A 144179-nucleotide genomic window follows, 5' to 3' on the forward strand; every position below is an offset into this window, starting at 1 on the left:
GATTAAAAGCATGTTGAGAAGAGTGGTGTCCAGAGATGGGAAAAACTGAGACATGCTTCTGCCCCACTTAATGTTTGCCCTGCCCCAGGCGTCCACTGGGTTCTCCCCATTCAAATTGCTCTATGGCAGGCCATCTTGAAGGATCCTCGACTTACCCAAGGAGACCTGGGAGGCCCAACCATGCCCTTTCCTGTCGAGGATAGAACATGTTACCCTGATGAGGGACTGCCTGTTGGCAGTCTGGCCCATAGTAAGGGAACACCCCCCTGAAATTGACAAAAATTAATGGGACCTTATTGGCACCATACGAAACATATACACGATGTACAATACCACTCAATTGGACACTGTTTCATTCAAAACATATTGCAAATGCCATTTTGTAAATGCCAAGTGTAACACAGCAAAAATCCAATAGATGCTCCACTGTACATTTTCTTATTGCAAATGTAACACAAGTCAAGACCCAAGAGTGAAATTCTGAAAATGTGAATTTTCTTTCAAAAACTTATCACCCCCTTAAAAAATCTGGACCGTTTTTTGAAATTCTTTAGATTTTTGGGGGCAATTACACATGTATAAGTACTTGAACATACTTTTGTCATATTTTATTGTCATAATTTTTTAATTGTCCATAAGGCATATGTTTTGTCTATTTGCTATATGATTTCATAGGAAGTCAAAAGTCAAAGTCAAAAGTCAGTGAACCATTGCCAAATGCCATAAGAAATGTACAAATGCAATATGAAAGTATTGAATGTGCCAAATCAGGATGTTTTGTCCATTTGCCAAGTACGATCATAGGAAGTTGGTTTCCAAACCCAAAAGTCAGTGAACCATGTCCAAATGGCATTTATATTGCCCAAATGATATATAGCCCTATGTTAAGCCATCATGAATCAACCTAGATGGTCTATTTGTCATGTATGATGAGGGAGAAGTGGGACTGTTGTTTTTATTTTATTTTATTGAAAACATCCAAAATGATATCCCATTCCAATCACCAGGTGCACGGCTGTCCATTTGCAATACGTTTTAATGGGCATTTACCATCACGAATTAGACATGCTCAAAAATACTGCAGAAATGAAAAATTGACTGGCCCGATAAACTCGGGATGTCCGGGCAGTGCTAGTGGTTCCTCTCCATTGCTCGATGGTGACATGAGGGAAGTGGGACTCTGTCGTTCTTTAATGATTTTTTTAAAAAAAAATCCAAAATTACTAGGGGCGCCCCCTATTGGATGGGCACGGATGGGGGGTGCTCCCTAGTGGACACCTTGCAACCTCCTAAAGGCATTTAAAACCATTATAAAAATGTTATCCTGGAAACCCTTCCCAATCACCAGGTGCACGGCTGTCCATTTGCAATATGTTTCAATGGGCATTTACCATCACGAAATTGACATACTCAAAAAAAACTGCAGGAATGTGAAATTGACTGGCCCGATGAACTCAGAATGGCCGGGGAGTGATTCTGGTTCCTCTCCTTCCTCTCTGCTCGTTGGTGTTGATTTCAGAAAGTCATTTTGGTAATGGTTTATCACTGTTTAAACATATTGCAAATGGACAAAAGTCACGTAGAGCTCCGAAACCCGCCTTAACGGATTAGTCTGAACACGTCGCAAAAGGATCTGTCACTTTTTTGAAAAAAAAACACATTTCTTTAACCATAATCAATTGTACGTTGTGTGATGTCTCGTAAATTACGATAGATAAATGGCTTGTTGTCTTTTTCCTAACACCATAGGGTCATGTACTCTGACGTGAAGCGGTCAAATTAGCTCTGTTTTTTACCTTTAATCCCAGAAAATGGGCCATAACTCAAAAAGCGATGAGGCCTCGGCTCAAAGCCCAATTGGCCAAACCCATGGTCACCGAGATTAATCTTCAAAGTCTTTATCATTTAGGAGAAATGGCCATGTCAAATTGGTGATGTTTTGTACATTTGCAATAAGCAGCCAGTCTCCATCTGGTGGAATTTTCCAGAACAGCGGAACTCGTGGACGTCCAGTAAGGGACAGTACATTTGCAACATGGTCATCCTCATTGATCATATGGCTAATGCCGAAAAGTGCCCTTCATGTTGGAAAGGAAGCATTGCATCAACAAGGTGGCTCTGATAATATTGAAACATTGTTTAAACTAACAAGGCGGCCCGGAGAAACTGAAACACTTTGTATCAACAAGACAACTCACATTGCAACATAGAAGTCAACACAGAGGCAGCACACATTTTTTTCCCCCCCGGGCCAGCTGGTCTGTCTGATATTATTGTGTTGAATAAGCAGCATCTGGGTGCTCATTATACTCTAAACATAGCCCTACATCCACACTATAGCTAAATAATTTAGCAATATTTAATGACGTTATGCCAGCATTATTGATCTGGTCATCTGTTAATTCAGGAAGGTGGACAAGCAACACTGATGGAGTGAGAGGTAGAAATGCATTATACCAGAGGTAGGTAGACTACAGGTAGGGATTAGGATGACAGAGGATGATGATGTAGGCCCATAGAAATAAGTTAATTTTTGGCTCCCTACAGAAGGCTATATCAAACCCCTGATACAGTACTGGACTACTGGGGGGGAAATGGTTTTCCAGAAAATAAAAGTTTCAATTTAAATGTTTGTATTTTTTGGGGGTCACTGCAGCACCCTCATCACGCCTACTTCCCTTGGCCTGTCCCCTCCCCTCTCTCTCCACTAATCTCTCCTCTGTCCCCTCCCCTCCTCTCTCTCTCCACTAATCTCTCCTCTGTCCCCTCCCCTCCTCTCTCTCTCCACTACTCTCTCCTCTGCCCTTCCCTCTCTCTTCCTGACATATAGCATCAGGCCTGTTGAGTTTGACTCAGGTCACATCTATGACGTGACAAACTTTTAGGCAGATAAGATCAGTTAAACCCACATAACAACAGGAAACACTGACATTAGAAAAACTCCACAGGAAACTGCTGGCAGAGCAGCAAAGTTACACATATAGTGTGTGCTATAATATCACCTCTAACTTTCTACTGCCTGAGTTCACCTCTTATAAGCGTTTACTGGACAACTTGAATAAGGTCTGGATGTCTTATATTGAAAACACTACAACAAAAGGAGTCTGTATTGAAAAGATGCCCACTTCCTGTTTTCAATAGCTGCTGGGTTGTTCAGTCCTGCCCTGGGGGTCTGCTGTCCTGTGGGTTGTCACTCTGGCCTTGACCTAATACACCTGAAACCAATAATGAATGTTTCACTCAGACCCTAAAGCTGAGTGGGATGTGTTGGGTTGGGGCTCTGCAGGGCAGTGGACATATAGGGACAGAACAGGGAGACCCAGCTATATTGTGTGGATGTTAAAGAGCTCTACAGTTCTACTAGGTCATATGAGATTAATTATATGGAGGATGTAATGTAGTGTATATTGTGTGGATGTTAAACAGCTCTACAGTTCTACTAGGTCATATGAGATGAATTATATGGAGGATGTAATGTAGTGTATATTGTGTGGATGTTAAAGAGCTCTACAGTTCTACTAGGTCATATGAGATGAATTGTGCTTTTTCTGTGTTAATGTATGTTTAGGTGTTTCCAAACCTTTCCCTTGGGATGAAAACAAACAAAAGGTAGGAATGAAATTGTGTTGGAGAGAGTTGAGTTATGTACTAGACTGGTGGGGGTCAGGGAGAGAGTTGAGTTATGTACTAGACTGGTGGGGGTCGGGGAGAGAGTTGAGTTATGTACTAGACTGATGGGGGTCAGGGAGAGAGTTGAGTTATGTACTAGACTGATGGGGGTCAGGGAGAGAGTTGAGTTATATACTAGACTGGTGGTGGTCAGTGAGAGAGTTGAGTTATGTACTAGACTGGTGGGGGTCAGGCAGAGAGTTGAGTTATGTACTAGACTGGTGGGGGTCAGGGAGAGAGTTGAGTTATGTACCAGACTGGTGGGGGTCAGGGAGAGAGTTGAGTTATGTACTAGACTGGTGGGGGTCAGGGAGAGAGTTGAGTTATGTACTAGACTGGTGGGGGTCAGGGAGAGAGTTGAGTTATGTACTAGACTGGTGGGGGTCAGGGAGAGAGTTGAGTTATATACTAGACTGGTGGTGGTCAGTGAGAGAGTTGAGTTATGTACTAGACTGGTGGGGGTCAGGCAGAGAGTTGAGTTATGTACTAGACTGGTGGGGGTCAGGGAGAGAGTTGAGTTATGTACCAGACTGGTGGGGGTCAGGGAGAGAGTTGAGTTATGTACTAGACTGGTGGGGGTCAGGGAGAGAGTTGAGTTATGTACTAGACTGGTGGGGGTCAGGGAGAGAGTTGAGTTATGTACTAGACTGGTGGGGGTCAGGGAGAGAGTTGAGTTATGTACTAGACTGGTGGGGGTCAGGGAGAGAGTTGAGTTATGTACTAGACTGGTGGGGGTCAGGGAGAGAGAGGAGTTATGTACTAGACTGGTGGGTGTCAGGGAGAGAGTTGAGTTATGTACTAGACTGGTGGTGGTCAGGGAGAGAGTTTAGTTATGTACTAGACTGGTGGGGGTCAGGGAGAGAGTTGAGTTATGTACTAGACTGGTGGGGGTCAGGGAGAGAGTTGAGTTATGTACTAGACTGGTGGGGGTCAGGGAGAGAGTTGAGTTATGTACTAGACTGGTGGGGGTCAGGGAGAGAGTTGAGTTATGTACTAGACTGGTGGGGGTCAGGGAGAGAGTTGAGTTATGTACTAGACTGGTGGGGGTCAGGGAGAGAGTTGAGTTATGTACTAGACTGGTGGGGGTCAGGGAGAGAGATGAGTTATGTACTAGACTGGTGGGGGTCAGGGAGAGAGTTGAGTTATGTACTAGACTGGTGGGGACTGTAGAGAGAGTTGAGTTATGTACTAGACTGGTGGGGGTCAGGGAGAGAGTTGAGTTATGTACTAGACTGGTGGGGGTCAGGGAGAGAGTTGAGTTATGTACTAGACTGGTGGGGGTCAGGGAGAGAGTTGAGTTATGTACTAGACTGGTGGAGGTCAGGGAGAGAGTTGAGTTATGTACTAGACTGGTGGGGGTCGGGGAGAGAGTTGAGTTATGTACTAGACTGGTGGGGGTCAGGGAGAGAAAGGAGTTATGTACTAGACTGGTGGGGGTCAGGGAGAGAGTTGAGTTATGTACTAGACTGGTGGGGGTCAGGGAGAGAGTTGAGTTATGTACTAGACTGGTGGGGGTCAGGGAGAGAGTTGAGTTATGAACTAGACTGGTGGGGGTCAGGGAGAGAGTTGAGTTATGAACTAGACTGGTGGGGGTCAGGGAGAGAGTTGAGTTATGTACTAGACTGGTGGGGGTCAGGGAGAGAGTTGAGTTATGTATCAGACTGGTGGGGGTCAGGGAGAGAGTTGAGTTATGTACTAGACTGGTGGGGGTCAGGGAGAGAGTTGAGTTATGTACTAGACTGGTGGGGGTCAGGGAGAGAGTTGAGTTATGTACTAGACTGGTGGGGACTGTAGAGAGAGTTGAGTTATGTACTAGACTGGTGGGGGTCAGGGAGAGAGTTGAGTTATGTACTAGACTGGTGGGAGTCAGGGAGAGAGTTGAGTTATGTACTAGACTGGTGGGGGTCAGGGAGAGAGTTGAGTTATGTACTAGACTGGTGGTTTATCTGCATAAACATTCTTAGAGTACAAAGCCCAAATAATGTAGGACAGAATTAGACCAATATCCATCACTAATTAATATCCATCACTAATTAACATCCATCACTAATTAACATCCATCACTAATTAATATCCATCACTAATTAATATCCATCACTAATTAATATCCATCACGAATTAACATCCATCACTAATTAATATCCATCACTAATTAATATCCATCACTAATTAACATCCATCACTAATTAATATCCATCACTAATTAACATCCATCACTAATTAATATCCATCACGAATTAACATCCATCACTAATTAATATCCGTCACTAATTAATACCATCACTAATTAATACCCGTCACTAATTTATATCCGTCACTAATTAATATCCATCACTAATTAACATCCATCACTAATTAATATCCGTCACTAATTAATATCATCACTAATTAATACCCATCACTAATTAACATCCATCACTAATTAATATCCGTCACTAATTAATACCCATTACTATATTATTGACAAGCTAAATATTGACAAGCTCCTGTATCTGTTAGGTAAAATACCACAGTGTGCAATCATGTCAGCAGAATGTGTGACCTGTTGTGATGAGAACAGGGTAACCAGTGGAGAACAAACACCACAGTAAATAAAACCTAGGACTAGATTTATCACTTTAGTTCATTTCCCTTGACATTTGTACTTCTACTTTTTGTACACACAGATCACACTCTCCTACACACACCAGCTGACTGAGAGGACCCTAGTGGAGCTCTCCTACACACACCAGCTGACTGAGAGGACCCTAGTGGAGCTCTCCTATAGACACCAGCTGACTGAGAGGACCTTAGTGGAGCCGGCTGACTAAGAGGGCCCTAGTGGAGCAGGCTGGTTGAGAGGGCCCTAGTGGAGCAGGCTGGTTGAGAGTGCCCTAGTGGAGCAGGCTGGTTGAGAGGGCCCTAGTGGAGCAGGCTGGTTGAGAGGGCCCTAGTGGAGCCGGCTGGTTGAGAGGGCCCTAGTGGAGCAGGCTGGTTGAGAGGGCCTTAGTGGAGCCGGCTGACTGAGAGGGCCTTAGTGGAGCCGGCTGACTGAGAGGGCCTTAGTGGAGCCAGCTGGCTGAGAGGGCCCTGGTGAAGCCAGCTGGTTGAGAGGGCCTTAGTGGAGCCGGCTGACTGAGAGGGCCTTAATGGAGCCGGCTGACTGAGAGGGCCCTAGTGGAGCAGGCTGGTTGAGAGGGCCCTAGTGGTGCCAGCTGGCTGAGAGGGCCTTAATGGAGCCGGCTGACTGAGAGGGCCCTAGTGGAGCAGGCTGGTTGAGAGGGCCCTAGTGGTGCCAGCTGGCTGAGAGGGCCCTAGTGGAGCCGGCTGGTTGAGAGGGCCCTAGTGGAGCCAGCTGGTTGAGAGGGCCCTAGTGGAGCCAGATGACTGAGAGGGCCTTAGTGGAGCCGGCTGGTTGAGAGGGCCTTAATGGAGCAGGCTGACTGAGAGGGCCTTAATGGAGCAGGCTGACTGAGAGGGCCTTAGTGGAGCCGGCTGACTGAGAGGGCCTTAATGGAGCCGGCTGACTGAGAGGGAGTGGAGCCAGCTGGCTGAGAGGGCCCTGGTGAAGCCAGCTGGTTGAGAGGGCCCTAGTGGAGCCAGCTGGTTGAGAGGGCCCTATTGGAGCCGGCTTTTTGAGAAGGCCTTAGTGGAGCCGGCTGACTGTGAGGGCCTTAGTGGAGCCGGCTGGTTGAGAGGGCCTTAGTGGAGCCAGCTGGATGAGGGGGCCTTAGTGGAGCCGGCTGACTGTGAGGGCCTTAGTGGAGCCAGCTGACTGAGAGGGCCTTAGTGGAGCCAGCTGACTGAGAGGGCCTTAGCGGAGTCAGCTGACTGAGAGGGCCCTAGTGGAGCCAGCTGACTGAGAGGGCCTTAGTGGAGCCAGCTGACTGAGAGGGCCCTAGTGGAGTCAGCTGACTGAGAGGGCCCTAGTGGAGTCAGCTGACTGAGAGGGCCCTAGAGGAGTCAGCTGGCTGAGAGGGCCCTAGTGGAGCCAGGTGGCTGAGAGGGCCCTAGTGGAGTCGGCTGACTGAGAGGGCCCTAGTGGAGTCAGCTGGCTGAGAGAGCACTAGTGGAGTCAGCTGGCTGAGAGGGCCCTAGTAGAGTCAGCTGACTGAGAGGGCCCTAGTGGAGTCAGCTGACTGAGAGGGCCCTAGTGGAGTCAGCTGACTGAGAGGGCCCTAGCGGAATCAGCTGGCTGAGAGGGCCCAAGTGGAGTCAGCTGGCTGAGAGGGCCCTAGTAGAGTCAGCTGGCTGAGAGGGCCCTAGTGGAGCCGGCTGGCTGAGAGGGCCCTAGTGGAGCCGGCTGGCTGAGAGGGCCCTAGTGGAGTCAGCTGACTGAGAGGGCCCTAGTGGAGCCCTTCCTTGACACTTCCTCTCTCCTCCCCTACCCTCATCTGTCCCCTCCCCTCCTCTGTCCCCTTCACTACTCTCTCATATGCTCTCCCCATTACTCCTCTCTCCTCCCTGTCATTCTGCTCATCTCTCTCTCTCTCTCTCCCTCTTTCTCTCTCTCTCGTTCTCTTTCGTGACGTATAGTGTTGGACCTGTTGATCTTGACTCAGCTCATAGACCTCTATCATCTACACCCCTCCCTTCTCCTACTCTAACATAACACCAATATAATATATAATACATGATATATATACTCTCATTCATTTACATAGAGACAGATACAATCAATCATTGACACACTGAATATACAACAGTCAGATGCATGACACCATCACAACTTAACTGACATTAGTGCCTGTCCCCAGATGGACAGTTAGACTACAGTAAAGTACATTTACAGGTGATCACATCATTGTCCTGCTTTGAGACACATTTTTACTGTCTGCTTCCAGTTGCATGTTATTTTACTAACCCTGCAAATTATAATATATCTTACAATATCAAAACATATCTCAGTAACTGTCACAAGTGTATATCAGTATAACAGCATCCTACCTGTGCTCCACAACAGGGTCATCAGTACCACTGCAGGTATCATATCTGTCTCTAACTGGGGCTCCACTGACGAAACAAGTCTACTGTCATGAAGAGAGGACTGAAGAGTGAGAAATACTGCTAGGCTATATGACTTCTATCTCATTACTTCCTTACTTCTATGATGTGACAAACCTTTAAGCAGATAAGATCAGTTAAACACACCAACCAACAGGAAACACTGACATTAGAAAAACTCCACAGGAAACTGCTGACAGAGCAGCAAAGTTACACATAGTGTGTCCTATAATATCACCTCTAACTTTCTACTGCTTGAGTTCACCTCTTATAGAATATTGGCTTAATGTTCCAGCACCTAAATATAAACAGTACCAGCACCCAAAATGAGTACTGATGAGGTCTCATGTCAGAGCAGGAGAAGGGGGGATGTGGTGTAGAAGCTAGAGGTCTGTTACGCAAGTCAACTCAACAGGCATGATGCTATATGTCAGGTTCAGGCTGGGCTGGGCCAAGAGAGGAACAGGTTACTGGTTATGATGACATCACTGGTGAAAAGTCACTAATGAAAATATATTCATTTGATTTAAATGTTTGTCTCTCTCCCTCCTCCCCTGTCTACTTTTACCAACCCAGTCTGTTAGTAAGAATTATCTCTCTCTCCCTTCTCCCATGTCTCCTCCTCAGTCTGTCAGTGAGTAAGAACTATCTCTCTCCTATCTCTCTCTCTCCCTTCTCCCCTGTCTCCTCCTCAGTCTGTCAGTGAGTAAGAACTATCTCTCTCCTATCTCTCTCTCTCTCCCTCCTCCCCTGTCTCCTCCTCAGTCTGTCAGTGAGTAAGAACTATCTCTCTCTCTCTCCCTCCTCCCCTGTCTCCTCCTAAGTCTGTCAGTGAGTAAGAACTATCTCTCTCTCTCCCTCCTCCCCTGTCTCCTCCTCAGTCTGTCAGTGAGTAGGAACTATCTCTCTCTCCTATCTCTCTCTCTCTCCCTTCTCCCCTGTCTCCTCCTCAGTCTGTCAGTGAGTAAGAACTATCTCTCTCCTATCTCTCTCTCTCTCCCTCCTCCCCTGTCTCCTCCTCAGTCTGTCAGTGAGTAAGAACTATCTCTCTCCTATCTCTCTCTCTCTCCCTTCTCCCCTGTCTCCTCCTCAGTCTGTCAGTGAGTAAGAACTATCTCTCTCCTATCTCTCTCTCTCTCCCTCCTCACCTGTCTCCTCCTCAGTCTGTCAGTGAGTAAGAACTATCTCTCTCTCCTATCTCTCTCTCTCCCTTCTCCCCTGTCTCCTCCTCAGTCTGTCAGTGAGTAAGAACTATCTCTCTCCTATCTCTCTCTCTCTCCCTCCTCCCCTCTCCTCCTCAGCCTCAGTCTGTCAGTGAGTAAGAACTATCTCTCTCCTATCTCTCTCTCTCTCCCTTCTCCCCTGTCTCCTCCTCAGTCTGTCAGTGAGTAAGAACTATCTCTCTCCTATCTCTCTCTCTCTCCCTCCTCACCTGTCTCCTCCTCAGTCTGTCAGTGAGTAAGAACTATCTCTCTCTCCTATCTCTCTCTCTCCCTTCTCCCCTGTCTCCTCCTCAGTCTGTCAGTGAGTAAGAACTATCTCTCTCCTATCTCTCTCTCTCTCCCTCCTCCCCTCTCCTCCTCAGCCTCAGTCTGTCAGTGAGTAAGAACTATCTCTCTCTCCCAGCATTGTGGTTGATTAAAGACCCCCCCCCCCCTTCACGTTTCACCATCTGGCAGTCCGTACCACAAACCTGGGTTTGGCAGATGCCAGGGGAACGCTACCTACCCCAAAGCATAGTGCCAACTGTAAAGTTTGGTGGAGGAGGAATAATGGTCTGGGGTTGTTTTTAATGGACCGGGTTAGGCCCCTTAGTTTCATTGAAGGGAAATCTAATCGCTACAGCATACAATGACATTCTAGACTATTCTGTGTTTCCAACTTTGTGGCAACAGTTTGGGGAAGGCCCTTTTCTGTTTCAGCATGACAATGCCCCTGTACACAAAGCGAGGTCCATACAGAAATAGTTTGTTGAGATCGATGTGGAAGAACTTTACTGGCCTTCACAGAGCCCTGACCTAATCCCCATTGAATACCTTTAGGGATGAATTGAAACGTCGACTGAGCCAGGCCTAATCGCCCAACCTCACTAATGCTGTTGTGGCTGAATGGAAGCAAGTCCAAGCATCAATGTTCCATCTTCTAGTGGAAAGCCTTCCCAGAAGACTGGAGGCTGTTATAGCAGCAATGTTCCAACATCTAGTGGAAAGCCTTCCTAGAGGACTGGAGGCTGTTATAGCAGCAAAGGGGGACCAAATCCATATTAATGCCCATGATTTTGGAATGAGATGTTAGATGAGCAGGTGTCCACATACTTTTGGTCATGTAGCGTACATTCCCCTCCCATGCAAATGTGTAACTCTCTTTTTAAATCATTTTTTAAATCATTAATTTCAGAGGTCAGGGGTCAAGATGAGCCGGACCAAGAGTGGAAAAGGTTGCTGGTTATGATGACATCACTGGTGAGAAGTCAGTAAAGACAAGATATTCAGTTGGCTGCATGTTAGTTTGTCAGCCCTATCTCTGTTGACATCTCACTTTCTCTCCACGCCTTCTCTCTCTCTCTCTCTGTTCCTCTCTCTCTCTCTTCCTGACAGATAGCATAAGACCTGTTGCCTTGGTAACAGACCTCTATCATCTACACCCCCCTTCTCCTACTCTAACATCAGACCTGTTGACTTGGGTAACAGACCTCTATCATCTACACCCCCCTTCTCCTACTCTAACATCAGACCAATATAATATATATGTCAAGTATTAGTAGTTCCATAAAACACTACTTTTTATTGGGGTTTAGAATGGTTTGCATGGACACATGACTTTCTTCATGTGGTATAATAAAGTTTACTAATATTGAACTGCTATAATCACTGCAGATTTATACTCTACCTACCTGGTGGACTGACGCTTTGAGCCTGGAGGTCTGAGGAGAAAGAGAGAGACAGAGGAGAAAGGGAGAGAGACAGAGAGATAGATAGAGAGAAAGGAGAAAGGGAGGAGTCAGAGGAAGAGAGAGGCAGAGGTTAAATCAACATAACATGACCTTTCATGATATGATGGGGAAGACAGTGGTATGGTGCAACAACACCCATGTGTAAACACATTCCCCATCTCTCCTCCACCCTCCTCTCTCCCCTACCCTCTTCTCTCCTCCACCCTCCTCTCTCCCCTACCCTCCTCTCTCCCCTACCCTCCCCTCTCCCCTACCCTCTTCTCTCCTCCACCCTCCTCTCTCCCCTACCCTCCTCTCTCCCCTACCCTCTTCTCTCCTCTGCAAATCTCTCTATCCCCTCCCTCCCATCATCTCTACTATACCCTCTCTCTCCTATCCTCCACTCTCCCCTTCCCTCATTTCTCCCCTCCCCTTCTCTATACCCTACCCTCTATCCCCTACCTTCCTCTCTCCTCTACCCTTCTCTCGTATCTACCCTCCTCTCTCCTTCCCTCTTTCCTCCTTCTCAAATCTCTCTCCCCTACCCTCCTCTCCCCACCCCTCTTTTCTCCTTCTCAATTCTCTTCCTCTACCCTCCTCTCTCCCCTACCCTCCTCTCTCACCTATCTTGCTCTATGCCCTCCTTTCTCTCTCCCCTCCCTTTCTCTCTCCCCAACCCTCCTCTCTCCCTACCCTCTCTCTCTCCTCCCTTTCTCTCTCCTCCTCCTCAAATCTCTCTCCCCAACCCTCCTCTCTCCCCAACCCTCCTCTCTCCTCCTCCTCAAATCTCTCTCCCCACCCCTCCTCTCTTCTCATCTCTCTCTCTCTCTCTCTCTCATTCTCTCTCTCTCTCTCTCTCTCATTGTGTTGGACCTGTTGATCTTGACTCAGCTCATAGACCTCTAGCATCTACACCCCTCCCTTCTTCTACTCTAACATAACACCAATATAATATATAATACATAATATATACTCTCATTTACATAGAGACAGATACAATCAATCATTGAAACACTGAATATACAACAGTCAGATGCAGGACACCATCACAACTTAACTGACATTAGTGCCTGTCCCCAGATGGACAGTTAGGCTACAGTAAAGTACATTTACAGGTGATCACATCATTGTCCTGCTTTGAGACACATTTTTACTGTCTGCTTCCAGTTGTATGTTATTTTACTAACCTTGCAAATTATAATATATCTTATAATATCAAAACATATCTCAGTAACTGTCACAAGTGTATATCAGTATAACAGCATCATACCTGTGCTCCACGACAGGGTCATCAGTACCACTGCAGGTATCATATCTGTCTCTACCTGGGGCTCCACAGTCTGCTATCATAAAGAGTGGACTGAAGAGTGGAAAATACTGCTAGGCTATATGACTTCTATCTCATTACATCCTAACGTCAATGATGTGAGATTAACTTCTTAGCAACTTATCTTGGATCAGTGGTTGAACACACGACAGCAAACTGATATGTTAAAAAAACTCCACAGGAAACTGCTGACAGAGCAGCAACGTTACACATAGTGTCCTATAATATCACCTCTAACTTTCTACTGCTTGAGTTCACCTCTTATAGAATATTGGCTTAATGTTTCAGCACCTAAATATAAACAGTACCAGCACCCAAAATGAGTACTGATGAGGTCTAATGTCAGAGCAGGAGAAGGGGGGGATGTGGTGTAGGAGCTATAGGTCTGTTACCCAAGTCAACTCAACAGGCCTGATGCGATATGTCAGGGTCAGGCTGGTCTGGGCCAAGAGAGGAAAAGGTTACTGGTTATGATGACATCACTGGTGAGAAGTCAGTGATACAAATATATTTTCAGTTGATTTAAATGTGAGTCTCTCTCTCTCCTCCCCTTTCTCCTTCTACCAACCCAGTCTGTTAGTAAGAACTATCTCTCTCTCCTATCTCTCTCTCTCTCCCTCCCTCCTCCCCTCTCCTCCTCAGTCTGTCAGTGAGTAAGAACTATCTCTCTCTTCTATCTCTCTCTCTCTCTCTCCCTCTCCCTCCCCCCTGTCTCCTCCTCAGTCTGTCATTGAGTAAGAACTATCTCTCTCTCCTATCTCTCTCTCTCTCCCTCCTCCCCTGTCTCTGCCTCAGGCTGTCAGTGAGTAAGATCTCTCTCTCCTATCTCTCTCTCTCTCCCTCCTCCCCTGTCTCCTCCTCAGTCTGTCAGTGAGTAAGAACTATCTCTCTCTCCTATCTCTCTCTCTCTCCCTCCTCCCCTGTCTCCTCCTCAGGCTGCCATTGAGTAAGAACTATATCTCTCCTATCTCTCTCTCTCTCCCTCCTCCCCTGTCTCCTCCTCAGTCTGTCATTGAGTAAGAACTATCTCTCTCTCCTATCTATCTCTCTCCCTCCTCCCCTGTCTCCTCCTCAGTCTGTCAGTGAGTAAGAACTATCTCTCTCTCCTATCTCTCTCTCTCTCCCTCCTCCCCTGTCTCCTCCTCAGTCTGTAATTGAGTAAGAACTATCTCTCTCTCCTATCTCTCTCTCTCTCCCTCCTCCCCTGTCTCCTCCTCAGTCTGTCAGTGAGTAAGAACTATCTCTCTCTCCTATCTCTCTCTCTCTCCCTCCTCCCCTGTCTCCTCCTCAGGCTGCCATTGAGTAAGAACTATCTCTCTCCTATCTCTCTCTCTCTCCCTCCTCCCCTGTCTCCTCCTCAGTCTGTCATTAAGTAAGAACTATCTCTCTCTCCTATCTATCTCTCTCCCTCCTCCCCTGTCTCCTCCTCAGTCTGTCAGTGAGTAAGAACTATCTCTCTCTCCTATCTCTCTCTCTCTCTCCCTCCTCCCCTGTCTCCTCCTCAGTCTGTAATTGAGTAAGAACTATCTCTCTCTCCTATCTCTCTCTCTCTCCCTCCTCCCCTGTCTCCTCCTCAGTCTGTCAGTGAGTAAGAACTATCTCTCTCTCCTATCTCTCTCTCTCTCCCTCCTCCCCTGTCTCCTTTTACCAACCCAGTCTGTTAGTAAGAACTATCTCTCCCTCCCTTCTCCCCTGTCTCCTCCTCAGTCTGTCAGTGAGTAAGAACTATCTCTCTCTCCTATCTCTCTCTCTCTCCCTCCTCCCCTGTCTCCTCCTCAGTCTGTCAGTGAGTAAGAACTATCTCTCTCTCCTATCAATTCAATTAAATTAAATTCAATTCAAGGGCATGGGAAATATTTATTTATTGGCATGGGAAACATGTGTTAACATTGCCAAAGCAAGTGAGGTAGACAACATACAAAGTTAATATATAAAGTGAAAAACAACCAAAATGAACAGTAAACATTACACATACAGAGGTTTGAAAACAGTGAAGACATTACAAATGTCATATTATATATAAATACAGTGTTTTAGCAATGTACAAATGGTTAAAGTACACAAGATAAAATAAATAAGCATAAATATGGGTTGTATTTACAATGGTGTTTGTTCTTCACTGGTTGCCCTTTTCTCGTGGCAACAGGTCACAAATCTTGCTGCTGTGATGGCACACTGTGGAATTTCACCCAGTAGATATGGGAGTTTTTCAAAATTGGATTTGTTTTCGAATTCTTTGTGGATCTGTGTAATCTGGGGGAAATATGTCTCTCTAATATGGTCATACATTGGGCAGGAGGTTAGGAAGTGCAGCTCAGTTTCCACCTCATTTTGTGGGCAGTGAGCACATAGCCTGTCTTCTCTTGAGAGCCATGTCTGCCTACGGCGGCCTTTCTCAATTGCAAGGCTATGTTCACTGAGTCTGTACATAGTCAAAGCTTTCCTTAATTTCCTATCTCTCTCTCCCTCCTCCCCTGTCTCCTCCTCAGTCTGTCAGTGAGTAAGAACTATCTCTCTCTTCTATCTCTCTCTCTCCCTCCTCCCCTGTCTCCTCCTCAGTCTGTCAGTAAGTAAGAACTATCTCTCTCTCCCAGCCTTGTGGTTGATTAAAGACCCCCCCCCCCCCCCCCCCCCCCCCGTTTCCCCATCTGGCAGTCCATACCACAAACCTGGGTTTGGCAGATGCCAGGAGAACGCTACCTACCCCAAAGCATAGTGCCAACTGTAAAGTTTGGTGGAGGAGAAATAATGGTCTGGGGTTGTTTTTAATGGATCGTGTTAGGCCCCTTAGTTTCAATGAAGGGAAATCTAATCGCTACAGCATACAATGACATTCTAGACAAATCTGTGTTTCCAACTTTGTGGCAACAGTTTGGGGAAAGCCCTTTCCTGTTTCAGCATGACAATGCCCCTGTACACAAAGCGAGGTCCATACAGAAATAGTTTGTTGAGATCGATGTGGAAGAACTTTACTGGCCTTCACAGAGCCCTGACCTAAACCCCATTGAATACCTTTAGGGATGAATTGAAACGCCGACTGAGAGCCAGGCCTAATCGCCCAACCTCACTAATGCTGTTGAGGCTGAATGGAAGCAAGTCCCTGCAGCAATGTTCCATCATCTGGTGGAAAACCTTCCCAGAAGAGTGGAGGCTGTTATAGCAGCAATGTTCCAACATCTAGTGGAAAGCATTCCCAGAACAGTGGAGGCTGTTATAGCAGCAATGTTCCAACATCTAGTGGAAAACCTTCCCAGAAGACTGGAGGCTGTTATAGCAGCAATGTTCCAACATCTAGTGGAAAGCCTTCCCAGAAGAGTGGAGGCTGTTATAGCAGCAATGTTCCAACATCTAGTGGAAAGCCTTCCCAGAACAGTGGAGGCTGTTATAGCAGCAATGTTCCATCTTCTAGTGGAAAGCCTTCCCAGAAGAGTGGAGGCTGTTATTGCAGCAAAGGGGGACCAACTCCATATTAATACCCATGATTTTGGAATGAGATGTTAGATGAGCAGGCGGCTCATCTCCTCTACTCTTCTCTCTCCTCCACCCTTCTCTCTCCTCTACCCTCCAACCTCCCCTCCCCTCCTCTCTACTCCATCCTTCTCTCTCCTCTACTATTCTCTCTCCTCCACTCTTCTCTCTCCTCCACCCTTCTCTCTCCTCTACCCTCCACCCCCCACCCTCCTCTCTCCTACACCCTTCTCTCTCCTCTACCCTCTACCCTCCACTCTCCCCTACCATCCTCTCTCTCCTCCCCTCCTCTCTCCGCTAACCTCCTCTCTCCCCTACCCTCCTCTCTCCCCTCGCCTCCTCTCTCCCCTCCCCCCTTCTCACTCCCCTACCCTCCTTTCTCCCCTCCCCTCCTCTCTCCTCAAACATTTTCTCTCTGTCCTATCTTGCTCTATGCCCTCCCCTCCCATTCTCTCTCCCCTACCCTCCTCTCTCTCTCTCCTCCTCCTCAAATCTCTCTCCCCACCCCTCTCTATTCCATCTCTCTCTCGTTCACTCTCACTTCCTGACATATAGTGTTGGACCTTTTGATCTTGACTCAGCTCATAGACCTCTATCATCTACACCCCTCCCTTCTCCTACTCTAACATAACACCAATATAATATATAAGACATAATATATACTCTCATTCATTTACATAGAGACAGATACAGTCAATCATTGACACACTGAATATACAACAGTCAGATGCATGACACCATCACAACTTAACTGACATTAGTGCCTGTCCCCAGATGGACAGTTAGACTACAGTAAAGTACATTTACAGGTGATCACATCATTGTCCTGCTTTGAGACACATTTTTACTGTCTGCTTCCAGTTGCATGTTATTTTACTAACCCTGCAAATTATAATATATCTTACAATATCAAATCATATCTCAGTAACTGTCACAAGTGTATAGCAGTATAAGAGCATCCTACCTGTGCTCCACAACAGGGTCATCAGTACCACTGCAGGTATCATGTCTGTCTCTAACTGGGGCTCCACTGATATACACAAGTCACTGTCATGTAGAGAGGACTGAAGACTGGAACGTACTGCTCGGCTATATGACTTCTATGTCATTCGTTCGTTGGGTCTTTGATGTGAGATAAACTTCTTAGCAACTTATCTTGGATCAGTGGTTGAACTCACTACAGCAAACTGAAAAACTCCACAGGAAACTGCTGACAGAGCAGCAACATTTCACATAGTGTGTCCTATAATATCACCTCTAACTTTCTACTGATTGAGTTCAACTCTTATAGAATATTGGCTTAATGTTTCAGCACCTAAATAGAAACAGTACCAGCACCCAAAATGAGTACTGATGAGGTCTCATGTTAGAGCAGGAGAAGGGGGAATGTGGTGTAGAAGCTAGAGGTCTGTTACCCAAGTCAACTCAACAGGCCTGATGCTATATGTCAGGGTCAGGCTGGGCCAAGAGAGGAACAGGTTACTGGTTATGATGACATCACTGGTGAGAAGACAGTGATAAAAATATATTCTCTCTCTCTCCCCCTCCTCCCTCTCTACCCTACTTCCCTTCCCCTCCCCTTCTCTGTCTCCCTCCCATCCTTTAATTTATATTAAATAAAGTAAGGGGAGGTAGAAGAAGGGGAAAGGGGGAGAAGAGGAGAGGAGAGGGAGGAGAAGAGGAGAGGGGGAGAAGAGGAGAGGGAGGAGAAGAGGAGAGGAGAGGAGAGGGGGGAGAAGAGGAGAGGGGGGAAATGAGGAGAGGAGAGGGGGGAGATGAGGAGAGGAGAGTGGGGAGAATAGGAGAGGAGAGAAGGGAGAAGCGGGGGGAGAAGAGGAGAGGAGAGAAGGGAGAAGAGGAGAGGAGAGTAGGGAGAAGAGGAGAGGAGAGGGGGAGAAGAGGAGAAGAGAGGGGGAGAAGAGGAGAGGAGAGAAGGGAGAAGAGGAGAGGGGAGAGAATAGGAGAGGAGAGAAGGGAGAGGAGAGGAGGGAGGAGAGAAGGGAGAAGAGGAGAGGAGAGAAGGGAGAAGAGGAGAGGAGAGGGGGGGAGAAGAGGAGAGGAGAGAAGGGAGAAGAGGAGAGGAGGGGGGAGAAGAGGAGAAGAGAGGGGGGAGAAGAGGAGATGAGAGGGGGAGAAGAGGAGATGAGAGGGGGTAGAAGAGGAGATGAGAGGGGGAGAAGAGGAGAGGAGAGAAGGGAGAAGAGGAGAGGAGGGGGGAGAAGAGGAGAAGAGAGGGGGGAGAAGAGGAGATGAGGGGGGGAAGAGAAGAGTGGGAGAAGAGGAGAGGAGAGGGGGTAGAAGAGGAGAGGAGAGGGGGGGAGAAGAGGAGAAGAGAGGGGGTAGAAGAGGAGATGAGAGGGGGAGAAGAGGAGAGGAGAGAAGGGAGAAGAGGAGATGAGGGGGGGAAGAGAAGAGTGGGAGAAGAGGAGAGGAGGGCCTGCCTGCCTGCCTGCAGTATATACACGAAATCAACAAAAGTATGTGGGCTCACAGTCACCGTTCCAATTCATCCCAAAGGTGTTTGACGTTTTTAATGGCAGGGCTTTGTGAAGTTCTTCCACACCAATCTCAACTAACCATTCATGTATTGAACTCACTTTGTGTACAGGGGCGTTGTCATGCTGAAACAGGAAAGGGCCTTCCCCAATCTGTTGCCACAAAGTTGGAAGCACAGATTCCTCTAGAATGTCATTCTATGCTGTAGCATTAAGATTTCCCTTAACTGAAACTAAGGGGCCCAAACCATGAAAAACAGCCCCAGACCATTATTCCTCCTCCACCAAACTTTACAGTTGTCACCATGCATTAGGGCAGGTAGCGTTCTCCTGGCATCCTCCAAACCCAGATGAGTGTGTTGGATTGCTAGAAGGTGAAGATGATTCATTACTCCAGAGAATACGTATCCACTGCTCCAGAGTCCAGTGGCTGTGAGTTTTACACCACTCAAGCCGACGCTTGACATTGCCCATATTGATCTTAGGTTTGTATGCAGCTGCTCGGCCGTGGAAACCCATTTCAGGAAGCTCCTGACAAACAGTTTATTGTGCTGATGTTGCTTCCAGAGGCCATTTGGATCTCGTTAGTGAGTGTTGCAACCAAGTACAGACGATTTTTACACGTTACACTCTTCAGCACTCGGCGGTCCTGTTCTGTGAGCTTGTGTGGCCCACTACTTCTTGGCTGAGCCGTTGTTGGTCCTAGATGTTTCCACATCACAATAACAGCACTTACAGTCGACCAGGCTGCTTAAATTTAAACACCTGTCAGCAACTGGTGTGGCTGAAATGGCCCAATCTACTAATTTGAAGGGGTGTCCACATACTATTGTATATATAGTGTATTCACCCAGCTGTCTGGTCCAGGAGAATATCCCCTGTGATGCTGTCTGGTCCAGGAGAATATCACCTGTGATGCTGTCTGGTCCAGGAGAATATCACCTGTGATGCTGTCTGGTCCAGGAGAATATCACCTGTGATGCTGTCTAGTCCAGGAGAATATCACCTGTGATGCTGTCTGGTCCAGGAGAATATCACCTGTGATGCTGTCTGGTCCAGGAGAATATCACCTGTGATGCTGTCTGGTCCAGGAGAATATCACCTGTGATGCTGTTTGGTCCAGGAGAATATCACCTGTGATGCTGTCTAGTCCAGGAGAATATCACCTGTGATGCTGTCTGGTCCAGGAGAATATCACCTGTGATGCTGTCTGGTCCAGGAGAATATCACCTGTGATGCTGTCTAGTCCAGGAGAATATCACCTGTGATGCTGTCTGGTCCAGGAGAATATCACCTGTGATGCTGTCTGGTCCAGGAGAATATCACCTGTGATGCTGTCTGGTCCAGGAGAATATCACCTGTGATGCTGTTTGGTCCAGGAGAATATCACCTGTGATGCTGTCTAGTCCAGGAGAATATCACCTGTGATGCTGTCTGGTCCAGGAGAATATCACCTGTGATGCTGTCTGGTCCAGGAGAATATCACCTGTGATGCTGTCTGGTCCAGGAGAATATCACCTGTGATGCTGTCTGGTCCAGGAGAATATCACCTGTGATGCTGTTTGGTCCAGGAGAATATCACCTGTGATGCTGTCTAGTCCAGGAGAATATCACCTGTGATGCTGTCTGGTCCAGGAGAATATCACCTGTGATGCTGTCTGGTCCAGGAGAATATCACCTGTGATGCTGTCTGGTCCAGGAGAATATCACCTGTGATGCTGTCTGGTCCAGGAGAATATCACCTGTGATGCTGTCTGGTCCAGGAGAATATCACCTGTGATGCTGTCTGGTCCAGGAGAATATCACCTGTGATGCTGTCTGGTCCAGGAGAATATCACCTGTGATGCTGTCTGGTGCAGGAGAATACCACCTGTGATGCTGTCTGGTCCAGGAGAATATCACATCTCACAATATTGGGGCAGCAGGGTAGCCTAGTGGTTAGAATGTTATGTAAGGATCAGACTGTATAGGCTATATTACATGTATTTAGTGTATTATTGGGGCAGCAGGGTAGTGGTTAGAATGTTATGTAAGGATCAGACTGTATAGGCTATATTACATGTATTTAGTGTATTATTGGGGCAGCAGGGTAGCCTAGTGGTTAGAATGTTATGTAAGGATCAGACTGTAGAGGCTATATTACATGTATTTAGTGTATTATTGGGGCAGCAGGGTAGCCTAGTGGTTAGAATGTTATGTAAGGATCAGACTGTATAGGCTATATTACATGTATTTAGTGTATTATTGGGGCAGCAGGGTAGCCTAGTGGTTAGAATGTTATGTAAGGATCAGACTGTATAGGCTATATTACATGTGTTTAGTGTATTATTGGGGCAGCAGGGTAGCCTAGTGGTTAGAATGTTATGTAAGGATCAGACTGTATAGGCTATATTACATGTATTTAGTGTAGTATTGGGGCAGCAGGGTAGCCTAGTGGTTAGAATGTTATGTAAGGATCAGACTGTATAGGCTATATTACATGTGTTTAGTGTATTATTGGGGCAGCAGGGTAGCCTAGTGGTTAGAATGTTATGTAAGGATCAGACTGTATAGGCTATATTACATGTATTTAGTGTAGTATTGGGGCAGCAGGGTAGCCTAGTGGTTAGAATGTTATGTAAGGATCAGACTGTATAGGCTATATTACATGTGTTTAGTGTATTATTGGGGCAGCAGGGTAGCCTAGTGGTTAGAATGTTATATAAGGATCAGACTGTATAGGCTATATTACATGTATTTAGTGCATTATTGGGGCAGCAGGGTAGTGGTTAGAATGTTATGTAAGGATCAGACTGTATAGGCTATATTACATGTATTTAGTGTATTATTGGGGCAGCAGGGTAGTGGTTAGAATGTTATGTAAGGATCAGACTGTATAGGCTATATTACATGTATTTAGTGTATTATTGGGGCAGCAGGGTAGCCTAGTGGTTAGAATGTTATGTAAGGATCAGACTGTATAGGCTATATTACATGGATTTAGTGTATTATTGGGGCAGCAGGGTAGTGGTTAGAATGTTATGTAAGGATCAGACTGTATAGGCTATATTACATGTGTTTAGTGTATTATTGGGGCAGAAGGGTAGCCTAGTGGTTAGAATGTTATGTAAGGATCAGACTGTATAGGCTATATTACATGTATTTAGTGTATTATTGGGGCAGCAGGGTAGCCTAGTGGTTAGAATGTTATGTAAGGATCAGACTGTATAGGCTATATTACATGTGTTTAGTGTATTATTGGGGCAGCAGGGTAGTGGTTAGAATGTTATGTAAGGATCAGACTGTATAGGCTATATTACATGTATTTAGTGTATTATTGGGGCAGCAGGGTAGTGGTTAGAATGTTATGTAAGGATCAGACTGTATAGGCTATATTACATGTATTTAGTGTATTATTGGGGCAGCAGGGTAGCCTAGTGGTTAGAATGTTATATAAGGATCAGACTGTATAGGCTATATTACATGTATTTAGTGTATTATTGGGGCAGCAGGGTAGTGGTTAGAATGTTATGTAAGGATCAGACTGTATAGGCTATATTACATGTATTTAGTGTATTATTGGGGCAGCAGGGTAGTGGTTAGAATGTTATGTAAGGATCAGACTGTATAGGCTATATTACATGTATTTAGTGTATTATTGGGGCAGCAGGGTAGCCTAGTGGTTAGAATGTTATATAAGGATCAGACTGTATAGGCTATATTACATGTATTTAGTGTATTATTGGGGCAGCAGGGTAGCCTAGTGGTTAGAATGTTATGTAAGGATCAGACTGTATAGGCTATATTACATGTATTTAGTGTATTATTGGGGCAGCAGGGTAGCCTAGTGGTTAGAATGTTATGTAAGGATCAGACTGTATAGGCTATATTACATGTATTTAGTGTAGTATTGGGGCAGCAGGGTAGCCTAGTGGTTAGAATGTTATGTAAGGATCAGACTGTATAGGCTATATTACATGTATTTAGTGTATTATTGGGGCAGCAGGGTAGCCTAGTGGTTAGAATGTTATGTAAGGATCAGACTGTATAGGCTATATTACATGTATTTAGTGTATTATTGGGGCAGCAGGGTAGCCTAGTGGTTAGAATGTTATGTAAGGATCAGACTGTATAGGCTATATTACATGTATTTAGTGTATTATTGGGGCAGCAGGGTAGTCTAGTGGTTAGAATGTTATATCAGGGTCAGACTGTATAAAAGCCAAGTACTAAGAATGAAGAGTCAGTTCTTCCATGGAATTGTTCAGCTTTGTTACTGTTTGTAATAAAGTCTAGTTGAATTCACAGGTTCTGGTTTGGTGAAATAGTTGATTCAATATTTTACACAACAGTCAATGTGTCTAAACTGTAAGAACTTTGAAATTAAGTTGTTTTCAAGTCGTTATTAACAACAACCTGAAAATTAATATTTACAACCTTAAACTAAAACCAAACGTAAATTGGACGTTGGGTATCGTCTTCTTTTCAACGTCTTTTCAATGACATTTAGCTTGGTGGTACAGCCCAATGTCAAAACACAGCTTTAATGTGTCCAAATTAATAACCAATATGCAGAAACCATTTGTGATACTGAAAACCTAAACATAAAATGTACCATCTGCACAAACATCTGCAACAATAATCATATTACTGAAACAAGCACCTTTTAAAATGCACCAGCACCAGAAACACTGTTGTTCTGACAAGTAGCAAGAAATCACTGATATCAATTAGGGGGGAAATCAGGTTGTAGGTGCTGTTGAAACTAACACAACTAAAAACACATGGAAATGGGAGATATATTTTACCTCCCTGGTTAGAGGACAAATCAGGTTGTTGGTGCTGTTGAAACTAACACAACTAAAAACACATGGAAATGGGAGATATATTTTACCTCCCTGGTTAGAGGACAAATCAGGTTGTAGGTGCTGTTGAAACTAACACAACTAAAAACACATGGAAATGGGAGATATATTTTACCTCCCTGGTTAGAGGACAACCTGCAGAAGACAGTCAGCTACATTTTGGAGAGATGCATTTACATTTAGAGGTCGTTAAACAAAGGAACGCAACACTTATTTTTCATCCCTCATCGATATCATGTTGAAATCATTTGTGTGAGAGTGGGGAGATGAGGTTGTCCTGTTAAAACTAACAGCTCAAAAAACACATGGAGTCTGGGAATAATGTGTACATCATTGGTTAGAGGACAACTTGTAGAAAACATCTAGCTACATTTTGATTCAAGTGGGTCACCAATGCTGTAAGTGTAACACAGCTCTTTTTGTGTTAGTCACTTTCTGTTATATCATATAAATATCACTCTTTCAATTCAGAGCCTGGATTTTCCCCCTGAGGCTAATATCCATATCATGCAGAAATCAATTGAACAGGGGGCAAACGTTTAGTGTTCTACATTGTGACATCATTAAAATACTCCTTCTACAATGTTAAAACATTCTACATTGTGACATCATTAAAATACTCCTACTATAATGTTTAAACATTCTACATTGTGACATCATTAAAATACTCCTACTACAATGTGAAAACATTCTACATTGTGACATTATTAAAATATTCCTACTACAATGTTAAAACATTATACATTGTGACATCATTAAAATACTCCTTCTACAATGTTTAAACATTATACATTGTGACATCATTAAAATACTCCTTCTACAATGTTAAAACATTCTACATTGTGACATCATTAAAATACTCCCACTACAATGTTAAAACATTCTACATTGTGACATCATTAAAATACTCCTACTACAATGTTAAAACATTATACATTGTGACATCATTAAAATACTCCTTCTACAATGTTTAAACATTCTACATTGTGACATCATTAAAATACTCCTTCTACAATGTTAAAACATTCTACATTGTGACATTAATTCATTGATATCATGAAACAACTCCATCATTAATGTATTTTCTGATGTTTGATCAGAGATCTTTTATCAGAGTATCTCTTGTCACATTGACCACAGCTATGAGGTTTCTCTCCTGTGTGTGTTCTCTGGTGTATAATCAGATGGCTGGATGTAGTAAAATTCTTCCCACATTGTTCACAGCTATAAGGTTTATCTCCTGTGTGTGTTCTCTGGTGTATAGTCAGATGGCTGGATGTAGTAAAATTCTTCCCACATTGTTCACAGCTATAAGGTTTATCTCCTGTGTGTGTTCTCTGGTGTATAATCAGATGGCTGGATGTAGTAAAATTCTTCCCATATTGTTCACAACTATAAGGTTTCTCTCCTGTGTGTGTTCTCTGGTGTGATACCAGGTTGCTTGACTGAGTAAAATTCTTCCCACATTGATAACAGCTGTAAGGTTTCTCTCCTGTGTGTGTTCTCTGGTGAGATAACAGGCTGCTTGACTGAGTAAAACTCTTCCCACATTGATCACAGCTATAAGATTTGTCTCCTGTGTGTGTTCTCTGGTGTACAATCTGATGGCTAGATGTAGTAAAACTCTTTCCACATTGATCACAGCTATAAGGTTTCTCTCCAGTGTGAATTCTCATGTGTACTTTTAGTGAATTTGATCTTAAGTAACTCTTCCCACAGTCAGAGCAGCAGTGAGATTTCTTCCCTGTTGGTCTCCACTGGTGTTTCTTGAGGAGTTCTGATCGGGAGGGACTCATCCCTGCCTCGTCAGCTTCATGATGTTGTTGAGGCTCCCCAGAGGATCCACGAAAGTCACATCTCTCTCCTGTGTGAACAACAAGTCAGACAGATGGTTAAAGGCCCACAACAGCAGGAATCCACTGTAAAAGGTGATGCCAAAAGCGTAGCCATGATGTTGTACAACAATTGACATCTGTAATGAATGTTAAAATTATTTGACAATTGTCTTGAGACAGTCAAGTGAGCAACAACAGTCATATTTTGTCTTGTTTTCACATTAGTAGTAACATCGATGATTGTCGGCTATAAATAAGTTATTACAGTTGCTGAACCCCTAAGCAGTGTGCCAGACAACCTTTGGTCACCAATATAGGCCCCTTTCTGTGTTTGCTAAAATAGGCGCTCGAGGGCAATGAATTGAATGTGAGAGTGGTTACATTTATCCAGCCCCCATCCCTCAGCTGTTTACCAAACCAAGTCACAGGGCAGCCATTTTGTTCCTGTTTAAATCCTAGGTTGTCCCTTTAAAAAAGCCAAATCAATCGATCAACCAATCTGCAGTTCAAACAATAACAAAGATGTCATTCCACCACTGTTTTGGTAATAAGATGATGGATGGGTCTGGAGAAATGTAACTACTCTCAAATTCATAGACAGACCTACGGATGCAAGGACTGACCATCCATGAAATCAGCATGATAGTTTTAACCATGTTGAGGCTCTACAGTGTTGATTTACATTGTTTCTAAACATTGGTGTAAAAAATCTTATTTGGGGTTCTGATGGGGTACAACAGTTGAACTAAGCTCATGAGGTATGTGTTATATTCTTCAAGAATCAATACTATAAATAATATAAATGTAGTAATTACATATTTCCCCTTTAACACCACACATCAGTTCAACAACTGCAGAGTTTGTGCCTCTGTTTTTAAGACAGTACTTACTAGTGTTAATCACGGCCCGGTTTCTCAAAACCATCTTACGGCTGAGTTCACCGTTAGAACCATAGGATGCCTTAAGATGCGTTGGGGAAACCGGGCCCAGATATCCAGTTTCCTCCTCTTAGTCTTCCTCCTCCTTTTTCGATGTGACAGTCATCTCCTCCTCTTTCACTCCATAAACTGCATCCTCCTCTCTCCGCTTCCTCTTCTTTTACTGTAACATCCTCCTCCTCTTTCACTCTGAACGAGACTTCCTTTTCTTTCACTGAAACGTCATTCTCTTCTTCTTTCACGGTAACAGCCTCACCCTCTACTTGTTTTTGTATTTTAACATCCTTCTCCTCTTTCAGGAGAACTTCTTTCTCCGTCCAGAAGACCTCCTCTTCTTTAGCAGGAGGAGAGTAACTTAGTGAACTCAAACCAGCTAGCTGACAAACAACGTAATTATATAATTAAATGGGCCAACACGTACATACGACAGAAGTGTGTTTAATACACAGCGACTAATATACACCAAAACAGTGTAAAGAGAGTGAATGTTGTAGCTATGTTTGCTATAAAGCTACCGAGGTGACTAACTGTTGTTGTTGAAGGAGCGTCCCGTCCACTAGATTATACGTCACACTGGCAGCGTCGCCTGAACCTAAAAGACGCACATCGCCATCTGCTGACTGGAGTGGCAACGCAGTTGAGGAACCAAAAGTTTATTTTAATTTATTTCATAAAAGTGTAATATTATATTAAGTCGTTCAAAGAAAAGCATGTGTTGATTGATTCGTGTTTAATGAGTGAGAATTTAAAACAAACTCTAGACCCACTATATATTTACATTGAACCATAGTTCTGACATGGATAATTTAGACCCACTACATATTTACATTGAACCATAGTTCTGACATGGATAATTTAGACCCACTACATATTTACATTGAACCATAGTTCTGACATGGATCATTTAGATCCACTACATATTTACATTGAACCATAGTTCTGACAGGGATCATTTAGACCCACTACATATTTACATTGAACCATAGTTCTGACATGGATCATTTAGACCCACTACATATTTACATTGAACCATAGTTCTGACATGGATAATTTAGACCCACTACATATTTACATTGAACCATAGTTCTGACAGGGATCATTTAGACCCACTACATATTTACATTGAACCATAGTTCTGACAGGGATCATTTAGACCCACTATATATTTACATTGAACCATAGTTCTGACATGGATCATTTAGACACACTACATATTTACATTGATCCATAGTTCTGACAGGGATCATTTTGACCCCAGAGGCATATCTTTTATCACAGCCATAATGTGGTTCATTCAATTCATCCAATTTTTCATGACTTTGTCAATCAACTTGTTCTTGATACATCTAAATCCTGGTTTAGTGTTTCTGTATCAATAAGGACTTTTAACAAATTAAAATCCTTTGGAGTCATTTTGACTCCATCCAAAATCAGCTTTGATAAATAGGACGTTTATTTCAAATCAAAATCACATTTTATTGGTCACATACACGTGTTTAGCAAATGTTATTGCAGGTGTAGCAAAATGCTTGTGTTTCTAGCTCCGGCAGTGCAGTAATACCTAACAAGTAATATCTAATAATTTCACAAATCTAAGTATTTGAATGTAGGTTTCTCTGTAGACATGATCCATCCCACCAGAGGGTGGAGGGGCACCTGTATCAGTGGTTTTGACCAGATAGACACCTGCAGACACACAGTATAGTGCCTCCCATGTTCTCTCCTAAGATTGGACTTTCTATACCACGTATCACCTGACTGTGTACAAAACTGCCAATGATAGAAACCTCTTCCAGTGGTATACAGTGTATTCATTAAGTATTCATACCCCATAATGACAAACCAAAAACAGGCTTGAAATTTTTTGCAAATGTCTTTACTTAAGTATTCAGACCCTTTGCTATGAGACTCAAAATTGAGCTCAGATGCATCCTGATTCCATTGATCATACTTGAGATGTTTCTACAACTTGATTGGAGTCCACCTGTGGTAAATTCAATAAATTAGACATGGTTTGGAAAGGCACACACCTGTCTATATAAGGTCCCACAGTTGACAGTGCATGTCAGAGCAAAAACCAAGCCATGAGGTCAAAGGAATTGTCTGTAGACCTCTGAGACAGGATTATGTCGAGGCACAGATTTGGGGAAAGGTACCAAAAAAATTCTGCAGCATTGACGGTCCCCATGAACACAATGGCCGCCATCATTCTTAAATGGAAGAAGTTTGGAACCACCAATACTCTTTCTAGAGCTGGCCGCCCGGCCAAACTGAGACATCGGGGGAGAAGGGCCTTGGTCAAGGAGGTGAACAAGAACCCGATGTTCACTCTGACAGAGCTCCAGATTTCCTCTGTGGAGACGGGAGAACCTTCCAGAAGGACAACCATCTCTGCAGCACTCCACCAATCAGGCCTTAATGTAGCAATGATTAAATTGTCAACATTTATTTCAATGGACAATTCTGTGAACTGTTCTGTGAAATGTGTTGGCTAGAGATGACTTGCAGGAGCTTGCAGGGATTTGTAGGCAGGCATGTTGTCTACTTTGATGCTAATTAGCATTTTCGAATCTGAGAGTAGAGAGAGACATCCCATTAGTTCCTGCCAAGGCAGCAGCTACTCTTCCTGGGGTTTATTATGGATCCCCATTAGTTCCTGCCAAGGCAGCAGCTACTCTTCCTGGGGGTTTATTATGGATCCCCATTAGTTCCTGCCAAGGCAGCATCTACTCTCCCTGGGGTTTATTATGGATCCCCATTAGTTCCTGCCAAGGCAGCATCTACTCTTCCTGGGGTTTATTATAGATCCCCATTAGTTCCTGCCAAGGCAGCAGCTACTCTTCCTGGGGTTTATTATGGACCCCCATTAGTTCCTGCCAAGGCAGCAGCTACTCTTCCTGGGGTTTATTATGGATCCCCATTAGTTCCTGCCAAGGCAGCATCTACTCTCCCTGGGGTTTATTATGGATCCCCATTAGTTCCTGCCAAGGCAGCATCTACTCTTCCTGGGGTTTATTATAGATCCCCATTAGTTCCTGCCAAGGCAGCAGCTACTCTTCCTGAGGTCCAGCAAAAATAAAGGCAGTTATACCATTTTAAAAACATGACAATAAATTCACAACACACTGTGTCCTCAGTCACCTTGTCCCAGAGAGGTTTACATGGTTATCAAAACATCACACCAGGGTGAGTCTAAACAAAACACCTGTGGGGAAAATGAATGGAACCATCTCCCTGTTTGACCTCTAGTTGTTATGGATATTATGACTCTACAGAGACACACAGTGGACCTGTCAAAATATGTTCCATTGATAAATCACACTTTATTTAACCTCAATGTCATCTTGTGTTTACATGGCATTGTAGATTTTAGCGGTATATAGTATGTATTCTGGATGTTTTCAGTGTGTTTTTAACCCTTTCAGACAATGGATTAATCACAATTAAAAATAGTGCATTAACATTACACAAAGTGGACTCAAGTCTGACAGCCCAAACAAACACACACATTCTCAGTCAAAAACACAAGTCAGAACACAGCCTCTCGATTCTCTCATGTGTTTTCAGGTTCTCTGACTGGGAAAATGTCTTTCCACAGTGAGAGCAGTGGTATGTCTTCTCCTCCTGTGTATTTGTATGTATTATTTCATGCTCTTTCAGGTACCTTAACCGGGTAAATCTCTCTCCACACTGGGAGCAGCGGTACATCTTCTTACCTGTGTGTGTCCTCTCATGCTTGTTCAGGTTTCCTACCTGGCCAAAACTCTTTCCACAATGGGAACATTGGAAAAGCTTTTCCCCTGTGTGTCCCCTCTCATGCGTTTGCAGGCTCCCTAACTGGGTAAACGTCATTCCACATTGGGAACAGTGGTAAGGCTTCTCTCCAGTGTGTATTCTCTTATGTGTTCTCAGGCTCCCTGACTGAGTAAAACTCTTTCCACACTGGGAGCAGTGATGTCGTCCTTCTGGTTTGGACGTCTCGGGGTCTGGTTTCCCTGAAGGACTCTTCCTGCTGTCAGAAGGAGAGTCTGGTCTCTCTCCTGTCAAAGACAAACAGATGATTTAATTAAACAGAGACCTGAATGAAACCTCCACATGATAAAACTTCCTATGACGTTTAATCTAGACTAGATCCCTCAATCACCTGAAGTCAGTTTTCACAAGTGTTATTACAGCCACTACAAAATGCAGGACTCTGTGTGGTTCTTAGTCAGAGAGGCCTATAGAATGGTCTAGAATGTCATTGTATGCTGTAGCGTTTACACCACTCCAGCCTACGCTTGACACTCTAGCAATGATAAAGTACTTTATGATAACAAGAAAATTAAATAAACGATTTGGTATCATTTCTATTATGGAAGATTGAATAAGTGTGCTTCAAACGGTTTGCTTGTAATGATTTGTAGCCATCGTCTCGACTACCTGTGCATGAGAGTCCATTCAACTCAGTTTCCCTACCTGAAAAAACGCCATTCCGTAAAGTGTATTCGCGCACGCAAATTCAGGAAGAAACTGAAGAGTAGATGGCCTGACCGCGTTTTGCGACTGTCGGCTCACTTGACCGCAGTCAACGGTGGGCTGGAAATCGCCTCCAGTTTAGTACAGTGGAATTGCAGTATTGAATGAAGGCAAGTCCATTCCGTGAGACATTTAAGTTGTGATTTTGGGTGCAAATCCATTGTTAAAGTTTTGTTGTTGGCCAGCTTCTTGATGGTATTCACATCTTACAGTGTAGCTTTATCAATTCCTACATTAAAAAACGGCATTTAAGCTCAGAACTAGAGTAGAATGCCGTTTTAAAACCACGTATCAGTTCAACAACTATTTTCAAGACAGGACTTACTGGTGTTACTCAGATCTTCTGTCTCCTCCTCTTCTTCCCTCTCCTCGTCCTTCAATATGACAGTTATCTCTCCTTCATTCACTCCAAAAAAAGTATAATCGTTTTCTTCCTCTTCTTTCTGTGTAACAGCCTCACCCTCTACTTCTTCGTTTACTGTGACATCCTCCTCTTCATTCTCCTCTTTCACGACAACGTTCAGCCAAATACCTTCTTTCTCCTTCCAGCAGACCTCTTTTTTAGCAGGAGGGCAGCAGCTTGCTGAGCTCATGGTCGGGGATGTTAGCCAGCTAACCTAGTGATAGGCTCATTTATCAAGCCAGCTACCGTTACCTGACTAAACGGAAATATGACATGAAATGGGGAAACTAGTTAAAAGACAGAATTATGTTCCAAATACAGAAGTAAATATAGACCGAAGCAGTCTGAACAGCTTGAACGTTTCCGCTAGGAAGCTACCGAGGTGGCTGACTAGATGTTGTTGAAGAAGCGTCCCGTCCACTACATTATACGTCACTCTGATAGCATCGCCTGAAAAACGCATATCGCCATCTGTTGACTGGAGTGGTTAACGCAGATAAATGTTTATTTTATTTCCAGACAAAAAGTGCATTTTTACATTTCTTTCATTAAATAATAATATAATAGTCAGACAACTGCAGATTTGTAATAAGTATGAATTTAAAACCTACTTCCACATTCTACCAACCCAACAGATGTTTCTACTACAGGGAATATTAACCAATGAGGTGGGTCTTTCCACATTCTACCAACCCAACAGATGTTTCTACTTCAGGGAATATTAACCAATGAGGTGGGTCTTTCCACATTCTACCAACCTAACAGATGTTTCTACAGGGAATATTAACCAATGAGGTGGGTCTTTCCACATTCTACCAAACCAACAGATGTTTCTACAATGAACACTTTCAGGTTAATTGAAGTTAAATTCCCAAAAAGCCTAAACAGGTTTGGTCATTATCAGGTATTGGAGCGTTGAAAGATGATGCACAACAACGGTTTCTTCCACGAAACCACGACTTCAATAACCACCGCGGTCAAAATAGCTGTCAAGTTATTCTCCACCGAAACGACTACTGCTACAATCGACCTGTTCGCAACACATGGGTATTGGATCTAACCTCATTGATCTATCAGTAAGCTATGTTTACATGGGTATTGGATCTTACCTCATTGATCTGTCAGTAAGCTATGTTTACATGGGTATTGGATCTGACCTCATTGATCTGTCAGTAAGCTATGTTTACATGGGTATTGGATCTGACCTCATTGATCTATCAGTAAGCTATGTTTACATGGGTATTGGATCTGACCTCATTGATTTGTCAGTAAGCTATGTTTACATGCGTATTGGATCTGACCTCATTGATCTGTCAGTAAGCTATGTTTACATGGGTATTGAATCTGACCTCATTGATCTGTCAGTAAGCTATGTTTACATGGGTATTGGATCTGACCTCATTGATCTATCAGTAACCTATGTTTACATGGGTATTGGATCTGACCTCATTGATCTGTCAGTAAGCTATGTTTACATGGGTATTGGATCTTACCTCATTGATCTGTCAGTAAGCTATGTTTACATGGGTATTGGATCTGACCTCATTGATCTGTCAGTAAGCTATGTTTACATGGGTATTGGATCTGACCTCATTGATCTATCAGTAAGCTATGTTTACATGGGTATTGGATCTGACCTCATTGATCTGTCAGTAAGCTATGTTTACATGGGTATTGGATCTGACCTCATTGATCTGTCAGTAAGCTATGTTTACATGCGTATTGAATCTGACCTCATTGATCTGTCAGTAAGCTATGTTTACATGGGTATTGGATCTGACCTCATTGATCTATCAGTAACCTATGTTTACATGGGTATTGGATCTGACCTCATTGATCTGTCAGTAAGCTATGTTTACATGGGTATTGGATCTGACCTCATTGGTCTGTCAGTAAGCTATGTTTACATGGGTATTTGATCTGACCTCATTGATCTGTCAGTAAGCTATGTTTACATGGGTATTGGATCTGACCTCATTGATCTGTCAGTAAGCTATGTTTACATGGGTATTGGGATCTCTGCTATTGTCTAATCCATCAAAGGAGTCCTACCAGCTAGCAGTGTAACGAACCTTGTAGGAAAGTACTACGTGGCTCTGGTGGAAGATCAGACCTCACCACCATTTGACTGATGTTGGGGGCGTGTCTGAAGACTCCCCGTGGGATTCTTTAAAACCTCTTAAAGAGGCTGCAAATTTTTGCAGCTTTTTGTTAAAAATCACGCAAAATTTCAACGTCCTGCTACTCATGCCAGGAATATAGTATATGCATATGATTAGGATGTGTGGATAGAAAACACTCCGAAGTCTCTAAAACTGGTTAAATCATGTCTGTGACTATAACAGAACGTGTGTAGGAGGCAAAATCCCAAGGAAAACTGTTCACAAAAAAACACATAAAATATCCCTCCGCCAGTCTCTGTATTGTCTATGGCAAGGGAAAATAGATAGCGTCCAGTTTACAATGCCTACAGCTTCCACACGATGTCGCCAGTACTGGCGATTGAGTTGAAGTTTATCCTTGGTGAGATGAGGAATAGGCACTTCCTGTCTTCGGGTACAATTGTGGCTGGTATTGGAGTGGCCATCACAAAGCCCTGACCACAATCGTATAGAACATTAGTGGGCAGAACTGAGAAGGGAATTTTTACTAGGATTAAATGCCAGGAATTGTGATGAGATTAAATGTATTTGGCTGAGGTGTATGTAAACTTTGGACTTCAACTGTAGGTACCGTTACTGTGTTAAAAACAGAGGCAGTTGTGGGACTGATGTGTGTGGTGTTAAAGGGGAAATCTGACATTTGTTTCTAAACATTGGAGTAAAAAAATAATGACAGCTTTGTTATTGTTTCAACTGCAGATTGGTTGTTTGTTGTGTGGCTTTTTTAAAGGGGCAACCTGGGTTTTAAACAGAAACAAAATGGCAGCCCAGAGACCTGAGCTGTGTTGGAATACTCATACTAACTGTACTATTTGTGACGTACATTGAGTTTGTAGTATGCTTATTGGTCGTAGTATGATATAGTTGGTTTAGCCAAAAGTTCCCTGGTATGCAAGCATTTCTAAACTTTTATTCACTTTTATGGGGTATTGTGATGTCATTATGGGGTACTGTGATGTCACTATGGGGTATTGTGATGTCATTATGGGGTATTGTCTGAAGATAGATAATTTAAAAAATGTCATCCATTTTAGAATAGTAGCCAAAGAACATTTTACTGGTTGAAGTTGTTTTTAAATATAAAGTAGTACATTTTCGACAAAACCAAACATTATATTAATCAGGACATTCAAATGAACCTTACAATTATAATCCAAAGTAGTGTGAAATGCACTCATAAGCAACCTGGAAATGGAGGCTATATCTGCTGTCAGCCTATGAGAAGTCCCCTGAGTTTTCCCCCACGGGGGTGAATTAGTGAATAGACACAGAAATTAATGTGAGGTTCCTTGAGTAGCATCCTGATCTTACACTGATAGTGTGTTGTCATATTCAGAATACATCGTGGAAAAACTACAATCTCTGCTCACCTTTTTGCTCCAGGCAGATATACAACATCCATAACTAGTGGTTTCTGCATTAGAAGGGAGGGGCATCTGCATTAGAAGGGAGGGGCTTCTGCATTAGAAGGGAGGGGTTTCTGCATTAGAATGGAGGGGTTTCTGCATTAGAAGGGAGGGGTTTCTGCATTAGAAGGGAGGGGTTTCTGTATTAGAAGGGAGTGGTTTCTGCATTAGAAGGGAGGTGTTTCTGCATTAGAAGGGAGGGGTTTCTGCATTAGAAGGGAGTGGTTTCTGCATTAGAAGGGAGGGGTTTCTGCATTAGAAGGGAGGGGTTTCTGCATTAGAAGGGAGTGGTTTCTGCATTAGAAGGGAGGGGTTTCTGCATCCAAATTGCATGTGCATCGCCCTTGTTACAATTTTAGCAAACACAGAAAGGGGCCTATATAGAAGACCAAAAGTCATCTGGCACACTGCTTAGGATGTCAACAACTTTTACTTTTTTCTAGCCTAAAATCATTGATGTTACTACTAATGTGAAAACAAGACTAAATATGACTATTGTTGCTCACTTGACTGTCTCAAGACAATTGTCAAATAATTGTAACATTCATTACAGACGTCAATTGTGCCAACATGGCTACGCTGTTGGCATCACCTTTTACAGTGGATTTCTGCTGTTGTGGGCCTTTAACCATCTGTCTGACTTGTTGTTTACACAGGACAGAGACGTGACTATCGTGGAGCCTCAACATCATGATGCTAACGAGGCAGAGAAGAGTCTCTCCAGTTTATATCACCTCAAGAATCACCAGCAGAGACCCACAGGGAATAAATCTCATTGCTTCTCAGACCGTGGGAAAGGTTGCAAATCTTCATCAGAACTTAAAATACACCAGCGAGTACACACAGGAGAGAAATCTCACCACTGTTTTGATTGTGGGAAGAGTTACTTAAGATCAGAATCACTAAAATTACACATGAGAATTCATACTGGAGAGAAACCTTATACCTGTGATCAATGTGGGAAGAGTTTTACTCAGTCAAGCTGCCTGAAAACTCACCAGAGAATACACACTGGAGAGAAACCTTATAGCTGTGATCAATGTGGGAAACATTTTACTCACTCAAGCTGCCTGATGGTACATCTTGAGAGCACACAAGGGAGAGAAACCTTACCACTGCTCTGACTGTGGAAAGAGTTTTGTTAGTTCAACAGATCTAAAATCACACCAGAAAATACACACAGTAGAGAAACCTTATAACTGTACTCAATGTGGGAAGAGGTTTAATCACTCAAGCTGGCTGATAGTACACCTGAGAGCACACACAGGAGTGAAACCTTATAGCTGTGATCAATGTGGGAAGAGTTTTGTTACATCTAGGCATCTGACTATACAGCAGAGAACACACACAGGAGAGAAATCTTACAGCTGTAGTCAATGTGGGAAGAGTTTTATTCAGTCAAGTAGCCTGATATCACACCAGAGAACACACACAGGAGAGAAACCTTACAGCTGTAGTCAATGTGGGACGAGTTTTATTCAGTCAAGTAGCCTGATATCACACCAGAGAACACACACAGGAGAGAAATCTCATAGCTGGGATCAATGTCACAAGAGATACTCTGATAAAAGATCTCGGATCAAACATCAGAAAATACATTAATGATGGAGTTGTTTCATGATATCAATGAATTAATGTCACAGTGTAGAATGTTTAAACATTGTAGAAGGAGTATTTTAATGATGTCACAATGTAGAATGTTTAAACATTGTAGTAGGAGTATTTTAATGATGTCACAATGTAGAATGTTTTAACATTGTAGAAGGAGTATTTTAATGATGTCACAATGTAGAATGTTTTCACATTGTAGAAGGAGTATTTTAATGATGTCACAATGTAGAATGTTTTCACATTGTAGTAGGAGTATTTTAATGATGTCACAATGTAGAATGTTTTAACATTGTAGTAGGAGTATTTTAATGATGTCACAATGTAGAATGTTTTAACATTGTAGAAGGAGTATTTTAATGATGTCACAATGTAGAATGTTTTCACATTGTAGAAGGAGTATTTTAATGATGTCACAATGTAGAATGTTTTAACATCGTAGTAGGAGTATTTTAATGATGTCACAATGTAGAATGTTTTAACATTGTAGTTGGAGTACAAAGGATGTGAATGTGTTAAAAGTCCATATTGATACAGAAACACTAAACCAGGATTTAGATGTATTAATAGAAGTTGATTGACAAAGTCATGAAAAATGGAATAAACCACATTTTGGCTTTGATAAAATATATGCCTCTGGGGTCAAAATGATCCATGTCAGAACTATGGTTCAATGTAAATATGTAGTGGGTCAAAATGATCCATGTCAGAACTATGGTTCAATGTAAATATGTAGTGGGTCAAAATGATCCATGTCAGAACTATGGTTCAATGTAAATATGTAGTGGGTCTAAATGATCCATGTCAGAACTATGGTTCAATGTAAATATGTAGTGGGTCAAAATGATCCATGTCAGAACTATGGTTCAATGTAAATATGTAGTGGGTCTAAATGATCCATGTCAGAACTATGGTTCAATGTAAATATGTAGTGGGTCAAAATGATCCATGTCAGAACTATGGTTCAATGTAAATATGTAGTGGGTCTAAATGATCCATGTCAGAACTATGGTTCAATGTAAATATGTAGTGGGTCAAAATGATCCATGTCAGAACTATGGTTCAATGTAAATATGTAGTGGGTCTAAAATTTGTTTTAAATTCTCACTCATTAAACACGAATAAATCAACACATGCTTCTCTTTGAATGACTTAATACAATATTACACTTTTATGAAATAAATGAAAATAAACTTTTGGTTCCTCAACTGTGTTGCCCCTCCAGTCAGCAGATGACGATGTGTCTTTTTATTTTAATTACATTTTATATATTTATTTTTTTATTCAAAATACAGACCAACAATGTACATTGTTACATCATACAAAACAGAACTAGTATCAACTAGAAAATACTGAAACACACAAAATATCAATGAAGTAATAAAACATTAACTATTTTAGTGTAGTTGTTATCACTCTGAAAAAATCTATAATGATTCAGGAAAATGTTTTTCTTGTTGTTATTCACTGGGGTTAATGTTTTAATAAAATATTTCAATTCAGTCAGAAAAATGTGTCATTTTGATATAGAATTTTGGAATGTTTGTTTGTGTATAAAGTATTTGGCAACAAGAATAAAAAAAATCACAATAATTTCAGTGGTTTCATTGCAATAGTAACATATTATATCCTCCATGTTAAACATGGGCAGTGTTCATAATGGTAACATATTATATCCTCCATGTTAAACATGGACAGTGTTCATAATGGTAACATATGATATCCTCCATGTAGAACATGGGCAGTGTTCATAATAGTAACATATTATATCCTCCATGTAGAACATGGGCAGTGTTCATAATGGTAACATATTATATCCTCCATGTAAAACATGGGCAGTGTTCATAATAGTAACATATTATATCCTCCATGTAGAACATGGGCAGTGTTCATAATGGTAACATATTATATCCTCCATGTAGAACATGGGCAGTGTTCATAATGGTAACATATTATATCCTCCATGTTAAACATGGGCAGTGTTCATAATGGTAACATATTATATCCTCCATGTTAAACATGGGCAGTGTTCATAATGGTAACATATTATATCCTCCATGTAAAACATGGGCAGTGTTCATAATGGTAACATATTATATCCTCCATGTAGAACATGGGCAGTGTTCATAATGGTAACATATTATATCCTCCATGTAAAACATGGGCAGTGTTCATAATGGTAACATATTATATCCTTCATGTTAAACATGGGCAGTGTTCATAATGGTAAATAAGTATCTTGCAAGGTTTTCACAAAATTATGACACAGATTTACATCAAAGAACAAGTGGGACAGATTCTCACCTTTTTCTCAGAAAACACAGATATCATCAACAGCCACACATGTGGACATCATAGAATTACATGGATATATCTGATGTAACATGTTAAAGTGCCCTTCCTTAACGTTGTTTGTTATACAGTATTTGTAAGGCCTTAACCAGCCACACATGTGGACATCATGTGGGGGGGAATTGTGCAGGAAACATATTTTCCAGGCCATTAAAGCTTGTTGGTGAAACCTAACTGACTTTGACAGTTTACTTAGTGTAGAATTGCTTCAGTTATCTGGTGTTGAAAAGTCCCACACCACACCTTACCATCCCATGGGCAACGGCCAAGCAGAACGTCTGAATCGCACACTGGGTGGGCGAGACTACTGGGTTTCCACCCTTCTTCTTGATGTTCGGACGCACCTCTAGGCTGCCGGTAGATGTTATGTTTGAAAGTGTGCTGTTGGATGGGGACACAGTAGATGTGGATAAGTAGGTCCAGTCTCTGGGTGAATGAAATACCATATTGAATCAGTATTGATCAAACATCTTTTCAACCAGTTGATCTTGAAAGTGTTATTTATGTCACAAAGTCCAACACTTCCAGACCTCCTTCAGCTCTTTTATTAGAGGACTCTTTTAGTTGGTGAGATTTATTTTTCCAGATGAAGTCAAGAAAGGTCTTGTTGATCTCTTTACAAGTAGCAGGATTTACACATAAAGATAATGAGGGGTACACAAAACCAGACAGTCCCTCTGCCTTGGACAGAAGTTCTCTCCCAAGTATAGAAACATCTCTTTGTAGACAATTATTACATATATTTTGGGTTTTCTTAATTTTAGAAGAGAAATTCATGTGTTGTCTGACTAAGTGTTTTTTTACAGATGTATTCCTAAATATTTAACACAGTCCTTTACAGGAATATTTTCTATTTCTTTATCATCAGAGTCAAATAAACACAAGATTCCTGTACTATATAAACACTGCTAATCCAACAATAGTGCTAGGTGTCTGTACTATATAAACACTGCTAATCCAACAATAGTGCTAGGTGTCTGTACTATATAAACACTGCTAATCCAACAATAGTGCTAGGTGTCTGTACTATATTAACACTGCTAATCCAACAATAGTGCTAGGTGTCTGTACTATATAAACACTGCTAATCCAACAATAGTGCTAGGTGTCTGTACTATATGAACACTGCTAATACAACAATAGTGCTAGGTGTCTGTACTATATAAACACTGCTAATACAACAATAGTGCTAGGTGTCTGTACTATAGAAACACTGCTAATCCAACAATAGTGTCTGTACTATATAAACACTGTTAATACAACAATACTGCTAGGTGTCTGTACTATATAAACACTGCTAATCCAACAATAGTGCTAGGTGTCTGTACTATATGAACACTGCTAATCCAACAATAGTGCTAGGTGTCTGTACTATATAAACACTGCTAATCCAACAATAGTGCTAGGTGTCTGTACTATATAAACACTGCTAATCCAACAATAGTGCTAGGTGTCTGTACTATATGAACACTGCTAATCCAACAATACTGCTAGGTGTCTGTACTATATAAACACTGCTAATCCAACAATAGTGCTAGGTGTCTGTACTATATAAACACTGCTAATCCAACAATAGTGCTAGGTGTCTGTACTATATAAACACTGCTAATCCAACAATAGTGCTAGGTGTCTGTACTATATGAACACTGCTAATCCAACAATAGTGCTAGGTGTCTGTACTATATAAACACTGCTAATCCAACAATAGTGCTAGGTGTCTGTACTATATAAACACTGCTAATCCAACAATAGTGCTAGGTGTCTGTACTATATGAACACTGCTAATCCAACAATACTGCTAGGTGTCTGTACTATATAAACACTGCTAATCCAACAATAGTGCTAGGTGTCTGTACTATATAAACACTGCTAATCCAACAATAGTGCTAGGTGTCTGTACTATAGAAACACTGTTAATACAACAATAGTGTCTGTACTATAGAAACACTGTTAATACAACAATAGTGTCTGTACTATATAAACACTGCTAATCCAACAATAGTGCTAGATGTCTGTACTATATAAACACTGCTAATCCAACAATAGTGTAGGTGCCTGTACTATATAAACACTGCTGATACAACAATAGTGCTAGGTACCTGTACTATATAAACACTGCTAATCCAACACACTTGAATTAAAGGGGAACTACTCTCAAAATTGTACATTTCTTAGATTTTCCCCAAACCTCAAAAGTGGTCTCCTTTTGTAAGTTATGGACTTAGAACAATTGATTGTTTTTATGTTTAAAAAAAGTCTGACTTTGAGAACAAAAACCTGAAATTCTGAATTTGTGAATTTCTGACTCAGTTTCTCTGTTTCAATAAAAGGTCTACTATTATCCTACTGAACAGTACAGCTTGGGTTGGTCTACTATTATCCTACTGAACAGTACCACTTGGGTTGGTCTACTATTATCCTACTGAACAGTACCACTTGGGTTGGTCTACTATTATCCTACTGACCAGTACTCCTTGGGTTGGTCTACTATTATCCTACTGAACAGTACCACTTGGGTTGGTCTACTATTATCCTACTGAACAGTACAACTTGGGTTGGTCTACTATTATCCTACTGACCAGTACCACTTGGGTTGGTCTACTATTATCCTACTGAACAGTACAGCTTGGGTTTGTCTACAATTATCCTACTGAACAGAACAGCTTGGGTTGGTCTACTATTATCCTACTGAACAGAACAGCTTGGGTTGGTCTACTATTATCCTACTGAACAAGTACCACTTGGGTTTGTCTACTATTATCCTACTGAACAGTACAGCTTGGGTTGTTCTACTATTATCCTACTGAACAGTACAGCTTGGGTTGGTCTACTATTATCCTACTGAACAGTACAGCTTGGGTTGTTCTACTATTATCCTACTGAACAGTACAGCTTGGGTTGGTCTACTATTATCCTACTGAACAGTACAGCTTGGGTTGTTCTACTATTATCCTACTGAACAGTACAGCTTGGGTTGGTCTACTATTATCCTACTGACCAGTACAGCTTGGGTTGGTCTACTATTATCCTACTGAACAGTACAGCTTGGATTGGTCTACTATTATCCTACTGAACAGTACAGCTTAGGTTGGTCTACTATTATCCTACTGAACAGTACAGCTTGGGTTGGTCTACTATTATCCTACTGAACAGTACAGCTTGGGTTGGTCTACTATTATCCTACTGAACAGAACCACTTGGGTTGGTCTACTATTATCCTACTGAACAGTACAGCTTGGGTTGGTCTACTATTATCATACTGAACAGTACAGCTTGTGTTGGTCTACTATTATCCTACTGAACAGTACCACTTGGGTTGGTCTACTATTATCCTACTGAACAGTACCACTTGGGTTGGTCTACTATTATCCTACTGAACAGTACCACTTGGGTTGGCCTGTAACAAGTAATTAAAGTGTAGAAAGTAATTAAAGAGCAGCAGTAAAATAACAACAGCAGGACTATATACAGGTCAGTACCTGGCTCTCCAGAGAAGACAGGCTATGTGCACACAGCCCACAAAATGAGGTGGAAACTGAGCTGCACTTCCTATCCTCCTGCCAAATGTATGACCAGTTAATTCATACTGTATGTTGTAGTCTGTCCAAGAGGGGAATCACACAGACTGATCTCAGTTAATTCATACTGTATGTTGTAGTCTGTCCAAGAGGGGAATCACACAGACTGATCTCAGTTAATTCATACTGTATGTTGTAGTCTGTCCAAGAGGGGAATCACACAGACTGATCTCAGTTAATTCATACTGTATGTTGTAGTCTGTCCAAGAGGGGAATCACACAGACTGATCTCAGTTAATTCATACTGTATGTTGTAGTCTGTCCAAGAGAATCACACAGACTGATCTTAGTTAATTCATACTGTATGTTGTAGTCTGTCCAAGAGGGGAATCACACAGACTGATCTCAGTTAATTCATACTGTATGTTGTAGTCTGTCTAATAATTAAATCACACAAGACTGACAGCCTGTAATTTTATTAAAAACATTCAGTTGATTACATGGCAGTTTAGAGAGCAACATCAGAACAATAATCTACATCATAATCAATATCATAACATTTATAATCAATAACATCATTATCTCTATACTACTAACAACATAACACTAATCTACATCATAATCAATATCATAACATTTATAATCAATAACATCATGAGAGGTAAACAACAACAACAAACCCCTTTATTAAAAAATGTGACTAATAATGGAAACACTTCAAGATAAAGAATCTAAGAGACACTAAATAAGATAAAGAATCTAAGAGACACTAAATAAGATAAAGAATCTAAGAGACACTAAATAAGATAAAGAATCTAAGAGACACTAAATAAGATAAAGAATCTAAGAGACACTAAATAAGATAAAGAATCTAAGAGACACTAAATAAGATAAAGAATCTAGGAGACACTAAATAACATAAAGAATCTAAGAGACACTAAATAAGATAAAGAATCTAAGAGACACTAAATAAGATAAAGAATCTAAGAGACACTAAATAAGATAAAGAATCTAAGAGACACTAAATAAGATAAAGAATCTAAGAGACACTAAATAAGATAAAGAATCTAAGAGAAACTAAATAAGATAAAGAATCTAAGAGACACTAAATAAGACAATAATAACACATAAACATAAATAAATGAAGACAAAAAGCAAAAACAAAACATTCTGGAAACAAAACAGACGTTTTTTTGAGCTTCTCTCTTAAAATATTTAAACCCCATATTACCAAAACCCATGTTACCCAAAACCCCATGTTACCCAAAACCCCATGTTACCCAAAACCCCATGTTACCAAAACCCCACGTTACCAAAACCCCATGTTACCAAAACCCCATGATACCCAAAACCCCATGTTCCCCAAAACCCGATGATACCCAAAACCCCATGTTACCCAAAACCCCATGTTACCCAAAACCCCATGTTACCCAAAACCCCATGATACCCAAAACCCCCTGTTACATAAAACCCCCTGTTACCCAGAACCCCATGTTACCCAAAATCCCATGTTACCCAAAACCCCATGTTACCAAAACCCCATGTTACCAAAACCCTATGTTAACCCAAAACCCCATGTTACCAAAACCCCATGTTACCCAGAACCCCATGTTACCCAGAACCCCATGTTACCCAGAACCCCATGTTACCCAAAACCCCATGTTACCCAAACCCCATATTACCCAAACCCCATGTTACCCAAACCCCATGTTACCCAGAACCCCATGTTTCCAAAACCCCATGTTACCCAAAACCCATGTTACCCAAAACCCCATGTTACCCAAACCCCATGTTACCCAAAACCCCATGTTACCCAAACCCCATGTTACCCAAAACCCATGTTACCCAAAACCCCATGTTACCCAAACCCCATGTTACCCAAAACCTCATGTTACCCAAACCCCATGTTACCCAAACCCCATGTTACCCAAACCCCATGTAACCCAAAACCCCATGTTACCCAAACACCATGTTACCCAAAACCCCATGTTACCCAAACCCCATATTACCCAAACCCCATGTTACCCAAACCCCATGTTACCCAGAACCCCATATTTCCAAAACCCCATGTTACCCAGAACCCCATGTTACCCAAACCCCATGTTACCCAAAACCCATGTTACCCAAAACCCCATGTTACCCAAAACCCCATGTTACCCAAACCCCATGTTACCCAGAACCCCATGTTTCTCTGGTGGTAAAAACCAAACTAAATGAATAATGGTGGTTGCAGTCACTCCTTTTAGATTTCTTCCAAGGTTCTAGAAAGAGAAACTAATTCTGAACTTGTTATTAAAATTAGAACCACTTCAGGTTTGTCACCACATTTTAAACATCAGTCCACTGTTGACCATCGATTTAAAACACAAAACTGACCTAAGATCAGCATGTAGGGTCAGATTCATTCTACTCCTACTCCGTCCCCTGGGCTGATCTCTCCTCTCCCGGTCCAGCTTCAGCTCTGGAGCTCAGAGAGACCGTCTCCATGGCATTGACATAAAGATCCATGCTGCTCACCCTGTTCACTCTCTTCTGCCTCCTGTTGGGCTAGGGAGACACAGCACCAACAGTCAGACATTTACTCTCTAGTATCTCCATTCTCTCTCCCCTCACCCTCTAGTTTAAATGACTTGTAACATCTGAGTAAATGTCTTTACCTTGTAGTACAGGTAGGAGGTGGTGATGGCTGTCAGTAGGATCAGCAGCACTACAACGTGTCTGATGATGAAGGCTGGCAGAGGAGAGGCTGCAAACAGAAACACCTTTGATGAGGGGACTGATCATCATCACATAGATCTGTGGGAAATCTGTCAATGACAAAGTTATAAGTCTGGTTCACACTTACCTGTGATGGTGAGGGAGAGGAGCTCACTCTCAGAGGAGAGGTTATGAGAGAAAACATAATTGTCATAAACACAGGTGTAGTTCCCTTGGTGGGAGTCATCTGCAGCAGGGAAGAGGAAGGCAGCAGAGTGATTGACAGCTGGCTGGGTCTGGGTTCTGTTGGAGCCGGTGAACGTGAGGAGGAAGGAGCCTCCTGGGTACTGTGGCTGAGTGGAGCAGGTGATGGTGAAGTTGTAGCCCCTGAACATCTCGGACCCCTGGTGGCCCCTGGAGACCCCTCCCATTGAGTCAGTCAGGAAGATATCAGGCTGGACCAGGAGATCTGTAACAATAAAAGAGAACAAGAAAAACCTCTTCAACTAGTTTCCTATAGATATGACAATAACATCAGCATGTAACAGTGCCAGCCACCCTCCCTCACAGGGCAACATGAGTAGTGGGCCTACAGTCACTGAGACAACATATGTTGATATCAGGCTTAAGCAGGACATCTGGAACAAGAGGAGAGAAAAAGAAAACGTAGCTCCTCAACTACTTTCCTCATTTAGATGTGACAATAACATGACATGTGACAGTGGTAGTGAGTAGAGACGTTCACTGAGATAACACTCACATACAAAAGCATTCTGGGATATTTAAGTTGTATTTGATTCCTACTTGACTGAGTGATCTATTTAGTAAAGCAGACTGACAAGCTAAACAGTCATCATGAGAGGTGCAGAGGAAGTTGTATGAATGAAGGAAATCAGTTGAATATAATTATAATATGTTGTTATTACCTGAGCAGATCACTGTGAGTCCAGGAAGGAGATCATCTGATCTTCCACACTCCCTCAGTGAAGACTCAGACCCAGAACAGGAAACTCTAATCCCTCTAGTGGTGTTTCCAGGTGGTACTGAAACAGCGGAGCTACAACCCATCTGTCTACACACTACTGCAGCTACATTCTCCTTGTTCCAGCCAGCTCCCACAGTCCTCCACTCTCCCTGGTCGTACCACTCCACTCCACCAGCACAGCGACTGCCTCCTCCCACCAGCCTCACATCATCAGGCTCTGAGAAAAGAAAAGAGAGAGACAGTAATCTTACTATTTTCTCACTAAAACACACCTATATTGTCTCTCATATTCTTCACTCCAGGTGAGAAACAATGTTGACTGAGTGACAAACTGTTTCTTACCTGAGCAGGTGAGTCCAACAGCATTACCAGGTAGGCAGGTGTTGTTCTCTCTGTCTGAGGTGTCACAGTCCAGGAGAAGGGACTCATTGCCTTTACACTGGAACTCTTTATCCCAGGTCTGACCCTCACCTTCTCCATAGAGCCCCCCCTGTAGAGCTGCAGGAGCCCCACAGCCAACATCCCTACAGACTACCTCTGCATCCTGCCGGTCAAAGTCAGCTTCACACACTGAGGCCCAGGACTGATTGGACTTCACCTCCACTCTCCCAGAGCAGAGACCAGCTCCATCCACAAGCCGCACAGACTCTGGAGAAAAAGAGTTGGTTGAACATTCAATCAGTTTTGTTGATGACACTGTCAAGGACTAAACACAAATATGTTGGATAAAAGATTGTAGTTTGCTATGTTTGATACTGTAAGAGGTAGAAATGGGTTCTTAGTCACTCAGGATCGGGTTGGGAATAATGCAGGCAGGAGACAGGAATAAGTTCACTTCACTTTATAGAAAATAAACAGCTGGACATCCATCAGGCAGCTTCACTTCAGTACCATCTGAACTACAATGATCTGCCCATGAACATCTCCCATAAACCAATATGACAAACACAAATATAATGTTTAAATACATCTGACATCTCTCCCTCTATTTAAATGAAATAAAACACATAAAACATGATACATGGTAATATTGTATAATGTATAAATACATCTCTCAATATGACCAGTCTCTTACCTGAACAGGTCACATGATGATAATATTCACCATAACAGACACCAGGTTCTCCTATGATGTCACACTGTCTAATAGAAGACTCATGTCCACTACAACTCCACATCATGACTCCTCTTCTTCCATCTTCAAACAGAGGTCCTCTAGATTCAGCTACAGGATTTCCACAGTCCAGCTCTCTACACAAAACCTTAACCTCTATCCTCATTCTCCACCAACTAGAACATAGACCTGACCACTCTCCTTCATAGAAGACTTCCACTGTCCCAGAACAGGAAGTGGTCCCATTCACCAGTCTGACTGAGAGTTCAGCTGTAAACAGCAGAGAGGAAAACAAAGTGGTGAGGACAGATGATGACAGTGATTCTGTTATTCTAACAGCAGTGATGCTTTGTGGTTGACAAGTATTAGTAGTTCCATAAAACACTACTTGTTATTGGGTTTTAGAATGGTTTGTATGGACACATGAATTTCTCCATGTGGGATAATAAAGTTGACTAATATTGAACTGCTATAATCACTGTAGATTTATACTCTACCTACCTGGTGGACTGATGCTTTGAGCCTGGAAATCTGAGGAGAAAGAGAGAGACAGAGGAGAAAGAGAAAGAGAGATAGAGAGAAACAAAGGAGAAAGGGAGGAATCAGAGGAAGAGAGAGACAAAGGTTAAATGAACATCAACATGACCTTTCATGATGTGATGGGGAAGACAGGCTTATCGTTGGTATGGTGCAACAACACCCATGTGTACATACACTATATGTACAAAAGTATGTGGACACCCCTTCAAATTAGTGGACTCTATTTCAGCCACACCCCTTCCTGACAGATGTATAAAATCAAGCACTCAGCCATGCAATCTCCATAGACAAACATTGTCAGTAGAATTGAGTTAATGAACTCCCCCTCTCTTCTCCTCTTCTCCTCTCCTCCCCTCTCCTCCCCTCTCCTCCCACCTCTACTCTTCTCCCCCTCTCTTCTCCTCTTCTCCCTTCTCCTCTCCTCTTCGCCCCTCTCCTCTACTCTTCTCCTCTTCTCCCCTCTCCTCCCACCTCTACTCTTCTCCCCCTCTCTCCTCCTCTTCAACCCCTCTCTTCTCCTCTTCTCCCCTCTCCTCTTCTCCTCTTCTCCCATCTCCTCCCACCTCTACTCTTCTCCCCCTCTCTTCTCCTCTCTCCTCTCCTCTTCGCCCCTCTCCTCTACTCTTCTCCTCTTCTCCCCTCTCCTCCCACCTCTACTCTTCTCCCCCTCTCTCCTCCTCTTCAACCCCTCTCTTCTCCTCTTCCCCTCTCCTCTACTCTTCTACCCCTCTCTTCTCCTCTCCTTTCCTCCCCTCTCCTCCCACCTCTACTCTTCTCCCCCTCTCTCCTCCGCTTCAACCCCTCTCTTCTCCTCTTCAACCCCTCTCTTCTCTCTTCTCGCCCCCTCTCCTCTCCCCTCTCTTCTCCTCTTCTCCCCCTCTGTTCTCCTTTTCTCCCCTCCCCTCCCCTCTCCTTATCCCCCCCTCTCTTCTCCTCCCCCCCTCCTCTACTCTTCTCCCCCCTCCTCTCCTCTTCTCCCCCCTCTCTTCTCCAACTCTCCTCTTCTTCACCTCCCCTCTCCTCTTCTCCCCCTCTCTCTTCATCTTCTCCCCCCTCTCCCTTTCTCCCCTTCTCGCCCTCTCTTCCCCTCTTCTCCCCCTCTCTTCTACTCTTCTCCCCTCTCTCTCCATCTTCTCTCCCTCTCTTCTCCTCTCTTCCCCCCTCTTCTCTCCACCTCTCTTCTCCTCTCCTCCTCTCATCTCCCCTCTCTTCTCCTCCTCTCTTCTCCTTTTCTCCCCCTCTCCTCTTCTCTTCTCCCCCTCTCCTCTCCTCTTCTCTTATCCACCTCTCTTCTCCTCTTCCCCCCTCTCCTCTTCTTCCCCTCCCCTCCCACCTCTGATCTTCTACCCCTCTCCTCCTCTCCCCTCTCTTCTCCTCCTCTCCCCTCTCTTCTCCTCTTCTCCCCCTCTCTTCTCTTTCTCCCCTCTCTTCTCCTCCTCTCTTCTCCTCTTCTCCCCTCTCTTCTCCTCTTCTCACCCTCTCTTCTCTTTTTCTCCCCTCTCCTCTTCTCCCCTCCCCTCTCTCCTCCCCAATCGCCTTATCTCCCCCTCTCTTCTCCTCCCCCTCTCCTCTCCTCTTCTCCCACCTCTCTTCTCCTCCCCCTCTCCTCTTCTCACCTTCTCCTCTCTCCTCCCCTCTCTTCTCCCCTCTCTTCTCCTCTTCTCCCCTTCTCCCCTCCCCTCTCCTCTCGTCTTCTCCCCTCTCTTCTCCTCTTCTGACCCTCTCTTCTCCTATTCTCCCCCTCTCCTCTTCTCCCCCTCTCTTCTCCTCCCCTTCTCCTCTCCTCTCCTCTCCTCTTCTCCCTCTCTGTTCTCCTCTTCTCACAATCTCTCTTCTCCTCTTCTCCCTCTCTCTTCTCTCTTCTCCCCTCTCTTCTCCTCTTCTCCAATCTCTCTTCTCCCCCTTTCTTCTCCTGTTCTCCCCCTTCTCCCTTTCTCCTCTCCTCCCCTCCCTCCCTCCCCTCCTCTCCTTCCCCTCCCTCCCCTCCTCTCTCTCCTCTTCTTCCCCTCACCTCCCCTGTCCTCCCCCTTCTCCTCATCTCTTCTCCTATTCTGCCTATCATCAACTCTTCTGCCCCTATCTCCCCCCTCTTACCCCCCTCTGCCTTTCTCCCCCTCTCTTCTCATCATCTCCCCCTTCTCCTCTTCTGACCCTTTATTCTTCTCTTCTCCCCCTTTCCTCTCCTCTCTTCTCCTCTTCTCCCCCTCTCCTCTCCTCTTCTCTTCTCCACCTCTCTTCTCCTCTTCTTCCCCTCCCCTCCCACCTCTGTTCTTCTCCCCCTCTCCTCTCCTCCTCTCCTCTCCCCTCTCTTCTCCTCCTCTCCCCTCTCTCCCCCCCCCCACTCTTCTCCTTTTCTCCCCTCTCTTCTCCTCTTCTCCCCCTCTCCTCTCCTCTTCTCTTCTCCACCTCTCTTCTCCTCTTCTTCCCCTCCCCTCCCACCTCTGTTCTTCTCCCCCTCTCCTCTCCTCCTCTCCTCTCCCCTCTCTTCTCCTCCTCTCCCCTCTCTTCTCCTCTCCCCCCCACTCTTCTCCCTTTCTCCCCTCTCTTCTCCTCTTCTCCCCCTCTCCTCTCCTCTTCTCTTCTCCACCTCTCTTCTCCTCTTCTTCCCCTCCCCTCCCACCTCTGTTCTTCTCCCCCTCTCCTCTCCTCCTCTCCTCTCCCCTCTCTTCTCCTCCTCTCCCCTCTCTTCTCCTCTTTCCCCCTCTCCTCTTCTTCCCCTCCCCTCCCACCTCTGATCTTCTCCCCCTCTCTTCTCCTCCCTCCCCTCTCCTCTTCTTCCCCTCCCCTCCAACCTCTGATCTTCTCCCCCTCTCCTCTCCCCTCTCTTCTCCTCCTCTCCCCTCTCTTCTCCTCTCCCCCCCACTCTTCTCCTTTTCTCCCCTCTCTTCTCCTCTTCTCCCCCTCTCCTCTTCTCTTCTCCCCCTCTCCTCTCCCCTCTCTTCTCCTCCTCTCCCCTCTCTTCTCCTCTCCCCCCCACTCTTCTCCTTTTCTCCCCTCTCTTCTCCTCTTCTCCCCCTCTCCTCTTCTCTTCTCCTCCTCTCCTCTCCCCTCTCTTCTCCTCCTCTCCCCTCTCTTCTCCTCTCCCCCCCACTCTTCTCCTTTTCTCCCCTCTCTTCTCCTCTTCTCCCCCTCTCCTCTCCTCTTCTCTTCTCCCCCTCTCCTCTCCTCCTCTCCTCTCCCCTCTCTTCTCCTCCTCTACCCTCTCTTCTCCTCTTCTCCCCCTCTCTTCTCCTTTTCTCCCCTCTCTTCTCCCCCTCTCTTCTCCTCTTCTCCCCTCTCTTATCCTCTTCTCCCCCTCTTCTCCTCTTCTCCCCCTTTCCTCTTCTCCCCTCCCCACTCGCCTTATCTCCATCTCTCCTCTCCTCTTCTCCCACCTCTCTTCTCCTCCCCCTCTCCTCTTCTCACCTTCTCCTCTCTCCTCCTCTCCTCTCCTCCCCTCTCTTCTCCTCTTCTCCCCTTCTCTTCTCCACCTCTCTTCACCTCCTCTCCCCCTTATCCTCTTATCCTCTTCTCTTCTCCCTCTCTCGTCTTCTCCCCTCCCGTCTCTTCTCGTCTTCTCACCTCCCCTCTCCTCTCGTCTTCTCCCCTCCCCACTTCTCCAGCCTCTTCTCCCTCCCTCTATTCTCATCTTCACCCCCCTTTTCTCCCCCTCTTCTCCCCCTCCCCTATTCTCCCCCTCTCCTCTCCTTTTCTCCCAGTCTCTCTTCTCCTCTTCTCCCCCTCTCTTCTCCCCCTTCTCCCCCCTCTACTCTTCTTCCCCTGCCCTCTTCTCTCCCTTTCCTCTTCTCCCCTCCCTCCTCTCCTCTTCTCCCCCATGTCCTATTCTCCCCCTCTCTTCTTCCCCTTTCCCCCCCTCTACTCTTCCCCCCCTCTACTCTTCTCTCCCCTTCTCCTCTCCTCTCCTCTTCTCCCTCTCTGTTCTCCTCTTCTCCCAATCTCTCTTCTCCCCCTCTTTTCTCCTCTTCTCCCCCTTCTCCCTTTCTCCTCTCCTCCCCCTCTCCTCTTCTTCCCCTCCCCTCCCTCCCCTCCTCTCTCTCCTCTTCTCCCCCTCTCTTGTCCTCTTCTCCCCCTCTCTTCTCCTATTCTGCCTATCATCTACTCTTCTGCCCCTATCTTCCCCCTCATCTCCCCCTCTCCTCTTCTCCCAATCTCTCTTCTCCCCCTCTCTTCTCCTCTTCTCCCCCTCTCTTCTCCTATTCTGCCTATCATCTACTCTTCTGCCCCTATCTTCCCCCTCATCTCCCCCTCTCCTCTTCTCCCCCTTTCCTCGTCACCCCCCCTCTCCTCTTCTCCTCTTGGAGCCTGACCTGTACGTCAAGGCTGAGAAATGTCTGTTCTTCCAACAGTCCGTCTCCTTCTTAGGGTACCGCATTTCCACTTCAGGGGTGGAGATGGAGAGTGACCGCATTTCCACTTCAGGGGTGGAGATGGAGAGTGACCGCATTTCCACTTCAGGGGTGGAGATGGAGAGTGACTGCATTTACACTTCAGGGGTGGAGATGGAGAGTGACTGCATTTCCACTTCAGGGGTGGAGATGGAGAGTGACTGCATTTCCACTTCAGGGGTGGAGATGGAGAGTGACTGCATTTCCACTTCAGGGGTGGAGATGGAGAGTGACCGCATTTCCACTTCAGGGGTGGAGATGGAGAGTGACCACATTTCCACTTCAGGGGTGGAGATGGAGAGTGACTGCATTTCAGCTGTGCGTAATTGGCCGACTCCCACCACGGTAAAGGAGGTGCAGCGGTTTCTAGGGTTTGCCAACTACTACCGGAGGTTTATCCAGGGCTTTGGTCAGGTAGCGACTCCCATTACCTCACTGCTGAAGGGCGGACCGGTTCGACTGCAGTGGACGGCTGAGGCGGACAGGGCTTTTGGTCACCAGAGGGCTCTGTTTACCTGCTGGCTCATCCGGATCTGGGATAGGAGCCGTGCTCCCTCAGCGCTCGGTTACGCCACTAAAGCTCCGCCCCTGTGCTTTCTTTTCGAAGAAGCTCAGCCCGGCGGAGCGAAACTATGATGTGGGGGACCGGGAGCTGTTGGCTGTTGTCAAGGCTCTGAAGGTGTGGAGACATTGGCTTGAGAGGGCTAAACACCCTTTTCTCATCTGGACTGAACACCGCAATCTGGAGTACATCCGGGCAGCGAGGAGACTGAACCCTCGCCAGGCAAGGTGGGGACTGAACCCTCGCCAGGCAAGGTGGAGACTGAACCCTCGCCAGGCAAGGTGGAGACTGAACCCTCGCCAGGCAAGGTGGAGACTGAATCCTCGCCAGGCAAGGTGGAGACTGAACCCTCGCCAGGCAAGGTGGAGGGTGAACCCTCGCCAGGCAAGGTGGAGGTTCCCAGAACGCTAAGGCAGACACACTGTCCTACAGACCAGGTTCCCAGAACGCAGACGCACTGTCCTACAGACCAGGTTCCCAGAACGCTAAGGCAGAAGCACTGTCCAACAGACCAGGTTCCCAGAACGCTAAAGCAGACACACTGTCCTACAGACCAGGTTCCCAGAACGCTAAGGCAGATGCACTGTCCTACAGACCAGGTCCCCAGAACGCTAAGGCAGACGCACTGTCCTACAGACCAGGTTCCCAGAACGCTAAGGCAGACGCACTGTCCTACAGACCAGGTTCCCAGAACGCTAAGGCAGACGCACTGTCCTACACACCAGGTTCCCAGAACGCTAAGGCAGACGCACTGTCCTACAGACCAGGTTCCCAGAACGCTAAGGCAGACGCACTGTCCTACAGACCAGGTTCCCAGAACGCTAAGGCAGATGCACTGTCCTACAGACCAGGTTCCCAGAACGCTAAGGCAGACGCACTGTCCTACAGACCAGGTTCCCAGAACGCTAAGGCAGACTCACTGTCCTACAGACCAGGTTCCCAGAACGCTAAGGCAGACGCACTGTCCTACAGACCAGGTTCCCAGAACGCTAAGGCAGATGCACTGTCCTACAGACCAGGTTCCCAGAACGCTAAGGCAGACGCACTGTCCTACAGACCAGGTTCCCAGAACGCTAAGGCAGATGCACTGTCCTACAGACCAGGTTCCCAGAACGCTAAGGCAGACGCACTGTCCTACAGACCAGGTTCCTAGAACGCTAAGGCAGACGCACTGTCCTACAGACCAGGTTCCCAGAACGCTAAGGCAGACGCACTGTCCTACAGACCAGGTTCCCAGAACGCTAAGGCAGATGCACTGTCGTACAGACCAGGTTCCCAGAATGCTAAGGCAGACGCACTGTCCCGGATGTATGACACAGAGGAGCGGTCCATAGATCACACTCCCGATCTTCCGGCCTCTTGCTTGGTGGCACCGGTAGTGTGGGAGCTGGACGCAGACATCGAGCGGCGTTACGTACAGAGCCCACTCCCCTCCACCTGCCCAGAGGGACGTTACAGCCCTTAGCCGTTCCACAACGACCATGGTCTCACCTGTCGGTGGACTTCCTCAAGGATCTTCCTCCCTCACGGTCCTGGTCGTTGTGGATCAGTTCTCTTTGTCCTGCGGTCTCCTTCCTTTGCCCGGTCTCCCTACGGCCCTACAGACTGAGGATGCCCTGTTTACACATGTCTTATAGGCACTTTGGGGTGCCAGAGGTCATAGTGTCTGATCGAGGTCCCCAGTTCATGTCAAGGTTCTGTAGGGCGTTCATGGAACGTCTGGGGGTCTCGGTCAGCCTTACCTCTGGTTTTCACCTCCGCCATCGGGTTTTCACCGGTCTGGCTCTCGACCCGAAACCTGCCCCTCCGCCTGCCCTGCCGGAAGCTGGGCCCGCGGATTGTGGGGCCATTCAAAGTCCTGAGGAGACTGAACGAGGTTTGCTACAGGTTACAGCTTCCCCTCGATTACCGTATTAACCCCTCGTTCCATGTGTCTCTCCTCAGGCCGGTGGTGGCTGGTCCACTCCAGGAGTCTGAGGTGCAGGTGGTTCCTCCACCCCCTCTGGACATCAAGGGGGGCCCAGTGTATGCTTTTCGAGCCATACTGGACCCGAGGCGTCGGGCGAAAGTCCTTCAGTACCTTGTGGAGTGGGAGGGGTACGGTCTGGAGGAGAGATGCTGGGTGCCGGTGGAGGACGTTTTGGACCCTTCGTTGCTGCGGGGGTTCCACCGTCTCCATCCGGATCGCCCTGCGCGTCAAGGGGGGGTACTGTTACAACTTCCACAGAAGTCGGTCCCGCTCCTTGTTCGGGCAGCGATGTCACCGGCCTTCTAGCCTTCGCCACCGGCCTTCTAGCCTTCGCCACCGGCCTTCTAGCCATCGCCACCGGCCTTCTAGCCATCGCCACCGGCCTTCTAGCCATGGCCACCGGCCTTCTAGCCATCGCCACCGGCCTTCTAGCCATCGCCACCGGCCTTCTAGCCATCGCCACCGGCCTTCTAGCCATCGCCGATCCACTTTTCATTTTCCATTTGTTTTGTCTTTGTTTTACACGCCTGGTTCCAATTCCAAATGACATGTTCATTATTTAACCCTCTGTTTTCCCCATAGTTTTTGTGCGGGATTGTTTTATGTATGTTTGGTCTGTTACTGTGGGCTCTGTATTTACGACACGTTATTGGAATATTTGAGTAAAGTTACATGTGTTACTCATCTCTACTGTCCTGACTCCTCTGCACCAGCTACCCAGAACATTACAGTAGGACTGTGAACAAAGTAGCTGAATCGTCAAAGACTGAGGTCACCCAAAGACAAGTAATCCAGAACTTTCTCTGGGAAAGAATTACAAATCTACCACTTTCATATAAACACCTCGATACACAGCAGAACACCTACACTGAATACATCCAACAAACATCCTGATTTGTTTTAATGAACACTTTTTATGACACTAAAATAACCTTCAACTACAGTATATATGAAGGGATTATTGTCATTGTTACATTATATAGGCTACAGGAAGTTATATTCTTCCATTTTAAATAACAGGTTCTCCCACCATCTATAATCATCAGGTCTGCTTGCAGATGAACAGAATGTCTTGGAAAGCCAAACCTTTAGACCTCATAGTTCTGTCCAATACATTGTTTCCTTACAAGTTGGGATTTAAATTGATGGACACACCATGATGTCTATGTGAAAATGGTATTATATATATATATATATATATATATATATATATATATATATATATATATAATATGAAAATAATTTAGAAAACTTCACTAAAATCCTGTTCAAATGTATATAGAGGTATTTTTATCATGCTACAGTATATAAATGATATTCTTCCATTTTAAACAGCCTAACAGACTCTCCCACCATCTCTACTGATCTGGTCTGCTTGATGATGAACAAAATGTAGACCACAGCCTGATTATTATATGACTACCACATCTCTGTACCCCTCACACACAATCCATGTTTGGCAGATGCTCTTTTCATTGACAATTGAACCCTTCACCTACAATTTCTGCAGCCGTGTGGAAATCTGTAACGTCCAATCAGTTTGGCCTGTAAACGATGGAAAGATGAGACTCAGGAACACGATGATGTTCTCCGTTTTGCTCTACGACCCCATATGCATCGTCTGAGGTCAGACTCATCTGCCAACTTCTGTCTGTAGTGTCAGAACCGTTTGGACGACACACTAACATGACCCCACTATGGAAAGGTGAGTCTCTCAGGAACACATACAGGTTGTTGTGATCTAGGACACACTAACATGACCCCACTATGGAAAGGTGAGTCTCTCAGGAACACATACAGGTTGTTGTGATCTAGGACACACTAACATGACCCCACTATGGAAAGGTGAGTCTCTCAGGAACACATACAGGTTGTTGTGATCTAGGACACACTAACATGACCCCACTATGGAAAGGTGAGTCTCTCAGGAAGACATACAGGTTGTTGTGATCTAGGACACACTAACATGACCCCACTATGGAAAGGTGAGTCTCTCAGGAACACATACAGGTTGTTGTGATCTAGGACACACTAACATGACCCCACTATGGAAAGGTGAGTCTCTCAGGAACACATACAGGTTGTTGTGATCTAGGACACACTAACATGACCCCACTATGGAAAGGTGAGTCTCTCAGGAACACATACAGGTTGTTGTGATCTAGGACACACTAACATGACCCCACTATGGAAAGGTGAGTCTCTCAGGAACACAGACAGGTTGTTGTGATCTAGGACACACTAACATGATCCCACTATGGAAAGGTGAGTCTCTCAGGAACACAGACAGGTTGTTGTGATCTAGGACACACTAACATGATCCCACTATGGAAAGGTGAGTCTCTCAGGAACACAGACAGGTTGTTGTGATCTAGGACACACTAACATGATCCCACTATGGAAAGGTGAGTCTCTCAGGAACACAGACAGGTTGTTGTGATCTAGGACACACTAACATGATCCCACTATGGAAAGGTGAGTCTCTCAGGAACACAGACAGGTTGTTGTGATCTAGGACACACTAACATGATCCCACTATGGAAAGGTGAGTCTCTCAGGAACACAGACAGGTTGTTGTGATCTAGGACACACTAACATGATCCCACTATGGAAAGGTGAGTCTCTCAGGAACACAGACAGGTTGTTGTGATCTAGGACACACTAACATGACCCCACTATGAAAAGGTGAGTCTCTCAGGAACACAGACAGGTTGTTGTGATCTAGGACACACTAACATGACCCCACTATGGAAAGGTGAGTCTCTCAGGAAGACATACAGGTTGTTGTGATCTAGGACACACTAACATGACCCCACTATGGAAAGGTGAGTCTCTCAGGAAGACATACAGGTTGTTGTGATCTAGGACACACTAACATGACCCCACTATGGAAAGGTGAGTCTCTCAGGAAGACATACAGGTTGTTGTGATCTAGGACACACTAACATGACCCCACTATGGAAAGGTGAGTCTCTCAGGAACACAGACAGGTTGTTGTGATCTAGGACACACTAACAGGACCCCACTATGGAAAGGTGAGTCTCTCAGGAACACATACAGGTTGTTGTGATCTAGGACACACTAACATGACCCCACTATGGAAAGGTGAGTCTCTCAGGAACACATACAGGTTGTTGTGATCTAGGACACACTAACATGACCCCACTATGGAAAGGTGAGTCTCTCAGGAAGACATACAGGTTGTTGTGATCTAGGACACACTAACATGACCCCACTATGGAAAGGTGAGTCTCTCAGGAACACAGACAGGTTGTTGTGATCTAGGACACACTAACATGACCCCACTATGGAAAGGTGAGTCTCTCAGGAACACATACAGGTTGTTGTGATCTAGGACACACTAACATGACCCCACTATGGAAAGGTGAGTCTCTCAGGAACACAGACAGGTTGTTGTGATCTAGGACACACTAACATGACCCCACTATGGAAAGGTGAGTCTCTCAGGAACAGAGACAGGTTGTTGTGATCTAGGACACACTAACATGACCCCACTATGGAAAGGTGAGTCTCTCAGGAACACAGACAGGTTGTTTTGATCTAGGACACACTAACATGACCCCACTATGGAAAGGTGAGTCTCTCAGGAACACATACAGGTTGTTGTGATCTAGGACACACTAACATGACCCCACTATGGAAAGGTGAGTCTCTCAGGAAGACATACAGGTTGTTGTGATCTAGGACACACCAACATGACCCCACTATGGAAAGGTGAGTCTCTCAGGAACACATACAGGTTGTTGTGATCTAGGACACACTAACATGATCCCACTATGGAAAGGTGAGTCTCTCAGGAACACAGACAGGTTGTTTTGATCTAGGACACACTAACATTACCCCACTATGGAAAGGTGAGTCTCTCAGGAACACAGACAGGTTGTTGTGATCTAGGACACACTAACATGATCCCACTATGGAAAGGTGAGTCTCTCAGGAACACAGACAGGTTGTTGTGATCTAGGACACACTAACATGATCCCACTATGGAAAGGTGAGTCTCTCAGGAACACAGACAGGTTGTTGTGATCTAGGACACACTAACATGACCCCACTATGGAAAGGTGAGTCTCTCAGGAACACAGACAGGTTGTTGTGATCTAGGACACACTAACATGACCCCACTATGAAAAGGTGAGTCTCTCAGGAACACAGACAGGTTGTTGTGATCTAGGACACACTAACATGACCCCACTATGGAAAGGTGAGTCTCTCAGGAAGACATACAGGTTGTTGTGATCTAGGACACACTAACATGACCCCACTATGGAAAGGTGAGTCTCTCAGGAAGACATACAGGTTGTTGTGATCTAGGACACACTAACATGACCCCACTATGGAAAGGTGAGTCTCTCAGGAAGACATACAGGTTGTTGTGATCTAGGACACACTAACATGACCCCACTATGGAAAGGTGAGTCTCTCAGGAACACATACAGGTTGTTGTGATCTAGGACACACTAACATGACCCCACTATGGAAAGGTGAGTCTCTCAGGAACACATACAGGTTGTTGTGATCTAGGACACACTAACATGACCCCACTATGGAAAGGTGAGTCTCTCAGGAACACATACAGGTTGTTGTGATCTAGGACACAGTAACATGACCCCACTATGGAAAGGTGAGTCTCTCAGGAACACAGACAGGTTGTTGTGATCTAGGACACACTAACATGATCCCACTATGGAAAGGTGAGTCTCTCAGGAACACAGACAGGTTGTTGTGATCTAGGACACACTAACATGATCCCACTATGGAAAGGTGAGTCTCTCAGGAACACAGACAGGTTGTTGTGATCTAGGACACACTAACATGACCCCACTATGGAAAGGTGAGTCTCTCAGGAACACAGACAGGTTGTTGTGATCTAGGACACACTAACATGACCCCACTATGAAAAGGTGAGTCTCTCAGGAACACAGACAGGTTGTTGTGATCTAGGACACACTAACATGACCCCACTATGGAAAGGTGAGTCTCTCAGGAAGACATACAGGTTGTTGTGATCTAGGACACACTAACATGACCCCACTATGGAAAGGTGAGTCTCTCAGGAAGACATACAGGTTGTTGTGATCTAGGACACACTAACATGACCCCACTATGGAAAGGTGAGTCTCTCAGGAAGACATACAGGTTGTTGTGATCTAGGACACACTAACATGACCCCACTATGGAAAGGTGAGTCTCTCAGGAACACATACAGGTTGTTGTGATCTAGGACACACTAACATGACCCCACTATGGAAAGGTGAGTCTCTCAGGAACACATACAGGTTGTTGTGATCTAGGACACACTAACATGACCCCACTATGGAAAGGTGAGTCTCTCAGGAACACATACAGGTTGTTGTGATCTAGGACACACTAACATGACCCCACTATGGAAAGGTGAGTCTCTCAGGAACACAGACAGGTTGTTGTGATCTAGGACACACTAACATGATCCCACTATGGAAAGGTGAGTCTCTCAGGAACACAGACAGGTTGTTGTGATCTAGGACACACTAACATGATCCCACTATGGAAAGGTGAGTCTCTCAGGAACACAGACAGGTTGTTGTGATCTAGGACACACTAACATGATCCCACTATGGAAAGGTGAGTCTCTCAGGAACACAGACAGGTTGTTGTGATCTAGGACACACTAACATGACCCCACTATGGAAAGGTGAGTCTCTCAGGAACACAGACAGGTTGTTGTGATCTAGGACACACTAACATGACCCCACTATGGAAAGGTGAGTCTCTCAGGAACACAGACAGGTTGTTGTGATCTGGACGTCCACAAGCTTTACAAGACTCATCTGAGGGTCTCCTGGTACCAGTTTAACACATTTATGGAAGTAGATATGGAGAGAGTTTAGTTCTTAACAATAATTGGTTACATTCAAGTACAAAATTATAGTTTCCTGATCTGTCTTATATCTCTCAGATAAAAAACATGATTAAAAAAATAACAACTAAAATCCAAGGTTTAAAAATGTCACAGTAGGATGAAAGACAGAGGACACTAAAGTCTCTTCATATCTGGGCTTAACAATAAGATATACGGGCCATTTCTGCTTGGCTGTCAATCAACTGAAAGAGGAAGGAAGAGGGACTTTTTGAGCTATCAAAAGACAAATTCAAATTGACATAACAATTAGAACCTCACACAAAGTATCCAAATCTACACTTGAACCAATTGCCCTTTGTGGGAGTGAAGTGTTAGGTCCACTAACCAATCAAGATTTTTTAAATGGGGCCAACATCCAATTGACATTCTGCAAAAACATTCTCATAGAAAAAGGCCCAAATAATGCATGTAGGGCAGAATAGGGCCAATATCCATCACTAATTAATATCCATCACTAATTAATATCCATCACTAATTAATATCCATCACTAATTAAAATCCATCACTAATTAATATCAATCACTAATTAATACCAATCACTAATTAATATCCAGAAACAAGACTTCAATGTCTATAACCACATAAAAACAAGAGACCAGCACTGAAATACCAAGAGATGAACATAGAGAAAAGTCCCTTCATCCAGCTGGTCCTGAAGCTTAGTTCACAAACCACTACTAACCCAACAAAGCCTCAGGACAGAACTCAGACAGTCTGGCCCAAACAAATTATAACCAAACATATATAAAATGATATTACCTATTGGGAAAACATTACAAATTCTCAATTTGAACTTAAATGCTATTTGGCCCTAAACAGACAGTACATGATAGCATACATAGAGACAATGTACAGACTTATTGAGCTTAGCCTTGCTATTGAGAGAAGTTGCCATAGGCAGAGAGAAGACGGGCTATGTGCCCACTGCCCACAAAATGAGTTGGATACTGAGCGGTACTTCCTAACCTCCTGCCAAATGTAAAACGATATAAGAGACACATGTTTCCCTCAGATTACAAAGACCCCAAAATAATTGGAAAACAAATATAATATTGACAAGCTCCTTTATCTGTTAGGTGAAATACCACAGTGTTCAATCATGTCAGCAGAATGTGTGACCTGTTATGATGAGAACAGGGTAACCAGTGGAGAACAAACACCATAGTAAATAAAACCTAGGACTAGATTTATCACTTTAGTTAATACCCCTTGACATTTGTACTTCTACTTTCTGTACACACATCTCACACTCTCCTACACACACCAGCTGACTGAGAGGGCCCTAGTGGAGCTCTCCTATAGACACCAGCTGACTGAGAGGACCTTAGTGGAGCCGGTTGACTGAGAGGGCCCACATAGAGCAGGCTGGCTAAGAGGGCCCTAGTGGAGCCGGCTCGTTGAAAGGGCCCTAGTGGAGCCAGGTGGCTGAGAGGGCCCTAGTGGAGCCAGGTGGCTGAGAGGGCTCTAGTGGAGCCAGGTGGCTGAGAGGGCCCTAGTGGAGCCAGGTGGCTGAGAGGGCTCTAGTGGAGCCAGGTGGCTGAGAGGGCCCTAGTGGAGCCAGGTGGCTGAGAGGGTTCTAGTGGAGCCAGGTGGCTGAGAGGGTCCTAGTGGAGCCAGGTGGCTGAGAGGGTCCTAGTGGAGCCAGGTGGCTGAGAGGGCACTAGTGGAGCCAGGTGGCTGAGAGGGCCCTAGTGGAGACAGCTGGCTGAGAGGGCCCTAGTGGAGACAGCTGGCTGAGAGGGCCCTAGTGGAGCCAGGTGGCTGAGAGGGCCCTAGTGGAGCCTGGTGGCTGAGAGGGCCCTAGTGGAGCCTGGTGGCTGAGAGGGCCCTAGTGGAGCCTGGTGGCTGAGAGGGCCCTAGTGGAGACAGCTGGCTGAGAGGGTCTATGGTGGCAAAATTATGTTTATGTTTATCTATAATGTGTATCTAGTGTATCTATGTATTTAATTATAGTCTGTTATGTTTAACTAGTGTATCTCTGTATTTAACTAAAGTCACATGATGTTCTGATGAGATTTGCTCCCTCTGCTAGAACACTTCCCATTTGTCTACATGACTGACTCATGGTTCTGGACTCACAGCCAAATGCTGTTTCTCCATATCCTGTTATTGAGCAGTAGACTGAACTAAACTGTGAGAGACGAGCAGGACAAATGGTTGTGGTTCTCTTGAGAAACAGTGTTGAGACATTGAGCACTGAGAAATGGTGTGACATTTCTCAACAAGACCTCACCACAACAGTCACAATGTGGAAAGGTGGACCTCTCTCTGCAAAGGAGTTTATATATAATTTAATACATTTGCTTTCTTATGTTTCTGTTTTCTCAATTGTTCAGCTCCATAGGCCAGGGGTCAAGCTGAGCTGAGCCAATAGTGGAAGAGGTTACTGGTTATGATGACATCACTACTGGTTATGATGACATCACTACTGGTTATGATGACATCACTACTGGTTATGATGACATAACTGGTGAGAAGCCTGTAGTGAAAAGATATTCAGTTGACTTCATGTTAGTCTGTCAGCCCTCCCTCTCCTCCCCTTATCTCTCACCCTCCCCACCCCCTCCTCTCTCTCTTTTGACATCTCCCTCCTTCTCCTCCCCTTATCTCTCACCCTCCCCACCCCCTCCTCTCTCTCTTTTGACATCTCCCTCCCTCTCCTCCCCTTATCTCTCACCCTCCCCACCCCCTCCTCTCTCTCTTTTGACATCTCCCTCCCTCTCCTCCCCTTATCTCTCACACTCCCCACCCCCTCCTCTCTCTCTGCTCCTCTCAATTAAATTCAATTGAAGGGCTTTTTTGGCATGGGAAACATATTAACATTGCCAAAGCAAGTAAACTAGTTAATATACAAAAGTGAACTAAACAATGAAAATGAACAGTAAACATCACACTGACAGAAGTTCCCAAAGAATAAAGACAGGTCAAATGTCATATTATGTATATATATACAGCGTTGTAACGATGTACAAATGGTTAAAGTCCACAAGGGAAAATAAATAAACATAAATATGGGTTGTATTTACAATGGTGTTTGTTCTTCACTGGTTGACCTTTTCTTGTTGCAACAGGTCACACATCTTGCTGCTGTGATGACACACTGTGGAATAGCAAGGCTATGCTCACTGAGTCTGTACATAGTCAAAGCTTTCCTTCAGTTTGGGTCAGTCACAGTGGTCAGGTATTCTGCCACTGTGTACTCTCTGTTCAGGGTCAGTCACAGTGGTCAGGTATTCTGCCACTGTGTACTCTCTGTTCAGGGTCAGTCACAGTGGTCAGGTATTCTGCCACTGTGTTCTCTCTGTTTAGGGTCAGTCACAGTGGTCAGGTATTCTGCCACTGTGTACTCTCTGTTTAGGGTCAGTCACAGTGGTCAGGTATTCTGCCACTGTGTACTCTCTGTTCAGGGTCAGTCACAGTGGTCAGGTATTCTGCCACTGTGTACTCTCTGTTTAGGGTCAGTCACAGTGGTCAGGTATTCTGCCACTGTGTACTCTCTGTTCAGGGTCAGTCACAGTGGTCAGGTATTCTGCCGCTGTGTACTCTCTGTTCAGGGTCAGTCACAGTGGTCAGGTATTCTGCCACTGTGTACTCTCTGTTCAGGGTCAGTCACAGTGGTCAGGTATTCTGCCACTGTGTACTCTCTGTTCAGGGTCAGTCACAGTGGTCAGGTATTCTGCCACTGTGTACTCTCTGTTCAGGGTCAGTCACAGTGGTCAGGTATTCTGCCACTGTGTTCTCTCTGTTTAGGGTCAGTCACAGTGGTCAGGTATTCTGCCACTGTGTACTCTCTGTTCAGGGTCAGTCACAGTGGTCAGGTATTCTGCCACTATGTACTCTCTGTTCAGGGTCAGTCACAGTGGTCAGGTATTCTACCACTGTGTACTCTCTGTTCAGGGTCAGTCACAGTGGTCAGGTATTCTGCCACTATGTACTCTCTGTTCAGGGTCAGTCACAGTGGTCAGGTATTCTGCCACTGTGTTCTCTCTGTTCAGGGTCAGTCACAGTGGTCAGGTATTCTGCCACTGTGTACTCTCTGTTCAGGGTCAGTCACAGTGGTCAGGTATTCTGCCACTGTGTACTCTCTGTTCAGGGTCAGTCACAGTGGTCAGGTATTCTGCCACTGTGTACTCTCTGTTCAGGGTCAGTCACAGTGGACAGGTATTCTGCCACTGTGTACTCTCTGTTCAGGGTCAGTCACAGTGGTCAGGTATTCTGCCACTGTGTACTCTCTGTTCAGGGTCAGTCACAGTGGACAGGTATTCTGCCACTGTGTTCTCTCTGTTTAGGGTCAGTCACAGTGGTCAGGTATTCTGCCACTGTGTACTCTCTGTTTAGGGTCAGTCACAGTGGTCAGGTATTCTGCCACTGTGTTCTCTCTGTTTAGGGCCAAATAGCTTTCTAGTTTGCTCTGTTTTTTTTTGTTGTTAATTCTTTCCAATGTGTCAAGTAATTTTATTTGTGTTTTCTCATGATTTGGTTGCGTCTAATTGTGTTGCTGTCCAGTTCTCTCTCTCTTCCTGACATATAGAATCAGGCCTGTTGATCTTGACTCAGGTCACAGACATCTAGGTTCCCCCTGATCTAACATAACCCCAATATAATATATAATATATACTCTCATTAATTTACATAGAGACAGATACAATAAATCATTGACACACTGAATATACAACAGTCAGATGCATGACATCATCACCAATGTTCCCTCTAACTTTCTCCGTCACTGAGCAGATTTCAGGTCTTCCAGTGTGTGTTTACTGTGAACACTGAGGCTGTACCCCCTTTAACTTACAGTTCTAACAGTGTGTGTTTACTGTGAACACTGAGGCTGTACCCCCTTTAACTTACAGTTCTAACAGTGTGTGTTTACTGTGAACACTGAGGCTGTACCCCCTTTAACTTACGGTTAACAGTGGACAAGTGGGCTACTGTGGCTATTTGATCATAATGTAGATCTACCACAGTAAAGGGACACGTTGACGGTGTGAACAGGAGAAACTCTAGAACAGTGATGGTGTTAACAGGAGAAACTCTAGAACAGAGATGGTGTTAACAGGGGAAACTCTAGAACAGTGATGGTGTTAACAGGAGAAACTCTAGAACAGTGATGGTGTTAACAGGAGAAACTCTAGAACACTGATGGTGTGAACAGGAGAAACTCTAGAACAGAGATGGTGTTAACAGGAGAAACTCTAGAACAGAGATGGTGTTAACAGGGGAAACTCTAGAACAGTGATGGTGTTAACAGGGGAAACTCTAGAACAGAGATGGTGTTAACAGGAGAAACTCTAGAACAGAGATGGTGTTAACAGGGGAAACTCTAGAACACTGATGGTGTTAACAGGGGAAACTCTAGAACACTGATGGTGTTAACAGGAGAAACTCTAGAACAGAGATGGTGTTAACAGGGGAAACTCTAGAACAGTGATGGTGTTAACAGGGGAAACTCTAGAACAGAGATGGTGTTAACAGGAGAAACTCTAGAACAGTGATGGTATGGTGTGAACAGGAGAAACTCTAGAACAGAGATGGTGTTAACAGGAGAAACTCTAGAACAGAGATGGTGTTAACAGGATAAACTCTAGAACAGAGATGGTGTTAACAGGGGAAACTCTAGAACAGTGATGGTGTTAACAGGAGAAACTCTAGAAAAGAGATGGTGTTAACAGGAGAAACTCTAGAACAGAGATGGTGTTAACAGGGGAAACTCTAGAACAGAGATGGTGTTAACAGGAGAAACTCTAGAACAGAGATGGTGTTAACAGGGGAAACTCTAGAACAGAGATGGTGTTAACAGGAGAAACTCTAGAACAGTGATGGTGTTAACAGGGGAAACTCTAGAACAGAGATGGTGTTAACAGGGGAAACTCTAGAACAGTGATGGTGTTAACAGGAGAAACTCTAGAACAGAGATGGTGTTAACAGGGGAAACTCTAGAACAGTGATGGTGTTAACAGGGGAAACTCTAGAACAGAGATGGTGTTAACAGGGGAAACTCTAGAACAGTGATGGTGTTAACAGGGGAAACTCTAGAACAGTGATGGTGTTAACAGGAGAAACTCTAGAACAGTGATGGTGTTAACAGGGGAAACTCTAGAACAGTGATGGTGTTAACAGGAGAAACTCTAGAACAGAGATGGTGTGAACAGGGAAAACTCTAGAACAGTGATGTGTTAACAGGGGAAACTCTGGAATAGTGATGGTCTTAACAGGGTAAACTCTAGAACGGTGATGTGTTAACAGGGAAAACTCTAGAACGGTGATGTGTTAACAGGGGAAACTCTAGAACAGTGATGGTGTTAACAGGAGAAACTCTAGAACAGTGATGGTGTGAACAGGAGAAACTCTAGAACAGTGATGGTGTGAACAGGGAAAACTCTAGAACAGTGATAGTGTTAACAGGGAAAACTAGAACGGAGATCTAAAGCGAAGTTTTTTTTTGGATGATTGACAATTAATAACTGTGGCTGTAAATGCTACAAAATCCACCTTCTCCACAATAAGTGTTTCCAGATCACTTGATTGACGTACAACATTTACAACTGGTTGTGGTTCATCCACCTCCATCTCTTCTTCAGAACTGTGGCCTCTTTTCCCTTCAACTCTCTTCATCACCTCCACATAGGAGACTTACTGTACAGCCCTGATCCTTGACTCCTCAACCTCTTTCACCCTAACAGGGAATTCTGGGAATTCAGGAACATGATCCCAGCTGCATTCTCCATAGAGATCAAACAGCTACATTCTCCATAGAGGTCAATAATACATAATGTCCAACGGTACGCCAGAGATATCAACATCATACCACTCCAGGTTACTATGACTAGACCATATCAACACCATACCACTCCTGGTTACTATGACTACAAAATATCAACACCATACCACTCCTGGTTACTATGACTGCACCATATCAACACCATACCAACCGGTTGGTGACCAGCTGCTCTAGAAAATTGAACGAAGTTCAATCTCGTGCTTCTCGCTATTGGCTGATTTATCTGCAGCTTAGGGAGAACATTGTGTCACACCCTGATCTGTTTCACCACTCTGCCTGTCCTGACTCTGAGCCCACCTGCCTGACCACTCTGCCTGTCCTGACTCTGAGCCCACCTGCCTGACCGCTCTGCCTGTCCTGACTCTGAGCCCACCTGCCTGACCATTCTGCCTGTCCTGACTCTGAGCCCACCTGCCTGACCACTCTGCCTGTCCTGACTCTGAGCCCACCTGCCTGACCACTCTGCCTGTCCTGACTCTGAGCCCACCTGCCTGACCGCTCTGCCTGTCCTGACTCTGAGCCCACCTGCCTGACCACTCTGCCTGACCACTCTGCCTGTCCTGACTCTGAGCCCACCTGCCTGACCACTCTGCCTGTCCTGACTCTGAGCCCGCCTGCCTGACCACTCTGCCTGTCCTGACTCTGAGCCCGCCTGCCTGACCACTCTGCCTGTCCTGACTCTGAGCCCACCTGCCTGACCCTGAGCCCACCTGCCTGACCACTCTGCCTGTCCTGACTCTGAGCCCACCTGCCTGACCACTCTGCCTGTCCTGACTCTGAGCCCACCTGCCTGACCCTGAGCCCACCTGCCTGACCACTCTGCCTGTCCTGACTCTGAGCCCGCCTGCCTGACCACTCTGCCTGTCCTGACTCTGAGCCCGCCTGCCTGACCACTCTGCCTGTCCTGACTCTGAGCCCACCTGCCTGACCCTGAGCCCACCTGCCTGACCACTCTGCCTGTCCTGACTCTGAGCCCACCTGCCTGACCACTCTGCCTGTCCTGACCCTGAACCCACCTGCCTGACCCTGAGCCCACCTGCCTGACCCTGTCCTGACTCTGAGCCCGCCTGCCTGACCACTCTGCCTGTCCTGACTCTGAGCCCACCTGCCTGACCGCTCTGCCTGTCCTGACTCTGAGCCCACCTGCCTGACCACTCTGCCTGTCCGGACTCTGAGCCCACCTGCCTGACCACTCTGCCTTTCCTGACTCTGAGCCCACCTGCCTGACCACTCTGCCTGTCCTGACTCTGAGCCCACCTGCCTGACCACTCTGCCTGTCCTGACTCTGAGCCCACCTGCCTGACCACTCTGCCTGTCCTGACTCTGAGCCCACCTGCCTGACCACTCTGCCTGTCCTGACTGAGCCCACCTGCCTGACCACTCTGCCTGTCCTGACTCTGAGCCCACCTGCCTGACCACTCTGCCTGTCCTGACTCTGAGCCCACCTGCCTGACCCTGAGCCTGCTTGCTGATCTGTACCTCTGCCCTCCTCTGGATTACAGATCTCTGCCTACCCTTAGGATGCCTGCCGTCCTGTACCTTTGCCCCCTTACTCTGGACTATCGACCCCTCCCTGCCTTGACCTGTCTTTGCCTGAAACCTGTTGTCTGCATTTGGGTCTTACCTTGGTTCTTATAAGACTGACCATCACACCTTAACTGATATTAGTGCCTGTCCGCAGATGGACAGTTAGACTACAGTAAAGTACATTTACAGGTGATCACATCATTGTCCTGCTTTGAGACACATTTTTACTGTCTGCTTCCAGTTGTATGTTATTTTACTAGCCACACAAATTGTAATATATCTTACAATTTCGAATCTTACCTGTGCTCCGGAACAGGATCATCAATATTACTGCAGGTATCATATCTTTCACTAACTGGGGCTCCACTGAGTGAAACAAGTCTACTGTCATGAAGAGAGGACTGAAGAGTGAGAAATACTGCTAGGCTATATGATTTCTATCTCATTACTTCCTTACTTCAATTATGTGGCAAACTGTTAAGCAAATCAGAAGGAAACACTGACATCAGAACAACTCCAAAGGAAACTGCTGACAGAGCAGCAGTTACACATAGTGTCCTATAGTATCTTACCTAATTGTCAGTGACTGACTTGGGAAAGTCGTCTCTAACTTTCTGTGTTGTAGAAGCTAGAGGTCTGTAACCCAAGTCAACTCAACAGGTGTGGTGGTAAATGAGACATGCTATACTGTTTTTTTACTTAGAGAATTGTCTGTTGTTAAATGCTAGTTTTATTCCACTGATACAAACTTGTCTTGTGTGACTTAGTGTTAAGTCTGGGCGGACAGCAAAGAGCTGTTTGGGTGTGACCACAGTGTGTGACACATCCTGTTTTTCACAATCTGCAGGGACTCCACTGTGTGGAAATCTGTTAGAAATCATCAATGACATCACATCAACTCACAAGTATCACAGTCGGATAGAAATTAACACTTGGTAGACTATATAACTTAAACATTCATGGTGGTGACATTAACACTTGGTAGACTATATAACTTCTACATCCATGGTGGTGACATTAACACTTGGTAGACTATATAACTTCTACATTCATGGTGGTGATGTCGGGGCAGGTTCCTTGTTCCTTGTCAATAATTTGCTTATTGGTGAAATCAGCAACCAGACAATATCTTTAAGTAAATCAATCATTCATTTATTAATGCAGTTGCAGACAGAAGTTGACAACGGGAACATAGCATGTATGTTTCAGAGTAAGTTCTGCACCCCATCTAAGGGCACAGCTGATTATATACATGTGATCACTACCTGGTGGTATGATCACCTACGTCAATGTGTGTGTGTATCAATAAGCTGAGGTTACCTTATAAAGTAACCTGGTACAGTAGCTTCTCTGAATTCATTAGCATTGACCACTGTCACACAATATCAACATGTCAAAACCAGACAGTGGTTACTTCTCTTTATCTAGTTTCAGTCTGACTCAGACCCAGCCTGCAAGCCCACTCTCACAACAGCCAGGGCCTAACCACAAAGACTAATATAGACTCAGACCCAGCCTGCAAGCCCACTCTCACAACAGCCAGAGCCTAACCACAAAGACTAATATAGACTCAGACCCAGCCTGCAAGCCCACTCTCACAACAGCCAGAGCCTAACCACAAAGACTAATATAGACTCAGACCCAGCCTGCAAGCCCACTCTCACATCAACCAGGGCCTAACCACAAAGACTAATATAGACTCAGACCCAGCCTGCAAGCACACTCTCACAACAGCCAGGGCCTAACCACAAAGACTAATATAGACTCAGACCCAGCCTGCAAGCCCACTCTCACAACAGCCAGGGCCTAACCACAAAGACTAATATAGACTCAGACCCAGCCTGCAAGCACACTCTCACAACAGCCAGGGCCTAACCACAAAGACTAATATAGACTCAGACCCAGCCTGCAAGCCCACTCTCACATCAACCAGGGCCTAACCACAAAGACTAATATAGACTCAGACCCAGCCTGCAAGCCCACTCTCACATCAACCAGGGCCTAACCACAAAGACTAATATAGACTCAGACCCAGCCTGCAAGCCCACTCTCACATCAACCAGGGCCTAACCACAAAGACTAATATAGACTCAGACCCAGCCTGCAAGCCCACTCTCACAACAGCCAGAGCCTAACCACAAAGACTAATATAGACTCAGACCCAGCCTGCAAGCCCACTCTCACATCAGCCAGGACCACAAAGACTAATATAGACTCAGACCCAGCCTGCAAGCCCACTCTCACAACAGCCAGGGCCTAACCACAAAGACTAATATAGACTCAGACCCAGCCTGCAAGCCCACTCTCACATCAACCAGGGCCTAACCACAAAGACTAATATAGACTCAGACCCAGCCTGCAAGCCCACTCTCACATCAGCCAGGGCCTAACCACAAAGACTAATATAGACTCAGACCCAGCCTGCAAGCCCACTCTCACAACAGCCAGGGCCTAACCACAAAGACTAATATAGACTCAGACCCAGCCTGCAAGCCCACTCTCACATCAACCAGGGCCTAACCACAAAGACTAATATAGACTCAGACCCAGCCTGCAAGCCCACTCTCACATCAGCCAGGGCCTAACCACAAAGACTAATATAGACTCAGACCCAGCCTGCAAGCCCACTCTCACATCAACCAGGGCCTAACCACAAAGACTAATATAGACTCAGACCCAGCCTGCAAGCCCACTCTCACATCAACCAGGGCCTAACCACAAAGACTAATATAGACTCAGACCCAGCCTGCAAGCCCACTCTCACATCAACCAGGGCCTAACCACAAAGACTAATATAGACTCAGACCCAGCCTGCAAGCCCACTCTCACAACAGCCAGGGCTTAACCACAAAGACTAATATAGACTCAGACCCAGCCTGCAAGCCCACTCTCACATCAACCAGGGCCTAACCACAAAGACTAATATAGACTCAGACCCAGCCTGCAAGCCCACTCTCACAACAGCCAGGGCCTAACCACAAAGACTAATATAGACTCAGACCCAGCCTGCAAGCCCACTCTCACATCAACCAGGGCCTAACCACAAAGACTAATATAGACTCAGACCCAGCCTGCAAGCCCACTCTCACAACAGCCAGGGCCTAACCACAAAGACTAATATAGACTCAGACCCAGCCTGCAAGCCCACTCTCACATCAACCAGGGCCTAACCACAAAGACTAATATAGACTCAGACCCAGCCTGCAAGCCCACTCTCACATCAACCAGGGCCTAACCACAAAGACTAATATAGACTCAGACCCAGCCTGCAAGCCCACTCTCACAACAGCCAGGGCCTAACCACAAAGACTAATATAGACTCAGACCCAGCCTGCAAGCCCACTCTCACATCAACCAGGGCCTAACCACAAAGACTAATATAGATGGCTTGTACAGCGTATAGTGGCAGAGTTTTAGACACATAGAAACAGTATCTATTATAAGGCCTGCAGCAAAACAGATGAATCTTCAAGTCCCTTAATCATCAATGGGGAGGGTCTTTGGGACACACCCTCTACAATGACACACTTGGTAGAATATATAACTGAAACATATTGGTTGTTCCTGTTGCGTAGCAACTTCACCAGCTTGTTGTTGTTGTTGTCATGGTTGTCCTGTTGGGTAGCAACTTCACCAGCTTGTTGTTGTTGTCATGGTTGTTCCTGTTGGGTAGCAACTTCACCAGCTTGTTGTTGTTGTCATGGTTGTCCTGTTGGGTAGCAACTTCACCAGCTTGTTGTTGTTGTTGTCATGGTTGTTACTGTTGGGTAGTAACTTCACCAGCTTGTTGTTGTTGTCATGGTTGTCCTGTTGGGTAGCAACTTCACCAGCTTGTTGTTGTTGTTGTCATGGTTGTCCTGTTGGGTAGCAACTTCACCAGCTTGTTGTTGTTGTTGTTGTCATGGTTGTCCTGTTGGGTAGCAACTTCACCAGCTTGTTGTTGTTGTCATGGTTGTCCTGTTGGGTAGCAACTTCACCAGCTTGTTGTTGTTGTCATGGTTGTTCCTGTTGGGTAGCAACTTCACCAGCTTGTTGTTGTTGTTGTTCTGAAGCATCTTGTGTGATGTTGGTCTTGAGGGGAGAGGGGGAGAGAAGATGGATTCTATTCATATGCTGTCCAGCTTCTGAAGAACGTATGGTGCTAGAATGGAGAGGAAGTCAATAAACAACAGAACGTATGGTGCTAGTATGGAGAGGTGAGGAGATCAATAAACAATATATTTAGATTCTCTTCACAACTGGACAGTTACAGTACATTTTACCTTAAAGTAAAATCCTAATTGTATATATACTTACCTATATAGACACACTTCCCATGGTTTGACAGTAAAAACCTAGCTATTATCCTACTGAACAGTACAGCTTGGGTTGGTCTACTATTATCCTACTGAACAGTACAGCTTGGGTTGGTCTACTATTATCCTACTGAACAGTACCACTTGGGTTGGTCTACTATTATCCTACTGAACAGTACAGCTTGGGTTGGTCTACTATTATCCTACTGAACAGTACAGCTTGGGTTGGTCTACTATTATCCTACTGAACAGTACAGCTTGGGTTGGTCTACTATTATCCTACTGAACAGTACAGCTTGGGTTGGTCTACTATTATCCTACTGAACAGTACCACTTGGGTTGGCCTGTAACAAGTAATTAAAGAGCAGCAGTAAAATAACAACAGCAGGACTATATACAGGTCAGTACCTGGCTCTCCAGAGAAGACAGGCTATGTGCCCACTACCCACAAAATGAGGTGGAAACTGAGATGCACTTCCTAACCTCCTGCCAAATGTATGACCAGTTAATTCATACTGTATGTTGTAGTCTGTCCAAGAGGGGAATCACACAAGACTGATCTCAGTTAATTCATACTGTATGTTGTAGTCTGTCCAAGAGGGGAATCACACAGACTGATCTCAGTTAATTCATACTGTATGTTGTAGTCTGTCCAAGAGGGGAATCACACAGACTGATCTCAGTTAATTCATACTGTATGTTCTAGTCTGTCTAATAATTAAATCACACAAGACTGACAGCCTGTAATTTTATTAAAAACATTCAGTTGATCACATGGCAGTTTAGAGAGCAACATCAAAACAATAATCTACTTCATAATCAATAATCAATATCATAACATTTATAATCAATAACATCATTATCTATATACTACTTACAACATAACACTAATCTACATCATAATCAATATCATAACATTTATAATCAATAACATTATCTCTATACTACTAACAACATAACACTAATCTACATCATAATCAATATCATAACGTTTATAATCAATAACATCATGAGAGGTAAACAACAACAAACCCCTTTATTAAAAAATGTTTAAAAATACAAAGAATGAACAGATGATTATAATAATACCTGGACTAATAATGGAAACACTTCAAGATAAAGAATCTAAGAGACACTAAATAAGATAAAGAATCTAAGAGACACTAAATAAGATAAAGAATCTAAGAGACACTAAATATGATAAAGAATCTAAGAGACACTAAATAAGATAAATAATCTAAGAGACACTAAATAAGATAAATAATCTAAGACACTAAATAAGATAAAGAATCTAAGAGACACTAAATAAGATAAATAATCTAAGAGACACTAAATAAGATAAAGAATCTAAGAGACACTAAATAAGAGAAATAATCTAAGAGACACTAAATAAGACAAAAAAATAAAGATAAGAAGCAATACTGGAACATGAAACAGACGTAATTGAGCTGCTCTCTTAAAATAATTAAAAAACGATTGTTACCAAAATCCCATGTTACCGAATTCCCATGTTACCCAAACAACATGTTCCCCCAAACCCCATGTTACCCAAACCCCATGTTACCCAAAATCCAATTTTCCCACACCACATGTTACCCCAAACCCCATGTTACCCCAAACCCCATGTTACCCAAACCTCATGTTTTTTAAAAAAAAACCCATGTTACCAAAACCCCATGTTACCCCAAACGCCATGTTACCCAAACCTCATGTTATCCAAAACCCCATGTTACCAAAACCTCATGTTTTTTCAAAACCCCATGTTACCAAAACCCCATGTTACCAAAACCCCATGTTACTCGAAACCCCATATTACCCAAAACCCCATGTTACCCAAAACCCCATGTTACCCATAACCCCATGTTACCCCAAAACCCCATGTTACCCAAACCTCATGTTTTTTCAAAACCCCATGTTACCAAAACCCCATGTTACCAAAACCCCATGTTACTCAAAACCCCATGTTACCCAAAACCCCATGTTACCCAAAACCCCATGTTACCCATAACCCCATGTTACCCCAAAACCCCATGTTACCAAAACCCCATGTTACCCAAACCTCATGTTATCCAAAACCCCATGTTACCCAAATTCCCATGTTACCCCCATGTTACCAAAACACCATGTTACTAAAACCCCATGTTACCCCCATGTTCCCAAAACCCCATGTTACTAAAACCCATGTTACCCCCATGTTACCAAAACACCATGTTACTAAACCCCATGTTACCAAAACCCCATGTTACCAAAACCCCATGTTACCCAAAACACCATGTTACCCAATCCCCATGTTACCCAAAACACCATGTTACCCAAAACACCATGATACCCAAACCCCATGTTACCCAGAACCCCATGTTACTAAAACCCCATGTTACCAAAACCCCATGTTACCAAAACACCATGTTACCCAAAACACCATGTTACCCAAATCCCCATGTTACCCAAAACCCCATGTTACCCAAAACACCATGTTACCCAAATTCCCATGTTACCCAAAACACCATGTTACCCAATCCCCATGTTACCCAAAACACCATGTTACCCAATCCCCATGTTACCCAAAACACCATGTTACCCAAAACACCATGATACCCAAACCCCATGTTACCCAGAACCCCATGTTACTAAAAACCCATGTTACCCCAAACCCCATGTTACCCAAAACCCCATGTTACCAAAACCCCATGTTACCCAAAACCCATGTTACCCAAAACCCATGTTACCCAAAACCCCATGTTCCCAAAACCCCTTGTTACCCAAAACCCCATGTTACCCAAACCCCATGTTTCTCTGGTGGTAAAAACCAAACTAAATGAATAATGGTGGTTGCAGTCACTCCTTTTAGATTTCTTTCAAGGTTCCAGAAAGATAAACTAATTCTGAACTAATTCTGAACTTGTTATTAAAATTAGAGTCACTTCAGGTTTGTCACCACATTTTAAACACCAGTCCACTGCTGACCATCGATTTAAAACACAAAACTGACCTAAGATCAGCATGTAGGGTCAGCTTCATTCTACTCCTACTCCGTCCCCTGGGCTGCTCTCTCCTCTCCCGGTCCAGCTTCAGCTCTGGAGCTCAGAGAGACCATCTCCATGGCATTGACATAAAGATCCATGCTGCTCACCCTGTTCACTATCTTCTGCCTCCTGGTGGGCTAGGGAGACACAGCACCAACAGTCAGACATTTACTCACTAGTATCTCCATTCTCTCTCTCTCCCCCTCTCCCTCTCCCTCTAGTTTAAATGACTTGTAACGTCTGAGTAAATGTCTTTACCTTGTAGTACAGGTAGGAGGTGGTGATGGCTGTCAGTAGGATCAGCAGCACTACAACGTGTCTGATGATGAAGGCTGGCAGAGGAGAGGCTGCAAACAGAAACACCTTTGATGAGGGGACTGATCATCATCACATAGATCTGTAGGAAATCTGTCAATGACAAAGTTATAAGTCTGGTTCATGTTCACTTACCTGTGATGGTGAGGGAGAGGAGCTCACTCTCAGAGGAGAAGTTATGAGAGAAAACATAATTGTCATAAACACAGCTGTAGTTCCCTTGGTGGGAGTCATCTGCAGCAGGGAAGAGGAATGCAGCAGAGTGATTGACAGCTGGCTGGGTCTGGGTTCTGTTGGAGCCGGTGAACGTGAGGAGGAAGGAGCCTCCTGGGTACTGTGGCTGAGTGGAGCAGGTGATGGTGAAGTTGTAGCCCCTGAACATCTCGGGCCCCTGGTGGCCCCTGAAGACCCCTCCCATTGAGTCAGTCAGGAAGATATCAGGCTGGACCAGGAGATCTGTAACAATAAAAGAGAACAAGAAAAACCTCTTCAACTAGTTTCCTATAGATATGACAATAACATCAGCATGTAACAGTGCCAGCCACCCTCCCTCACAGGGCAACATGAGTAGTGGGCCTACAGTCACTGAGACAACATATGTTGATATCAGGCTTAAGCAGGACATCTGGAACAAGAGGAGAGAAAAAGAAAACGTAGCTCCTCAACTACTTTCCTCATTTAGATGTGACAATAACATGACATGTGACAGTGGTAGTGAGTAGAGACGTTCACTGAGATAACACTCAAATACAAAGCATTCTGGGATATTTAAGGTGTATTTGATTCCTACTTGACTGAGTGATCTATTTAGTAAAGCAGACTGACAAGTTAAACAGTCATCATGAGAGGTGCAGAGGAAGTTGTATGAATGAAGGAAATCAGTTGAATATAATTATAATATGTTGTTATTACCTGAGCAGATCACTGTGAGTTCAGGAAGGTGATCATAACTTCTCCAACACTCCCTCAGTGAAGACTCAGGCCCATAACATGTAACTCCAAACCCTCTAGTGGTGTTTCCAGGTAGTACTGAAACAGTGGAGCCACAACCCATCTGTCTACACACTACTGCAGACAAAAACATCCTGGTCCTGTCAGCAGTTCCCACAGTCCTCCACTCTCCCTGGTTGAACAGCTCCACTACACCAGCACAGCGACTGTCTCCTCCCACCAGCCTCACATCATCAGGCTCTGAGAAAAGAAAAGAGAGAGACAGTAATCTTACTATTTTCTCACTGAAACACACCTATATTGTCTCTCATATTCTTCACTCCAGGTGAAAAACAATGGTGACTGAGTGACAAACTGTTTCTTACCTGAGCAGGTGAGTCCAACAGCATTACCAGGTAGGCAGGTGTTGTTCTCTCTGTCTGAGGTGTCACAGTCCAGGAGAAGGGACTCATTGCCTTTACACTGGAACTCTTTATCCCAGGTCTGACCCTCACCTTCTCCATAGAGCCCCCCCTGTAGAGCTGCAGGAGCCCCACAGCCAAGCTCCCCACAGACTACCTCTGCATCCTGCAGGTCAAAGTCAGCTTCACACACTGAGGCCCAGGACTGATTGGACTTCACCTCCACTCTCCCAGAGCAGAGACCAGCTCCATCCACAAGCCGCACAGACTCTGGAGAAAAAGAGTTGGTTGAACATTCAATCAGTTTTGTTGATGACATTGTCAAGGACTAAACACAAATATGTTGGATAAAAGATTGTAGTTTGCTATGTTTGATACTGTAAGAGGTAGAAATGGGTTCTTAGTCACTCAGGATCGGGTTGGGAATAATGCAGGCAGGAGACAGGAATAAGTTCACTTCACTTAATAGAAAATAAACAGCTGGACATCCATCAGGCAGCTTCACTTCAGTAACATCTGATCTACAAGGTCTGATGCTGTATGTCAGGGTCAGGATGGGCCAAGAGTAGAAAAAGTTACTGGTTATGATGACATCACTGGTGAGAACTTAGTGATAAAAATATATTTGATCTTTCCCATCTCTCCCTCTTCCACTCCTCCCTCATTCTCTCTTTGTTACAGTCGTTGTGAGTAGAGACGTTCACTGAGATAACACTCAAAAGCAAAAGCATTCTGGGATATTTAAGTTGTATTTGATTCCTACTTGACTGAGGGATCTTATTTGTAAATCAGACTGACAAGCTAAACAGTCATCATGAGAGGTGCAGAGGAAGTTGTATGAATGAAGGAATATAGTTGAATATAATTATAATATGTTGATATTTCCTGAGCAGATCACTGTGAGTCCAGGAAGGAGATATAATACATGGACAAGAAGTATGTGGAACTTTATGTGCTTCTGAGGTTCGTTCTGTGAGTTTTTGTGGTCTACCACTTCGCAGCTGAGCCGTTGTTGCTCCCAGACGTGCCACGTTGAAAGTCACTGAGACCTTCAGTAAGAACATTTTACTGCCGATGTTTGTGTATGGAGATTGCATGGCTGTGTGCTCGATTTTATACACCTGTCAGCTACAGGTGTGGCTGAAATAGCCAAACCCACTAATGTCCACTTACTTTTGGTAATATAGTGTATCTTGTTATTACCTGAGCAGATCACTGAGAGTCCAGGAAGGAGATCATGCATTCTTCTACACTCCCTCAGTGAAGACTCAGACCCAGAACAGGAAACTCCAAACCCTCTAGTGGTGTTTCCAGGTAGTGCTGAAACAGTGGAGCCACAACCCATATGTCTACACACTACTACAGCTATAGACATCACGTCAGAGAAAGATCCCACAGTCCTCCACTCTCCCTGGTCGTACCACTCCACTCCACCAGCACAGCGACTGTCTCCTCCCACCAGCCTCACATCATCAGGCTCTGAGAAAAGAAAAGAGAGAGACAGTAATCTTACTATTTTCTCACTGAAAGACACCTATATTGTCTCTCATATTCTTCACTCCAGGTGAAAAACAATGTTGATTGAGTGACAAACTGTTTCTTACCTGAGCAGGTGAGTCCAACAGCATTACCAGGTAGGCAGGTGTTGTTCTCTCTGTCTGAGGTGTCACAGTCCAGGAGAAGGGACTCTTTGCCTTTACACTGGAACTCTTTATCCCAGGTCTGACCCTCACCTCCTCCATAGAGCCCCCCCTGTAGAGCTGCAGGAGACCCACAGCCAAGCTCCCCACAGACTACCTCTGCATCCTGCCGGTCAAAGTCAGCTTCACACACTGAGGCCCAGGACTGATTGGACTTCACCTCCACTCTCCCAGAGCAGAGACCAGCTCCATCCACAAGCCGCACAGACTCTGGAGAAAATGAGTTGGTTGAACATTCAATCAGTTTTGTTGATGACACTGTCAAGGACTAAACACAAATATGTTGGATAAAAGATTGTAGTTTGCTATGTTTGATACTGTAAGAGGTAGAAATGGGTTCTTTGTCACTCAGGATCGGGTTGGGAATAATGCAGGCAGGAGACAGGAATAAGTTCACTTCACTTTATAGAAAATAAACAGCTGGACATCCATCAGGCAGCTTCACTTCAGTACCATCTGAACTACAATGATCTGCCCATGAACATCTCCCATAAACCAATATGACAAACACAAATATAATGTTTAAATACATCTGACATCTCTCCCTCTATTTAAATGAAATAAAAACACATAAAATATGATAAATGGTAATATTGTATAATGTATAAATAAATCTCTCAATATGACCAGTCTCTTACCTGAACAGGTCACATGACGATAATATCCACCATCACAGACACCAGGTCCTCCTATGATGTTACACCATCTAATAGAAGACTCATCTCTCCTACATCTCCACATCGTGACTCCTCTTCTTCCATCTTCAATCAGAGGTCCTCTAGATTCAGATACAGGATTCCCACAGTCCAGCTCTCTACACACAATATTAGCATCTCTCATCATTCTCCACCACCTAAAACATAGACCCAACCACTCTCCTTCATAGAAGACTTCCACTATCCCAGAACAGGAAGTGGTTCCATTCACCAGTCTGACTGAGTCCTCAGCTGTAAACAGCAGAGAGGAAAACACAGTGGTGAGGACAGATGATGACAGTGATTCTGTTATTCTAACAGCAGTAGTGCTTTGTGGTTGACAAGTATTAGTAGTTCCATAAAACACTACTTGTTATTGGGGTTTAGAATGGTTTGTATGGACACATTAATTTCTCCATGTAGGTAATAAAGTTGACTAATATTGAACTGCTATAATCACTGTAGATTTATACTCTACCTACCTAGTGGACTGACGCTTTGAGCCTGGAGATCTGAGGAGAAAGAGAGAGAAAGAGACAGAGAGATAGAGAGAAACAAATGAGAAAGGGAGGAGTCAGAGGAAGAGAGAGACAGAGGTTAAATGAACATCAACATGACCTTTCATGATGTGATGGGGAAGACAGGCTTATCGTTGGTATGGTGCAACAACACCCATGTGTACATACACTACATATACAAAAGTATGTGGACACCCCTTCAAATTCTGTCCCCATCTGGTCGTGCTGCTGCTCCAGTTTCAACTGTTCTTCCTGCGGCTATGGAACCCTGACCTGTTCACCGGACGTGCTTCCTGTCCCAGACCTGCTGTTTTCAACTCTCTAGAGACAGCAGGAGCGGTAGAGATACTCTGAGTGATCGGCTATGAAAAGCCAACTGACATTTACTCCTGAGGTGTTGACCTGTTGCACCCTCGACAACCACTGTGATTATTATTATTTGACCCTGCTGGTCGTCTATGAACGTTTGAACATCTTGGGTTTTAGGTTTCTGTACAGCACTTTGTGACATCAGCTGATGTAAGAAGTAAATGCATAAATAAATGTGATTTGATGACAGATTTGATAGTCCTCTGAGTGGATTAATTTAGTGGATTCTATTTCAGCCACACCCCTTCCTGACAGATATATAAATCAAGCACTCAGCCATGCAATCTCCATAGACAAACATTGTCAGTAGAATGGCCTTAATGAAGAGCTCAGTGACTTTCAATATTGTGATGTCATTATGGGGTATAGTGATGTCATTATGGGGTATTGTGATGTCATTATGAGGTATTGTGATGTCATTATGGGGTATAGTGATGTCATTATGGGGTATTGTGATGTCATTATGGGGTATAGTGATTTCATTATGGGGTATTGTGATGTCATTATGGGGTATTGTGATGTCATTATGGGGTATTGTGATGTCATTATGGGGTATTGTGATGTCATTATGGGGTATAGGGCGGCAGGGTAGCCTAGTGGTTAGAGCGTTGGACTAGTGACCAGAAGGTTGCAAGTTCAAATCCCCGAGCTGACAAGGTACAAATCTATCGTTCCTAGGCCGTCATAGTGCAGCGTGGATATAAATATAGATAAATATAGACTGGTTTGGGTCAGGGAGAGAGTTGAGTTATGTACTAGACTGGTGGGGGTCAGGGAGAGAGTTGAGTTATGTACTAGACTGGTTTGGGTCAGGGAGAGAGTTGAGTTATGTACTAGACTGGTGGGGGTCAGGGAGAGAGTTGAGTTATGTACTAGACTGGTGGGGGTCGGAGAGAGAGTTGAGTTATGTACTAGACTGGTTTGGGTCAGGGAGAGAGTTGAGTTATGTACTAGACTGGTGGGGGTCAGGGAGAGAGTTGAGTTATGTACTAGACTGGTGGGGGTCAGGGAGAGAGTTGAGTTATGTACTAGACTGGTTTGGGTCAGGGAGAGAGTTGAGTTATGTACTAGACTGGTGGGGGTCAGGGAGAGAGTTGAGTTATGTACTAGACTTTTGGGGGTCGGAGAGAGAGTTGAGTTATGTACTAGACTGGTGGGAGTCAGGGAGACAGTTGAGTTATGTACTAGACTGGTGGGGGTCGGGGAGAGAGTAGAGTTGTGAACTAGACTGGTGGGGGTCGGAGAGAGAGTTGAGTTATGTACTAGACAGGTGGGGGTCAGGCAGAGAGTTGAGTTATGTACTAGACAGGTTTGGGTCAGGGAGAGAGTTGAGTTATGTACTAGACTGGTAGGGGTCTGAGAGAGAGTTGAGTTATGTACTAGACAGGTGATATATAAGCCTAAAACTGAGATTATAAGAAGACACAGTGGCAGAATAAATTCAACCACACCTTTGTTTCATCACAAAACCAGAGAGCAACATTTGTCCAGTGAAGTCCACAAAACATATTACCTGTAACAAACAGATACATGACCTACAGCAGGTCAAGCAAGGTCATGTTTCTGACATTTTCTGACTACTCAACAACTATTGATTTAGAACCATAGAGTTACCGCAAGTCCCAAAGAAAACAGTAGCTGCCTCCACTATTCCAGCACCATTCACACTTCAACATTTCAACATCATCTAATCACCTCTGCTTAGTTAATTTAATGTTTCTGAATATGATGTGGCTGTAAACTCAATCGTTATACCTTTCCTATTGTGTGTGTGTGTGTGTGTGTGTGTGTGTGTGTGTGTGTGTGTGTGTGTGTGTGTGTGTGTGTGTGTGAGTGAGTGAGTGAGTAGAAAACACATGTTGACTCCCCCATTGTAGAGAAACACCATCCTCCTCTTTCATGTATCCTACACGTCTATGACTCTGTCATACAGGACTCCATTTTAGTTATTTTTCTCCTAAGGTACCTGGATAAAATGCTGCTGGAATAACTTCCTGACATGGGCAACGATGTGCCAGGCCAGCTAGTTAACATTAACCTACTACATCTAGCTACATGTTGAACTTCCATCCTCTCAGGCCAGCTAGTTAACATTAACCTACTACATCTAGCTACAGTACATGTTGATCTTCCATCCTGTCAGGCCAGCTAGTTAACATTAGCCTACTACATCTAGCTACATGTTGATCTTCCATCCTGTCAGGCCAGCTAGTTAACATTAACCTACTACATCTAGCTACATGTTGATCTTCCATCCTCTCAGGCCAGCTAGTTAACATTCGCCTACTACATCTAGCTACAGTACATGTTGATCTTCCATCCTGTCAGGCCAGGGGCACAACGTGTGAATTTCAAATCAAATCAAATGTTATTAGTCACATGTAGGTAGAGTTATTATAGTCACATGTAGGTAGGGGAAATAGGTTTTGTCGTGCCCTCTTCACAACTGTCTTGGTGTGCTTGGACCATGTTAGTTTGTTGGGAATGTGGACACCAAGGAACTTGAAGCTCTCAACCTGCTCCATTGCAGGTTGAATTTGTGGTTGGATCAGAATCTCTGTTATAATCATTGTCCAGTACAGAGAATAAAAACAACAAGTCCAACTCCCTCCACCCATGGCTAATATAGGAAAGTGATTATTTTAGCTAGCTAGACAACAACACAATGAGATGCATTCAAGATTTTTCCTGTAAACTATGATATTTGGCTTGTGATGTGATTCACAACTGAGCTCACTCAGTTAAGCTCAACGCTGATTGGCTATTAATCAATAAAACATTTATCAAGGGAGGCAAAATGCCAGCTGGTTTCTCTTTCATTCACTGCTGTGGGCAACAATATAATAAACCCACACAGTATCTAGAACTACACAATTATTAAATATTTACTGACTAGAAATATAATAAACCACACAGTTTCTAGAACTACACAACTACAAAATCTCAAAGTGAATTTAAATGCTATTTGGCCCTAAACAGACAGTCTGCCACTGTGAGCACCGTTTGTTCAAAAGACAAGTTCTAATTGACACACCAATTAGAACCTCACACAAAATATTAACATCTACAATAGAACCAATTGCCCTTTATGGAGGTAAACTGTGGGGTCCACTAACCAATCAAGATTGTAAATACTGCATGGAGAAATCACTAATTAATATCCATCACTAATTAATATCCATCACTAATTAATATCCATTACTAATTAATATCCATTACTAATTAATACCCATCACTAATTAATATTCATTACTAATTAATACACATCACTAATTAATATCCATCACTAATTAACATCCATCACTAATTAATACCCATCACTAATTAATATCCATCACTAATTAACATCCATCACTAATTAATACTCATTACTAATTAATATCCATCACTAATTAATACCCATCACTAATTAATACCCATCACTAATTAATATCCCTCACTAATTAATATCATCACTAATTAATATCTAATATATAACAAGACTTCAATGTCTATAACCACATAAAAACAAGAGACCAGCACTGAAATACCAAGAGATGAACATAGAGAAAAGTCCCTTCATCCAGCTGGTCCTGAAGCTTAGTTCACAAACCACTACTAACCCAACAAAGCCTCAGGACAGAACTCAGACAGTCTGGCCCAAACAAATTATAACCAAACATATATAAATGATGGCAAACTAGCTGACCACTGTGACTGATAGAAAACTGACAAAAAAATGTACAATGTACAGACTCAGTGAGCATAGCCTTGCTACTGAGAGAGGTAGGCAGAGAGAAGACAGGCTATGTGCCCACTGCCCACAAAATGAGTTGGATACTGAGCTGTTCTTCCTAACCTCCTGCCAAATGTACAACGATATAAGAGACACATATTTCCCTCAGATTACAAAGACCCCAAAATAATTTGAAAACAAATATAATATTGACAAGCTCCCGTATCTGTTGGGTAAAATACCACAGTGTGTAATCATGTCAGCAGAATGTGTGACCTGTTGTGATGAGAACAGGGTAACCAGTGGAGAACAAACACCACAGTAAATAAAACCTAGGACTAGATTTATCACTTTAGTTCATATCCCTTGACATTTGTACTTCTACTTTTTGTCCACACAGCTCACACTCTCCTACACACACCAGCTAACTGAGAGGGCCCTAGAGGAGTGTTGGATTTATTATGGATAAATGAATAAGAGAGGGCCTTAGTGGAGCCAGCTGACTGAGAGGGCCTTAGTGGAGCCGGCTGGCTGAGAGGGCCCTATTGGAGCCAGGTGGCTGAGAGGGTCCTAGTGGAGCCAGCTGGCTGAGAGGGCCTTAGTGGAGCCAGCTGACTGAGAGGGCCTTAGTGGAGCCAGCTGACTGAGAGGGCCTTAGTGGAGCCGGCTGGCTGAGAGGGCCCTAGTGGAGCCGGCTGACTGAGAGGGCCCTAGTGGAGCCGGCTGGCTGAGAGGGCCCTAGTGGAGCCGGCTGACTGAGAGGGCCTTAGTGGAGCCAGCTGACTGAGAGGGCCTTAGTGGAGCCGGCTGACTGAGAGGGCCTTAGTGGAGCCGGCTGGCTGAGAGAGCCCTAGTGGAGCCAGCTGGCTGAGAGGGCTCTAGTGGAGCCGGCTGGCTGAGAGAGCCCTAGTGGAGCCGGCTGGCTGAGAGGGCTCTAGTGGAGCCGGCTGACTGAGAGGGCCCTAGAGGAGCCAGCTGGTTGAGAGGGCCCTAGTGGAGCCGGCTGGCTGAGAGAGCCCTAGTGGAGCCGGCTGGCTGAGAGGGCTCTAGTGGAGCCGGCTGACTGAGAGGGCCCTAGAGGAGCCAGCTGGTTGAGAAAGCCCTAGTGGAGCCAGCTGGCTGAGAGGGCCCTAGTGGAGCCGGCTGACTGAGAGGGCCCTAGTGGAGCCGGCTGACTGAGACAATTTCTCTCTCCTCCACAAATGTCCCCTCCCTTCCTCTCTCCCCTCCCCTTCTCTATCATTCTCTCTCCTCCAAAAATCTCTCTCCCCTCCACTTCTCCACCCTCCCTTCTCTCTCCACTCCCCTTTTCTCTCCCCTACCTAGACACATGACACCATCTCCCCAGACGCATGACACCATCACAACTTAACTGACATTAGTGCCTGTCCCCAGATGGACAGTTAGACTACAGTAAAGTACATTTACAGGTGATCACATCATTGTCCTGCTTTGAGACACATTTTTACTGTCTGCTTCCAGTTGCATGTTATTTTACTAACCCTGCAAATTATAATATATCTTACAATATCAAATCATATCTCAGTAACTGTCACAAATGTATATCATTATAACAGCGTCCTACCTCTGCTCCACAACAGGGTCATCAGTACCACTGCAGGTATCATATCTGTCTCTAACTGGGGCTCCACTGAGCGAAACAAGTCTACTGTCATGAAGAGAGGACTGAAGAGTGAGAAATACTGCTAGACTATATGACTTCTATATCATTACTTCCCTACTTCTATGACGTGACAAACTAAGCAGATAAGATCAGTTAAACACACCTACTTACAGGAAACACTGACATTAGAAAAACTCCACAGGAAACTGCTGGCAGAGCAGCAAAGTTACACATAGTGTGTGCTATAATATCACCTCTAACTTTCTACTGCTTCAGTTCACCTCTTATAGAATATTGGCTTAATGTTCCAGCACCTAAATATAAACATTACCAGCACCCAAAATGAGTACTGATGAGGTCTCATGTTAGAGCAGGAGAAGGGGGGCTGTGGTGTAGAAGCTAGAGGTCTGTTACCCAAGTCAACTCAACAGGCATGATGCTATATGTCAGGGTCAGGCTGGGCTGGGACAAGAGAGGAACAGGTTACTGGTTATGATGACATCACTGGTGAGAAGTCAGTGATGAAAATATATTCAGCTGATTTAAATGTCAGTTTTTCTCTCCCTTCTCCCCTGTCTCCTTCTACCAACTCAGTCTGTCAATAAGTCCTATCTCTCTCTCTCTCATCTCTCTCTCCCTCCTCCCCTGTCTCCTTCTACCAACTCAGTCTGTCATTAAGTCCTATCTCTCTCTCTCTCTCACTCATCTCTCTCTCCTCCCCTGTCTCCTTCTACCAACCCAGTCTGTCAGTAAGAACTAAACTCAGCAAAAAAAGAAACGTCCTCTCACTGTCAACTGCTTTTATTTTCAGCAAACTTAACATGCGTAAACATTTGTATGAACATAACAAGATTCAACAACTGAGACATAAACTGAACAAGTTCCACAGACATGTGACTAACAGAAATATAATATGTGTCCCTGAACAAAGGGGGGAGGGGGTCAAAATCCAAAGTAACAGGCAGTATCAGGTGTGGCCACCAGCTGCATTATGTACTGCAGTGCATTTCCTCCTCATGGACTGCACCAGATTTACCAGTTATTGCTGTGGGATGTTACCCCACTCTTCCACCAAGGCACCTGCAAGTTCCCAGACATTTCTGGGGGGAATGGCCCTAGAATGCTAGAATGGGGAGGAGGACAATAAACAACAGAACGTATGGTGCTAGAATGGAGAGGAGATCAGTAAACAATATATTTAGATTCTCTTCACAACTAGACAGTTACAGTACATTTGACCTTAAAGTAAAATCCTAATTGTATATATACTTACCTATATAGACACACTTCCCAGGTTTGACAGTAAAAAACCTTGCTACAAAGACTATTTTCCTGACTGTCTCTACTGAAGGCCTCTAACAGCAGAATAAAATAAGTGGGATATTTAAACAGCACTGAAACAGAGTAGGTTGCTAGTTGACGATGTGTTGTAAATTGTTTCAATGCTGTCGTCTACAGATCTTCTAATGTATTGTAATACCACATGTACCAATACAGTAGAATAGACAGGGACACTGTGTAATGATACAATGACCCTCCATCCAATGTTCTGCTGCTGTTGTGCAACATTGTGACGCCACTGACATGTTTACAGGTTGCCATGCCGACGAAAGAGAAGGTGTTTTCATTCTGTAACAAGGCCTTCACTTCAGTCTGGATGGCTGGTTGACTGCAGACAGGTTACACAGTATCAGTGGAGGTGTTAGGCTGTTTCTGCTCTCCTCCCAACTACTAATGGAATTGTCCTGCCAATGCAACGTATGAAAATGTATCCAGTCACTACTGTAAGTCTCTCTGGATAAGAGCGTCTGCTAAATGACTCACATGTTCAATGTAATGTTCAGTTTGACAATATCAATGGAATAGACCAAAGCAGAGCCATGTATTTAGATATGAACAGATATCTCGATTGAGGATAATGTCAGTATTTAGCTACGTTATTAGCTGTTTTGCTCACCAAAGGTGGAACAAAGTGAAACTGTTGATGTCAAAGCCTCAGTTCCGGGAGAGTAGTGGGTGAAACCATTCACCTCGGGAAAAGGGGTGATATAAATAACGTTTCCTTTCATTATGTGTTACTGAATTCATTAAAATATTTGCTGCCATTGTAGTAAAGTTGGTAATATGAGAGGTCTTCGGACCTACCATGTTTGTATTATTTTCTTTGAAAGAACAACTAGTGTGTTTTGAGTGCTTCGCCCCTATTTGGGAAGTTGGTCTGCCCGCTCCTCAGTCTGACAGATATTCTGAGAGCAGGTTCGAGTCCTCTTCCTCTGTACATAAAAAACTGTTTCAAACTGTATAACACAATAGTGGTTTTGGAAAACTGGTTCATATATCCTAAAGTCAATAGCGAATGTGGCTCTGTAGATATTTATTTAGCCGTTCATGAATTGAAGACCTATTTCAGCCAGTTAACCAAGTTGTTGCTGTCTTAGCTAGCCGTGTTAATGACGAGCTAACGAGCACCGTTGGTCTCTGCACTACAATGTCACGCTAGTTATTACCAGCAGGTGATTTACTAGCAGGTGACTTGTTGAAATATTAAGTGAATGTTTATTTTCTTATTACCTTAAAAGGTTTATATAAAAGGGTTGTACTTGTGCTCTGTATTTATGGATTAATATCACTTCACATTGAGGGTTTGTATCAATAACGTTACTGTTGCTCCTATCTAACAGATATCTTGTGTCCTACCTAACCATGTATCACTACTGTTGTTACTATCTAACAGATATCTTGTGTCCTACCTAACCATGTATCACTACTGTTGTTCCTATCTAACAGATATCTTGTGTCCTACCTAACCATGTATCACTACTGTTGTTCCTATCTAACAGATATCTTGTGTCCTACCTAACCATGTATCACTACTGTTGTTCCTATCTAACAGATATCTTGTGTCCTACCTAACCATGTATCACTACTGTTGTTCCTATCTAACAGATATCTTGTGTCCTACCTAACCATGTATCACTACTGTTGCTATTATATTACTGAACAGTACAGCTTGGGTTGGTCTACTATTATCCTACTGAACAGTACAGCTTGGGTGGGTCTACTATTATCCTACTGAACAGTACAGCTTGGGTTGGTCTACTATTATCCTACTGAACAGTACCACTTGGGTTGGTCTACTATTATCCTACTGAACAGTACAGCTTGGGTTGGTCTGACTGTGAAAGACCAATATGGGTATTTACAGTTTTAGGTCATTCAGAGTGTATGTCACTGTTTCCCATATAATATTTCACATCGTTTTACTAAATTAGAGTACTGTATACCCACTTCTCCTGTCACCACTACCCCACTGACCTACACAACAGCTTTCAACATACCAGTATTCAGTTTGGAAAATGTTTCACTAAATTAGAGTACTGAATACCCACTTCTCCAGGCACCACTACACCACTGACCTACACAACAGCTTTCAACATACCAGTATTTAGTTGGGAAACTTTCAAAAGAAATGCTGAAATGAATAAGAATAAGAAATTAAAGTAACAAGTAATTAAAGAGCAACAGTAAAATAACAATAGCAGGACTATATACAGGTCAGAAACTGGCTCTCCAGAGAAGACAGGCTATGTGCACACAGACCTCAAAATGAGGTGGAAACTGAGATGCACTTCCTATCCTCCTGCCAAATGTATGACCAGTTAATTCATACTGTATGTTGTAGTCTGTCCAAGAGGGGAATCACACAGACTGATCTCAGTTAATTCATACTGTATGTTGTAGTCTGTCCAAGAGGGGAATCACACAGACTGATCTCAGTTAATTCATACTGTATGTTGTAGTCTGTTCAAGAGGGGAATCACACAAACTGATCTCAGTTAATTCATACTGTATGTTGTAGTCTGTCCAAGAGGGGAATCACACAAACTGATCTCAGTTAATTCATACTGTATGTTGTAGTCTGTCCAAGAGGGGAATCACACAGACTGATCTCAGTTAATTCATACTGTATGTTGTAGTCTGTTCAAGAGGGGAATCACACAAACTGATCTCAGTTAATTCATACTGTATGTTGTAGTCTGTCCAAGAGGGGAATCACACAGACTGATCTCAGTTAATTCATACTGTATGTTGTAGTCTGTCTAATAATTAAATCACACAAGACTGACAGCCTGTAATTTTATTAAAAGCATCCAGTTGATTACATGGCAGTTTAGAGAGCAACATCATAACACTAATCTACATCATAATCAATATCATAACATTTATAATCAATAACATCATGAGGGGTAAACAACAACAAACCCCTTTATTAAAAAAAAATTCAAAATACAAAGAATGAACAGATGATTATAATAATACCTGGACTAATAATGGAAACACTTCAAGATAAAGAATCTAAGAGACACTAAATAAGATAAAGAATCTAAGAGACACTAAATAAGACAAAGAATCTAAGAGACACTAAATAAGATAAAGAATCTAAGAGACACTAAATAAGATAAAGAATCTAAGAGACACTAAATAAGATAAAGAATCTAAGAGACACTAAATAAGATAAAGAATCTAAGAGACACTAAATAAGACAAATAAATGAAGATAAGAAGCAATACTGGAACATGAAACAGACGTAATTGAGCTGCTCTCTTAAAATAATTAAAAACCGATTGTTACCAAAATCACATGTTACCGAATTCCCAAGTTAACAAAGCCCCATGGTACCCAAACCCCATGTTACCCAAAACACCATGTTACCCAAAACCCCATGTTACCCATAACCCCATGTTACCCAAAACCCCATGTTACCCAAACCCCATGTTACCAAATCCCATGTTACCCAGAACCCCATGTTACCAAAATCCCATGTTACCCAAAAACCCCATGTTACCAAAAACCCCATGTTACCCAAAACCCCATGTTACCCAAACCCCATGTTACCAAATCCCATGTTACCCAGAACCCCATGTTACCAAAACCCCATGTTACCCAAACCCCATGTTACCCAAACCCCATGTTACCCAAAACCCCATGTTACCCAAAACCCCATGTTTCTCTGGTGGTAAAAACCAAACTAAATGAATAATGGTGGTTGCAATCACTCCTTTTAGACTTCGTCCAAGGTTCTAGAAAGATAAACTAATTCTGAACTTGTTATTAAAATTAGAACCACTTCAGGTTTGTCACCACATTTTAAACACCAGTCCACTGCTGACCATCGATTTAAAACACAAAACTGACCTAAGATCAGCATGTAGGGTCAGCTTCATTCTACTCCTACTCCGTCCCCTGGGCTGCTCTCTCCTGTCCCGGTCCAGCTTCAGCTCTGGAGCTCAGAGAGACCATCTCCATGGCATTGACATCAAGATCCATGCTGCTCACCCTGTTCACTCTCTTCTGCCTCCTGGTAGGCTAGGGAGAAGCAGCACCAACTGTCAGACATTTACTCTCTAGTATCTCCATTCTCTCTCCTTCCCTCTACCCCTCACCCTCACCCTCTAGTTTAAATGACTTGTAACGTCTGAGTCAATGTCTTTACCTTGTAGTACAGGTAGGAGGTGGTGATGGATGTCAGTAGGATCAGCAGCACTACAACGTGTCTGATGATGAAGGCTGGCAGAGGAGAGGCTGCAAACAGAAATACCTTTGATAAGGGGACTGATCATCATCACATAGATCTGTGGGAAATCTGTCAATGACAAAGTTATTTGTCTGGTTCATGTTCAGTTACCTGTGATGGTGAGGGAGAGGAGCTCACTCTCAGAAGAGAAGCTATGAGAGAAAACATCAGTCTCATAAACACAGCTGTAGTTCCCTTGGTGGGAGTTATCTGCAGCAGGGAAGAGGAAGGCAGCAGAGTGATTGACAGCTGGCTGGATCTGCTGTATGTTGGAGCCGGTGAACGTGAGGAGGAAGGAGCCTCCTGGGTACTGTGGCTGAGTGGAGCAGGTGATGGTGAAGTTGTAGCCCCTGAACATCTCGGACCCCTGGTGGCCCCTGGAGACCCCTCCCATTGAGTCAGTCAGGAAGATATCAGGCTGGACTGTATCAATAAAAGAGAACAAGAAAAACCTTCAACTAGTTTCCTATAGATATGACAACAACATGATCATGTAACAGTGCCAGCCACCCTCCCTCACAGGGCAACATGAGTAGTGGGCCTACAGTCACTGAGACAACATATGTTGATATCAGGCTTAAGCAGGACATCTGGAACAAGAGGAGAGAAAAATAAAACGTAGCTCCTCAACTACTTTCCTCATTTAGATGTGACAATAACATGACATGTGACAGTGGTAGTGAGTAGAGACGTTCACTGAGATAACACTCACATACAAAAGCATTCTGGGATATTTAAGTTGTATTTGATTCCTACTTGACTGAGTGATCTATTTAGTAAAGCAGACTGACAAGTTAAACAGTCATCATGAGAGGTGCAGAGGAAGTTGTATGAATGAAGGAAATCAGTTGAATATAATTATAATATGTTGTTATTACCTGAGCAGATCACTGTGAGGCCAGGAAGGAGATAAGAACTTCTCCAACACTCCCTCAGTGAAGACTCAGACCCAGAACAGATAACTTCAACCCCTCTAGTGGTGTCTCCAGGTGGTACTGAAACAGTGGAGCCACAACCCAGCTGTCTACACACTACTGCTCCTACAGCCTCCTGGTCCCCGTCAGCTCCCACAGTCCTCCACTCTCCCTGGTCGTACCACTCCACTCCACCAGCACAGCGACTGCTTCCTCCCACCAGCCTCACGTCATCAGGCTCTGAGAAAAGAAAAGAGAGAGACAGTAATCTTACTATTTTCTCACTAAAACATACCTATATTGTCTCTCATATTCTTCACTCCAGATGAGAAACAATGTTGATTGATTGACAAACTATTTCTTACCTGAGCAGGTGAGTCCAACAGCATTACCAGGTAGGCAGGTGTTGTTCTCTCTGTCTGAGGTGTCACACACCAGGAGAAAGGACTCTTTGCCTTTACACTGAAACTCTTTATCCCAGGTCTGACCCTCACCTTCTCCATAGAGCCCTCCCTGTAGAGCTGCAGGAGCCCCACAGCCAAGCTCCCCACAGACTACCTCTGCATCCTGCCGGTCAAAGTCAGCTTCACACACTGAGGCCCAGGACTGATTGGACTTCACCTCCACTCTCCCAGAGCAGAGTCCAGCTCCATCCACAAGCCGCACAGACTCTGGAGAAAAAGAGTTGGTTGAACATTCAATCAGTTTTGTTGATGACACTGTCAAGGACTCAACACAAATATGTTGGATAAAAGATTGTAGTTTGCTATGTTTGATACTGTAAGAGGTAGAAATGGGTTCTTAGTCACTCAGGATAGGGTTGGGAATAATGCAGGCAGGAGACAGGAATAAGTTCACTTCACTTTATAGAAAATAAACAGCTGGACATCCATCAGGCAGCTTCACTTCAGTACCATCTGAACTACAATGATCCGCCCATGAACATCTCCCATAAACCAATATGACAAACACAAATATAATGTTTAAATACATCTGACATCTCTCCCTCTATTTAATTGAAATAAAAACACATAAAACATGATACATGGTAATATTGTATAATGTATAAATAAATCTCTCAATATGACCAGTCTCTTACCTGAACAGGTCACATGATGATAATATTCACCATTACAGACACCAGGTTCTTCTATGATGTCACACTGTCTAATATAAGACTCATCTCCAGAGCAACCACCCAGTCTGACTCCTCTTCTTCCATCTTCAATCAGACGTCCTCTAGATTCAGCTACAGGATTCCCACAGTCCAGCTCTCTACACACAACCTTAGTCTCTCTCATGCTCCACCAACTAAAACATACACCTGACCACTCTCCTCTGTAGAAGACTTCCACTGTCCCAGAACAGGAAGTGGTCCCATCCACCAGTCTGACTGAGTCTTCAGCTGTAAACAGCAGAGAGGAAAACACAGTGGTGAGGACAGATGATGACAGTGATTCTGTTATTCTAACAGCAGTATTGCTTTGTGGTTGACAAGTATTAGTAGTTCCATAAAACACTTCTTGTTATTGGGGTTTAGAATGGTTTGTATGGACACATGAATTTATCCATGTGGGATAATAAAGTTGACTAATATTGAACTGCTATAATCACTGTAGATTTATACTCTACCTACCTGGTGGACTGACACTTTGAGCCTGGAGATCTGAGGAGAAAGAGTGAGACAGAGGAGAAAGAGAGAGAAAGACACAGAGAGATAGAGAGAAACAAAGGAGAAAGGGAGGAGTCAGAGGAAGAGAGAGGCAGAGGTGAAATGAACATCAACATGACCTTTCATGATGTGATGGGGAAGACAGGCTTATCGTTGGTATGGTGCAACAACACCCCTGTGTACACACACTATATATACAAAAGTATGTGGACACCCTTTCAAATTAGTGGATTATATTTCAGCCACACCCCTTCCCCACCCCTTCCACACAGTAATACAGGCAAACACTGGCATTAGAATGGCCTTTCTGAAAAGCTCAGTGACTTTCAACATGGCACCATCATAGGATGTTGAGATCGGTGTGGAGGAACTTGACTGGCCTGCACAGAGGCTAACCTAAACCCCATCGAATACCTTTGTGGTGATTTGAAATGCAGACTGCAATCCAGGCCAAATCGCCCAACATCTGTACCTAAGCTCATTAATGCTCTTGTGGCTGAATGGAAGCAAGTCCATGCAGCAATGTTCCAACATCATTGCCTATCGAATATACAGTGTCTATGGGGTCAACAGTCTTTAGAACCTTGTTTGAGGCTTCTACTGTGAAGGAGGGGGGATGAGAGCTGTTTGAGTAAGGGCTCTGCCAGAGTGGCATGAGCTGATCACACTCGCTCACGTGATAGCGACCTGCGTTCCATTGCAATTCTAAAGACAAAGGAATTCTCCGGTTGGAACATTATTGAAGATTTATGTTAAAAACATCCTAAAGATTGATTCTATACATCGTTTGACATGTTTCTACGGACTGTTATATAACTGTTTGTCTGAACCTTCGCCTGGACTTATGAGTTTGGATTTGTTTACTAAACACGCTACCAACAGGAGGTATTTGGACATAAATGATGGACTTTATCGAACAAAACAAACATTTATTGTGGAACTGGGATTCCTGGGAGTGCATTCTGATGAAGATAATCAAAGGTAAGTTAATATTTATAATGCTGTTTCTGACTTCTGTTGACTCCACAACATGGCGGGTGTCTGTATGGCTTGTTTTTGTGTCTGTGCGCCGTACTCAGATTATTGCATGGTGTGCTTTTCCGTAAAGTGTTTTTGAAATCTGACACAGCGGTTGCATTAAGGAGAAGTGGATCTATAATTCCACGCACAACATTTGTATATTTTATCAATGTTTATTGTGAGTATTTCTGTAAATTGATGTGGATCTCTGCAAAATTACCAGATGTTTTGGAAGCAAAACATTACTGAACATAACGTGATTTTTGGATATAAATATGAACTTCCTCAAACAAAACATACATGTATTGTGTAACATGATGTCCTATGAGTGTCATCTGATGAAGATCATCAAAGGTTAGTGATATATTTAATCTGTATTTCTGTTTTTTGTGACTCCTCTCTTTGGCTGGAAAAATGGCTGTGTTGTTCTGTGACGAGGTGCTGACCAAACATAATCTGATGGTGTGCTTTCGTCGTAAAGTCTTTTTGAAATCAGGCAATGTGGTGGGATTAACAACAAGTTTATGTATGTTTGAGGAATTTTAATTATGAGATTTCTGTTGTTTGACTGTTGTCAAATCGATCCCGTTAACGGGATCTTAGCCCGTCTCTTCCATAGGAGGTTAAATTTGATGACAAAACAGTGGTAGGCCTGATCACCGACAACGAGCTCCAAGCACACCATGTCAGTCGTGAAGAGGGCACGACAAAACCTATTCCCCCTCAGGAGACTGAAAAGATTTGGCATGGGTCCTCAGATTCTCAAAAGGTTCTACAGCTGCACCATTGAGAGCATGGTAGCATCACTGCCTGCTACGGCAACTGCTCAGCCTCCGACCGCAAGGCACTACAGAGGGTAGTGTGAATGGCCCAGTACATCACTGAGGTCAAGCTTCCTGCCATCTAGGACCTCTATAACAGGCGGTGTCAGAGGAAGGCCCTGAAAATTGTGAAAGACTCCAGACTCCCTAATCATAGACTGTTCTCTCTGTTACCGGAGCGCCAAGTCTAGGTCCAAGAGGCTTCTAAACAGCTTCTATCCCCAAGCCATAAGACTTCTGAACATCTAGTCAAATGGTTACCCAGACTATTCATATTGCCTCCCCCCCCTCTCAAAACCACTGCCACTCTCTTTTGTCATCTATGCATAGTCACTTAACTTGAAAATAAAAGAGAGCCGCACACTCCATGAGCTCAGATGCAAATATTTAATTATCAACGTTTTGACAGCCAAGCTGTCTTCATCAGAGTTTTCTACTCCGCTAGCCAGCACCTCTAGCCAGCACCTCTAGCCAGCACCTCTAGCCAGCACCTCTAGCCAGCACCTCTAGCCAGCAACTCTAGCCAGCACCTCGCCTGAATAGGTGTGCGTTTCTTTTTCTTCTAGATACAGTGCCTTGCGAAAGTATTCGGCCCCCTTGAACTTTGCGACCTTTTGCCACATTTCAGGCTTCAAACATAAAGATATAAAACTGTATTTTTTTGTGAAGAATCAACAACAAGTGGGACACAATCATGAAGTGGAACGACATTTATTGGATATTTCAAACTTTTTTAACAAATCAAAAACTGAAAAATTGGGCGTGCAAAATTATTCAGCCCCTTTACTTTCAGTGCAGCAAACTCTCTCCAGAAGTTCAGTGAGGATCTCTGTTGACCTAAATGACTAATGATGATAAATACAATCCACCTGTGTGTAATCAAGTCTCCGTATAAATGCACCTGCACTGTGATAGTCTCAGAGGTCCGTTAAAAGCGCAGAGAGCATCATGAAGAACAAGGAACACACTAGGCAGGTCCGAGATACTGTTGTGAAGAAGTTTAAAGCCGGATTTGGATACAAAAAGATTTCCCAAGCTTTAAACATCCCAAGGAGCACTGTGCAAGCGATAATATTGAAATGGAAGGAGTATCAGACCACTGCAAATCTACCAAGACCTGGCCGTCCCTCTAAACTTTCAGCTCATACAAGGAGAAGACTGATCAGAGATGCAGCCAAGAGGCCCATGATCACTCTGGATGAACTGCAGAGATCTACAGCTGAGGTGGGAGACTCTGTCCATAGGACAACAATCAGTCGTATATTGCACAAATCTGGCCTTAATGGAAGTGTGGCAAGAAGAAAGCCATTTCTTAAAGATATCCATAAAAAGTGTCGTTTAAAGTTTGCCACAAGCCACCTGGGAGACACACCAAACATATGGGAAGCTGCTCTGGTCAGATGAAACCAAAATTTAACTTTTTGGCAACAATGCAAAACGTTATGTTTGGCGTAAAAGCAACACAGCGCATCACCCTGAACACACCATCTCCACTGGTGGTGGTGGCAGCATCATGGTTTGGGCCTGATTTTCTTCAGCAGGGACAGGGAAGATGGTTAAAATTGATGGGAAGATGGATGGAGCCAAATGCAGGACCATTCTGGAAGAAAACCTGATGGAGTCTGCAAAAGACCTGAGACTGGGACGGAGATTTGTCTTCCAACAAGACAATGATCCAAAACATAAAGCAAAATCTACAATGGAATGGTTCAAAAATAAACATATCCAGGTGTTAGAATGGCCAAGTCAAAGTCCAGACCTGAATCCAATTGAGAATCTGTGGAAAGAACTGAAAACTGCTGTTCACAAATGCTCTCCATCCAACCTCACTGAGCTCGAGCTGTTTTGCAAGGAGGAATGGGAAAAATGTCAGTCTCTCGATGTGCAAAACTGATAGAGACATACCCCAAGCGACTTACAGCTGTAATCGCAGCAAAAGGTGGCGCTACAAAGTATTAACTTAAGGGGGCTGAATAATTTTGCATGCCCAATTTTTCCGTTTTTCATTTGTTAAAAAAGTTTGAAATATCCAATAAATGTCGTTCCACTTCATGATTGTGTCCCACTTGTTGTTGATTCTTCACAAAAAAATACAGTTTTATATCTTTATGTTTGAAGCCTGAAATGTGGCAAAAGGTCGCAAAGTTCAAGGGGGCCGAATACTTTCGCAAGGCACTGTAGTCACTTAACTTTACCTCGATGTTCATACTACCTCAACTAACCGGTGCCCCCACACACTGACTCTAACCGGTGCCCCCACACACTGACTCTAACCGGTGCCCCCACACACTGACTCTAACCGGTGCCCCCACACACTGACTCTAACTGGTGCCCCATACACACTGACTCTAACCGGTGCCCCCACACACTGACTCTAACCGGTGCCCCCACACACTGACTCTAACCGATGCCCCCTCACACTGACTCTAACCGGTGCCCCCCACACACTGACTCTAACCGGTGCCCCCACTCACTGACTCTAACCGGTGCCCCCTCACACTGACTCTAACCGGTGCCCCCACACACTGACTCTATCCGGTGCCCCCACACACTGACTCTAACCGGTGCCCCCTCACACTGACGCTGTACCGACACCCCCTCACACTGACTCTGTACCGACACCCCTGTAAATACTGTTATTTTTCACTGCTGCTCTTTAATTACTTGTTACTTTTGTCTCTTATTCTTCTCTGTATTTGCTTAACTGCCCTCTCGGTTAGGGGCTCGTAAGTAAACATTTCACTGTAAGGAAACTGTTGTTTTCGGCGCATGTGACCATTAACATTTGATTTGATTTGACTCTGAACTTGATCGTTATAGACTGCATTTTTTTATTGCACATTTTGCTATTTTGCTATTTGCCTCATGACTTCAGACTTTGTTGACTACAAACTTTCTTTACAAACTATGTTTGTTCCCACACTTGGGACTCTGACTCTCTATTGGTTACATGGACTTTTGGCCTCCCATCCTTTTCCCACCACCTCCAGCTGGCTTTGTATTCATGTTACCTGAGGAAATCGCTGTACAATAGGATCTTGTTGCCATCTGATGTACATTCATAACAGACAGGACACGGTGGCAGACTATCTGACCACTGTGATTGATAGAAAACAGAGAACAAAATGGACAATGTAGAGACAATGTGAGCATGGCCTTGCTATTGAGAGAGGTCATCATAGGCAGAGAGAAGACAGGCTATGTGCCCACTACTCACAAAATGAGGTGAAAACTGAGCTGCACTTCCTAACCTCCTGCCAAATGTACGTCGATATAGGAGACATATATTTCTCTCATATTACAAGGCACCCAAAATAATTTGAAAACAAATATAATATTGACAAGCTCCTGTATCTGTTAGGTGAAATACCACAGTGTGTAATCATGTCAGCAGAATGTGTGACCTGTTGTGATGAGAACAGGGTAACCAGTGGAGAACAAACACCACAGTAAATAAAACCTAGGACTAGATTTATCACTTTAGTTCATTTCCCTTGACATTTGTACTTCTACTTTTTGTACACACAGCTCACGCTCTCCTACACACACCAGCTGGCTGAGAGGTCCCTAGTGGAGCCAGGTGGCTGAGAGGGCCCTAGAGGAGCCAGCTGACTGAGAGGGCCCTGTGGAGCCAGCTGACTGAGAGGGCCCTAGTGGAGCCAGCTGACTGAGAGGGCCCTAGTGGTGCCGGCTGGCTGAGAGGGCCCTAATGGAGCAGGCTGGCTGAGAGGGCCCTTGTGGAGCCGGCTGGCTGAGAGGGCCCAAGTGGAGCCAGCTGGCTGAGAGGGCCCTAGTGGAGCCGGCTGGCTGAGAGGGCCCTAGTGGAGCATTCTGGCTGAGAGGGCCCTAGTGGAGCAGGCTGGCTGAGAGGGCCCTAGTGGAGCCGGCTGGCTGAGAGGGCCCTAGTGGAGCCGGCTGGCTGAGAGGGCCCTAGTGGAGCATGCTGGCTGAGAGGGCCCTAGTGGAGCAGCCTGGCTGAGAGGGCCCTAGTGGAGCCGGCTGGCTGAGAGGGCCCTAGTGGAGCCCTTCCCTTACAATTTCTCTCTTCCCTCCCCTCTCTCTTCCCTCCCCTTCTCTCTCTTTCTCTCTCCTCGACAATTCTCTCTCTCCCCTCCCCTTCTCTCTCCCCCCCTTCTCTCTTTTTATCTCTCCTCCACAATTCTCTCTCTCCCCTCTCCTTTTCTCTCCCTTACCCTCCTCCCTCCTCTACCTCCTCTCTCCCCTACCCTCCTCTGTCCCCTCCCGTCCTCTGCTCTCCCCACCCTTCCTCTCTCCTCCCTCTCGTTCTATATCAACATAACAAAATCCTACCTGTGCTCCACAACAGGGTCATCAGTACCACTGCAGGTATCATATCTGTCTCTAACTGGGGTTACTGTCATGAAGAGAGGACTGATGTGTGGAAAATACTGCTAGGCTATATGACTTCTCTCTCATTATGTCTTAACTTCAATGATGTGAGATGAACTTCTTAGCAACTTATCTTGGATCAGGGGTTGAACACACTACAGCAAACTGATATGTTAAAAAAACTCCACAGGAAACTGCTGACAGAGCAGCAACATTTCACATAGTGTCCTATAATATCACCTCTAACTTTCTACTGCTTGAGTTCACCTCTTATAGAATATTGGCTTAATGTTCCAGCACCTAAATATAAACAGTACCAGCACCCAAAATGAGTACTGATGAGGTCTCATGTCAGAGCAGGAGAAGGGGGGATGTGGTGTAGAAGCTAGAGGTCTGTTACCCAAGTCAACTCAACAGGCCTGATGCTATATGTCAGGGTCAGGCTGGGCCAAGAGAGGAACAGGTTACTGGTTATGATGACATCACTGGTGAGAAGTCACTAACAAAAAGATATTCATTTGATTTAAATGTTTGTCTCTCTCTCTCCTCCCCTGTCTCCTTCTACCAACCCAGTCTGTTAGTAAGAACTATCTCTCCCTCCCTTCTCCCCTGTCTCCTCCTCAGTCTGTCAGTGAGTAAGAACTATCTCTCTCTCCTATCTCTCTCTCTCTCCCTCCTCCCCTGTCTCCTCCTCAGTTTGTCAGTGAGTAAGAACTATCTCTCTCTCCCAGCCTTGTGGTTGCTTAAAGAGCCCCCCCCCCCATCCACAAAAGGGGACATATCTGTGTATGTTGTGGTCTTGTGAATTCTGTCTGAATTCTGGTAAAGAGGATGCTCTTTTATCTCAGCATCTCTACAGATTCTCTTTTCTCCCTGTATTTGTTGGCTTGGAAATGTTGATACCGGAGACAGTTATCAGAAGAAACTGTGTAACCAAGCATTTATAGAGGCTGAGAAATGCATTCTAATGAATTGGAGGGCTGGTTATCCTCCAACAAGGTCACAATGGACGGCAGAAATGTCTCGTTATGTATCACTAGATGTGATTTACTGGTCAACGTTTATGAGGTCGGGATGCCTTATATGGACAACTGTAGGACAAAAGGATTCTGTCTAAAAAACATGACCACTTCCTGTTTTCAACAGCTGTTGGGTTGTTCAGTCCTGGGGGTCTGCTGTCCTGTGTGTTGTCACTCTGTCCTTGACCTAACACACCTGGAACCAATAGTGAATGTTTCACTCACACCCTAAAGATGAGTGGGATGTGTTGGGTTGGGGTGGTGGAGGACGGGCCGACCCAGATACACCTTACAGTATGTACAAAAGTATGTGGACACCCCTTCAAATGAGTGGATGTGGCTATTTCAGGCACACCCCTTCATGACCTGTGAATAAAATCGAGCACACCGCCATGCAATCTCCATAGACAAACATTGGCAGTAGAATGGCCTTACTGAAGAACTCAGTGACAATCAACACGTCACCATCATAGTATGCTACCTTTCCTACAAGTCTGTTGGTCTAATTTCCAACCTGCTTTAGCTGCCCCGGTCAACTGTAAGTGCTGTTATTGTGACGTGGAAACGTCTAGGAGCAGTAGTGGCTTAGCCTCGAAGTGGTAGCTCACACAAGCTCACAGAACGGGACCGCGAGTGCTGAAGTTTGTCGCGTGTAAAAATCATCTGTCCTCGGTTGCAACACTCACTTCTGAATTCCAAACTTCCTCTGGAAGAAACTTCAGCACAAGAACTGTTCGTCTGGAGCTTCATGAAATGGGTTTCTACAGCAGAGCAGCAGCACACAAGCCTAAGATCACCATGTGCAATGCCAAGCGTCTGCTGGAGTGGAAACACTTTCTCTGGAGTGTTGAATCACGTTTCCCCATCTGGCAGTCCGTACCACAAACCTGGGTTTGGCAGATGCCAGGAGAACGCTACCTGCCCCAAAGCATAGTGCCAACTGTAAAGTTTGGTGGAGGAGGAATAATGGTCTGGGGTTGTTTTTAATGGATCGTGTTAGGCCCCTTAGTTTCATTGAAGGGAAATCTAAACGCTACAGCATACAATGACATTCTAGACAATTCTGTGTTTCCAACTTTGTGGCAACAGTTTGGGGAAGGCCCTTTCCTGTTTCAGCATGACAACGCCCCTGTACACAAAGCGAGGTCCATACAGAAATAGTTTGTTGAGATCGATGTGGAAGAACTTTACTGGCCTTCACAGAGCCCTGACCTAAACCCCATTGAATACCTTTAGGGATGAATTGAAACGTCGACTGAGCCAGGCCTAATCGCCCAACCTCACTAATGCTGTTGCGGCTGAATGGAAGCAAGTCCCCGCAGCAATGTTCCATCATCTAGTGGAAAGCCTTCCCAGAAGAGTGGAGGCTGTTATAGAACCAAAGGGGGACCAACTCCATATTAATGCCCGTGATTTTGGAATGAGATGTTAGATGAGCAGGTGTCCACATACTCTTGGTCATGTAGTGTACATTCCCCTTCAATGCAAATGTATAACTCTCTTTGCAGATGAGATTAAATCTAATTTTTAAAAAAAAATCATTTTTTAAATCATTAATTTCAGAGGTCAGGGGTCAAGCTGAGCCAGACCAAGAGTGGAAAAGGTTGCTGGTTATGATGACATCACTGGTGAGAAGTCAGTAAAGACAAGATATTCAGTTGGCAGCATGTTAGTCTGTCAGCCCTATCTCTGCTGACATCTCACTTTCTCTCCACGCCTTCTCTCTCTCTCTCTCTGTTCCTCTCTCTCTCTTCCTGACAGATAGCATCAGACCTGTTGCCTTGGTAACAGACCTCTATCATCTACACCCCCCTTCTCCCTCTCTAACATCAGACCAATATAATATATAATATGTCAAGTATAAGTAGTTCCATAAAACACTACTTGTTATTGGGGTTTAGAATGGTTTGTATGGACACATGACTTTCTTCATGTGGTATAATAAAGTTTACTAATATTGAACTGCTATAATCACTGTAGATTTATTCTCTACCTACCTGGTGGACTGACACTTTGAGCCTGGAGATCTGAGGAGAAAGAGAGAGACAGAGGAGAAAGAGAGAGAAAGAGACAGAGGAGAAAGGGAGAGAGAGACAGAGAGATAGAGAGAAAGGGAGGAGTCAGAGGAAGAGAGAGGCAGAGGTTAAATCAACATAACATGACCTTTCATGATATGATGGGGATGACAGTGGTATGGTGCAACAACACCCATGTGTAAACACATTCCCCATCTCTCCTCCACCCTCCTCTCTCCCCTACCCTCTTCTCTCCTACGCAAATCTCTCTATCCCGTCCCCTCCCATCGTCTCTACTCTACCCTTCTCTCTCCTACCCTCCACTCTCCCCTTCCCTCCTTTCTCCCCTCCCCTTCTCTCTACCCTACCCTCTATCCCCTACCCTCCTCTCTCCTCCACCCTTCTCTCATATCTACCCTCCTCTCTCCTCTACCCTTCCCTCTTTTCTCCTTCTCAAATCTCTCTCCCCTACCCTCCTCTCTCACCTATCTTGCTCTATGCCCTCCTTTCCCATCGCCCCTCCCTTTCTCTCTCCCCAACCCTCCTCTCTCCCTACCCTCTCTCTCTCCTCCTCCTCAAATCTCTCTCCCCACCCCTCCTCTCTTCTCACCTCTCTCTCTCTCATTCTCTCTCTCTCTCTCTCTCTCTCATTCTCTCTCTCTTAGTGACGTATAGTGTTGGACCTGTTGATCTTGACTTAGCTAATAGACCTCTATCATCTACACCCCTCCCTTCTCCTACTCTAACATAACACCAATATAATATATAATACATAATATATACTCTCATTCATTTACATAGAGACAGATACAATCAATCATTGACACACTGAATATACAACAGTCAGATGCATGACACCATCACAACTTAACTGACATTAGTGCCTGTCCCCAGATGGACAGTTAGACTACAGTAAAGTACATTTACAGGTGATTACATCATTGTCCTGCTTTGAGACACATTTTTACTGTCTGCTTCCAGTTGTATGTTATTTTACTAACCCTGCAAATTATAATATATCTGATAATATCAAAACATATCTCAGTAACTGTCACAAGTGTATAGCAGTATAACAGCATCATACCTCTGCTCCACAACAGGGTCATCAGTACCACTGCAGGTATCATATCTGTCTCTAACTGGGGTTCCACAGTCTGCTATCATAAAGAGTGGACTGAAGAGTGGAAAATACTGCTAGGCTATATGACTTCTCTCTCATTATGTCCTAACTTCAATGATGTGAGATTAACTTCTTAGCAACTTATCTTGGATCAGGGGTTGAACACACTACAGAAAACTGATATGTTAAAAAAAACTCCACAGGAAACTGCTGACAGAGCAGCAACATTTCACATAGTGTCCTATAATATCACCTCTAACTTTCAACTGCTTGAGTTCACCTCTTATAGAATATTGGCTTAATGTTCCAGCACCTAAATATAAACAGTACCAGCACCCAAAATTAGTACTGATGAGGTCTCATGTTAGAGCAGGAGAAGGGGGGATGTGGTGTAGAAGCTGTCTGTTACCCAAGTCAACTCAACAGGCCTGATGCTATATGTCAGGGTCAGGCTGGGCCAAGAGAGGAACAGGTTACTGTTTATGATGACATCACTGGTGAGAAGACAGTGATAAAAATATATTCTCTCTCTCTCCCCCTCCTCCCTCTCTACCCTACTTCCCTTCCCCTCCCCCTCTCTGTCTCCCTCCCAGCCTTTAATTTATATTAAATAAAGTAAGGGGAGGTAGAAGAAGGGAAAAGGGGGAGAAGAGGAGAGGAAAGGGAGGAGAAGAGGAGAGGGGGGAGAAGAGGAGAGGGGGGATATGAGGAGAGGAGAGGAGAGGGAGGAGAAGAGGAGAGGAGGGGTGGGGGGGGGGAGAAAAGGAGAGGAGAGGGGGCAGAAGAGGAGAGGAGAGGGGGGAGAAGAGGATAGGGGGGAGATGAGGAGAGGAGAGAAGGGAGAAGAGGAGAGGAGAGAATGGAGAAGAGGAGAGGAGAGAAGGGAGAAGAGGAGAGGAGAGAAGGGAGAAGAGGAGAGGAGAGAAGGGAGAAGAGGAGAGGAGAGAAGGGAGAAGAGGAGAGGAGAGAAGGGAGAAGAGGAGAGGGGAGAAGGGAGAAGGGGAGAGGAGAGAAGGGAGAAGAGGAGAGGAGAGAAGGGAGAAGAGGAGAGGAGAGAAGGGAGAAGAGGAGAGGAGAGAAGGGAGAAGAGGAGAGGGGAGAAGGGAGAAGAGGAGAGGCGAGAGAAGAGGAGAGGAGAGAAGGGAAAAGAGGAGAGGGGAGAGAAGAGGAGAGGAGAGAAGGGAGAAGAGGAGAGGGGAGAGAAGAGGAGAGAAGGGAGAACAGGAGAGGAGAGGGGGGAGAAGAGGAGAGGAGAGAAGGGAGAAGAGGAGAGGAGAGGGGGAGAAGAGGAGAGGAGAGAAGGGAGAAGAGGAGAGGAGGGGGAGAAGAGGAGAGGAGAGGGGGGAGAAGAGGAGATGAGAGGGGGAGAAGAGGAGAGGAGAGAAGGGAGAAGAGGAGAGGAGAGAAGGGAGAAGAGGAGAGGAGAGAAGGGAGAAGAGGAGAGGAGAGAAGGGAGAAGAGGAGAGGAGAGAAGGGAGAAGAGGAGAGGGGAGAAGGGAGAAGAGGAGAGGTGAGAGAAGAGGAGAGGAGAGAAGGGAAAAGAGGAGAGGGGAGAGAAGAGGAGAGGAGAGAAGGGAGAAGAGGAGAGGGGAGAGAAGAGGAGAGAAGGGAGAAGAGGAGTGGAGAGGGGGGAGAAGAGGAGAGGAGAGAAGGGAGAAGAGGAGAGGAGAGGGGGAGAAGAGGAGAGGAGAGAAGGGAGAAGAGGAGAGGAGGGGGAGAGGAGGAGAGGAGAGGGGGGAGAAGAGGAGATGAGAGGGGGAGAAGAGGAGAGGAGAGAAGGGAGAAGAGGAGAGGAGGGGGGAGAAGAGGAGAGGGGGGACAGAGGAGGGGGGGGGGAGAAGAGGGGGAGAAGAGGAGAGGAGGGCCTGCCTGCAGTATATACACAAAATCAACAAAAGTATGTGGACACCTGCTCGTCAAACATCTCAATCCAAAATCATGGGCATTTGCATGGATTTAGTCCCCCCCATTTGCTGCTATAACAGCCTCCACTCTTCTGGGAAGGCTTTCCCCTAGATGTTGGAACATTGCTGCGGGGACTTGCTTCCATTCCAAGAGCATTAGTGAGGTCGAGTGATTAGGCCTGGCTCACAGTCAGCGTTCCAATTCATCCCAAAGGTGTTTGACGTTTTTAATGTCAGGGCTTTGTGAAGTTCTTCCACACCAATCTCAACTAACCATTCATGTATTGAATTCGCTTTGTGTACAGGGGCGTTGTCATGCTGAAACAGGAAAGGGCCTTCCCCAAACTGTTGCCACAAAGTTGGAAGCACAGATTCCTCTAGAATGTCATTCTATGCTGTAGCATTAAGATTTCCCTTAACTGGAACCATGAAAAACAGCCCCAGACCATTATTCCTCATCCACCAAACTTTACAGTTGTCACCATGCATTAGGGCAGGTAGCGTTCTCCTGGCATCCTCCAAACCCAGATTAGTGTGTTGGATTGCTAGAAGGTGAAGATGATTCATTACTCCAGAGAATACATTTCCACTGCTCCAGAGTCCAGTGGCTGTGAGTTTTACACCACTCAAGCCGACGCTTGACATTGCCCATATTGATCTTAGGTTTGTATGCAGCTGCTCGGCCGTGGAAACCCATTTCAGGAAGCTCCTGACAAACAGTTTCTTGTGCTGATGTTGCTTCCAGAGGCCGTTTGGATCTCGTTGGTGAGTGTTGCAGCCAAGTACAGACGATTTTTACACGTTACACTCTTCAGCACTCGGCGGTCCTGTTCTGTGAGCTTGTGTGGCCCACTACTTCTTGGCTGAACCGTTGTTGGTCCTAGATGTTTCCACTTCACAATAACAGCACTTACAGTCGACCGGGCAGCTCCAGCAGGGCAGGAATTTGACAAACTGACTTGTTGGAAAGGTGCCATCCTGTGACGGTGCCACGTTGAATGTTACTGAGATCTTCAGTAAGGCCATTCTACTGCCAATGTTTGTCTATGGAGATTGCATGGCTGTGGGCTTAATTTTAAACACCTGTCAGCAACTGGTGTGGCTGAAATGGCCCAATCTACTAATTTGAAGGGGTGTCCACATACTATTGTATATATAGTGTATTCACCCAGCTGTCTGGTCCAGGAGAATATCACCTGTGATGCTGTCTGGTCCAGGAGAATACCGCCTGTGATGCTGTCTGGTCCAGGAGAATATCACCTGTGATGCTGTCTGGTCCAGGAGAATACCACCTGTGATGCTGTCTGGTCCAGGAGAATATCACCTGTGATGCTGTCTGGTCCAGGAGAATATCACCTGTGATGCTGTCTGGTCCAGGAGAATATCACCTGTGATGCTGTCTGGTCCAGGAGAATATCACCTGTGATGCTGTCTGGTCCAGGAGAATATCACCTGTGATGCTGTCTGGTCCAGGAGAATATCACCTGTGATGCTGTTTGGTCCAGGAGAATATCACCTGTGATGCTGTCTGGTCCAGGAGAATATCACCTGTGATGCTGTCTGGTCCAGGAGAATATCACCTGTGATGCTGTCTGGTCCAGGAGAATATCACCTGTGATGCTGTCTGGTCCAGGATAATATCACCTGTGATGCTGTCTGGTCCAGGAGAATATCACCTCTCAATATTGGGACGGCAGGGTAGCCTAGTGGTTAGAATGTTATGTAAGGATCAGACTGTATAGGCTATATTACATGTATTTAGTGTATTATTGGGGCAGCAGGGTAGTGGTTAGAATGTTATGTAAGGATCAGACTGTATAGGCTATATTACATGTATTTAGTGTATTATTGGGGCAGCAGGGTAGTGGTTAGAATGTTATGTAAGGATCAGACTGTATAGGCTATATTACATGTATTTAGTGTATTATTGGGGCAGCAGGGTAGCCTAGTGGTTATAATGTTATATAAGGGTCAGACTGTATAGGCTATATTACATGTATTATTGGGGCAGCAGGGTAGCCTAGTGGTTAGAATGTTATATCAGGGTCAGACTGTATAAAAGCCAAGTACTAAGAATGAAGAGTCAGTTCTTCCATGGAATTGTTCAGCTTTGTTACTGTTTGTAATAAAGTCTAGTTGAATTCACAGGTTCTGGTTTGGTGAAATAGTTGATTCAATATTTTCCACAACAGTCAATGTGTCTAAACTGCAAGAACGTTGAAATTAAGTTGTTTTCAAGTCGTTATTAACAACAACCTTCAACTAAAACCAAACGTCTATTGGACGTTGGGTATCGTCTTCTTTTCAACGTCTTTTCAATGACATTTAGCTTGGTGGTACAGCCCAATGTCAAAACACAGCTTTAATGTGTCCAAATTAATAACCAACATGCAGAAACCATTTGTGATACTGTTGTTGGTGCTGTTGAAACTAACACAACTAAAAACACATGGAAATGGGAGATATATTTTACCTCCCTGGTTAGAGGACAAATCAGGTTGTTGGTGCTGTTGAAACTAACACAACTAAAAACACATGGAAATGGGAGATATATTTTACCTCCCTGGTTATAGGACAAATCAGGTTGTTGGTGCTGTTGAAACTAACACGACTAAAAACACATGGAAATGGGAGATATATTTTACCTCCCTGGTTAGAGGACAACCTGCAGAAGACAGTCAGCTACATTTTTGAGAGAGCATTTACATTTAGAGGTCGTTAAACAAAGGAACACAACACTTATTTTTCATCCCTCATCGATATCATGTTGAAATCATTTGTGTGAGAGTGGGGAGATGAGGTTGTCCTGTTAAAACTAACAGCTCAAAAACCACATGGAATCTGGGAATAATGTGTACATCACTGGTTAGAGGACAACTTGTAGAAAACATCTAGCTACATTTTGATTCAAGTGGGTCACCAATGCTGTAAGTGTAACACAGCTCTTTTTGTGTTAGTCACTTTCTGTTATATCATATAAATATCACTCTTTCAATTCAGAGCCTGGATTTTCCCCCTGAGGCTAATATCCATATCATCACGTTTAGTGTTCTACATTGTGACATCATTAAAATACTCCTTCTACAATGTTTAAACATTCTACATTGTGACATTATTAAAATACTCATTCTACAATGTTAAAACATTCTACATTGTGACATCATTAAAATACTCCTACTACAATGTTTAAACATTATACATTGTGACATTAATTCATTGATATCATGAAACAATTCCATCATTAATGTATTTTCTGATGTTTGATCAGAGATATTTTATCAGAGTATCTCTTGTCACATTGATCACAGCTAGGAGGTTTCTCTCCTGTGTGTGTTCTCTGGTGTATAATCAGATGACTAGATGTAGTAAAATTCTTCCCACATTGTTCACAGCTATAAGGTTTCTCTCCTGTGTGTGTTCTCTGGTGTATAATCAGATGGCTGGATGTAGTAAAATTCTTCCCACATTGATCACAGCTATAAGGTTTCTCTCCAGTGTGAATTCTCATGTGTACTTTTAGTGAATTTGATCTTAAGTAACTCTTCCCACAGTTAGAGCAGCAGTGAGATTTCTTCCCTGTTGGTCTCCACTGGTGTTTCTTGAGGTGTTCTGATCGGGAGGGACTCTTCCCTGCCTCGTCAGCTTCATGATGTTGTTGAGGCTCCCCAGAGGATCCACGATAGTCACATCTCTCTCCTGTGTGAACAACAAGTCAGACAGATGGTTAAAGGCCCACAACAGCAGAAATCCACTGTAAAATGTGATGCCAACAGCGTAGCCATGATATTGTACAACAATTGACGTCTGTAATGAATGTTAAAATCATTTGACAATTGTCTTGAGACAGTCAAGTGAGCAACAATAGTCATAGTCTTGTTTTCACATTAGTAGTAACATCGATGATTGTCGGCTATAAATAAGTTATTACAGTTGCTGAACCCCTAAGCAGTGTGCCAGACAACCTTTGGTCACCAATATAGGCCCCTTTCTGTGTTTGCTCAAATAGGCGCACGAGGGCAATGAATTGAATGTGAGAGTGGTTACATTTATCCAGCCCCCATCCCTCAGCTGTTTACCAAACCAAGTCTCGCCAAGCGTCGCCTGAACCTAAAAGACGCACATCGCCATCTGATGACTGGAGTGGCAACGCAGTTGAGGAACCAAAAGTTTATTTTTCATTTATTTCATTAAAGTTGATTATCATATTAAGTCGTTCTTAGAGAAGCATGTGTTGATTTATTCGTTTTTAATGAGTGATAATTTAAAACAAACTCTAGACCCACTACATATTTACATTGAACCATAGTTCTGACATGGATCATTTAGACCCACTACATATTTACATTGAACCATAGTTCTGACAGGGATCATTTAGACCCACTACATATTTACATTGAACCATAGTTCTGACATGGATCATTTAGACCCACTATATATTTACATTGAACCATAGTTCTGACAGGGATCATTTTGACCCCAGAGGCATATCTTTTATCACAGCCAAAATGTGGTTTATTCAATGTTTCAATTTTTCATGACTTTGTCAATCAACTTGTTCTTGATACATCTAAATCCTGGTTTAGTGTTTCTGTATCAATAAGGACTTTTAACAAATTAAAATCCTTTGGAGTCATTTTGACTCCAGCCAAAAACACCTTTGATAAATAGGACGTTTATTTCAAATCAAAATCACATTTTATTGGTCACATACACGTGTTTAGCAAATGTTTTGCAGGTGTAGCAAAATGCTTGTGTTTCTAGCTCCGGCAGTGCAGTAATACCTAACAAGTAATATCTAATAATTTCACAAATCTAAGTATTTGAATGTAGGTTTCTCTGTAGACATGATCCATCCCACCAGAGGGTGGAGGGGCACCTGTATCAGTGGTTTTGACCAGATAGACACCTGCAGACACACAGTATAGTGCCTCCCATGTTCTCTCCTAAGATTGGACTTTCTATACCACGTATCACCTGACTGTGTACAAAACTGCCAATGATAGAAACCTCTTCCAGTGGTATACAGTGTATTCATTAAGTATTCAGACCCCTTCACTTATTCCACATTTAGTTACGTTACAGCCTCATTATAAAATGTAATATATTTTTCCCCCTCATCAACCTACACACAATACCCCATAATAACAAACCAAAAACAGGCTTGAAATTTTTGCAAATGTCTTTACTTAAGTATTCAGACCCTTTACTATGAGACTCAAAATTGAGCTCAGATGCATCCTGATTCCATTGATCATCCTTGAGATGATTCTACAACTTGATTGGAGTCCACCTGTGGTAAATTCAATAAATTAGACATGGTTTGGAAAGGCACACACCTGTCTATATAAGGTCCCACAGTTTACAGTGCATGTCAGAGCAAAAACCAAGCCATGAGGTCAAAGGAATTGTCAGTAGAGTTCTGAGACAGGAATGTGTCGAAGCACAGATCTGTGGAAAGGTACCAAAAATGTCTGTAGCATTGACGGTCCCCATGAACACAATGGCCGCCGTCATTCTTAAATGGAAGAAGTTTGGAACCACCAATAAATACTCTTTCTAGAGCTGGCCACCCGGCCAAACTGAGAAATCGGGGGAGAAGGGCCTTGGTCAGGGAGGTGAACAAGAACCCGATGTTCACTCTGACAGAGCTCCAGATTTCCTCTGTGGAGACGGGAGAACCTTCCAGAAGGACAACAATCTCTGCAGCACTCCACCAATCAGGCCTTAAAGTAGCGATGATTAAATTGTCAACATTTATTTCAATGGACAATTCTGTGAACTGTTCTGTGAAATGTGTTGGCTAGAGATGATTTGCAGGAGCTTGCAGGGATTTGTAGGCATGTTGTCTACTTAGATGCTAATTAGCATTTTCGAATCTGAGAGTAGAGAGAGACATCCCCATTAGTTCCTGCCAAGGCAGCAGCTACTCTCCCTGGGGTTTATTATGGATCCCCATTAGTTCCTGCCAAGGCAGCATATACTCTTCCTGGGGTTTATTATAGATCCCCATTAGTTCCTGCCAAGGCAGCAGCTACTCTTCCTGGGGTTTAATCTGGATCCCCATTAGTTCCTGCCATGGCAGCATCTACTCTTCCTGGGGTTTATTATGGATCCCCATTAGTTCCTGCCAAGGCAGCAGCTACTCTTCCTGGGGTTTATTATAGATCCCCATTAGTTCCTGCCAAGGCAGCAGCTACTCTTCCTGGGGTTTATTATGGATCCCCATTAGTTCCTGCCAAGGCAGCAGCTACTCTTCCTGGGGTTTATTATGGATCCCCATTAGTTCCTGCCAAGGCAGCAGCTACTCTTCCTGGGGGTTTATTATGGATCCCCATTAGTTCCTGCCAAGGCAGCAGCTACTCTTTCTGGGGGTTTAATATGGATCCCCATCAGTTCCTGCCAAGGCAGCAGCTACTCTTCCTGGGGTTTATTATAGATCCCCATTAGTTCCTGCCAAGGCAGCAGCTACTCTTCCTGGGGTTTATTATAGATCCCCATTAGTTCCTGCCAAGGCAGCAGCTACTCTTCCTGGGGTTTATTATGGATCCCCATTAGTTCCTGCCAAGGCAGCAGCTACTCTTCCTGGGGTTTATTATGGATCCCCATTAGTTCCTGCCAAGGCAGCAGCTACTCTTCCTGGGGGTTTATTATGGATCCCCATTAGTTCCTGCCAAGGCAGCAGCTACTCTTCCTGGGGTTTATTATGGATCCCCATTAGTTCCTGCCAAGGCAGCAGCTACTCTTTCTGGGGGTTTAATATGGATCCCCATCAGTTCCTGCCAAGGCAGCAGCTACTCTTCCTGGGGTTTATTATGGATCCCCATTAGTTCCTGTCAAGGCAGCAGCTACTCTTCCTGGGGTTTATTATAGATCCCCATTAGTTCCTGCCAAGGCAGCAGCTACTCTTTCTGGGGGTTTAATATGGATCCCCATCAGTTCCTGCCAAGGCAGCAGCTACTCTTCCTGGGGGTTTATTATGGATCCCCATTAGTTCCTGTCAAGGCAGCAGCTACTCTTCCTGGGGTTTATTATGGATCGCCATTAGTTCCTGCCAAGGCAGCAGCTACTCTTCCTGGGGTCCAGCTAAAATAAAGGCAGTTATACCATTTTAAAATCATGACAATAAATTGACAACACACTGTGTCCTCAGTCACCTTGTCCCAGAGAGGTTTACATGGTTATCAAAACATCACACCAGGGTGAGTCTAAAGAAAACACAGCCCTGTGGGGAAAATGAATGGAACCATCTCCCTGTTTGACCTCTAGTTGTTATGGATATTATGACTCTACAGAGACACACAGTGGACGTGTCAAAATATGTTCCATTGATAAATCACACTTTATTTAACCTCAATGTCATCTTGTGTTTACATGGCTTTGTAGATTTTAGCTGTATATAGGATGTATTCTGGATGTTTTCAGTGTGTTTTTAACCCTTTGAGACAATGGATTAATCACAATTAAAAATAGTGCACTAACATTACACAAAGTGAACTCAAGTCTGACAGCCCAAACAAACACACACATTCTCAGTCAAAAACACAAGTCAGAACACAGCCTCTCGATTCTCTCATGTGTTTTCAGGTTCTCTGACTGGGAAAATGTCTTTCCACAGTGAGAGCAGTGGTATGTCTTCTCCTCCTGTGTATTTGTATGTATTATTTCATGCTCTTTCAGGTACCTTAACCGGGTAAATCTCTCTCCACACTGGGAGCAGCGGTACATCTTCTTACCTGTGTGTGTCCTCTCATGCTTGTTCAGGTTTCCTACCTGGCCAAAACTCTTTCCACAATGGGAACATTGGAAAAGCTTTTCCCCTGTGTGTCCCCTCTCATGCGTTTGCAGGCTCCCTAACTGGGTAAACGTCATTCCACATTGGGAACAGTGGTAAGGCTTCTCTCCAGTGTGTATTCTCTTATGTGTTCTCAGGCTCCCTGACTGAGTAAAACTCTTTCCACACTGGGAGCAGTGATGTCGTCCTGCTGGTTTGGACGTCTCGGGGTCTGGTTTCCCTGAAGGACTCTTCCTGCTGTCAGAAGGAGAGTCTGGTCTCTCTCCTGTCAAAGACAAACAGATGATTTAATTAAACAGAGACCTGAATGAAACCTCCACATGATAAAACTTCCTATGATGTATAATCTAGACTAGATCCCTCAATCACCTGAAGTCACTTTTCACAAGTGTTATTAAAGCCACTACAAAATGCAGGTCTCTGTGTGGTTCTTAGTCAGAGAGGCCTATAGAATGGTCTAGAATGTCATTGTATGTTGTAGCGTTACACCAGTCCAGCCTAAGCTTGACACTCTAGCAATGATAAAGTACTTTATGATAACGCGAAAATTAAATAAACGATTTGGTATCATTTTTATTATGGAAGAGTGAATAAGTGTGCTTCAAACGGTTTGTTTGTAATGATTTGTAGCCATCGTCTCGACTACCTGTGCATGAGAGTCCATTCAACTCAGTTTCCCTACCTGAAAAAAACCGCCATTCCGTAAAGTGTATTCGCGCTCGCAAATTCAGGAAGAAACCGAAGAGCAGATGGCCTGACCGCGTTTTGCGACTGTCGGCTCACTTGACCGCAGTCAACGGTGGGCTGGAAATCGCCTCCAGTTTAGTACAGTGGAATTGCAGTATTGAATGAAGGCAAGTCCATTCCGTGAGACATTTAAGTTGTGATTTTGGGTGCAAATCCATTGTTAAAGTTTTGTTGTTGGCCAGCTTCTTGATGGTATTCACATCTTACAGTGTAGCTTTATCAATTCCTACATTAAAAAACGGCATTTAAGCTCAGAACTAGAGTAGAATGCCGTTTTAAAACCTCGTATCAGTTCAACAACTATTTTCAAGACAGGACTTACTGGTGTTACTCAGATCTTCTGTCTCCTTCTCTTCTTCCCTCTCCTCCTCCTTCAATATGACAGTTATCTCTCCTTCATTCACTCCAAAAAAAGTATAATCGTTTTCTTCCTCTTCTTTCTGTGTAACAGCCTCACCCTCTACTCCTTCGTTTACTGTGACATCCTCCTCTTCAGTCTCCTCTTTCACGACAACGTTCAGCCAAATACCTTCTTTCTCCTTCCAGCAGACCTCTTTTTTAGCAGGAGGGCAGCAGCTTGCTGAGCTCATGGTCGGGGGTGTTAGCCACTAGCCTAGTGATAGGCTCATTTATCAAGCCAGCTACCGTTACCTGACTAAACGGAAATATGACATGAAATGGGGAAACTAGTTAAAAGACAGAATTATGTTCCAAATACAGAAGTAAATATAGACCGAAGCAGTCTGAACAGCTTGAACGTTTCCGCTAGGAAGCTACCGAGGTGGCTGACTAGATGTTGTTGAAGAAGCGTCCCGTCCACTACATTATACGTCACTCTGATAGCATCGCCTGAAAAACGCATATCGCCATCTGTTGACTGGAGTGGTTAACGCAGATAAATGTTTATTTTATTTCCAGACAAAAAGTTCATTTTTACATTTCTTTCATTAAATAATTATATAATAGTCAGACAACTGCAGATTTGTAATAAGTATGAATTTAAAACCTACTTCCACATTCTACCAACCCAACAGATGTTTCTACTACAGGGAATATTAACCAATGAGGTGGGTCTTTCCACATTCTACCAACCCAACAGATGTTTCTCCAACAGTGAATATTAACCAATGAGGTGGGTCTTTCCACATTCTACCAACCCAGCAGATGTTTCTACTACAGGGAATATTAACCAATGAGGTGGGTCTTTCCACATTCTACCAACCCAACAGATGTTTCTACTACAGGGAATATTAACCAATGAGGTGGGTCTTTACACATTCTACTAACACAACAGATGGTTCTACTACAGTGAATATTAACCAATGAGGTGGGTCTTTCCACATTCTACCAACCCAACAGATGTTTCTACAATGAACACTTTCAGGTTAATTGAAGTTAAATTCCCCAAAAGCCTAAACAGGTTTGGTCATTATCAGGTGTTGGAGCGTTGAAAGATGATGCACAACAACGGTTTCTTCCACGAAACCACGACAACAATAACCACCGCGGTCAAAATAACTGTAAAGTTATTCTCCATCGAAACGACTACTGCTACAATCGACCTGTTCGCAACACATGGGTATTGGATCTAACCTCATTGATCTATCAGTAAGCTATGTTTACATGGGTATTGGATCTGACCTCATTGATCTGTCAGTAAGCTATGTTTACATGGGTATTGGATCTAACCTCATTGATCTATCAGTAAGATATGTTTACATGGGTATTGGATCTGACCTCATTGATCTGTCAGTAAGCTATGTTTACATGGGTATTGGATCTTACCTCATTGATCTGTCAGTAAGCTATGTTTACATGGGTAATGGATCTGACCTCATTGATCTGTCAGTAAGCTATGTTTACATGGGTATTGGATCTGACCTCATTGATCTATCAGTAAGCTATGTTTACATGGGTATTGGATCTGACCTCATTGATCTGTCAGTAAGCTATGTTTACATGGGTATTGGATCTGACCTCATTGATCTGTCAGTAAGCTATGTTTACATGGGTATTGAATCTGACCTCATTGATCTGTCAGTAAGCTATGTTTACATGGGTATTGGATCTGACCTCATTGATCTATCAGTAACCTATGTTTACATGGGTATTGGATCTGACCTCATTGATCTGTCAGTAAGCTATGTTTACATGGGTATTGGATCTTACCTCATTGATCTGTCAGTAAGCTATGTTTACATGGGTATTGGATCTGACCTCATTGATCTGTCAGTAAGCTATGTTTACATGGGTATTGGATCTGACCTCATTGATCTATCAGTAAGCTATGTTTACATGGGTATTTGATCTGACCTCATTGATCTGTCAGTAAGCTATGTTTACATGGGTATTGGATCTGACCTCATTGATCTGTCAGTAAGCTATGTTTACATGGGTATTGAATCTGACCTCATTGATCTGTCAGTAAGCTATGTTTACATGGGTATTGGATCTGACCTCATTGATCTATCAGTAACCTATGTTTACATGGGTATTGGATCTGACCTCATTGATCTGTCAGTAAGCTATGTTTACATGGGTATTGGATCTGACCTCATTGGTCTGTCAGTAAGCTATGTTTACATGGGTATTGGATCTGACCTCATTGATCTGTCAGTAAGCTATGTTTACATGGGTATTGGATCTGACCTCATTGATCTGTCAGTAAGCTATGTTTACATGGGTATTGGGATCTCAGCTATTGTCTAATCCATCAAAGGAGTCCTACCAGCTAGCAGTGTAACGAACCTTGTAGGAAAGTACTACGTGGCTCTGGTGGAAGATCAGACCTCACCACCATTTGACTGATGTTGGGGGCGTGTCTGAAGACTCCCCGTGGGATTCTTTAAAACCTCTTAAAGAGGCTGCGAATTTTTGCAGCTTTTTGTTAAAAATCGCGCAGCTTTTTGTTAAAAATCGCGCAAAATTTCAACGTCCAGCTACTCATGCCAGGAATATAGTATATATATATGATTAGTATGTGTCGATAGAAAACACTCCGAAGTCTCTAAAACTGGTTAAATCATGTCTGTGACTATAACAGAACGTGTGTAGGAGGCAAAATCCCAATGAAAACTGTTCACAAAAAAACACACAAAAAATATCCCTCCGCCAGTCTCTGTATTGTCTATGGCAAGGGAAAATAGATAGCGTCCAGTTTACAATGCCTACAGCTTCCACACGATGTCGCCAGTACTGGCGATTGAGTTGAAGTTTATCCTTGGTGAGATGAGGAATAGGCACTTCCTGTCTTCGGGTACAATTGTGGCTGGTATTGGAGTGGCCATCACAAAGCCCTGACCACAATCGTATAGAACATTTGTGGGCAGAACTGAGAAGGGAATTTTTACTAGGATTAAATTCCAGGAATTGTGATGAGATTAAATGTATTTGGCTGAGGTGTATGTAAACTTTGGACTTCAACTGTAGGTACCGTTACTGTGTTAAAAACAGAGGCAGTTGTGGGACTGATGTGTGTGGTGTTAAAGGGGAAATCTGACATTTGTTTCTAAACATTGGAGTAATAAAATAATGACAGCTTTGTAATTGTTTCAACTGCAGATTGGTTGTTTGTTGTGTGGCTTTTTTAAAGGGGCAACCTGGGTTTTAAACAGAAACAAAATGGCAGCCCAGAGACCTGAGCTGTGTTGGAATACTCATACTAACTGTACTATTTGTGACGTACATTGAGTTTGTAGTATGCTTATTGGTCGTAGTCTGATATAGTTGGTTTAGCCAAAAGTTCCCTGGTATGCAAGCATTTCTAAACTTTTATTCACTTTTATGGGGTATTGTGATGTCATTATGGGGTATTGTGATGTCATTATGGGGTATTGTCTGAAGATAGATAATTAAAAAAAAAATGTAATCCATTTTAGAATAGTAGCCAAAGAACATTTTACTGGTTGAAGTCGTTTTTAAATATAAAGTAGTACATTTTCGACAAAAACAAACATTATATTAATCAGGACATTCAAATGAACCTTACAATTATAATCCAAAGTAGTGTGAAATGCACTCATAAGCAACCTGGAAATGGAGGCTATATCTGCTGTCAGCCTATGAGAAGTCCCCTGACTTTTCCCCCACGGTGGTGAACTAGTGAATAGGCACAGAGATTAATGTGAGGTTCCTTGAGTAGCATCCTGATCTTGCACTGATAGTGTGTTGTCATATTCAGAATACATTGTGGAAAAACTACAATCTCTGCTCATCTTTTTGCTCCAGGCAGATATACAACATCCATAACTAGTGGTTTCTGCATTAGAAGGGAGGGGTTTCTGCATTAGAAGGGAGTGGTTTCTGCATTAGAAGGGAGGGGTTTCTGCATTAGAAGGGAGGGGTTTCTGCATTACAAGGGAGGTGTTTCTGCATTAGAAGGGAGGGGTTTCTGCATTGGAAGGGAGGGGTTTCTGCATTAGAAGGGAGTGGTTTCTGCATTAGAAGGGAGGGGTTTCTGCATTAGAAGGGAGGTGTTTCTGCATTAGAAGGGAGGGGTTTCTGCATTAGAAGGGAGGGGGTTCTGCATTAGAAGGGAGGGGTTTCTGCATTAGAAGGGAGGGGGTTCTGCATTAGAAGGGAGGGGTTTCTGCATTAGAAGGGAGGGGTTTCTGCATTAGAAGGGCATTAGAAGGGAGGGGTTTCTGCATTAGAAGGGAGGGGTTTCTGCATTAGAAGGGAGGGGTTTCTGCATTAGAAGGGAGGTGTTTCTGCAACCAAATTGCATGTGCATCGCCCTTGTTGCAATTTTAGCAAACACAGAAAGGGGCCTATATAGAAGACCAAAAGTCATCTGGCACACTGTTTAGGATGTCAACAACTTTTACTTTTTTCTAGCCTAAAATCATTGATGTTACTACTAATGTGAAAAAAAGACTAAATATGACTATTGTTGCTCACTTGACTGTCTTAAGACGATTGTCAAGTAATTTTAACATTCATTACAGACTTCAATTGTTGTACAACATCATGGCTACGCTGTTGGCATCACCTTTTACAGTGGATTTCTGCTGTTGTGGGCCTTTAACCATCTGTCTGACTTGTTGTTCACACAGGAGAGAGACGTGTCTATTCGTGGATCCTCTGGGGAGCCTCAACATCATGATGCTAATGAGGCAGAGAATAGTCTCTCCAGTTTATATCACCTCAAGAAACACCAGTGGAGACCCACAGGGAAAACCTCTCACTGCTTCTCTGACTGTGGGGAAGGTTGCAAATCTTCATCAGAACTTAAAATACACCAGCGAGTACACACAGGAGAGAAATCTCACCACTGTTTTGATTGTGGGAAGAGTTACTTAAGATCAGAATCACTAAAAGTACACATGAGAATTCACACAGGAGAGAAATCTTATAGCTGTGATCAATGTGGGAAGAGTTTTGCTCAGTCAAGCTGCCTGAAAACTCACCAGAGAATACACACTGGAGAGAAACCTTATATAGCTGTGATCAATGTGGGAAGAGTTTTAATCACTCAAGCTGGCTGATAGTACATCTGAGAGCACACACAGGAGTGAAACCTTATAGCTGTGATCGATGTGGGAAGAGTTTTGTTACATCTAGCCATCTGACTATACACCAGAGAACACACACAGGAGAAAAATCTCATAGCTGGGATCAATGTCACAAGAGATACTCTGATAAAAGATCTCTGATCAAACATCAGAAAATACATACATGAAGTAGTTGTTTCATGATATCAATGAAATGACACAATGTAGAATGTTTAAACATTGTAGAAGGAGTATTTTAATGATGTCACAATGTGGAATGTTTTCACATTGTAGTTGGAGTATTTGACTCCAAAGGATTTTAATTTGTTAAAAGTCCATATTGATACAGAAACACTAAACCAGGATTTAGATGTATTAAGAACAAGTTGATTGACAAAGTCATGAAAAATGTAATAAACCACATTTTGGCTGTGATAAAAGATATGCCTCTGGGGTCAAAATGATCCATGTCAGAACTATGGTTCAATTTAAATATGTGGTGGGTCTAAATGATCCATGTCAGAACTATGGTTCAATGTAAATATGTAGTGGGTCAAAATGATCCATGTCAGAACTCTGGTTCAATGTAAATATGTAGTGGGTCTAAATGATCCATGTCAGAACTATGGTTCAATGTAAATATGTAGTGGGTCTAAATGATCCATGTCAGAACTATGGTTCAATGTAAATATGTAGTGGGTCTAAATGATCCATGTCAGAACTATGGTTCAATGTAAATATGTAGTGGGTCTAAATGATCCATGTCAGAACTGTGGTTCAATGTAAATATGTAGTGGGTCTAAATGATCCATGTCAGAACTATGGTTCAATGTAAATATGTAGTGGGTCAAAATGATCCATGTCAGAACTCTGGTTCAATGTAAATATGTAGTGGGTCTAAATGATCCATGTCAGAACTATGGTTCAATGTAAATATGTAGTGGGTCAAAATGATCCATGTCAGAACTATGGTTCAATGTAAATATGTAGTGGGTCTAAATGATCCATGTCAGAACTGTGGTTCAATGTAAATATGTAGTGGGTCTAAATGATCCATGTCAGAACTATGGTTCAATGTAAATATGTAGTGGGTCAAAATGATCCATGTCAGAACTCTGGTTCAATGTAAATATGTAGTGGGTCTAAATGATCCATGTCAGAACTATGGTTCAATGTAAATATGTAGTGGGTCTAAATGATCCATGTCAGAACTATGGTTCAATGTAAATATGTAGTGGGTCAAAATGATCCATGTCAGAACTATGGTTCAATGTAAATATGTAGTGGGTCAAAATGATTCATGTCAGAACTCTGGTTCAATGTAAATATGTAGTGGGTCTAAATGATCCATGTCAGAACTATGGTTCAATGTAAATATGTAGTGGGTCAAAATGATTCATGTCAGAACTCTGGTTCAATGTAAATATGTAGTGGGTCTAAATGATCCATGTCAGAACTATGGTTCAATGTAAATATGTAGTGGGTCAAAATGATCCATGTCAGAACTATGGTTCAATGTAAATATGTAGTGGGTCTAAATGATCCATGTCAGAACTATGGTTCAATGTAAATAGGTAGTGGGTCTAAATGATCCATGTCAGAACTATGGTTCAATGTAAATATATAGTGGGTCTAAATGATCCATGTCAGAACTATGGTTCAATGTAAATATGTAGTGGGTCTAAATGATCCATGTCAGAACTATGGTTCAATGTAAATATGTAGTGGGTCAAAATGATCCATGTCAGAACTATGGTTCAATGTAAATATGTAGTGGGTCTAAATGATCCATGTCAGAACTATGGTTCAATGTAAATATGTAGTGGGTCTAAATGATCCATGTCAGAACTATGGTTCAATGTAAATATGTAGTGGGTCTAAATGATCCCTGTCAGAACTATGGTTCAATGTAAATATGTAGTGGGTCTAAATGATCCATGTCAGAACTCTGGTTCAATGTAAATATGTAGTGGGTCTAAAGTTTGTTTTAAATTGTCACTCATTAAACACGAATAAATCAACACATGCTTCTCTTTGAATGACTTAATACAATATTACACTTTTATGAAATAAATGAAAATAAACTTTTGGTTCCTCAACTGTGTTGCCCCTCCAGTCAGCAGATGACGATGTTAGTCTTTTTATTTTAATTTAATTTTATATATTTATTTTTTTATTCAAAATACAGACCAACAATTTACATTGTTACATCATACAAAACAGAACTAGTATCAACTAGAAAATACTAAAACACACAAAATATCAATGAAGTAATAAAACATTAACTATTTTAGTGTAGTTGTTATCACTCTGAAAAAATCTATAATGATTCAGGAAAATGTTATTCTTGTTGTTATTCACTAGGGTTAATGTTTTAATAAAATATTTAAATTCAGTCAGAAAAATGTGTCATTTTGGTATAGAATTTTGGAATGTTTGTTTGTGTATAAAGTATTTGGCAACAAGATTTAAAAAAATGCACAATCATTTCAATGGTCTTGTTGTCATTGCAACATATTATATCCTCCATGTAGAACATGGGCAGTGTTCATAATGGTAACATATTATATCCTCCATGTAAAACATGGGCAGTGTTCATAATGGTAACATATTATATCCTCCATGTAGAACATGGGCAGTGTTCATAATGGTAACATATTATATCCTCCATGTAAAACATGGGCAGTGTTCATAATGGTAACATATTATATCCTCCATGTAGAACATGGGCAGTGTTCATAATGGTAACATATTATATCCTCCATGTAGAACATGGGCAGTGTTCATAATGGTAACATATTATATCCTCCATGTAGAACATGGGCAGTGTTCATAATGGTAACATATTATATCCTCCATGTAAAACATGGGCAGTGTTCATAATAGTAACATATTATATCCTCCATGTAGAACATGGGCAGTGTTCATAATGGTAACATGTTATATCCTCCATGTTAAACATGGGCAGTGTTCATAATGGTAACATATTATATCCTCCATGTAGAACATGGGCAGTGTTCATAATGGTAACATATTATATCCTCCATGTAAAACATGGGCAGTGTTCATAATGGTAACATATTATATCCTTCATGTAGAACATGGGCAGTGTTCATAATGGTAACATATTATATCCTCCATGTAGAACATGGGCAGTGTTCATAATGGTAACATATTATATCCTCCATGTAAAACATGGGCAGTGTTCATAATGGTAACATATTATATCCTCCATGTAGAACATGGGCAGTGTTCATAATGGTAACATATTATATCCTCCATGTAGAACATGGGCAGTGTTCATAATGGTAACATATTATATCCTCCATGTAAAACATGGGCAGTGTTCATAATGGTAACATATTATATCCTCCATGTAAAACATGGGCAGTGTTCATAATGGTAACATATTATATCCTCCATGTAGAACATGGGCAGTGTTCATAATGGTAACATATTATATCCTCCATGTAGAACATGGGCAGTGTTCATAATGGTAACATATTATATCCTCCATGTAGAACATGGGCAGTGTTCATAATGGTAACATAGTATATCCTCCATGTTAAACATGGGCAGTGTTCATAATGGTAACATATTATATCCTCCATGTAGAACATGGGCAGTGTTCATAATGGTAACATATTATATCCTCCATGTAGAACATGGGCAGTGTTCATAATGGTAACATATTATATCCTCCATGTAGAACATGGGCAGTGTTCATAATGGTAACATATTATATCCTCCATGTAGAACATGGGCAGTGTTCATAATGGTAACATATTATATCCTCCATGTAAAACATGGGCAGTGTTCATAATAGTAACATATTATATCCTTCATGTAAAACATGGGCAGTGTTCATAATGGTAACATATTATATCCTCCATGTAAAACATGGGCAGTGTTCATAATGGTAACATATTATATCCTCCATGTAAAACATGGGCAGTGTTCATAATGGTAACATATTATATCCTCCATGTAGAACATGGGCAGTGTTCATAATGGTAACATATTATATCCTCCATGTTAAACATGGGCAGTGTTCATAATGGTAACATATTATATCCTTCATGTAGAACATGGGCAGTGTTCATAATGGTAAATAAGTATCTTGCAAGGTTTTCACAAAATGCTGGCACAAATTTACATCAAAGAACAAGTGGGACAGATTCTCACCTTTTTCACAGAAAACACAGATATCATCAACAGCCACACATGTGGACATCATAGAATGACATGGATATATCTGATGTAACATGTTAAAGTGCCCTTCCTTAACGTTGTTTGTTCTACAGTATTTGTAAGGCCTTAACCAGGCACACATGTGGACATCATAGAATTACATGGATATATCTGATGTAACATGTTAAAGTGCCCTTCCTTAACGTTGTTTGTTCTACAGTATTTGTAAGGCCTTAACCAGCCACACATGTGGACATCATAGAATGACATGGATATATCTGATGTAACATGTTAAAGTGCCCTTCCTTAACGTTGTTTGTTCTACAGTATTTGTAAGGCCTTAACCAGCCACACATGTGGACATCATAGAATGACATGGATATATCTGATGTAAGATGTTAAAGTGCCCTTCCTTAACATTGTTTGTTCTACAGTATTTGTAAGGCCTTAACCAGCCACACATGTGGACATCATAGAATGACATGGATATATCTGATGTAAGATGTTAAAGTGCCCTTCCTTAACATTGTTTGTTCTACAGTATTTGTAAGGCCTTAACCAGCCACACATGTGGACATCATAGAATTACATGGATATATCTGATGTAACATGTTAAAGTGCCCTTCCTTAACGTTGTTTGTTCTACAGTATTTGTAAGGCCTTAACCAGGTATGTTTCCAGACAAGGTCAGAAATAATAAACAGGTTCCACAAACACTTTCCTCTCGGTGGAAGTTGGTTTTGTGAACGGAGAATTTGTCTTATATATTTATTACAACAAGATCTCTCAAGTAAACCCACGCCTTCCAATCTGAGTTCTGGATCAACTTTGTGATCATTACTAAAGATAAGATGAGTTTTCATTTGTGTAGTTAGACCCCTGGGAACGGCTCTGAGTTCTGGATAAACTTTGTGATCATTACCAAAGATAAGATGAGTTTTCATTAGTGTAGTTAGACCCCTGGGAACGGCTCTGAGTTCTGGATAAACTTTGTGATCATTACCAAAGATAAGATGAGTTTTCATTAGTGTAGTTAGACCCCTGGGAACGGCTCTGATCACAGAAATAAACTCTCTGAAAGGTATTGGAAACCCTTTCAATGTTATAAATTGTTCATGTGTGAGAATATTACCTCTGTTGTCAAAAACATCAAGAACAAAGTCGTTATTTCCTCTCATGCCAGCTGGGAAAGAACAATGACTTATTCCGTACAGTTATGTCTGAATTATTCCACAAAAGAGCTTTATGTGGGGAAAGAATGTGCAGGAAACATATTTTCCAGGCCATTAAAGCTTGTTGGTGAAACCTAACTAACTTTGAGAGTTTACTTAGTGTAGAATTGCTTCAGTTATCTGGTGTTGAAAAGTCCCACACCACACCTTACCATCCCATGGGTAACGGCCAAGCAGAACGTCTGAATCGCACACTGGGTGGGCGAGACTACTGGGTTTCCACCCTTCTTCTTGATGTTCAGACACACCTCTAGGCTGCCAGTAGATGTTATGTTTGAAAGTGTGCTATTGGATGGGGACACAGTAGATGTGGATAAGTAGGTCCAGTCCCTGGATGGGGACACAGTAGATGTGGATAAGTAGGTCCAGTCTCTGGGTGAATGAAATACCATATTGAATCAGTATTGATCAAACATCTTTTCAACCAGTTGATCTTGAAAGTGTTATTTATGTCACAAAGTCCAACACTTCCAGACCTCCTTCAGCTCTTTTATTAGAGGACACTTTTAGTTTGTGAGATGTATTTTTCCAGATGAAGTCAAGAAAGGTCTTGTTGATCTCTTTACAAGTAGCAGGATTTACACATAAAGATAATGAGGGGTACACAAAACCAGACAGTCCCTCTGCCTTGGACAGAAGTACTCTCCCAAGTATAGAAAGATCTCTTTGTAGACAATTATTACATATATTTTTGGTTTTCTTCATTTTAGGAGAGAAATTCATGTGTTGTCTGACTAAGTGTTTTTTGACAGATGTATTCCTAAATATTTAACACAGTCCTTTACAGGAATATTTTATATTTCTTTATCATCAGAGTCAAATAAACATAAGATTTCTGTACTATATAAACACTGCTAATCCAACAATATTGCTAGGTGTCTGTACTATATAAACACTGCTAATACAACAATAGTGCTAGGTGTCTGTACTATATTAACACTGTTAATCCAACAATAGTGCTAGGTGTCTGTACTATATAAACACTGCTAATACAACAATAGTGCTAGGTGTCTGTACTATATTAACACTGTTAATCCAACAATAGTGCTAGGTGTCTGTACTATATAAACACTGCTAATACAACAATAGTGCTAGGTGTCTGTACTATATTAACACTGCTAATCCAACAATAGTGCTAGATGTCTGTACTATATTAACACTGCTAATCCAACAATAGTGCTAGGTGCCTGTACTATATAAACACTGTTAATCCAACAATAGTGCTAGATGTCTGTACTATATAAACACTGTTAATACACCAATAGTGCTAGGTGTCTGTACTATATAAACACTGCTAATACAACAATAGTGCTAGGTGTCTGTACTATATAAACACTGTTAATCCAACAATAGTGCTAGGTGTCTGTACTATATAAACACTGCTAATACAACAATAGTGCTAGGTGTCTGTACTATATAAACACTGCTAATCCAACAATAGTACTAGGTGTCTGTACTATATAAACACTGCTAATACAACAATAGTGCTAGGTGTCTGTACTATATAAACACTGTTAATCCAACAATAGTGCTAGGTGTCTGTACTATATAAACACTGTTAATCCAACAATAGTGCTAGATGTCTGTACTATATAAACACTGCTAATACAACAATAGTGCTAGATGTCTGTACTATATAAACACTGCTAATACAACAATAGTGCTAGGTGTCTGTACTATATAAACACTGCTAATCCAACAATAGTGCTAGGTGTCTGTACTATATAAACACTGCTAATCCAACAATAGTGCTAGGTGTCTGTACTATATATACACTGCTAATCCAACAATAGTGCTAGATGTCTGTACTATATAAACACTGCTAATACAACAATAGTGCTAGGTGTCTGTACTATATAAACACTGCTAATCCAACAATAGTGCTAGGTGTCTGTACTATATAAACACTGCTAATACAACAATAGTGCTAGGTGTCTGTACTATATAAACACTGCTAATCCAACAATAGTGCTAGGTGTCTGTACTATAGAAACGCTGCTAATCCAACAATAGTGCTAGGTACCTGTACTATATAAACACTGCTAATCCAACAATAGTGCTAGGTGTCTGTACTATATAAACACTGCTAATCCAACAATAGTGCTAGGTGTCTGTACTATATAAACACTGCTAATACAACAATAGTGCTAGGAGTCTGTACTATATAAACACTGCTAATACAACAATAGTGCTAGGTGTCTGTACTATATAAACACTGCTAATCCAACAATAGTGCTAGGTGTCTGTACTATATAAACACTGTTAATCCAACAATAGTGCTAGGTGTCTGTACTATATAAACACTGCTAATCCAACAATAGTGCTAGGTGTCTGTACTATATAAACACTGCTAATCCAACAATAGTGCTAGGTGTCTGTACTATATAAACACTGCTAATCCAACAATAGTGCTACTTGTCTGTACTATATAAACACTGCTAATCCAACAATAGTGCTAGGTGTCTGTACTATATAAACACTGCTAATACAACAATAGTGCTAGGTGTCTGTACTATATAAACACTGCTAATACAACAATAGTGCTAGGTGTCTGTACTATATAAACACTGCTAATCCAACAATAGTGCTAGGTGTCTGTACTATATAAACACTGCTAATCCAACAATAGTGCTAGGTGTCTGTACTATATAAACAATGCTAATCCAACAATAGTGCTAGGTGTCTGTACTATATAAACACTGCTAATACAACAATAGTGCTAGGTGTCTGTACTACATAAACACTGCTAATCCAACAATAGTGCTAGGTGTCTGTACTATATAAACACTGCTAATCCAACAATAGTGCTAGGTGTCTGTACTATATAAACACTGTTAATCCAACAATAGTGCTAGGTGTCTGTACTATATAAACACTGCTAATACAACAATAGTGCTAGGTGTCTGTACTATATTAACACTGCTAATACAACAATAGTGCTAGGTGTCTGTACTATATAAACACTGCTAATACAACAATAGTGTCTGTACTATATAAACACTGCTAATACAACAATAGTGCTAGGTGTCTGTACTATATTAACACTGCTAATACAACAATAGTGCTAGGTGTCTGTACTATATAAACACTGCTAATACAACAATAGTGTCTGTACTATATAAACACTGCTAATACAACAATAGTGCTAGGTGTCTGTACTATATTAACACTGCTAATACAACAATAGTGCTAGGTGTCTGTACTATATGAACACTGCTAATCCAACAATAGTGCTAGGTGCCTGTACTATAGGTTCACACTTGAATTAAAATCTACATTTCTTAGATTCTTCCCAAAACTCAAATGTGGTCTCCTGATGTGGTTTAAGCATTGTTATATACTGTTATATACTCTTATTGTTTTTCTGTTTAAAAAAGTCTGACTTTGAGAACGAAAACCTGAAATAAAAATGAGATCAATTCTGAAACCTGTTTCTTCGTCAGTCTCTCTGTTTCAATAATAGTAAAACTATTATCCTACTGAACAGTACAGCTTGGGTTGGTCTACTATTATCCTACTGAACAGTACAGCTTGGGTTGGTCTACTATTATCCTACTGAACAGTACCACTTGGGTTGGCCTGTAACAAGTAATTAAAGAGTAAAAAGTAATTAAAGAGCAGCAGTAAAATAACAATAGCAGGACTATATACAGGTCAGTACCTGGCTCTCCAGAGAAGACAGGCTATGTGCACACAGCCCACAAAATGAGGTGGAAACTGAGATGCACTTCCTAACCTCCTGCCAAATGTATGACCAGTTAATTCATACTGTATGTTGTAGTCTGTCCAAGAGGGGAATCACACAGACTGATCTCAGTTAATTCATACTGTATGTTGTAGTCTGTCCAAGAGGGGAATCACACAGACTGATCTCAGTTAATTCATACTGTATGTTGTAGTCTGTCCAAGAGGGGAATCACACAGACTGATCTCAGATAATTCATACTGTATGTTGTAGTCTGTCCAAGAGGGGAATCACACAGACTGATCTCAGTTAATTCATACTGTATGTTGTAGTCTGTCCAAGAGGGGAATCACACAGACTGATCTCAGTTAATTCATACTGTATGTTGTAGTCTGTCCAAGAGGGGAATCACACAGACTGATCTCAGTTAATTCATACTGTATGTTGTAGTCTGTCCAAGAGGGGAATCACACAGACTGATCTCAGTTAATTCATACTGTATGTTGTAGTCTGTCCAAGAGGGGAATCACACAAGACTGACATCCTGTCATTTTATTAAAAACATTCAGTTGATTACATGGCAGTTTAGAGAGCAACATCACAACAATAATCTACGAATAATCTACTACATAATCAATAATCAATATCATAACATTTATAATCAACAACATCATGAGGTAAACAACAACAAAAACGAAATGACTTGAGAAAAAGATGACGCCTTTATTCAAACATGTTTCAAAATACAAAGAATGAACAGATGATTATAATAATACCTGGACTAATAATGGAGACACTTCAAGATAAAGAATCTAAGAGACACTAAATAAGATAAAGAATCTAAGAGACACTAAATAAGATAAAGAATCTAAGAGACACTAAATAAGATAAAGAATCTAAGAGACACTAAATAAGATAAAGAATCTAAGAGACACTAAATAAGATAAAGAATCTAAGAGACACTTCAAGATAAAGAATCTAAGAGACACTAAATAAGATAAAGAATCTAAGAGACACTAAATAAGATAAAGAATCTAAGAGACACTAAATAAGATAAAGAATCTAAGAGACACTAAATAAGATAAAGAATCTAAGAGACACTAAATAAGATAAAGAATCTAAGAGACACTTCAAGATAAAGAATCTAAGAGACACTAAATAAGATAAAGAATCTAAGAGACACTAAATAAGATAAAGAATCTAAGAGACACTAAATAAGATAAAGAATCTAAGAGACACTAAATAAGATAAAGAATCTAAGAGACACTAAATAAGATAAAGAATCTAAGAGAAACTAAATAAGATAAAGAATCTAAGAGACACTAAATAAGACAATAATAACACATAAACATAAATAAATGAAGACAAAAAGCAAAAACAAAACATTCTGGAAACAAAACAGACGTTTTTTTGAGCTTCTCTCTTAAAATATTTAAACCCCATATTACCAAAACCCATGTTACCCAAAACCCCATGTTACCCAAAACCCCATGTTACCCAAAACCCCATGTTACCAAAACCCCACGTTACCAAAACCCCATGTTACCAAAACCCCATGATACCCAAAACCCCATGTTCCCCAAAACCCGATGATACCCAAAACCCCATGTTACCCAAAACCCCATGTTACCCAAAACCCCATGTTACCCAAAACCCCATGATACCCAAAACCCCCTGTTACATAAAACCCCCTGTTACCCAGAACCCCATGTTACCCAAAATCCCATGTTACCCAAAACCCCATGTTACCAAAACCCCATGTTACCAAAACCCTATGTTAACCCAAAACCCCATGTTACCAAAACCCCATGTTACCCAGAACCCCATGTTACCCAGAACCCCATGTTACCCAGAACCCCATGTTACCCAAAACCCCATGTTACCAAAACCCCATGTTACCCAAAACCCCATGTTACCCAAAACCCCATGTTACCAAAACCCCATGTTACCCAGAACCCCATGTTACCCAAAACCCCATGTTACCCGAAACCCCATGTTACCCAAAACCCCATGTTACCCAAAACCCCATGTTACCAAAACCCCATGTTACCCCAAACCCCATGTTACCCAGAACCCCATGTTACCCAGAACCCCATGTTACCAAAACCCCATGTTACCCAAAACCCCATGTTACCCCAAACCCCATGTTACCCCAAACCCCATGTTACCCAGAACCCCATGTTACCAAAACCCCATGTTACCCAGAACCCCATGTTACCCAGAACCCCATGTTACCAAAACCCCATGTTACCAAAACCCCATGTTACCCAAAACCCCATGTTACCCAAAACCCCATGTTACCCAGAACCCCATGTTTCTCTGGTGGTAAAAACCAAACTAAATGAATAATGGTGGTTGCAGTCACTCCTTTTAGATTTCTTCCAAGGTTCTAGAAAGAGAAACTAATTCTGAACTTGTTATTAAAATTAGAACAACTTCAGGTTTGTCACCACATTTGAAACACCAGTCCACTGCTGACCATCGATTTAAAACACAAAACTGACCTAAGACCAGCATGTAGGGTCAGATTCATTCTACTCCTACTCCGTCCCCTGGGCTGCTCTCTCATCTCCCGGTCCAGCTTCAGCTCTGGAGCTCAGAGAGACCATCTCCATGGCATTGACATAAAGATCCATGCTGCTCACCCTGTTCACTCTCTTCTGCCTCCTGGTGGGCTAGGGAGATACAGCACCAACAGTCAGACATTTACTCTCTAGTATCTCCATTCTCTCCCTCTCCCTCTAGTTTAAATGACTTGTAACGTCTGAGTAAATGTCTTTACCTTGTAGTACAGGTAGGAGGTGGTGATGGCTGTCAGTAGGATCAGCAGCACTACAACGTGTCTGATGATGAAGGCTGGCAGAGGAGATGCTGCAAACAGAAACACCTTTGATGAGGGGACTGATCATCATCACATAGATCTGTGGGAAATCTGTCAATGACAAAGTTATAAGTCTGGTTCATGTTCAGTTACCTGTGATGGTGAGGGAGAGGAGCTCACTCTCAGAGGAGAAGTTATGAGAGAAAACATAATTGTCATAAACACAGCTGTAGGTCCCTTGGTGTGAGTCATCTGCAGCAGGAAAGAGGAAGGCAGCAGAGTGATTGACAGCTGGCTGGGTCTGGGTTCTGTTGGAGCCGGTGAACGTGAGGAGGAAGGAGCCTCCTGGGTACTGTGGCTGAGTGGAGCAGGTGATGGTGAAGTTGTAGCCCCTGAACATCTCGGGCCCCTGGTGGCCCCTGCAGACCCCTCCCATTGGGTCAGTAAGGAAGATATCAGGCTGGACCAGGAGATCTGTAACAATAAAAGAGAACAAGAAAAACCTCTTCAACTAGTTTCCTATAGATATGACAATAACATCATCATGTAACAGTTCCAGCCACCCTCCCTCACAGGGCAACATGAGTAGTGGGCCTACAGTCACTGAGACAACATATGTTGATATCAGGCTGAAGCAGGACATCTGGAACAAGAGGAGAGAAAAAGAAAACGTAGCTCCTCAACTACTTTCCTCATTTAGATATGACAATAACATGACATGTGACAGTGGTAGTGAGTAGAGACGTTCACTGAGATAACACTCAAATACAAAGCATTCTGGGATATTTAAGTTGTATTTGATTCCTACTTGACTGAGTGATCTATTTAGTAAAGCAGACTGACAAGTTAAACAGTCATCATGAGAGGTGCAGAGGAAGTTGTATGAATGAAAGAAATCAGTTGAATATAATTATAATATGTTGTTATTACCTGAGCAGATCACTGTGAGTCCAGGAAGGAGATCATCTGATCTTCTACACTCCCTCAGTGAAGACTCAGACCCAGAACAGTAAACTCCAAACTCTCTAGTGGTGTTTCCTGGTAGTACTGAAACTGTGGAGCCACAACCCAGCTGTCTACACACTACTGCAGCTACATTCCTCTGGTTCCAGTCAGCAGTTCCCACAGTCCTCCACTCTCCCTGGTCGTACCACTCCACTCCACCAGCACAGCGACTGCCTCCTCCCACCAGCCTCACATCATCAGGCTCTGAGAAAAGAAAAGAGAGAGACAGTAATCTTACTATTTTCTCACTAAAAAACACCTATATTTTCTCTCATATTCTTCACTCCAGATGAGAAACAATGTTGATTGAGTGACAAACTGTTTCTTACCTGAGCAGGTGAGTCCAACAGCATTACCAGGTAGGCAGGTGTTGTTCTCTCTGTCTGAGGTGTCACAGTCCAGGAGAAGGGACTCATTGCCTTTACACTGGAACTCTTTATCCCAGGTCTGACCCTCACCTTCTCCATAGAGCCCCCCCTGTAGAGCTGCAGGAGCCCCACAGCCAACATCCCTACAGACTACCTCTGCATCCTGCCGGTCAAAGTCAGCTTCACACACTGAGGCCCAGGACTGATTGGACTTCACCTCCACTCTCCCAGAGCAGAGACCAGCTCCATCCACAAGCCGCACAGACTCTGGAGAAAAAGAGTTGGTTGAACATTCAATCAGTTTTGTTGATGACACTGTCAAGGACGAAACACAAATATGTTGGATAAAAGATTGTAGTTTGCTATGTTTGATACTGTAAGAGGTAGAAATGGGTTCTTAGTCACTCAGGATCGGGTTGGGAATAATGCAGGTAGGAGACAGGAATAAGTTCACTTCACTTTATAGAAAATAAACAGCTGGAAATCCATCAGGCAGCTTCACTTCAGTACCATCTGATCTACAAGGTCTGATGCTGTATGTCAGGGTCAGGATGGGCCAAGAGTAGAAAAGGTTACTGGTTATGATGACATCACTGGTGAGAACTCAGTGATAAAAATATATTTGATCTCTCCCATATCTCCCTATTCCTCTCCTCCTCCCTCATTCTCTCTTTGTGACAGTGGTAGTGAGTAGAGACGTTCACTGAGATAACACTCAAATACAAAGCATTCTGGGATATTTAAGTTGTATTTGATTCCTACTTGACTGAGGGATCTAATTCGTAAAGCAGACTGACAAGTTAAACAGTCATCATGAGAGGTGCAGAGGAAGTTGTATGAATGAAGGAAATCAGTTGAATATACAGTGCCTTGCGAAAGTATTCGGCCCCCTTGAACTTTGCAACCTTTTGCCACATTTCAGGCTTCAAACATAAAGATATAAAACTGTATTTTTTTGTGAAAAATCAACAACAAGTGGGACACAATCATGTCCCTCATCCAATGTTGACCTAAATGACTAATGATGATAAATACAATCCACCTGTGTGTAATCAAGTCTCCGTATAAATGCACCTGCACTGTGATAGTCTCAGAGGTCCGTTAAAAGCGCAGAGAGCATCATGAAGAACAAGGAACACACCAGGCAGGTCCGAGATACTGTTGTGAAGAAGTTTAAAGCCGGATTTGGATACAAAAAGATTTCCCAAGCTTTAAACATCCCAAGGAGCACTGTGCAAGCGATAATATTGAAATGGAAGGAGTATCAGACCACTGCAAATCTACCAAGACCTGGCCATCCCTCTAAACTTTCAGCTCATACAAGGAGAAGACTGGTCAGAGATGCAGCCAAGAGGCCCATGATCACTCTGGATGAACTGCAGAGATCTACAGCTGAGGTGGGAGACTCTGTCCATAGGACAACAATCAGTCGTATATTGCACAAATCTGGCCTTTATGGAAGAGTGGCAAGAAGAAAGCCATTTCTTAAAGATATCCATAAAAAGTGTCATTTAAAGTTTGCCACAAGCCACCTGGGAGACACACCAAACATGTGGAAGAAGGTGCTCTGGTCAGATGAAACCAAAATTGAACTTTTTGGCAACATTGCAAAACGTTATGTTTGGCGTAAAAGCAACACAGCTGAACACACCATCCCCACTGTCAAACATGGTGGTGGCAGCATCATGGTTTGGGCCTGCTTTTCTTCAGCAGGGACAGGGAAGATGGTTAAAATTGATGGGAAGATGGATGGATCCAAATACAGGACCATTCTGGAAGAAAACCTGATGGAGTCTGCAAAAGACCTGAGACTGGGACGGAGATTTGTCTTCCAACAAGACAATGATCCAAAACATAAAGCAAAATCTACAATGGAATGGTTCAAAAATAAACATATCCAGGTGTTAGAATGGCCAAGTCAAAGTCCAGACCTGAATCCAATCGAGAATCTGTGGAAAGAACTGAAAACTGCTGTTCACAAATGCTCTCCATCCAACCTCACTGAGCTCAAGCTGTTTTGCAAGGAGGAATGGGAAATAAATTCAGTCTCTCGATGTGCAAAACTGATAGAGACATACCCCAAGCGACTTACAGCTGTAATCGCAGCAAAAGGTGGCGCTACAAAGTATTAACTTAAGGGGGATGAATAATTTTGCACGCCCAATTTTTCAGTTTTTGATTTGTTAAAAAAGTTAGAAATATCCAATAAATGTCGTTCCACTTCATGATTGTGTCCCACTTGTTGTTGATTCTTCACAAAAATTACAGTTTTATATCTTTATGTTTGAAGCCTGAAATGTGGCAAAAGGTCGCAAAGTTCAAGGGGGCCGAATACTTTCGCAAGGCACTGTAATTATAATATGTTGATATTTCCTGATCATATCACTGTGAGTCCAGGAGGGAGATATAATACATGGACTAAAGTATGTGGAACTCAGCAGTGAGTTTTTCATTCACATATTTGTATGCTTTATGCGCTTCTGAGGTTCGTTCTGTGAGTTTTTGTGGTCTACCACTTCGCAGCTGAGCCGTTGTTGCTCCCAGACGTGCCACGTTGAAAGTCACTGAGATCTTCAGTAAGAACAGTTTTCTGTCGATGTTTGTCTATGGAGATTGCAAGGCTGTGTGCTCGATTTTATACACCTGTCAGCTACAGGTGTGGCTGAAATAGCTGAACCCACTAATGTCCACATACTTTTGGCCATATAGTGTATCTTGTTATTTATTACCTGAGCAGATCACTGTGAGTCCAGGAAGGAGATCATGCATTCTTCTACACTCCCTCAGTGAAGACTCAGACCCAGAACAGGAAACTCTAAACCCTCTAGTGGTGTTTCCAGGTAGTGCTGAAACAGTGGAGCCACAACCCATCTGTCTACACACTACTACAGCTATAGACATCACGTCAGAGGAAGATCCCACAGTCCTCCACTCTCCCTGGTCGTACCACTCCACTCCACCAGCACAGCGACTGCCTCCTCCCACCAGCCTCACATCATCAGGCTCTGAGAAAAGAAAAGAGAGAGACAGTAATCTTACTATTTTCTCACTAAAACACACCTATATTGGATCTCATATTCTTCACTCCAGGTGAGAAACAATGTTGATTGAGTGACAAACTGTTTCTTACCTGAGCAGGTGAGTCCAACAGCATTACCAGGTAGGCAGGTGTTGTTCTCTCTGTCTGAGGTGTCACAGTCCAGGAGAAGGGACTCTTTGCCTTTACACTGGAACTCTTTATCCCAGGTCTGACCCCCACCTTCTCCATAGAGCCCCCCCTGTAGAGCTGCAGGAGCCCCACAGCCAACATCCCTACAGACTACCTCTGCATCCTGCAGGTCAAAGTCAGCTTCACACACTGAGGCCCAGGACTGATTGGACTTCACCTCCACTCTCCCAGAGCAGAGACCAGCTCCATCCACAAGCCGCACAGACTCTGGAGAAAATGAGTTGGTTGAACATTCAATCAGTTTTGTTGATGACACTGTCAAGGACTAAACACAAATATGTTGGATAAAAGACAGTAGTTTGCTATGTTTGATACTGTAAGAGGTAGAAATGGGTTCTTAGTCACTCAGGATCGGGTTGGGAACAATGCAGGCAGGAGACAGGAATAAGTTCACTTCACTTTATAGAAAATAAACAGCTGGACATCCATCAGGCAGCTTCACTTCAGTACCATCTGAACTACAATGATCTGCCCATGAACATCTCCCATAAACCAATATGACAAACACAAATATAATGTTTAAATACATCTGACATCTCTCCCTCTATTTAAATGAATTAATAACACATAAAACATGATACATGGTAATATTGTATAATGTATAAATAAATCTCTCAATTTGACCAGTCTCTTACCTGAACAGATCACATGACGATAAAATCCACCATCACAGACACCAGGTCCTTCTATTAAGTTACACCATCTATTAGAAGACTCATCTCTCCTACAACTCCACATCATGACTCCTCCTCTTCCATCTTCAATCAGAGGTCCTCCAGATTCAGCTACAGGATTTCCACAGTCCAGCTCTCTACACAAAACCTTAGCATCTCTCATCATTCTCCACCACCTAAAACATAGACCTGACCACTCTCCTCTGTAGAAGACTTCCACTGTCCCAGAACAGGAAGTGGTCCCATTCACCAGTCTGACTGAGTATTCAGCTGTAAACAGCAGAGAGGAAAACACAGTGGTGAGGACAGATGATGACAGTGATTCTGTTATTCTAACAGCAGTAATGCTTTGTGGTTGACAAGTATTAGTAGTTCCATAAAACACTACTTGTTATTGGGGTTTAGAATGGTTTGTATGGACACATGAATTTCTCCATGTGGGATAATAAAGTTGACTAATATTGAACTGCTATAATCACTGTAGATTTATACTCTACCTACCTAGTGGACTGACGCTTTGAGCCTGGAGATCTGAGGAGAAAGAGAGAGACAGAGGAGAAAGAGAGAGACAGAGAGAAAGAGAGAAACCAAGGAGAAAGGGAAGAGAGAGAGGAAGAGAGAGACAGAGGTTAAATGAACATCAACATGACCTTTCATGATGTGATGGGGAAGACAGGCTTATCGTTGGTATGGTGCAACAACACCCATGTGTACATACACTATATATACTGTTCTGCCTGCTGTCCCCATCTGGTCGTGCTGCTGCTCCAGTTTCAACTGTTCTTCCTGCGGCTATGGAACCCTGACCTGTTCACCGGACGTGCTTCCTGTCCCAGACCTGCTGTTTTCAACTCTCTAGAGACAGCAGGAGCGGTAGAGATACTCTGAGTGATCGGCTATGAAAAGCCAACTGACATTTACTCCTGAGGTGTTGACCTGTTGCACCCTCGACAACCACTGTGATTATTATTATTTGACCCTGCTGGTCGTCTATGAACGTTTGAACATCTTGGGTTTTAGGTTTCTGTACAGCACTTTGTGACATCAGCTGATATAAGAAGTAAATAAATAAATGTGATTGATTAGTGGACTCCATTTCAGCCACACCCCTTCCTGACAGATGTATTTGGCCTTCCTAGGGAGTTTTTCCTAGCCACCGTGCTTCTACACCTGCATTGCTTGCTGTTTTGGGGTTTTAGGCTGGGTTTCTGTACAGCACTTTGAGATATCAGCTGATGTACGAAGGGCTATATAAATAAATTTGATTTGATTTGATTTGATTTGATGTATAAAATCAAGCCCTCAGCCATGCAATCTCCATAGACAAACATTGGCAGTAGAATGGCCTTAATGAAAAGATCAGTGACTTTCAACATGCAACATCATAGGATGCCACTTTTCCAAGTCAGATGGTCAAATTTGATTTGATTTGATTTCCCCCAACTCCTCTTCTCCCCCCTCTTAGCTTCTCCACCCTCTCCTCTTCTCCATCCTCTCCACTTCTCACTTACTATTCTCCCCCTCAATTCTCCTCCCCCTGTCCCCCTCTTGTCCCCCCTCTCCCCTACTCCCCTCCCCTGTTCTCTTTCCCCCCCTCTCCTCTTCTCTCTTCTCCTCTTCTCCCCCCTCTCCTCTCCTTCTCCTTTTCTCTACACTCAGCTCGCTTCTCCTCCCCCTTTCCTCTTCACCCCCTCCTTTCCTCCCCCTCCCACATCTCTTCTTCCACTTCCGCTCTCCTCCAATCCCCCCTCTCTTCTCTTCTCGCCCCTCTCTAATTCTCTATCTTCTCCTCTTCTCCCCCTCTCTTCTCCTCTTCTCCCCCTCTCCTACCCCATCTCCGCTCATCCCCCCACTCCTCTCCTCTCCCACTTCTACTCTCCCTCTCCTCTCCACAATGTCAGCTTCTCCCCCTCTCTTCTCCACTTCTCCCTCTCCTCTTCTCCCCCCTCTCTTCTCATCTACCTCGCCTCCTCTCCTTTTCTCAACTCTCTTCTCTTCCCCTTTCCTCTTCTCAACATCTCTCCCCTTCTCCTCTCCTCTCCTCTTCTCCCTCCTCCTCTCTTCTCCCCCTCTCTTCTCCTCTTATGCCCCCATAGTCTGCTCTTCTCCACCTGTCTTCTCCTCTCTCTCTCTCTCCTCTCCTCCCCTTTCTTATTTTCTTCTCCCCTTTTCCCTTCTCCCCCTCTTCCCTTCTCCCTCTCTCTTTTCCCCATCTCCTCTCCTCTTCTCCCCCTCTTCCCTTCTCCCCCTCTTCCCTTCTCCCTCTCTCTTTTCCCCATCTCCTCTCCTCTTCTCCCCCTCTTCCCTTCTCCCTCTCTTTTTTCCCCATCTCCTCTCCTCTTCTCCCCCCGTCTCTCACTCTCTTCTCCCCCTTTCCTATTCTCCCCTCTCTTTCCCCTCTTCTCTTCTCCCTTAATCACTTCTCCCCCTCTCCTGTCCTCCCCCGTCCCCTCTCCTCTTTCTCTCTTCTCCCCCCTCTTCTCTTCTCCCCTTTCCTCTCCTCTTCTCCCACCTCCCCACTCTCCTCTTCCTCTTCTCCCCCTATCCTATAATCCCTCCTCTCCAATCTTCCCCCTCTCTTCTCCCCCTCTCCTCTCCTCTTTTTCCTGTTCCTTCCCCATCTTCTCTTCTCCCCCTTCCCTCTCCCTCTCCCCTTCTCCCCCTTCCCTCTCCTCTTCTCCCCCTTCCCTTCCCTCTCCTCCCCCTTCCCTCTCCTCTTCTCCCCCTTCCCTCTCCCTCTCCCTCTCCTCTTCTCCCCCTTCCCTTCCCTCTCCTCTTCTCCCCCTTCCCTCTCCTCTTCTTCCCTCTCCCCTTCTCCCTTCCCTTCCCTCTCCTCTTCTCCCCCTTCCCTCTCCTCTTCTCCCCCTTCCCTCTCCTCTTCTCCCCTCTCCCCTTCTCACCCATCTCCTCTTCTGCCCCTCTCTTCTCCTCTTCTGCCCATTTCTTCTCCTCCTCACCCCTCTCTTCTCCCCCTCTCCTCTCCTCTTCTTCCTGTTCCTTCCCCCTCTTCTCTTGTCCCCCTCTCTTCTACCCTCTCCTCCTCCTCCCCCTCCACTCTTCTCCCCCTTCCCTCTCCCTCTCCTCTTCTCCCCATTCCCTCTCCTCTTCTCCTCCTTCCCATCCCTCTCCTCTTCTCCCCCTTCCATCTCCTCTTGTCCCCCTTCCCCTTCCCTCTCCCTCTCCCTCTCCTCTTCTCCCCCTTCCCTCTCCTCTTCTCCTCCTTCCCTTCCCTCTCCTCTTCTCCCCCTTCCCTCTCCTCTTCTCCCCCTTCCCCTTCCCTCTCCCTCTCCTCTTCTTCCCTCTCCCCTTCTCCCCATCTCCTCTTCTGCCCCTCTCTTCTCCTCTTTTCCTCTTCTGCCCCATTACCTTTGATGAGCTTCGGATGTTTTCACTCACGAGACTCCCAGTTAGATAGCCAATGTTCCTTTTTTCCAAAAATATTATTTTTGTAGGCGAAATAGCTCCGTTTGTTCTTCACATTTGGCTGAGAAATCTCCTGGAAATTGCAGTCACGAAAACTCCTAAAAATATTCCAAATTAGCGCCATAATATCGACAGAAACATGGCAAACATTGTTTATAATCAATCCTCAAGGTGCTTTTTAAACATCTATTCGACAATATATCAACCGGGACAATTATTTTTTTGTAGGACCGATTGGACCATCTTTGTAGGCTCTCCCACCATCTATAATCATCAGGTCTGCTTGCAGAGGAACAGAATGTCTTGGAAAGCCAAACCTTTAGACCTCATAGTTCTGTCCAACACATTGTGGATGTTTTATTATTTATACTTTAGTTACAAGTTGGGATTTAAATTGATGGACACGCCATGACGTCTCAGTGAAAATTTATTAAATATATTTATTATAAAACAATTGAGAAAACGTCACTCAAATCCTGTTAAAATGTATATTGAGGTATTAGTCTCATGCTACAGTATATAAATGATATTCTTCCATTTTAAAACAGCCTAACAGGCTCTTCCACCATCTCTAATGATCTGGTCTGCTTGATGATGAACAAAATGTAGACCACAGCATGATTATTATATGACTACCACATCTCTGTACCCCTCACACACAATCCATGTTTGGCAGATGCTCTTTTCATTTACAATTGAACCCTTCGCCTACAATTTCTGCGAACGTGTGGAAATCTGTAACGTCCGATCAGTTTGTCCTACGACCCCATAAGCATCGTCTGAGGTCATACAGTCCATCTGTCAACTTCTGTCTGTAGTGTCAGAACCGTTTGGACGACACACTAACATGACCCCACTATGGAAAGGTGAGTCTCTCAGGAACACAGACAGGTTGTTGTGATCTAGGACACACTAACATGACCCCACTATGGAAAGGTGAGTCTCTCAGGAACACATACAGGTTGTTGTGATCTAGGACACACTAACATGACCCCACTATGGAAAGGTGAGTCTCTCAGGAACACAGACAGGTTGTTGTGATCTAGGACACACTAACATGATCCCACTATGGAAAGGTGAGTCTCTCAGGAACACATACAGGTTGTTTTGATCTAGGACACACTAACACGACCCCACTATGGAAAGGTGAGTCTCTCAGGAACACAGACAGGTTGTTGTGATCTAGGACACACTAACATGACCCCACTATGGAAAGGTGAGTCTCTCAGGAACACATACAGGTTGTTGTGATATAGGACACACTAACATGACCCCACTATGGAAAGGTGAGTCTCTCAGGAACACATACAGGTTGTTTTGATCTAGGACACACTAACATGACCCCACTATGGAAAGGTGAGTCTCTCAGGAACACATACAGGTTGTTGTGATCTAGGACACACTAACATGACCCCACTATGGAAAGGTGAGTCTCTCAGGAACACAGACAGGTTGTTGTGATCTAGGACACACTAACATGACCCCACTATGGAAAGGTGAGTCTCTCAGGAACACATACAGGTTGTTGTGATCTAGGACACACTAACATGACCCCACTATGGAAAGGTGAGTCTCTCAGGAACACATACAGGTTGTTGTGATCTAGGACACACTAACATGACCCCACTATGGAAAGGTGAGTCTCTCAGGAACACAGACAGGTTGTTGTGATCTAGGACACACTAACATGACCCCACTATGGAAAGGTGAGTCTCTCAGGAACACATACAGGTTGTTGTGATCTAGGACACACTAACATGACCCCACTATGGAAAGGTGAGTCTCTCAGGAACACAGACAGGTTGTTGTGATCTAGGACACACTAACATGACCCCACTATGAAAAGGTGAGTCTCTCAGGAACACATACAGGTTGTTTTGATCTAGGACACACTAACATGACCCCACTATGAAAAGGTGAGTCTCTCAGGAAGACATACAGGTTGTTTTGATCTAGGACGTCCACAAGCTTTACAAGACTCGTCTGAAGGTCTCATTGTACCAGTTTAACACATATATGGAAGTAGATATGGAGAGAGTTTAGTTACAAAAAACAAGGGGTTAAATACAATTTAAAACAATATGCCACCAGACATGATATATTTAACTGTACTAGAATGCTTAAAAGGCCTCTAATAATGTTTGTATCAGTTATCGGTAAAGGTAAAGGTTTTTCTTTGGCAAGGAAAATAACGGATATCGGTATCATACGCCAAGAGCCGGGCCACAGCAGGGGGGCAGTGAAGCAGAGAATGAAAAATAATTCCAAGCCTGAGGTAGTAGCCCTACAAGGAAACGTTGCCTCAGCCTCGTCCTCTGGATCAGAGGAAGAAATACAGACCCAGCGCCCCCGAATCCTCTGATGAAGACACCTGTGAAGGGTTATACACGATGGAGGAAGGAAGGAGCCACCAGAAGGAATATATTTGAAGCCCCATCAGAGGAGGGAACATGTTTCACGTCCTGACCTTAGTTCCTTTTTTTATGTCTCTATTTTAGGTTGGTCAGGGCGTGAGTTGGGGTGGGCATTCTATGTTTTTGTTCTATGTTTTTGTATTTCTGCT

At 43.6% G+C, this 144179-nt stretch overlaps 6 protein-coding genes, 1 long non-coding RNA gene and 1 pseudogene across 7 annotated transcripts; 1 reads left to right on the forward strand and 7 right to left on the reverse strand.

The window, feature by feature from the left end:
* Positions 1 to 23808: 23808 nt before the first annotated feature.
* Positions 23809 to 27070, reverse strand: LOC118941533 (uncharacterized). The gene is made up of 2 exons (XM_090209995.1): positions 26444 to 27070; positions 23809 to 25582 (listed from the first exon to the last, which is right to left on the reverse strand). Exons 1-2 carry the CDS (start codon positions 26475 to 26477, stop codon positions 24792 to 24794), a joined length of 825 nt encoding a protein of 274 aa, XP_090066121.1. The 5' UTR covers positions 26478 to 27070; the 3' UTR covers positions 23809 to 24791.
* An 851-nt stretch (positions 27071 to 27921) lies between these two features.
* Positions 27922 to 31845, reverse strand: LOC118941397 (uncharacterized). The gene is made up of 2 exons (XM_090209998.1): positions 31335 to 31845; positions 27922 to 30531 (listed from the first exon to the last, which is right to left on the reverse strand). The coding sequence occupies exons 1-2, from the start codon at positions 31600 to 31602 to the stop codon at positions 30008 to 30010; spliced, it is 792 nt and encodes a 263-aa protein (XP_090066124.1). The 5' UTR covers positions 31603 to 31845; the 3' UTR covers positions 27922 to 30007.
* Positions 31846 to 33895: 2050 nt separating this feature from the next.
* Positions 33896 to 36582, forward strand: LOC149974784 (uncharacterized). The gene is made up of 3 exons (XM_090211805.1): positions 33896 to 33904; positions 35637 to 36083; positions 36151 to 36582. The coding sequence occupies exons 1-3, from the start codon at positions 33896 to 33898 to the stop codon at positions 36580 to 36582; spliced, it is 888 nt and encodes a 295-aa protein (XP_090067931.1).
* An 8721-nt stretch (positions 36583 to 45303) lies between these two features.
* On the reverse strand, positions 45304 to 69432 carry LOC118936766 (uncharacterized). The gene is made up of 3 exons (XR_016488750.1): positions 69242 to 69432; positions 47756 to 47785; positions 45304 to 47524 (listed from the first exon to the last, which is right to left on the reverse strand). It is a non-coding gene; the product is annotated as an uncharacterized LOC118936766 (long non-coding RNA).
* Positions 69433 to 76261: 6829 nt separating this feature from the next.
* Positions 76262 to 78245, reverse strand: LOC149974785 (uncharacterized). The gene is made up of 5 exons (XM_090211770.1): positions 77891 to 78245; positions 77155 to 77159; positions 76710 to 77022; positions 76518 to 76606; positions 76262 to 76396 (listed from the first exon to the last, which is right to left on the reverse strand). The coding sequence occupies exons 1-5, from the start codon at positions 78243 to 78245 to the stop codon at positions 76262 to 76264; spliced, it is 897 nt and encodes a 298-aa protein (XP_090067896.1).
* A 564-nt stretch (positions 78246 to 78809) lies between these two features.
* LOC149974786 (CD5 antigen-like) lies at positions 78810 to 80522 on the reverse strand. Its single transcript, XM_090210002.1, has 3 exons — positions 80265 to 80522; positions 79531 to 79836; positions 78810 to 79405 (listed from the first exon to the last, which is right to left on the reverse strand). Exons 1-3 carry the CDS (start codon positions 80467 to 80469, stop codon positions 78978 to 78980), a joined length of 939 nt encoding a protein of 312 aa, XP_090066128.1. The 5' UTR covers positions 80470 to 80522; the 3' UTR covers positions 78810 to 78977.
* A 33751-nt stretch (positions 80523 to 114273) lies between these two features.
* LOC149974787 (uncharacterized) lies at positions 114274 to 116328 on the reverse strand. Its single transcript, XM_090209996.1, has 2 exons — positions 115819 to 116328; positions 114274 to 115014 (listed from the first exon to the last, which is right to left on the reverse strand). The coding sequence occupies exons 1-2, from the start codon at positions 116084 to 116086 to the stop codon at positions 114491 to 114493; spliced, it is 792 nt and encodes a 263-aa protein (XP_090066122.1). The 5' UTR covers positions 116087 to 116328; the 3' UTR covers positions 114274 to 114490.
* Positions 116329 to 132636: 16308 nt separating this feature from the next.
* LOC149974788 (scavenger receptor cysteine-rich type 1 protein M130-like) lies at positions 132637 to 137059 on the reverse strand (annotated as a pseudogene).
* Positions 137060 to 144179: the final 7120 nt, after the last annotated feature.

The sequence above is a fragment of the Oncorhynchus mykiss genome, chromosome 19 (genome assembly GCF_057628025.1).
Source record: "Oncorhynchus mykiss isolate SJ-2025 chromosome 19, ASM5762802v1, whole genome shotgun sequence".
NCBI lineage: Eukaryota > Metazoa > Chordata > Actinopteri > Salmoniformes > Salmonidae > Oncorhynchus > Oncorhynchus mykiss.

What these genes read in the sequence shown, in the direction of transcription:
- LOC118941533 (XM_090209995.1), bottom strand. Translation starts at nt 26,477, where the DNA reads ATGGTTTTGAGAAACCGGGCCGTGATTAACACTA. An exon ending in CCGGGCCGTGATTAACACTA is followed by an intron (nt 25,583 to 26,443) that starts GTAAGTACTGTC and finishes TTGTTCACACAG; the next exon opens with GAGAGAGATGTGACTTTCGT.
- LOC118941397 (XM_090209998.1), bottom strand. Translation starts at nt 31,602, where the DNA reads ATGAGCTCAGCAAGCTGCTGCCCTCCTGCTAAAAAAGAGGTCTGCTGG. An exon ending in AGAAGATCTGAGTAACACCA is followed by an intron (nt 30,532 to 31,334) that starts GTAAGTCCTGTC and finishes TGTCTTTGACAG; the next exon opens with GAGAGAGACCAGACTCTCCT.
- LOC149974784 (XM_090211805.1), top strand. An exon ending in TTGAGAGCACACAAGGGAGA is followed by an intron (nt 36,084 to 36,150) that starts GAAACCTTACCA and finishes AAATCACACCAG; the next exon opens with AAAATACACACAGTAGAGAA.
- LOC149974785 (XM_090211770.1), bottom strand. Translation starts at nt 78,245, where the DNA reads ATGTCATCAACAAAACTGATTGAATGTTCAACCAACTCTTTTTCTCCA. An exon ending in CCTCTCCCTCACCATCACAG is followed by an intron (nt 76,607 to 76,709) that starts GTAAGTGAACAT and finishes TTCTGTTTGCAG; the next exon opens with CCTCTCCTCTGCCAGCCTTC. An exon ending in CCTCCTACCTGTACTACAAG is followed by an intron (nt 76,397 to 76,517) that starts GTAAAGACATTT and finishes GTGTCTCCCTAG; the next exon opens with CCCACCAGGAGGCAGAAGAT.
- LOC149974786 (XM_090210002.1), bottom strand. Translation starts at nt 80,469, where the DNA reads ATGATGAGAGATGCTAATATTGTGTGTAGAGAGCTGGACTGTGGGAAT. An exon ending in TCGTCATGTGACCTGTTCAG is followed by an intron (nt 79,837 to 80,264) that starts GTAAGAGACTGG and finishes CATTTTCTCCAG; the next exon opens with AGTCTGTGCGGCTTGTGGAT. An exon ending in TGTTGGACTCACCTGCTCAG is followed by an intron (nt 79,406 to 79,530) that starts GTAAGAAACAGT and finishes TTCTTTTCTCAG; the next exon opens with AGCCTGATGATGTGAGGCTG.
- LOC149974787 (XM_090209996.1), bottom strand. Translation starts at nt 116,086, where the DNA reads ATGAGCTCAGCAAGCTGCTGCCCTCCTGCTAAAAAAGAGGTCTGCTGG. An exon ending in AGAAGATCTGAGTAACACCA is followed by an intron (nt 115,015 to 115,818) that starts GTAAGTCCTGTC and finishes TGTCTTTGACAG; the next exon opens with GAGAGAGACCAGACTCTCCT.